At 40.8% G+C, this 121,896-nt stretch overlaps 6 protein-coding genes across 6 annotated transcripts; 3 read left to right on the top strand and 3 right to left on the bottom strand.

Moving 5' to 3' along the window:
* The first annotated feature begins 2,301 nt into the window (after nt 1–2,301).
* MELTF (melanotransferrin) lies at nt 2,302–22,207 on the top strand. The gene is made up of 15 exons (XM_009952028.2): nt 2,302–2,350; nt 4,849–5,003; nt 8,746–8,845; nt 9,908–10,090; nt 10,413–10,569; nt 11,466–11,533; nt 12,259–12,446; nt 12,625–12,805; nt 13,735–13,886; nt 14,296–14,392; nt 15,240–15,434; nt 17,689–17,845; nt 20,489–20,556; nt 20,660–20,847; nt 21,618–22,207. Exons 1-15 carry the CDS (start codon nt 2,305–2,307, stop codon nt 21,891–21,893), a joined length of 2,211 nt encoding a protein of 736 aa, XP_009950330.1. The 5' UTR covers nt 2,302–2,304; the 3' UTR covers nt 21,894–22,207.
* Nucleotides 22,208–23,446: 1,239 nt separating this feature from the next.
* Nucleotides 23,447–25,626, top strand: PIGZ (phosphatidylinositol glycan anchor biosynthesis class Z (Gwada blood group)). Its single transcript, XM_086467945.1, has 2 exons — nt 23,447–23,564; nt 24,068–25,626. The coding sequence occupies exons 1-2, from the start codon at nt 23,447–23,449 to the stop codon at nt 25,624–25,626; spliced, it is 1,677 nt and encodes a 558-aa protein (XP_086324071.1).
* Nucleotides 25,627–28,623: 2,997 nt separating this feature from the next.
* Nucleotides 28,624–28,905, bottom strand: NCBP2AS2 (NCBP2 antisense 2 (head to head)). The gene has a single exon (XM_086468498.1). It carries the CDS (start codon nt 28,903–28,905, stop codon nt 28,624–28,626), a length of 282 nt encoding a protein of 93 aa, XP_086324624.1.
* Nucleotides 28,906–29,045: 140 nt separating this feature from the next.
* NCBP2 (nuclear cap binding protein subunit 2) lies at nt 29,046–32,784 on the top strand. The gene is made up of 4 exons (XM_086467935.1): nt 29,046–29,126; nt 29,276–29,457; nt 30,254–30,392; nt 30,981–32,784. Exons 1-4 carry the CDS (start codon nt 29,046–29,048, stop codon nt 31,050–31,052), a joined length of 474 nt encoding a protein of 157 aa, XP_086324061.1. The 3' UTR covers nt 31,053–32,784.
* Nucleotides 32,785–46,314: 13,530 nt separating this feature from the next.
* Nucleotides 46,315–67,199, bottom strand: CPB1 (carboxypeptidase B1). Its single transcript, XM_009959092.2, has 11 exons — nt 67,129–67,199; nt 66,947–67,022; nt 65,164–65,288; nt 62,629–62,728; nt 61,060–61,161; nt 59,583–59,684; nt 57,022–57,132; nt 56,833–56,923; nt 55,905–56,107; nt 47,604–47,688; nt 46,315–46,502 (listed from the first exon to the last, which is right to left on the bottom strand). The coding sequence occupies exons 1-11, from the start codon at nt 67,197–67,199 to the stop codon at nt 46,315–46,317; spliced, it is 1,254 nt and encodes a 417-aa protein (XP_009957394.1).
* Nucleotides 67,200–94,759: 27,560 nt separating this feature from the next.
* On the bottom strand, nt 94,760–95,839 carry AGTR1 (angiotensin II receptor type 1). The gene has a single exon (XM_009959091.2). It carries the CDS (start codon nt 95,837–95,839, stop codon nt 94,760–94,762), a length of 1,080 nt encoding a protein of 359 aa, XP_009957393.1.
* Nucleotides 95,840–121,896: the final 26,057 nt, after the last annotated feature.

The following is a 121,896-nucleotide window of genomic DNA, read 5'->3' as shown; positions in this document are numbered from 1 at the left end:
ATAAATTTCATAGCCCTTTTCTACTAGGCGTTTGTCACGTACTAGCCAAGCATCACTGAATGCTACCCTCAGACTAAGTCCAAATATTTACCTTGCACAGTTGTTGTGCTAGAGTGAAAACAAGTCTTGGATCAAGAAAACTCAAAGGACTCGGGGGTATCTTTACTTTTTTGCCTTTGTTTCAGATGTTGCCCTTGAGCACTGGCAGAAAAGTTGATTCTGACAGCCCTGATGCTCCAAGTTGACTTGTTTTATCATGTAATTTTTAGGATTTTGCATTAATTGGAGTTTCTCTGGATCTCATTTTTCCAGTATCAGGTGCTGATACGTCTTTGAATCTTGGGTACACTTTACTTTCTCTATTTAAGATACGTTTTACAATACGTGCACTTGTAAGGCTTCCAGTTTAACAGCTAGGGTATTAGGAAATCCAAATGGTGTCATGCTGATATACTACCACTGTACATTTGCTGGCCCAGTGAAGGCACCATGGGTTTTCTTCGCTACCTGCTAACCCAACTTCTATACAGAAGCATGCTTGATGAAGTATTTGCTGCTCTCTATTATTATTTTAAGTTACATTATATTAATGATTTCATTTGCGAGCATTTTTGATAAATTGTGCTGAAAATCAGCTTAAGAAGTTTAATATCTCCTTAAAGCATAGATATTAATAGTGTTATGAATAAAACAGGAAAATGAACTAAATTATCATGAACGGTGCTTGTGTGATGGTTTAGAGGGGATTGCATTCAGAATAGGCCAGGCCTCCTGTACAAAAATGCTGCTCCTCTACCTTCTGAATGTAGAGGGTCAGAAGTACCACAGGAGAGCCCTGGCACCAAATTAATTTCCTATTAATCTTGTCCTTGCAGTCTTAAGCAACTGGTGTTAGGACTGCGTATCAGTCTTGTCATCTATATATGTGTGTAAGCTTCACCGCAAGCATTGGAGAGCTTGAGAGGTTAATCTGGCCGGTGGGAAGGGCATAGGGAGGATCTGAATAATGGATCCTTCCAGAAATCTGGAAGGGCTCTAGTGATAACAGTGTTCTTTAGCACTTTAGACAACGAAGGAATGACTAATTCCAGATGGTCTAGGCAGCCAAGAACCAGAGTTCAACCATAAGGTTTTGTTTAAGAAGGAGGTCTGGAGGGCTTGTTACCTTTTTTTTTTTTTTTTTTTTAAGGTCTAAACTTGAAATAACAATTAATTGAACTCTGCTGTTTTCTTACAGATACTAGTGGGTGTTAAAGCTATCAGCCTGGCCAAATTGCAGCAAGTAGCTAGGTAACTCCTGAAAGCATCCGTGCAACATTACTGGATGTATAGATGGTCCGAAGGATGTTGTGTTGTTCATGCATGCTCTCAGTAGAAGATGGTAGAGATGTCTGCATGGGGATTCATGGTGGTACACAGCTGTTCTTGTTCTGGTAGCTGGGTACTGGGCTGAGAAATGGCAGTCAGCAGAGTGAAGTGGCATTAAATGGCTTTTATCTAAACAATGTGTTACAGGCAGCTGCAGTTCATTGCCTAATGAGAAATGAACAAGAGGGCAGCACAAATGAGTGTTGCTCTAAGAAAGCTAATCTAAAAGTCACAGCAGCTTTTAACAGAGCTATTATCAGCAGAGTTTTTACTCCTTCTGCAAGAGAAGCCTTCCTGGGCCTTCTCTAAAACCTTAAAAAAAAAAATCAAACTACTTCAGGTGTTTCACAGCACTTGCTATTAAATTTCAGGAAATGTACACTTGGCATGCGCTGTGCCACCTGTAAAGTGTGCAGGCTACCCCGGTGTAAAAGCCTGGGTTTCTTGTTATGAAAATCATGACAACGCTGAGAATGTGGCAAAAAAAGTGACAGTCTGCTCTGTCAGAATCTACTTTTTTCTTCCTGAGCCCCGACAGAGGGAATACACAGAACTCATACTTAAAATGAGGATTGCTTTATACAGCCCTGCCTTGCCCCCCTGAGTCAGTGTGTAGCTGTTTATCTAAGTCTATAGGTGGTGCTAAAGCAGCAACAACCTGGTTGGTGCCCCAGATATTTTGCAATTTCCTAATCTGAACTTTTTTTTGCAAGTGTAGAGGCAGTGTGAAGAGAGGTAGGCTTTTTTTTTTTCCCTGTAGTCATTATGAGGTGACGTGTGCCAAGGTAAGCAAGATAAATTGTTGAGCAAAGTGCACCTGCAATTGAATGCTGCTGATTTTCACCGAACAGCAGGCTGGGGAGAGCACACTTGCAGAAGCATTGATCTCTGGGGGTTCTGAAAGCTGGAAAAAGCACAAATCCCAAAATTCATACCATGAAGAGCTCCAGACATCTCTTCTATCTTCTCTTCTTTCGTGCTGGTAAGTGTCCTCCAGAAACTTCTGCTGTGCATGGTGTCTTTGGGGTTGACTTCTACGGGATGTGAGAGAGCAGGGGGAAACTGGAACCATTTCAGAATGAATCTCATATGGCCAGGAGAAGAAATAAAAAGAAAGAATAGAAAAAATAGGAAAGGAGTAGAAAAAGCTGTATTGAGCACCATGTATGTGTCTTGAGTCATTAGTGTAAAATGTTGTATTTCCTCACCACTGAATCTACTTCTTTTGGTTCAATGGTGTCTATTTCTCATAAGTGTGAACAGTTCTATGTCACTGATTTTGTAAAAAGAGAAATAAATGCCTTATTCCTCTTACGTTCTATGTGACATGTTGGGTTTCTCCTGTCACTCCCAAGTTCTAATGGTGAGTGCTTTTAAGTTCACCGGAGGTGTGGATGCTGTTTCTGAAGCACTCCACAGTCCTTCAAAAAGAAATGATCCTATGTTTTTCATTTTTTACATTGTTTCTGTTGGAAGCCCTTGATAGTGTATTAGTAGCTCTACTGATGTTACACAATGTAGTACTATTACTTTAAGCAAAGGAGTTAATTGGATGTTTGATAGTTACATGTGTGTTTAGGATCTTGAGCATATTTCAAGTGGAAGTTACCAGCTCCTGCCATTTCATGCTTTATGTGTATCTACAGATAGACAGAAGGGACAAAATTGTGAATAAACCTGCTGTTTTAAGATGTTCTTGGCTGGCAAGGGGAAGAGAGGATAACTACAGGCCTTGTCTGCTCAAGCTCGCTTCAAATGGGTTAACTTGTAAGGAAGGAAATGGGAAGTTGCCCAGGATCTGGCTTCTGCATAACAACAAAGTTCAGCAGTTTGGAAAGAAACAAATTAATTACCTCTTTTAGATGAGTGGGGGGAAAAAGCAACAGATTCATGCTGTTTCCCAATCTTGGCTGAAATATAGAGCCAAATGAGCTTTGTTTCATGTTTCAGGTGCATATGGCTAATAGTGCATTGTCTCATGTGTGTTTATACCTAAAACCAGAATGCTGAGGCTGAAGAATGGCACTCAGCCATACATACTGAGATGCTGAGATGGCAATTTAATTTCCATTTGCTTGCGTTTAAGAGAAGAAAAACCCAAACCCCTTTATCAATGAAAACCTAGGTTCTTCCTCCTGCCCCAAGAAATTAACGGTGAAAATTTCAGCCAGGTAGATGTTGAGTTTCTGTGAGGTGCCTATTTACCATGACCCTGTTGTACCTTTCTTCTAACCATTTTGGTTCTCAGAATTCTTGCAACTCAGAGGTGGGCAGTTGTTTCTCCCTCTGCTAGCAAATGCTGCCATGAAAACTTCCTGTAAGCTTTCCAAGTCTGACTTAATGTTTGTTGACAGCAGTAGAGTTGGCTCTGAGTTGCAGTGGAACAGTAACTCAAACCTTCTGTTTCAGTATCGGATACAAAACAAGCTTTATGGCATCAACAATCTTGTTTAGTCTTCAGCCACTAAGTCAGAAAACGTGCATGGCTACTATTGAGCACTAGTGGAGTAATTTTAACTTGCAAAGTTAGGTGTGGTATCTGAACTGCATGGTGGGGAAGTAGAGGGCCAGTTATAGGTTTTAAAAAACACATGACAAATAACTTAAGAATCGAAATTGTAGAGAAGCAATGGAGTGTGGTGCCCCCTGCTTAAGAAAATGATCTGTGCCTGTTTATCAGCATAAACCGTATGTGCATATGCATTTTATGTATAGCTGCACCGTTTGTGCATGATGACACGTCCTTATAAAAGCAACAAAGTGCTTGTAGCTTTGGTGCTTAGAACGATAGCATTTGGGTCTGCTGAAAGACGCTTTTCTTCACTGATTAATGGAACTCCTAAATCCTAACTCTCCACTCCCAAACTTGAGTCTTTTCATTCATGGAGCTGCCCTCCCCTTTTCGTGACTGTGGAAATGGCCTCTTATGAAAGAGTGTTTTGAAGAGACAAGTTTACTTTTCTAGTTTTCATAACAAGCCTAGTGTCAGGGCTCTTGAGCACCCAAGATTGCTTGTTTTATTCAGACCAAAAGGGCTTGGGGCAGGACTCCAGGTACTAACTAGCAATGCTTGAGACAGAGTTGTCTTTGGACAGTCTCTTTGGTTTTGTAGCTTATCATTTTAAATAATAATTTTCAACACTTTTGACTCGAGAACAGATGATGTATTCTGCAAGGTTTTAAGAATAGTCTGGACGCTCTGACCTATTCCATGGTACCCATATTTCTTGTATCAGAAACAAACGCCATCGGGTTTCACTATCCAAGTCTAAGCCTATCCTGTTTCCAGTCCAAAAAACTTAAGTATTCATGTTAATCTGAATGAAAGTGGAAACCATCTGTAAAGACTCACTGTTGAGAGAGCCCTGATTTCTTCCTGTTTTGGGAGGAGGAACGGAATGAAAGGTTGGTTCTTTGGAACCTTTAAATGGTAAGCACTGATGTGTGTTATAATATTTTCTCTCGGTGTTGTGTTTGCAGCTCTCAGCCTGGAACGTATCCGGTGGTGCACGGTCTCAGAGCAGGAACTTTCCAAGTGTAATGACATGAGTAAGGCCTTTGGTGGGGCTGGCATCCTTCCCCCTCTGGAGTGTACAGAGGGGGGGTCAGCTGCTAACTGTACCCAGATGATCAAGGTGAGTTGTGAGTGACAGCAGTGTCATTGATTTAGTTTCCCTGTGTGCCTAATAATAATCCAGTGGTGATGCACACAGCTCTGCGGTGAGTATCTGACGATCCAGGCAGCTCACCATATGCTTCCTGGCATTCATGTCTCTGAGAAATCAAAGCATATATTTTTAAGAAAAAGGGCATAAAGGTATAGATATGAACTTGAATATCAGAATGGCCCGATGTCGTCTTTGGCTAGTCACATATGGCCCGTCATTAGAAACACAGCAAAGCTCTTAAATATTTCCTCCCAGATGCTAATCTTTGATTTAGGAATTGTGTCAGATTTATTTAGCAGATATTTAAGAAGGGATGGAGCTATAAGATGCAGACAGTAGTTAAAGCCGTGCTGCTGAGCCTGTAAGTAGATTGTATTTTGATAAACTCTGGATCAAACTCACATTTCAGAGTCCCATCATGGAAATTGCTGTATATACAGATGAGATGAGTGTAAAGCCAAATCAAATCTCCTAATACAAGAGAGGGACAAAGCAGCAGTAGGGTGAGCATAGGGCCAGCAAACCCAGCTGTAAGAATTCAGCTGCCCAGAGCATGCTCAGCTTCCAAAAGGAGCACAGCTCTGGAGAAGGTTTTAAAGGCTGTAAACATGAGGTTTTGCAAAATGATGTATAGAAAATAATTCCCTCCTTAGGAGGGGGTGGGAGGCAACACGTGGGTATTGGAGGAAATGTGGAGGCAGGTAATCATGGTCGTCTTCACTGGCAGAGTGTGGGGGAAGGGGAAGATGTGTGGCTGTGTTAATAAATAATATTCTTTGCGTATCCTGTGCAGACATGTCCCAAAGCCAGGGTTTTGTGGAGGAGATGCAGCCTTTCAAGGACAAGAGGTTCAGAGCCAGGAAATGAGGCCCAGCAGAGTAGTTTGAAGGCAGATGAGGCCTGTGGTTCTGTAGCCAGAAAAAGGGAATAGATTTCAGAAACTGGTATCTTGTAATTTTTTTGTCAACAGAAACAGAAGTGTTGTCAGACTACTAAAAGTACCACATTGCCTCTTGAGAAACAGTGTTCTTGAGCGATTCAAGACTGTATTGAAGGATATTAGCAGCTGATATCAGTACATACATGGATCTTACCTCGGGATTAGACAGGAAATACTTTCTAATGTCAGATCTTAAAACCATTTGGGTGATTGCTGCATTCCACAGAGGGACCGGTTAGACTCTCCAAAGCAGGTTATTAAAGGGGCTGATGAGTGTCTTGCTTCTGAAACACAGTGCACACAGAATTGCATTGGTAAGCCATTGCAAGCAGGAGGCATCTATCTAAAGACTTTGATTTCTGTAACACTTGATTAGCTGAACTCAGAACCCTGCAGGCATGGGTCAGTAGCTTTCTGATAAAATGAATCTCCACCGTAAGGCTTCAGATGAGGCTTTGTCCTTGAGTCCTCTTTTTTCTTGTGCTAATAATCTACTAAATGTTTAAGCTGGCCTACTCTGTGTGGGACTATGTGGAACTCCTGAGTCTGCATCTGCACTGAACTCTGCTCTTTGCGGCCAAAAAGGGAGTGGGATGCAATGGCTGAAGAGGCAGAGATATGCTGTTTTATAACACTACATAACTTGGACTTAGTCCTGTGAATGTGTTAGCACATGGATAAAGTAAAAAACCTTTTTATTTGAAGATGCTTAAAAATCGAGAAATGTCTAAATATTAAACTAGGGAACCTGACAATATTTAATGTGACCAGAACTATTCTTCAGGAGCTTTAAACACTTCTGCAGGTAATTCTCAAACCTCAAATTCTCAAATTGTGTATTTCAATGTTGTGGTACACAGAAATGAAGTCCCTCTGAAAATAATTAACAGGGTATTACCATTACACATACACTTATAAAAAAAACATATGTGGAATAATCCTGTGCTTTTGCTAAATGTAGGGCAAATGCTTGCTGCAAAAGAAAAAAAGTAATATCCACATTGTTGCTGATAGGCCACCTCAGCAGTGATTGTGTGCATTTAAAAGAGAGGTCTGTCTCCTGTAAACTGCTTCATGTTAAATACAACAATAACCACTTTTTCTGTCTTGTTCTGCTATTTATACAATTGTTTATACACAAGCTATTGATAGGAGGCTCTTCTGCTACACAGAGCTCAAAGGCTCAGCTTTCCAATCAGAAAAGTGCTGTCTTACATGGAAATATGTCCATGTAATATAGTCCTTGCCTTCTGTGGCCAGCCCTTCCCATTTTATTTGCTGATTCCTGGCCACCACCAATTCTAGAGGCACATTTTGTTCTTCCTGAGGGTAAGGTCCTTGTAATTTCCACGTCCTCTCCTTCCTCTCACTGTCAGGTGTCCCTTCTGAACAACAGGCGATATTTGGTTCCTAAACTGCTGTCCTGTGCTCTGACTCTCACCGGTAGAATATCAGATCTGGTTATGCCAGAGAGATTGTGTCTGTTCTTTAAGATACAAATATTTCCCAACCCCAGTTTCTCTCCAGATTCCCTTGGAGCTTTGTTCAGTTCTCATTCATGAGAAGCAACTCTCAGGATAGCTATTGTTTCAGCTAATTAATGAATATCATCTTTTTTTCTCCCTTGAGCCAAATAAGTAAAATATTTCAAATTGCGTGGCAACTTCAAACCTAATTTAGGTATCAACATCAATGTATTACCTATGCTCTCACATGATCCTTTAAAAATTTTCAGGCTTTTAGTGTGACAGCCTGTGGGAAATTGCTGTGGTATACTAGGCAGCAAAGTCCTAGCCCTACCCTAACCAATGCTCAGCAAACTGACAAGGGACAGGTGACCTAAATTGCCTCCTCCAGTGTGCACCAGAGGTTAAGCAAACTGATCAGAAACTTGGAATCAGCTTAGAAATGCAAGTGCTGATTATTTTCTCAGCAGTATCTTGTCTCTGTGCAAGATGCCCTCTCCTGGCTTCCACTAGGTTCAGTACACAGTGCGAGCCAGGTGCAGCTGATCGGAGGTGTGCGTAGCAGGTCTGTAGTCCTTGCTGCTGTGGGCAGTCCTGTCCTGTGCTACCCAGAGCAATCCTGCATCTGTGGCAGGATTCCAGCCAGCTTGGTGTTACAGTCAGCTGGAAAGAGAAGGTATTGTTGGACACCTTCCCAGCAGAGGATGCCCCAGACTTGTATTCTTCCCCCACTTTGGACAGTCTTTTTAGATGCTTTCCTCCTTCTCCGAAATGCACTGCCATCTGCTCACCCTCTCCCAAAATGTGTGGCTGTTTGTCTGCTGAGGTACAAGCCAGCATGCTTTAAGGTTGCTATTCAGTTCACTTTGGCATTCATATTTTGCAGCCCCAGAAGACAGTTCTCCAAACTATCGGTGCCTGACCGCAAAAATATATTTACTTTATTTAAATCTTCAAGCTTTGGGGCAGTACGTATAGAGATGAATGAAACTCCAAACTGATGGGCTTTAAGACTCATCACAGAGCTGCAGGATCCATTTCTAAGTTTCCTTTAGACTATAAAGACTAGTGAGGCCATCATGTTCCAGGGCTGGTTTTTACATTATTTCTGAAGGAAGGTGGTTTTGAGGTTCTAAAATCCCTCTTAGTTCTTCAGAAATTTGAGTGCTCTTAAAAGAACTTTTTGGAGAAAAGAAAACTCATAAATGCAGATTAAGGGGCCTCTCCTCTTGAATTCATGGGCACTCTGCCTCTGGCTGTTGAGAAACACTTCAACATGTATTCTGCCCTCATGTCTGCACAGGATGATTTGGCAGATGCAGTGACGCTGGATGGCCGTTTGATTTACCAGGCTGGAAAGGAGCATGGTCTGAAACCTGTGGTTGGGGAAGTATATGATCAAGGTATATTCTGACTAAACATTTAGATTACTTAATACAAGCTTTTTCTTACGCATTTTTATTGTTTCCATTTTACTTTGGGGTCTTGAAGGCTCTAAACAGTAGGTAATGGTCAGGTTTCCTCTTCGATGTTCCTGCCCATAACGGAATGTGTGTGGGGAACAGGAGAGACAGAGCTGTGGCAGAGTCTGTCCTGAAAGAGTTAGGTCAAAATAGCTCTTCCTGTAATAGGTTTGTGGGGTTGGAGTGTCCCACCACTCTGTTGAGATGAGCTGGACTTGGTTTGCAGCTGGGTCTTGATGTGATCTGGCCAAGGCATCCTCAGAAGCGTCCATTGGGCTCGGTCCGCAGGGACTTGGATCACCTGCAGCAGCCCCCCTCCCCGTTAACCACATCATGACCCTTGTGAGGGAACTGTACTTCAGTTTCTCGAAACCAAATGGGCCTCATGATCCAGAGGCTGGCTGTCTCCATTAGCCAGGTTATAAGCTCAAATCAGAGAAAAGTGAATAAGAATTAATTGTTTCTGATCTAAACACAGTCAGACTGAATGACTTTTTGGTCACTTCAGACCGTAAACTCTTGACTCTATGAGTTATATCAAACTGTAAACCAAAGAGAATGAAATCAGCTGTGGTACTCCAGTTGATGACATCAACTTGCTATGCTGTGTCAAAAGTAAGATCAAATTAGTAGACAATTGGGAAATAAGGGGTTGGGTTTTTTTTTACTATTAATTATATTGTTTTCAATTCAATCTAAATATATTTAGAATCATAGAAAATTTTTTATTGGAAGGAATCTCTGGATGTCTTTCATCCTACTTCCCTTTCAAAGCAGGGTGACTTTCAGAGTTAAAGCAGATTGCTTGTGGCCTTTAAGACATTTCATGCTGAAAAGATAATGGAGGACATTCACGCACCGTCAGCAGGTATCTCACCAAGGATGTGAACAATGTGACTTGCCTGTGGGTAGAGGAGCCACAAGAGGCCACAAATTGGTGTATCTCATTGTAGTGCTGCTGTGAGGCTACTTTGCTTGCTTCTCTTTCTTCCTACGCTGCAGAAATTGGAACTTCCTATTACGCGGTGGCTGTGGTAAGGAAGAGCTCCAGCATCACCATCAACAGCTTGAAGGGTGTCAGTTCATGTCACACAGGCATCAACAGAACTGCAGGCTGGGATGTGCCTGTGGGTTATCTCATTGACAGTGGGCGCCTGGCAGCAATGGGATGTGACTTTCCAAAAGGTAAGAGTTACAGGGCAAAGACCTGTCCTTCAGCAATGCCTTTCCTTATGGTTTTGGGACCCTGTGTGGGGACAGAAATGTATGGCTCTAGCTGCTGTTTTTTCCTTGGCTTTGATGCTCCTTCTAAGATAGAACTGACCTAACGTAGGTCTGATGAAGACTGCAGGGATTTTTTTTAAACTTGGAAACCATCTTTTAAGAACAAAGTGACTTATGCTTTCTAAATGTTTTTAGAGATGTACTGTGTAGATGTGTTTAAAATTAGGTTGTAGGACCTTGTTTATTCATTGCTAAAAATTTCTCATTCTCATTTCATGTTTAGCTGTAAGTGACTATTTCAGTGCAAGCTGCATTCCTGGAGCAAATGGCGTAAGCTACCCCAAATCCCTCTGTCAGCTCTGCAAAGGGGATTCAGCTGGACAGAACAAATGCGTACGAAATTCTCAAGAGCGATACTATGACTACAGTGGGGCTTTTAGGTAAAATTCATGGCACTGTCCATTTTTTTTATCACTATGCTCTAGCCATAGCCATCATGTCCAGGCCTCACTGACAGGAAACTGAAGCCAGAGAACTTCGAGTTGATCTTGTTAGAATATCTGCTATTGTGTTAGGAAAGCCATGCTTTAAACCTAAAGACTGAACAAAAGTAATTCCAAGCCCGCTATTTCAGGTATTAATACCTGAGTATTAAAACCAAATGGATATTTAGTACTTACACTGGGCAGGGAAATCCCACTGCTCTTTGCTTTGTCCAGCAGCTGTTGATGCAAGTCTGAGTGTTTGTCTCAGCAGGCTGTAACTTTCCCAATAAAACCAGATGACTCTTGGAGTCTGAGAGCTGAACTGCCGCCCTACTTAGCTCTTTCAGTCATCCCACCTCAGTTGCACTGAATTATCAAGTTGCTCTGCCCTCCACTTTTGCACACCTATCCTTCCCTTATCTGCCTTCTTCCTGTCTGTGTGCTGTGTTGCAGCTCCCAGTCCCTGCGTGATAGCATTGGCCAAGCAAGGGCAGAATTTGCTCGTGTGAAACACTTGCTCCTCTCTGCGTATTCCCCAAAGGATTGCGCAACTGCCTTAGAGAACTCTCCTGGATAGACAGAGAACTCTCCTGGACAAAGGAGGTCATGGTGTTTGTCCCAGGCAGCACTGAACATGCTGTCCATGTTCACCAAATGACAGTGATAGTTTACTTCATGCTCTAACAGACACTAGTCTCTGCCTTGAGCAAAACTCTCAGCACAAGGAAATAGGTCAGTGTCTGTGGCTGATGGAACGTAGCACACAGCCCTCTGGCTGTCAGCCGGCAGTGACCAGTGCATGGGAGCTGTGCTTTGTAATGCATCTTTGTGCTTGGGTTTATATTTATTAGGTGTTTGGCTGAAGGTGCCGGAGAAGTCGCTTTTGTGAAGCACAGCACAGTGCCTGAAAATACAGATGGTGAGTAGTGCAGGAGCTCGTTGAATAGTGCCTGCACTGTCTGAAGTACGGTGTCTATAATGACAGTGTAATGTCAAATGTTTGATTTATTTTGAATTGAGGAATCAGCAAAAAACGCTTTAATAGCAAAAACAGATGTATGCACCATCAGATAGACAAATCCATGTGATCCTATTTTTTTTTTTTAAAAAAAAAAAAGAGCTTGGTAGTTTCTGTAAAGGTTAAAGGTGGAATCTTAAGCTTCTTCTGGAAGGAAAGCTTAAACAGCACTAAACTGTTTCATACAGACCTGGGCTGTTTCATTGCTCCTGCCTACCCAGGGATTTCAGCAGAGACTACCAGAAAGTTAACAAGATGTGGCCTGCCCTATCTGGCAATCTGTGAAATCTATCTTGAGCATATGTTACTTTAATATCATGGGCCTGTCTGACTATCATTTACAGGGAAAATAAAAAAATGTTGCATGTGAACCTAGACTTAGGGATGCTCTTCATACTGCTGCCCACCCCAGTACAGTTCAATGCAGGCTTGCAAGTGTTAAGCTGTTTATTGTCGTATCAGAAACATGAGACAAAAGGACCACATCGATGCATGGGATATGTTGTGCTGTCAGGAATAGTTCAAAGATGGTCAGGAGATGTGTGTGATGCTTAGATCAGATGTGGAGCCAGAAGCATCAGCCTCACCTGATGTCTGTTCCATAAGCGTGTTCTGTCTGACTGCAGGAAGAAGTCTTTCTTCGTGGGCCCAGCAGCTTCGCTCCCGCGACTTCCAGCTTCTGTGCCGCGACGGCAACACAGCTGATGTGACAGAGTGGAGAACCTGCCACCTGGCCCGAATCCCAGCTCGTGCCGTGGTTGTGCGGCCTGACACAGACGGGACAGTTGTCTTCCAGCTCCTCAACCAGGGACAAGTAGGACACCATTTTTTCATCAGTGTGTTGCTCTTGAGAGGGCTTCTCTCACCTGGCTATTAGAATTGAAGACAGGATATCTGGGCACCTTCAGCTCCATGGGGTTTGAAGGGGTATGGGTTGTCACACGTCCCAGGTAGAGGGATGTGTGACAGGTGCATTTTTTTTTTCTTTACAGCAAAGATTTAATGGGGTAGACAGCAAGTTTCAGATGTTTGACTCCACAGCCTATGGTGCCCAGAATCTTCTGTTCAAAGACTCCACAACAGAGCTCGTTGCAATCACCACTCAGAATTACGAGGCGTGGCTGGGTGATGAGTATCTTCATGCCATGCAAGCCCTGAGCTGCGACCCCAACAGTAAGTCATCTTTAGATTCCTATTCATAACCATGAACAGAAATAGCCCATCGCAAAGACCATCTTTATTCTGCTTTATATTCTTCTGACTCTTGGAGCATTATGGCAAGATGCCAGTCTAATCTTTCAGCATGGAGAAAGGTCACTTTTTGACCTAGAAACAGTATCACATTGCAGAATACTTTCCTGTGCAACTTGGCCCCCTTTGTGTTACAAGATGCAGGCATTTTCTACCGTTTCTGCTGTATGTGAGACATTAGTCTGGTAAGCTGCTACTGCCACCTGGTACTCCATTTCTTACCTGCTAACAAGGGGAAATAGCAATGTGTTGCTGTGTAAATCCTCAGGTAGTCTGTAAAGAATGGATGAATGTGTTCGTAGCAGAGAATTTCTTCTAGAAGCTGAAGAAGCCCTCATCTGCTTGTTATTGAAGTGTTGACCATCTTTTATACTATCAGAAGAATGCAGAAATGACTTGATGTGCATTGTGGCAAAGTCAGAAACACAGGTTGTAAGAATCCCTGCCTTAAGAAGTTTAATAATCATAGCAACTGAGCCTCCCAGATGCGCTCTGTGCTGTGGCAAAGCCCCCCACGTCCTTGACTTGTCTCTTCTGGGGGTTGCTCAGTGACTGTCAGCTCTGAGGAAGCCTGGGTTCAGGGTGGTCTTTTGCTGTGCTTAATGGTCAGCAGTCGTAGGAGTTCCTGTTCCTTTGCTACGGATAGGTTTGCAGCATGGACGTACCACTAATCTGGAGAGGTCTGTGGTTGCTAACCAGGTGTAAGGCTGAGCCAGACAGATGGGGAGAAACACGGAAGTAAACATTTTTAATAACTCCTGTGGTATGTCTGTGGCAGTGGGCAGTGTGTGTCCTTCCTTGTCTATTACAAAGAAAGTGAACTGTAGTACTTGCTTTCCAATTTCGTGCAGTGTTGCCAGAAAGGCTGAACTGGTGTGTTGTATCCACTGAGGAGATCTGGAAATGTGGTGAAATGGGCATTGCCTTTAATAAAAAGAATCTGAAACCAGCAATTCAGTGTGTTTCAGCAAAGTCAAAGGAACAGTGCATGGAGCTGATCCAGGTAGGCTGCTACACTCCTTGTGCAATAAACCAAATTAACACAAGCTGCGCTCTGCTGGGTAGGTAGGATCAGAGATACACGCACTTAGGTGACCAGCAGGAATACTGGATTTCAAGATGGTGATCTGTAGCTCACGTGGTATGGATGGGCCTGAACTCTGATAATCTTCAGCTGTGATGAGGGCATTGTTGCCCATCTAGCTCAAGCCTGTACGTGTGAAATCTCCTGTCCCCATTTCACTGATGATGCTTTATGCAGGGTTTGGGGGTTTTCTTTAGCGGTGTATTGCTCTTTTGCTGTCAGACTTGCCCTTTGAGATACAACAGGTATGACACTAGAGGTGTCATCATTGTAGCAAGGATGGTATCTCCTGTTTTTTTTCACAGAAATCCTAAATTTTATTTTTCAGAAGAAGGAAAGTGATGTTGTAGTTCTGGGTGGAGCTGATATTTACACAGCTGGGAAGACATATGGCCTTGTACCAGCTGCTGGAGAAAGTTACTCTGGTAAGAAGGTCAGGAAACAAATATAGACCTGATTTTTCCAGGTGGTTTGAAAACAGCTCTAAAAGCACAGCCTCTGTTCCCTAGGCCTGCTGGGAAATCTGTTTGTAAAGGAAATGAGAATTATTATCCTTACTTCATGGATAGAGGAGGAAATAAGTATGGGATAGGGTCCTACACAGTCACTTTGTGGCAACTTTTAGCTGTCCTGCTGCAGGAGCAGGTTGAGTCTTTGGCAGTTTTGAGTCTTGTACCTCCTTATTTATCTTTTCAATTCCACAAAAAATATTTACAATGGAAAAAAATAGTATTTGCAAAATCAAAATATTTTGAACATAAGCAAAAGTACATAAATTACACAGTATATTCTAGTTTGAAACAAATTCTTCCTGTCAATGTGACTGCTTCAGTCACTGATGAGAAGAGGACTTGTGGACACTAAGGCAGAATTTCAATATGCTGCAAAACTCATGGAAATTTTAATACAGGTTTGAGTTTTCCCATAAAAATAACTTCTTAAAGTGGTTTTATGAAGTCACTAATGACCTAAATGTTGGTTTTCAGAGGGATGTATTTATAAGAGCTGATGTTAACACGAACAGTTTCATGTTCATCGCTAGATTATTCCGTTCAAGCGCATAGCAGTACCAGTATACAGGCTATAAGTGAATGCAACATTGTGAAGTAGTAGAAGTGAAGAATAAGTACATGTACATTCATAATTCCTGACTAGCTGAGTGTTGGTGCAATTGAAGCTGGCACCATGTAAGCGTAATGGATCTGTAGATGATCACTAAGCAGTGGGAATTTTTAAGGGAAGCTGTAATGCATCCTGTTCTTTTTCTGCAAGCTGATGACAACAGCAGTGCATACTATGCTGTGGCATTAGTGAAACGGAATCCGTCCAATGCATTCACCATCAGTGACCTGAAAGGGAAGAAGTCCTGCCACACAGGACTGGGGAGAACTGCTGGATGGAATATCCCCATTGGTATGCTAATTAAGAGAGGCGTTATTAAGAACAGAGACTGTAATATTCCTAAAGGTAAGACAGCAGTACTAAGTATCAAAAATTCAGTAACAGTCTAACTATAACTTTCATTAGGGAAGTAATTTTGCTATTTCCTAGCTCTATATTAAGCTTACCTGTTCATGAAGGGATGTTATGTTTTTAATGTAATGATTTGAAGTTTATTACCAGAGTAGACTAATGGAGGGGTCACATTGAGAATGTTACATCTAACATGAGAAGAGAAGGCTCTGGGGGAGACCTTATAGCTGCCTTCCAGTACCTAAAAGGGGCCTGCAGGAAAGGTGGGGAGGGACTGTTTATCAGGGAGGGTAGTGATAGGATGAGGGGTAATGGTTGCAAACTGAAAGAGGGGAGATTTAGATTACACATTAGGAAGAAATTCTTCACTACAAGGGTGGTGAGACACTGGAACAGGTTGCCCAGAGAAGCTGTGGCTGCCCCTTCCCTGGGTGTGTTCAAGGCCAGGTTGGATGGGGCTTGGAGCAACCTGGTCTAGTGGAAGGTGACCCTGCCCATGGTAGGGGAGCTGGAACTAGATGGTCTTTAAGGTCCCTTCCAACCCAAACCATTCTGTGATTCTATGATTCCTTTCTCTCTTTCCCATATCACAAAATCATTGGCTAATTTAGGTTGGAAGAGACCTTTGGAGGTCATCTAGTCCAACCAATTGCTCAAAGCAGGTCCAGTTAGATCAGTTTGCCCAGGGCCATGTTCAGGCAGGTTCTGAGTAACAACTAGGATGGAGATTACACACAAACTTACTGGACTCCTGTCCTACTGTTTGACCATCCTCGGGATAAAGAATTTTTTTTTCTTGTATCTAATCAGACTTTTCCTTCTTGTAACTTCTGTCTTTTGCCTCTCATCAACCCACTACGTAAATGAAGACAGCAATACACTGTTAGTTGTCTTATCTCCAGGCTGACCAAACCCAGCTCTCGGCCTGCTATGTCATGTGCTCCAGCCCTCTGAGCATCCTACTCTCCTTCTACCATATTTGCTCTAGAATGTCAATGTCTTTGTAACACTGAGTGCTCAAAACTTGGCACAGATGTCAGAGGAGAATAATCACTTCCCCTTCAACACTTATAAATATCTAAAGGGTGGGTGTCAAAAGGATGGGGCCAGGCTTTTTTCAGTGGTGCCCAGAGACGGGACAAGGGGCAACGAGCACAAACTGGAGCACAGGAAGTTCCACCTCCACATGAGGAAAAACTTCTTTACATTGACAGTGGCAGAGCACTGAAACAGGCTGCCCAGAGAGGTGGTGGAGTCTCCTCCTCTGGAGATATTCAAAACCTGCCTGGGTGTGATCCAGTGCAACCTGCTGTAGGTGAACCTGCTTTAGCAGGGGGTTGGACTAGATGATCTCCAGAGGTCCCTTCCAACCCCTGCCATCCTGCGATTCTGTGAGTGTTCCACTAACATAACCCAGTACGCCATTAGCTTTCATAGGCACAAAAGCATGCTGCTGACTCTTGGTCAACTTGTTGTCCACCAGGATCCCCAGGTCCCTTTTTTCAGAGCTGCTTTTCAGCCTGCCAGTCCCCAGCCTTTCATGGTCTTATTCCATCCTAAAAGCAGGATTCTGCATTCACCTTTGTTGAACTTTGAGGTTTCTGTCAGCCTGTTTTCTCCAGCATGTCCATGGCCTCCAGTGTATCTAACTGCAAAAGTTTATTCCAGTTTTCAGAAATGCATTTGAAGAGCCCATTGCTTTTTGTATTTAATCAACTTCAAGTTTTTCATAGGGTCTTGAAAATCCTGCTTTCACATCTCTCTGTCTCAGCTCTTGCTTGAGGATATTGCCCCACGTCAGAAATCAATGACAAGATAGTCACAGAAACTCACATCATCTATGCAGATGTATCCCTTCTAGGTGGTAGTTCCAGCTCTGGGGTGTCACTGCAGTAACTGTATCCCTGTCCTGAATTCTATTGCATTTATTTTCAAACTGGTTTTAGTAATGGACTGATGTAGCACAAAAAGCAAAGGATCTATGACCACAAGACTCCAGATTCAAATTTTGCTTGCCTGTTTCCTGTCTCTCAGGAGGCACTTTGGTTTTATTACTTTATCAGCTAAATGGTACTTTGAAAGTATTTTAAAAGTGTAGTTTGTGAATTCCAGTAAGGCAGCTGTAACTCATGTTTCTACTGTTCTACTGAAATCTGCATTGGTTATAACTGCATGACAGTATAACTACCTTTCTTGTAAAAAGCTCATGCTCTTCACTCATTATATTGGTTTGTCTGTCTTTCTCCAGCTGTGAGTGAGTTTTTCTCCGCCAGCTGCGTGCCTTCAGCTAAGCCAGAAAATTCCCCACCAAAACTCTGCCAACTGTGTATTGGAGATGATCATGGAAACAATAACTGCAGTGCAAGTAGCCAAGAACGTTATTACAGCTACAGTGGAGCCTTCAGGTAATTAATACATATGGTTGTTATTTAGTCTGTCAGCTTGTCAAAATGCGAGGAGGAACTATCTTCTGTCCCAGTCAGCAAAAACCGGTTATTGATGCTACAGTCAGATGGCACGTGCTGTAAATGAAGTGGGACATGCATCCCCAGATGTCTTCAGCATCACAGGTATGTCATAGGGCACGACATTAGATCATGTCAAAGCCTTTTGCCAGCTTCCTGGACCGCAGTCAGCCAGATGACAATCAGCCAAATCCATGTCTGTCTTTACACAGCAATAGGCACCTTCCTGGTGAGGACCAAGTGGATTGTCATCGGCCTCCAGTCTTGCTTTAACCTAGTGTGACAGAGTCTGCCACTGTCTGAATGGTCGGGCCATCCATAGAGAGCTTTAGCAAGGAAGCAGGCAAATAGTAGCCAGAACCTGGCTGCTGGAAGTCCACGCTGAGTGGCAGGCTAGTGAGGGGGAGCCAGGAGTGGGTCTTCACTGTCCTTACTCACTGGTGGCTGTATGTGAAGGCAAGTTTCTGAACAACACAAACAAAACAACTAAGGTCAATGTTCCAATACCAAATCCTCTTCAAGATTTGCTAAAGTTACAGGGAAGGAATAGCGTAATATGGAATAAATACTTTGTGTAGCAGCAGACATCTACATATGGGAGCCATACCCAAAGACTGTGAAACTCTTGGATATGGAAATGGCGCTTCCTTTTCCTGACCTTCACCTCTGAAGGTAATGGTGCATGTAACAGAGCTGGCAGTGAGCAGTCTTTTTCCTGCAGGGGAAGGGACTGTAACATAGCTGCCTGGTAAGTACTGAAGTGCCAGACTTAGGTCACTACTTTTTGCAAATCTGTTTAGTTGTGCCCAGCTGCTCTGCTGTGATGCATGCCCTGCAGGCAAACTCCAGATCCTCTGCTGTGCCTCATTGATGGACACAGCTAGCTACCGGTCACTGAAGGAATAAGCAGCAAACGCTGTTACCAGCTGTATGAGCCTTGTTGATATTCTAAGGTTGTGCATTTGATATTAGTGCCCATACAGCCCAAACTTCATACGGAGATCACCTGTTTTTTTTAAATAGAGAAGGTGTTCGGTTCATTGAATGATGTGGAAAGTTTTGGGTATTTTGAAAGGTTAGGATTTGGGTGAAAAATGGAGGTTTACAGTCTTCTGCAAGATAGGGATGTGTCCGGCTGTGATGCTTAGGTGATCCTCTTTGAAAGAATGAGTTATGGAAGGTGACTAACATGAGCTTAAAATGCAGCCTCAGATTTCCAGGTTCCTTCAACTCTGGATATCTTCAGACTAACCTGACTAGATACGAGAGGTCATCCAGTTTGTATATAATTCACTGCTTGGGGCAAATTACACTGTACAGAGTACTGAAAAATCTGTTGGGAACAGCCTGCTCTGCTGGGGACTGTACTGAACAGCACCTACCGAGTCCTCAGTTCTCTGTGTGACAGTGTCAGCCACATGGTGGCATGACCTTTGATTAGAACTGCTCGTGTTAAACCAGGTACATGTGAGATATATGCGTTTTTGGTAACTCAGCAATAATAACTTTCCTCACATTTTGTACTACATAAACTCAGTTACAGCTTTATGTCTTCTTATTTTAGGAAATGCTTCTTGAAAACACTTGTAGAACAATTTCAAGGTACCACCACTAAACTCTATTACCCACGCGTCCTCTGCGAGCACACAGTACCCAAAATACCTGGGAAGTTACATCTCTTTGCTAGCTCACCAGCTCGCTGAATTGAGGCTGATTTTATCTGTGTGTTATTTGCTGTCTGAAGCAAATGCCATGCATGTCTTCTGTCCACTGACTTCGCATTTCAGGCCTAGCAAAAAATCTTGTAACGGTCTGCGGTGCCTGTTGTGTCATGTGCTAGACAGCACCACGATACAACATGGGAAATAGCGAATGCTGGTGAAGGTGTGGTGGTCTATGCTTTTGCCCTGAAACCTTCTGGAATGGGATACCACAGGTGTAGAAAAGAAGGAGATTTTTAGGGTGCCCTTGGCATGTGGGGCCACTTCTGCTTCAGAAAATTAGGGGAAACGGAACTTCGTTCTGGATCAAGACCCTGCAGTCAGATTAACTAGATGTCTTCCGTGTGCAGGGCTGTAAAAGGAGTGTCACTGCAAGCACCAAGGTCACTCTAACTTGGAAAGGAAAAAAAAGTACACATGAGAGCATGCGCATGTGCACATGTGCAGAATTTGATAAACCCTTTGACTCTGCACTTGAAGGATTTTATTCAGAAAAGTCTTAATGACGCGTATACTTTGTACATGGTTTAAAAAAGGAGTGAAAGCTGCTGCTAGCAGATGGGGAATACTGAGTATCACATATTTTCTGTTTCTCTGCTTATCTAGTATTGGCATTTTTCTGTCTTTCTCGCAGTGTTTTTAATAAAAAAAATCCAGCTGTATTCAAAAATGTTGGTTTTCTCTTCTTTCAGGATGCTTCATTTCTCTGTTTTTGCTTATTGTCATAGGGTCCAGTGCATTTGTTTGCAGGAATGTATGTAATAAAAATTGAATTCTAAACCTATCAGTTATTAAAAAAAAAAAAAAAAAAAAATCACATAAAGGTGCTTTGAATTGAATTTTTATCTCTCATTTCCCAAAGGTGCCTGGCACAGGACTCTGGGGATGTGGCCTTTGTCAAGCACTCGACAGTGTTTGAGAACACAGATGGTATTTAGTTTTACCTATCTCTCTATTACAATTCAGTTATTTTTCTCAAACCTTTTTGCTCTAAAGCATTCAATGAATGACAATGACCAGTTTCTTTTTTCAGGTAAAAATACTGATAGTTGGGCCCAAAACCTGAAGTCCAGTGATTTCCAGTTGCTGTGTCCAAATGGTGCCCGTGCTGAAGTGACCCAGTTTGCTGAGTGTCACCTGGCTCAGGTGCCAGCTCAGGCCATTATGGTTCACCCAGATACCAGCGTTTTTGCTGTATACGGACTACTGGACAAAGCCCAGGTATTAATAATCCCTTTATTCTCTGGGGGAGTCACCTGTGGTCTGACACAGACCAGGGATAAAGACCACAGGACCATACTGCCACATTATGTTCCCTGCATCATGGGACTGGCAGCACGTGCACTGCGCAGAGCCCTGTTGTTGGAGCGGGAAGGAGAAGGTAAGATACAGGCAGTGTAATTCTCCTAGTAAAACCAGGCTCGTGCACAAGGGACTTCGACTTTTTGCCCAGCCACTGGTTGCAGTAGTAATTTTCCTGAAGCTTAAGATGTTTTCCCAAACTGTGTGACTTTGAAGTCTACAAGAAGTAGAGTACATGCTAACACTCTTCCATCCTGGAATTTTCCTAGGAATGCAACAGAACGTTGCTGGGTGTACTTATGCTGCAGTCATGTACGTGGTAAACCATCTAGGCAGACCATGCCTGGCTGCCACAGCTAGGTTCCTGTCCATACTGAGCATCTCCATGCTAAGCTTCAGTCATTTTTATAACTCCTGTGCAGCCAAACGCTGCGTTACACAACAGTATTTAGACAAAAGAATTTTTTTAAAATACAGCTCTTTCCAGATAGTCACAAAAAACCAAAATCACAAATGGTGTTCTTGTAATTGCCGGTGGCAGAATTCTGTATCTAATCTGCTGGAGCGTCTAAAAAGCAAACGTGCGCAAGAGATTCTGCAGTTGTCATTCTCATCCACAAAACAGTTCCTAACATCTGTCATGCGGCATTTAATGTTGCAAAGTACTGAAATTTTTGTATTGCTTTCAGGACTACTTTGGACATAACAATGGAAATGGATTCAAAATGTTTGATTCTTCAACTTTTCAAGGAAAAAACCTGATCTTTAAGGACTCTGCTGTTGAGATCGTGCCAGTAGGAGAGAGAAGGACATATGCAGAATGGCTGGGGAGTGAATATATTGAGTCCCTTGAAGGGATACAAACACCTCAGTGCTCTGGGGCAGGTAATAAGATAAGACAATACCTACTCATGACTACTGTCGTTCCCCTTCTTACTGTATGTCAGGTACAAGGCTTGGACTAGCGTGGTCCAAATGGCCACCACTTCCAGGCCACCGCTGCCCTGCCACCTTTCCTTCAGATAAGCTGCTGTTCGGGTAACGTGCTGTGCTAACACTTGAATGCCTCTTCCTGCCTCTTTGCAGGGCAAGTGCTAACAGCACCTGCTTGGCAGGGGAGTGGGGTGGGGCTGGAAGCTGCCCCTGTCCATGTGGATGGGGTGGAATTTGGGGCAGAAGCCAGCAATACAGTGTCAGCCTGGTTGACAACAGCACTCCAAAACTGAAGCATCTTTGCCCTTGTTGCTGAACGCCCCCTGGGCTGGAGGATTCCCAGGTGCTATCAGATGGATACTGGGTTTCTGACCTGTAGAATTTCTGCGTCTTGGAAGGCAGTATCAAGAACCCTGTCTAGTGAATCCTCTCTGGCCTCCTGGCTTGTTATGTCATGCCCCTCTATCCCTGCTTACCCCATCCTACCCTTGCTGGGGGCAACAGTTTCTCCTGAGCTCTGCTGCCAGAAGGGGTAGAGCTGCACAGAGGATGGACAGACTGTGGACACAGAGACAACCTGCAGTCCAGAATACAGCTTCTGCCAGGGGCAAGGTCCTTCACCTTCCAGTAGAAGAAAGTAGGGGGTGTCTCCAAAGTCACGGGCCAAAAAAGAAGGCCAGAGAAACCTGGAGGGGACTGCGTGTTGGCAGAGGAAAGAATGAAGCCAAATGTGTGTATCCACTGAGTTTGTTGACTTTCCACAACCAGTACTCTCTGCTTGAGAGAGATGTCATCTTTACTTTGATGCAGTCTCCACCAAGAAACTTGTGGCTCTTCTCCTTCCGCAGGGGGTTATCTGGAGTGCCTCTGCATGAAACTTGTATTTGCTGTTAGCGGAACAAAGTAGTTCACTTCTGATTAACTGTTTCTGTATCTGCTGGTTTGTGGCATTCGGTTTTTATTTTTATCCGTAGCTGCAATAACAACACAAGCTGTGCTGCTGGCAGGCGGCGTCCTCTTGACCATAGCTACTGCCATGTGATCCTGGGATGAAAAAACATTTGCCCTAATAAAAAAAAATCTGGTAAAACCACATGATAATAATGTAAATAAATGAAAATAACAAATAAATGTGAGAAGTAATTAAAAATTATCCAGACTACTCCTATGCTCATTTTTTGGGGGGAAATTAACGTTTGCCCCTCGCTCCCCTGCTCCCGGTCCCGGGGGCTCGGAGGGGCAGAGGCAGAACAGGGCCTCCCGTGCCTTCCCTTTAGCCTGGGGAGCTGTGGCCGCAGCAGTGACGCAGCGCCGCAGCCCTCACCCCCACCGTTGTTGCACATTGCCACCCAAACGCGGTTATTACTGCTCTCTCTTTGGTGGGTTATGAAGTAATTAAAATAGAAGGTGCATTTAACGTCGCTGTTGAACGCGGCGCGGAGCCGGCGGGGCCCGACGGGCCGCGCCGCCGTGTGGGCAGAGGGCGCTGCGCATGCGCGCCGGGCTCCCGCTGCGGCGCCTCGGCCGGCGGGCGCGCGCCCCCTGGCGGGACGGGGGCGGGTCCCGGTCCCGGCGGCGCGGCGGGATGTGGGCCGGGGGGCTGTGGGCGCTGCTGGCCGCGCTGCGGGCGGGCTGGTGCCTGCTGCCGCAGGCCGGCTACCTGCACCCCGACGAGTTCTTCCAGTCGCCCGAGGTGATGGCAGGTAAGGCGGCGGGCGCTGCCGGGAGGGGCGCTGGGCCGGGGCCGCGGCCCCTCAGCGGGCAGCGGCGGGCGAGAGGGCCGGTCCCGTCCGCTGCAGCCCCGCGGGCAGGCGGAGCCGCGCTGCGCCCCTGCGGGCGCGTATCCGCCGCGCAGGGTGGCTCCGGGACACGGCCGTGTTTCCGTAGGAGCCCGCACCGAGCAGCTGCTCCGTGCTCCCGTTCTGCTCGAAGCCGCCCATGCGGGCAGGGCGGGCGCGGCTCCGCCGGTCCGGGTGGCCGTTTCTGCCGTGTGCTGCCCGCTGCCAGCGGCGCCGGGGACCGCATCGCCGTGACAGACTTTGGTTTTTTGCCGTGAAGCTTTGTAAAAATGGATGGAAGACTCCCACAAAGTTTAGGGACTGCTCTGCATCCTGATGCCTCGTCCACTAAGTTGAATCCCTAATGCTGAATTCCTGAATAAAATAGGTAATGTATGTATGTACGTTTTTTTTTTCTTCCTTTATAGGAGATATTTTAAACCTACAGGTCTACTATCCTTGGGAGTTCCTTTCCAGCTCTCCTTGCAGAACAGTTGTTTTCCCGTTAATGACATCTGGAGTTACCTACTGGGTGATCAAGTCTTTGCAGCAGCTGGACGTATGTTCAAGTTGCATCAACAGCTACACCCTTCTTGTATCGCCTCGCCTTCTCGTTACGGTCTTTTCTTTCATCCTTGACTACAGCGTTTATCGATTAGCTCCTTTCTGGGAAGCTGATCCGTGGAAAGCGCTGGTGCTTCTTGCCGGATCATATGTCACTCTGGTATTTTACACGAGGACGTTTACCAACACGCTTGAAGGACTTCTCTTTGCTCTTCTCATGGTGTTGGTTTGCTCAAGAAAGCCTGATGGCAGCTCAGCAGGGCCTACACACAGCCCTCTCATAGGTATTGTAACCACTGCTGGGTTTTTCAACAGGCCAACCTTTTTGGCATTTGCTCTAATGCCCCTGCTCTACTGGGCAGGTTTAATTGTTGAGTCTCAAAAGAGCATTAAAACCATCATAAACCACTTTTTGAAGCTTTTCCTATGTGCGTGTTTTACTGCCATTGTTTTCATAACAGCTGACACCTTCTATTTTACCTCCATGGGCTTAGACAACCTCTACAGCATTAAAAAGAACAGCTTATTTGATGTAATAGGTCAACTAAATGAGAAAATGGTAATAACCCCTTTCAATTTTCTCAGCTATAATCTTAATTCTCATAACCTCGCACTGCATGGAAGTCATCCACGAGTTACGCATTTTACAGTCAATGGAATAATGCTCTTTGGGATCTTACATGTTCTGGCCATCGGTGCTGGTTTTAAAATGTTAAAGAAATACGTCCCTCAGCTAATACAGGTCAAGTCACGTTCCCATGGGTCACCTGGGCTGCTGGCAGGTTCTGAGGGCAATCCAACGTTACTGCTGTTTTATTTTGTCCCTTTGGCATTTCTCTCCCTATTCAGTCATCAAGAACCTCGGTTTCTCATTCCTCTCATCTTGCCATTAGTCCTTTTCAGCACGTCACAGAGCAGAGCTGTGAAGTGGAAACATGTCATTATTATTTTCAATGTTCTCGGGGCTTTGCTGTTTGGGTGCTTACACCAGGGGGGACTGATCCCATGCTTGTTTCACTTGGAGCAACTCGTGCATTCAGAGTCCTCAAACCACCCAAGGCACTATACTCTACTCTTTGCTCACACCTACATGCCTCCCAGGTCTCTGCTGAACATCAAGAAGAGGGACACACATATAGAAGTCATTGACATGGCTGGGTCTGAAGAAGAAACCCTCTGCCGAGCAGTAGAGCAGCGAGCAAACAACTTTACCTGCAATCACTGCCATGTGTTTGTTATAATCCCTGGTACAGTCAGAGCCACAATGACAAAATGTGGTGTCTTGTTCAGGAATGAGACTTTGATATTTCCCCACTTATCAATGGAGGACCCTCCCCAAATCCCTTTCCTGTTCAGTGGAAACTGGAGAAGTCAGTTAGGACTGTACATCCTTCAGCTGGACAGGGGTCAGCAGCACCTCTAAGAGAACAGTGTTTTAGTTTTTCACCTCACTTGCGCGCTGCCCAAAGCTGTGAGACCTCCCTCTCCACAGACCCACTTTCAGCACAAGTAGTGCTGCTGGGAGCTCCCCTGAGTCGCTTTATTCCCTTTCTCCATGCCCTTACACTCACCAGTATAGCCAGTTTTGGTAGAACCAGCTTAAAATTTGAGTTGCCCTGTCATGTTTCATAAGAAGTTACATAATTTTCCCGATGAGAGAGGATGAAATCAGAGCCCGCCAAAACCATGATTCAAGCTCAGCTCTTTCCATGTGAGATTTATTTTTGAAAGTCCTTATAATCCCTGACAGAGGTTTGCAGATTGTGTGGTTTTTACTGATAATAGGCATTAACTCAGCTGCTGGAGGGCGGTTACAGGACTAGACGAAAGCTGGTCTGACTCACATTTTATTTTTATGCTCTTAAAAATCCAGAGCCTCCTCTGTCATGCAACCAGATTGCAGACACAATATAGGCACCGGCACCGTAACGTTGTCTTGAGTGGCTCTGTCTTGAAAAATCCCCAGCGTTGATCTGCCAGAATCTGATTTAGAACACGGAAGACGCTTCAGTGTAAGTACTTGTGCTAAATCCCAAAATCCACGCTTTGCCTGTTTAGCGTTTCTTGCTGCAGTTGCGTTCCTGAGGACGCGCTCCCTATGTGTGACGTATCAGCAGCTCAGGAGTGCCGCGTTTTGATGGCATTAAGCCTGTCTGTTGTTCCAGTACAGCAAACTGGGCGGTCCTCCTCCCGCGGCACATCCTGCGGCACTCATTGCTCTGTCATGGCTCCAGCACTGGCAGCGGTGTGGTGCAGCACGAGCTCTGTGGCGAGCTGGTCCACAGAGCTGCGTGGACACCGAACGGGTAACTCAGCGGGATTTGGTCCTTCGTAGGCATTTGTCCAGGTGGATCTCCGACCTGGCTTACTGCGGGCTTAGAGACCCACCACTTCTGCTGCAGGGGAGCGTGTGAGGATCCGAAGGAGGAGCTGCATCCCCCTCCCCTTTCAGTAACCGCTCCCCATTAAATCAGCTTAGTGGGAATGACAGGTCACATTCTGGCGCTCTGTCGGAGAGCAGGCTCACTTTAAAGTGGGATACAAATAACCTCGAGCTTCAGCTGAGAGTGATGCTCTGTAATGGTGTAGCACAACCAACAATTTTTGGTTTTGCCTGCATGAACTTCTGTATCCAAAACATCCCAGCATGGAGGGAGACACTAATTGGACACATGCATCGTGGGTCAAGCTGCTCTCTATGAAATGGATCCGTTACTTGAATTCTTTCTGCTCACAAAGGCAGCAATGCTTTTTGCAGTTCTTCATCCACACCACTTTACAGAAGGTCTTATGAGCCAGTTAAAAGACAAGGATATACGTCGAAGCCAGGCTTTAAAGGGAAGCTAGGAAAAATTCCCTGTGTGTAGGATTTGCCTGTATCTTCCAAACTATACGTACAATCTAGGTTTCTAAGGAACACAGCTCTTGCTGTTGTGTAGAGCATTTTAAGCCTCCCCTACCTGTTCATGTCACATCCTTCATCCCTCATTATTGACAAGCCTGTAAATTAAAGGTGCATGGTTTTGGGGAGGCAGGGGGAGAGGGGGTGCACGTACGTACTGATGGCTCACAAAGTAGTGCAGGTGGTTATGACACCAAATGTATTTTCCCATTTCCTTTCTGCTCTCTTATGTTGGGATGACAGCAGTTGCCACATGTCCTGCTTACTGTTTTCAGCTTTCTAGAACGTCTTTTTTTAGATTTTGAAAATTATTTTCATAAAACTTAGGATCTCTGGCAATTTCAGTGTGGTAGATCTTGAAACTCTTCATGGATGCAATGGAGCACCATTCCCATGGCACGGTGACTTCTCTACTGCTCCACAGGTAACCTGTGATAGAGCCGGGACTACCAATACTAACTCGGACCGAAAACGCGCTGCTTTTGTCTCACCAGCTAGACCTTTAGCATTTACACTGTACGCGCAGTTTTTCCATCCATGCACACCGAAGTCTGTGTTGGTGGGAGGTTTAATTTTACCAGCAATGCTGGAACCTGTATCTCAGATAATCCACAAGGTTCTCGTCACCAGGAGTGATGCAGAGCATGGAAATCATCCTCTCCAGCTACCTAAGCTTCAGGTCAGCTGGACTAAACATTGAAACAGGCCCTGAAGGAAGGCTAACTGCTTTAGTCTCATATATGTTGTCAGATATAGCAACTATGTAAAACAGCCCAGTGTATCACACATGATGGGCACATCCTTTTCCATATTTATAGTTAGGATGGCTCCATTGGTAATTTTTTTTCTCCCTAAACCCTTCTTGCTACCATAGACTTGAGGTGTGCTTTTAGGATAGCTGCTGAACCTCTTTTACCTACCTGTAAAATGGGTGATTAGCCTATCCCTCACCATCAACATTTAGAACTCTTTGTATCAAAGCTGTATCAAGTGCAGAATATTACTGTTGTATAGTCAGAAATTGTTAAAGGAATTCCAGTGACACATTTGTTTTTATTTCAAGTTTCTTATCAAGCACTTAACAATCTTGACAGTATTCTGGATGATGCTTAATGTGAGTCTGCCTGTTACTGAGTGCTGGGCAAAGTGTAAACTGACTTTGAAATGAAAATCCATCGTACCAGGAACCCGCGTGCCTCACGTTCTCATGCTTGGATTGGGGAACCGCTCGTGGCTCGATGGGAAAGCAGCCTCAGTCCGCAGCTCGCGATCCGCCTTCCGCGGGCCGGGGTAACGCTGGCGTCCTCCGTGGCTGGCGCAGGCCGCCCGTGCCCGGTCCCGGAGCGGCGGATGGGCTCCAGCCGTCCCCAGGAGCCCGTCGCCGCGGCCCCGGGGCCCGCTCACCCGCCGGCTCTAACGCTACGCGTCCTCCGGGAAGCGGTCGCGGCCTCCTCCTCCTCCGTGGCGGGATCCCGCGCCGGCTGCGGCTCCGCAGCTGCCTCCCGCTCGGCGCGACCGTCAAGGCGCTGCTCCGGGGCGGCCGCCTCGGCCCGGCCCGCGCCCGGGGGGCCACGGCCAGCCCCGCGCCCGGGCGCCGTCCTTGAGCTCCCCGAGGAAGGTGTCGCGGAGGCGGAGCAGGCGGGGGCCCAGGTCCCGTCCCGCCTGGCGGGCGCCGAGTTGCCCGCGGGTGATGGCGGCGGCGGTGAGGCGGGCGGCGGCGCGGATGGGCCGGGACTCGGAGAGCTTCTCCACCAGGCGCGGGCTGCCCAGCAGCGCCAGCAGCACCCGCCGCAGCACCATCCTCCGCCGCGCTCGCGAGGGCCGGCCCCGCCCGCTCTCGCGAGAGCCGCGGGCCGCCTCGCCATTGGCCGTCCGCCCAGCGGCCGCAGCTCGCGTGCGCGGATGCGCGAGGGGAGGCGCCGCGGGGCGGACGCGCCGCCATGTGCTCTGGGGGGACGCTGAGCATCCTGCGCAGCGACTCCTACGCCGACCTCAGCCAGTACCGGGACCAGCACTTCCGGGTGAGCGGGGCGCCGCCGCCGCTGCCGCCGGGGGCGGGGACGGGGACGGGGACGGGGACGGTGCGGTCGGCCCGGGCCCAGGCGTGAGGTAACGTGCGGTCGGCCCGGTTGCGCGCCCGCCGGGAGGTAACGCTGTCGTTGCGGCTCAGGGGACGCGGTACGACCAGGAGCGGCTGCTGAGGAAGAGCTGCACGCTGTACGTGGGGAACCTCTCCTTCTACACCACGGAGGAGCAGATCCACGAGCTCTTCGGCAAGAGCGGCGACATCAAGAAGGTCATCATGGGGCTGGACAAAGTGAAGAAAACCGCCTGCGGCTTCTGCTTCGTGGAGTATCCTTCTGCGGGCCGGCCCTGCGGGAGCCGGGCGGGAGGAGCGGGCCCCGCGCCGCGGCGGCGGCGGCCGGTTGTGCCGGGCGCTGCAGCGGTGGGCGGGAGCGGTCTGGGCGTGGGGGAGCTGGCGTGTAGGCTCCGAGTCACGGGGGAGTTACCCGAGCGTGAAATTACCGGGTTGCTGAAGCGCCTGTGGGCGTCCTGGGCGGGAGAAGGCAGGCGTACGCCGCACGTCGGGTGCGGGTTCGTGGGTCGCTTTCAGGGTGGTACTTGAAGCCGGGCACTTTCTAGGCGGTTGGCCTCTGCTGTAGAAGCCTGTTCTCAGCGCCCGAGTAAAGAGGAGTTGCTTTTTGTACAAGTGTACGCGTAAAGTTGCTGGGGTGCCTTACATCCCTGGCGTGTGTTGACTTCATGACGTGACTTCGTCTCTTTGAAGATTGTTCTGTGCTGGTTCCAGCGAACTCCCTCAAAGAGCGAAAGTTTGCAGCATGGGCGGAGCATGCGTGGGGCTTCCCGTTCTTTCTTTAGTAACAGAGCTCTGTGCTTGTGAGGGTGAGCGTGGTTAAAGAGCTTGATGCAATATATGCGTTTTTAACAAACTTGATTCCCGCACGTTGCTGCATTTCACTCGCAGGTTTCTTAGCCCACGTAGCTTCATAAAAGCGACTGCTTTTGAAAGTAACCGAGCAGGGACCAAATTCAAGCAAATACTTGCTTTTGTAGCCCATTTGATGTTGTTCTTTCTTCCGTGTGTTGAAAATAGAAGCCCTTTTTTTTTCATTAACGTGTTCGTAAGGTATTACACAAGAGGAGATGCTGAAAATGCAATGCGGTACATCAACGGGACCAGGCTTGACGATAGGATCATAAGGACGGACTGGGATGCAGGATTTAAGGAGGGCAGACAGTACGGTCGTGGAAGGTCAGGGGGCCAGGTAGGTGGTTGTACAGCTTACTTTTTAAGGGACTGGCGACTTTGCCAGATTAATGCTTTTGAATGAGCACAGAACAACACCAGGAATAGCAACATACAAATTAGTGTTTAAGATAGCACTGTGCGTTAGTCTGTAAGACATCTTGTCCATGATGATGTTATCTGCTAAGAATAAGTAACTTTTTCATGTATTTCGCTGAAAGTACTTTCAGATCTTCTTGGCTGCTTGGGGAGGTAACGCCTATAAATAAGCCGAGAAGATGTAAGGCTGTCAGGAACGCAAAGGACAGCACGTAGCTTAGCTGAAGTTGAGCCGGTAGCGGATGCTTTTGCTGCTGAAGCATGAGGCTAGCGATCCTCGCCTTGGCTGGCTTGATTAAACAGCCCCCCCTGGATGTTATTAAAAAGGCAGTTAGTTTCTGCGGTGTTCTGGGCTTCTGCGTTACGCACTTTACCTTCTGTTTTGTCAGCTCCTTGTGGCCACTTACATGCTGTGTGCTCAGTCTGACTGTATGCTGGTGGTGTAATAGTTTTTGAGAAATTATTTTTGTTTGTCTTTACTGGACTTCCCTTTTTCCTCCTTTGTAAGGTCCGAGATGAGTATCGGCAAGACTACGATGCTGGAAGAGGTGGCTATGGCAAAACTGTTCAATGCCAGTGAATAGTGAATGACTCGTCAGCCTCACATGAGAGCTAAATCTGCGTTGTAATGTCACCAGGCACGAAATAGGTCTGTTGCACACAAATTTATGTAGCTAGAAATTCACAGAAATCACTGTCTGTTCCTGTGATCATGTAGTACGTTCAATGTCTCTTCCATTTTAATACCAGGATCCAAAGCATTGCAGAGTACGTGAATACAGAGGACCTGGGAGCAGGGTCTGTGGCGATAGGATGCCTGAGGCTTTGGTCTCGAAATGCTGCTGTAACTCTACTAAGAGGGACAAAGGTGCTTTTTTTCACTGGCAAAACTTGATTATTCTGTCACTGGGTTTTGTTTACATTGGTGTCACAGGGTGGAGAGCAGCAATAATGGAGGATTGGTCTGTATTTCAGAGATGAAATAAAAAGGCAAAGAGCCTGAAAAGGAAGTTTTCCAATTTCTAGGGAAGTTTTCTGATTTCTGGGGAAGACTTAAAGTTGCAGGTTTTCTGGGGTTACTGGATTAGCATCTTTTTTCACTGTTGCTGTTCCTCGCACACTACATGAATGGCCACCATAAAACAAGGCAGACTGATGAGCCCAGGAGTCATGAAGTGGGAAGCAAGCCTAGCAGAGAGCGGAGAGCAGACCCGTGCATTCATCTGCGAAGTGTATGTGTTTGCACGACATCGTGTGGTTCGGAAGGTTCAGATCTGTTTTGCGTTGTGGGACAGAGGGAGCAGCAAGTATAAGAATTGCAGTAGCCGTTATTTTCACAGCTGGGGTAGTGCAGCATCTCGCTCCTGTCTGGTAGCTCTCTGCAGCCTTCATAAGTGAAGAAGAGCGTCTTTCCTGTGCCTACAGGGCTGTCATAAAGCCAAGTTGTACAGTTATACCCAAAAATGGGACGTTCGAAAAACTCTGTCTATAATGATAACTTTTGTTCTTAAAATAGGTTTTCTATTTGAGAAACTTCATTTCAGACAAAGGTAAAAAAAAAAAAAAGATGTATTTTGGGAGGAGCCTTGCGGTCTACTGAGTGTGTGGCAAGAATGGTAAAAGATTTGCAGGACTGTACAGATTATTTTTTTTCCCCCTCTGGATCCTATTAATAGTGTTCGTTTATGTGATGGGATTTTGATGTGCTGTAGACATAGGAATAAAAATAATTAGTGATCCCAAGATCTGTGAAATTGACCTGCTAAAATAAAATAGTTTAAAGGGAACTGTTACAGGGCTTTGGAACTTTTTTTTGATGGGCTTCCGAGTTCTTTGGAACTGGAAATTTGTAAAGTTTTGCCCAACTATGTTGGTGTCTGTGACTCCTTAAAACACTTTAAAATATCGGGGATGTGAAGGTTGATCTTTACTCACTGAAGATCTTGTTGAAAATCTTGATGTGTTTCTTATGTACAGTTAGTCACAGCTGCTACTGTGAATTGGAAACAGAGCGAGGTAGAAGAACTGCACTGAGACTGGGCTTACTTGGGAAGCAAGGGTTTGGGTGGGCTTTGGCTTTCTGGCACATAAAGTAAAACTCGATTTTCAGGATGACTTGGTGTTTATCTGCAAACCAGACTTTGAACAAAGTTAACCTTTTCCTAGATAGTGCATTTGATTGAGTTTACAGCCTGTAATCTGCTCTAGGAAATCTCTGAAGGTTATTTTACATTGTATCAATTTTGTATTAAAAAAATTGTCTTGCCAAAACTCCAATTCACTTTGAAATAAAGCTGCAATATTACAGTGGATTGTTGTGGGTTTTTTTTTAACAGAACCAGTGAGTGACAGGAGCTATATTCAGACTCTTGTCCATATCCTTTATTCTAGTGTCTTTTAAGAGGGCGAGAGTGAATATTGCTCCCCTTTGACTGCATTTTCAGTGTTGTTCAGTTCATAACTGGATGCTGAAAGATGTTTGGTTAATGCTCTTCACTCTGGTGCTTTTTGGATTGCAGAACAGAAATTAAATGACTGATACTGAAGTGGATGTGAAAGCCCTTGGTGCGTAACAAGTAGTTTTCAAGGTGCACTTCCTTATAAAAATTAGGTTTGAAATTATTTTTTATTGTAATTGCTGCAAGACAGTCATTCTCAAATGAAATGGAGGTGTTAATAAGATTTCCTCTCAAAACCGTCAGTCATTTTGCTGCATACATGCAATGTGTATAGAAAGATTTTGTTTTAAAGTGAGATTTTTCTGTTTTGAGAAACGTTTCAATCAAAATGGGATTTAAAAGCACACGATACATCATTTCAAGTCCTGTCTCAAAAGCGCGTACAGAGGAAATAGATTGAACATGGTTTGATTTTTTGCCTTTCCTGATTGAGATTGGACATGGCTCTGCTGAAGCTAGTGCTTAACAGAAGTAACTGAATGGAGTCTGTAAAACTTCACTGAGGGCTTCCTTCGCTTTCTTACGCTTCGTTGTGTTTAGGTTCTCTTGGCAGTATAGGGTCTCCTGTGATTTTTTGACATGCCAGTTCGTTATTTACATTATAAACACTTTTCTTAGAAGTTTGAGCTCTATATTAGCTTTTCTAAATACTTGTTCACCGTCCTTCTATGGAATGGTACCCTCAAAGAAATACAGCAGCTAGGAATATGAGTGGAAGCTGAGATAGGAAGTGAGGCTGTTTGTTAGGAATCAAGGCAGCAAGAGCTGCCATGCTTCAGTAATGGTGTAATGGTTCTTTCTACACAGACAGTTCTGAAAGACAAAACGGTTAAAGTATTTAGGCTAATATCCAGCACCTCATCTTCCAGCTCTTGTCAGGTTAAGCTTCTTGTGAAGGTAAAACTTGAAGAACTCTACTAAAATCGACGCGGTTTGTACAAAGGCTTTTGTCTGCATAGTCAAAGACAATACTAGTCAAAGGAAAGCAGTCCACAGGGACTGAACATCTAACAAACTTGTCCCTTGGAGTTTCTAAAGCACAAATTGTACCTTACGCTGCAGCGTATAAACCAAGAAGAATTAGAGTGAGCATTTTTCTGTGCAGTCTCTGGCATTTCTGCTCCTACCTGAGTATGTTTGGTACTTTCAGCTAAGTGTAGGGCCTGACACGTCTACAGGTGAAGTACCAAAAAATTGGTGAAGACTGCAGAGAGAAGCGTCCAAAACGTCTATCATGTTTGGGAAGTAGTGGCCTAGTTTATTAATTGTTTGCTTTCGTATGCCTCTTGCCTGTTCCTATCTAAACGAGCTTTTGCACAAGGTTTGGATGCTCGGAGCTGCTCTGTAGTAACGCACGCAACTCCTCTGCTCTCCGTTTTGAGATAATGAAGTGGTGTGTTTCTCATGGCTTGCGGGAGGAGGCCTGCCCTTGTCTGGCTAAGACCGGTGTTGAGTCCCAGCTTGTGACTGGCAGCTGTTATCTCCATTACTGCTTCATCTCTTTTTTTTTTTTCTGTCCCATGTAGACAGAGGAAGTTGTTCAAGGTTGACTGTGTTTGTATCCCAAGGTTTCAGTAATGGTGCAAACTGAAAACAGGCTTTGCTCCTGTCTTGAAAATATATGCTCTAACCAGACTGGAGGAGAAGCCGTAGTAAGGAAAGGGACATTTTCTTTTTGGGGGTCATTTCCTCAATCTTTAAAAATTAGTTTATGATTTGTATGCCAAGTTAAAAGGCTTCTAGCATAAAGGTCCTTCGAGGCTCATTTTCAGACCTTAAACTGATTAAGATGTGGAAATTAGGAGAGCTTACTTCTTTCTTCCACCACCAGACACAGCCATCAGCGCTGCACAAGGACACACCATAGAAGTTTAAATTACACAAATTGGTCATGACCTGTTCTGTTTCAGAGCCTTGTACAGCCCATAAGGGGTATGTACATACACACAAAGTTAGGGCTGTGCAATTCAGGCATCTGAAGTTTGCAGTATAGTGTCCCATTACAGACATAACTAGTCATGATAAATTCTAGAAAACAGAATTTGAGAGAAAAATAGATCACAAAAGTCTTTCATTATCATCTACATATATAATTTACTCTAAGCTTGGCCCAGAGAGGTCTTGTCCAGATCCTACTTCCTTAATGCTTCACAGTTACATTTTATTTTCTTACAGCACGTTGTGGGTCACGATTGAGCAGAGTCTTCTGTGTTCCATTCTAATTTCTGGGGAAATAATCTAGGTCTGGAGAACCCATGAAAATTTGTATGCTGAGGCTCTGTAACTTCACCCAATGTCTACACCACAAAGTTGGAAAGGGTTTGTTACGTCCCTGTCAGTTGAAGACAGAGTTACATGAAGAAGAACATTTGCTGATCTTCAGAAACTGCTTTCTGAAAGCAGGAGAAATCCATTCTTGTGTCAGGGTTCCACAGCTTATGTGAAGATTACCTTCTTGCCACTCTGCTTCCCAACCTGCTTTCAAAGACAAGGATGCACTTCAGTGAGATAATATTCTCCAAGATCATTTTAGCTTCTACCTGAAGGTTGTTTGAGTGTCCATTAGGGTTCCTTACAGAAGAAAAAAAAAAAAAAAGATAAATAGGTAGCCAAACTCTTTGCAACACTTACTAGTCAGTATTTAGATCTGACACAAACAATCTTTCCCTTCAGCAGGGCCCTGAAATTTGAGTTGCAGACTCTTGAGGAGCAGCAGCAGTAAAATGCCGGATGCCTCCCTCTAGCGACTGCAAAATCGTTGTACTTTCATGTTCGACAGCGAAGGCAGCTGCTGAAAGCTGTTGTGTGCAGCAGGTTGCATGTTGTACTGTCTCAAGACTGCGTTGCGACTGTGTTGTAAAAATGGACAAAACCCTAATTTTCGTCTGTAGACCGTTTTTCAGAGTGGAGGCAACTAGAGATCAGGATTTGTGGATTGGTAGCCCACTGCTATTTCTCTGTTTAGCAACAGCTTTATTGTCTTTTATACTGGATATCGCGATATGCTGTGTCTGTGGTGACATCTTTCCCTGCCCCTAGCAGCCTCTTCAGATTTTGCCAGAAGCAACCTGTGGTATTGAAGGAGAGCTTGACTCTTGGATGCCCAATTCATGCTTCACAACCTCCCGTTACTTTCACAGTTTCCACAATTATATTTGTGTAACTGTGCCAGCAAACCCCTTGTGCCAAAAATCTGTTTCTCAATCTCTAGCAGGTTACAAAATGTAGTTCAGTATTGCACACGAAGTAGGTGTGTGCAGCTTGACAAGGCAGCAGGCAGGGGCTTAAATGTCTAATTTGTTTCTGTGGAGTTACGATAGTCCTGCAGACTTTGCAGACTTCAATGTCTATGGCTTCAGAGTATCTCTGTGGGAAAGTGCCCTTTTTGTATCTTACAAATCTTTGATCTGAGGTGTCAGGGGGCTTATGCTGTGTGTGACAAGCCTGTGGTGGATGAGTTGAGCTGCTGGGTCTCCTCAATCCTAGCTCTGACAAGACTGTCTTTCGGACCCGTGCTAATGTATTTCATGACACAGTAACGTCTGAGTGTAAGGGTGACACGCAAGAACACTTCTCACACGTGGTTTGGAAAGAGGAGTAGTACTTGCAGGATATAGATCAGATCTTTTAAACAATTTTTACAAAATAATCATAAGTATCTTAAGAACAAAGTAGGTATCTAGTGGGATGAATCCTCTCTGTGCAGGACTGATGTTATTTGCTTCATATTAATGCCCGCCGAAGCAGTTGCAGGCACCTTTGCTTGAGCCTTTCACTAGTCTGATGGTACTGCTGTACCACTTTACAGTGAGGGCACAGTTGAGTAAAGACTGTGTTTAAAACTTTCCTCTTTCATTGCCTTCCCAGGAGCACCTTCACCGGGATTTCCAGAGGGTGCTTCTTGAGGAGAACGGCACTGCATGGAATGGCTTTTCACGTGGATCCCGCTGCAGAATGGAGGGTCTTGGTTGTTCATTGCACCTGGGTGCTGTGGCTGAATTTGGCAGAGGCAGTAATCTAAGAATGTGGGACAGGAATGAGATGTAGACTTTTTTTCTTTTTCTCCACGTTTGAAGGCCAAATGTGAGTTATTCCTGGTGTAGAATTTTACTGCTCTGAAGGTGCTACTGCAGACGTTTGCTTTTGAAAACCCTTTCATGGCTGTTCAGTAAGAGCAGCGGTTCTGATTGAATGTTCCTCCCAGAAGCTTTTGCTTTGTTCTCCAGTGCTCATCTCTGACTATGTAAAACCTGCTTGTGTTTAGTTCTGTTATCCTGCATCAAAGTCTGGACAAAGCCAGTTCCTTCTGCCCTGACAGGAAAATCTACCTCTGCTCCAGAAGCTGTGTGAGGGGCTAAGTCAGGATTTCAGACACCAAGTTGCATAGAGAGAAACTCAAATACATTTAATCAAAAAACCAGTGTGAATTAAGCATTACTCAGTTAATGAGTGGGAAAACATCTTTCTTAAGTGCCTTCAGGATGAGTATGTTTTTGAAAATAAGACTGTATCTTAAGGAATTGTGTTTGGTTTAATTTTATTTAATTAGAGCTACTTCTCGCTTTCCTTTTCAAGGTGGACCATTTATTGATTCTGCTGGGACTGCTGTTTTTCAATTAGGACAGTACTGAACCACAATTGGTGTTTTTTCACGTATAATTAAAAGACATTTTTTCTCAGAACAGAATTTGAAAACAAATGGGAAGTAAAATTTGCTGGTTTGATATTTCTCCAGTTACATGCAGCATAAATATCAGCATAAATTAGTCTAATTGAATCAGTTTGTAATTAAGTTTCTGGACAATGAAGCTTCTCCCTTCTGTACCAATCTCTCCCTGCAAGCCAGAATTTGAAAAGGAGATTCTGATTTTCTAGTTAGAATAGGTAAGAGTACATTAAGTATACTTGTCTTTAGATCTGTAGCTCACATGCAGTTTGAATTGCTTCAAACTGAACTTGTTTCAGCTTTCTGACTATTTTATTACTTCAAAATAATGGTCTTATTCTATATTTTGTCTTTAAATATTTTTAAGGGGAATTTTTCTTTCTTATAAAAGTGTTGCTTGTCTGTTCAGCTTAATTTGATTATAAGTTGGGGATTTTTGTTGTGTATTTGGCTTTCTTTAATATCAGTGTTTCGCAACATCTTAAATTACTTTTGTGAAAACAAACCCCCTGTCAGCTTGTCACACTGCCACAAGATGTCATGAGAAGCCGTGTCTCGATTCAAGATGAGTGTGCTCTGCCATCAGCTCAGTCAGTGGTTGTTCTGGCACAATGTGCTCCAAAAGGTTCTCTTTTCGCCGTACAGCTAATGCAGCGTCTCAGTTTCTTGAAGAAACTCATTCCTATTAGGATTCTGCTTGAAACAAAAGTGACTAGTGACTGATTATCTTCTAACACACCCTGAAGCAGCAGAGGTAGAAGTGCCTCAAGGTGGCTAAGATGTAGCATGCCTCGTAACACAAAGCGCTGTGGAACTGAAAGGTTCTGTATGTGGTAGCCATGATTGTGCATGCTGGCAAAGGACATGCTGGGTTGTGGTTTGTTTTTTGTAGGGTTTTTTTTTTTCCCCCTCTGAATTTACTCCAGTAAAAGGAGACGTGTTTCCAGGAACTGGAAAGGACTTTTTCCTATTAAATCCAGGAATGTTCCAAAGTCTCTGCACTTTTGATTCTGCTTTTAAATTCCCAGCTGAATTTCCTCTTTCATTTCTACGTATCAGCTTGAAAGAGCCTTCAAGCAGCAACCTTGCAATGTTCCATCCTGCACAACTGTAAGGAGAAGATGCTTGGTGTTGTCTAAGCTTGCCAGAGGGAAACTTGGCAGAGAATTTGCACGTTACTCAGGTCTCACACACACACCTTGAGTCATGGTGGGCTTTTTGATGAATTGTTTTATAGAGTGTGGTCCTGTCAGGAACTTACTTTTGTCTCCCATTCAGTTCGGTGAGATCTGTGTGCATTGTGCTAAAGTACTGAATGTGTTACAATGAACTTTATGTAACTTATCTCTCCATAAACTGAACATGAAACATGCCAGGAGAATTCTCGAAAGGTCATGTGGGAGCAGTATTGATTCCCGAGTTGAATCTCAAAGTGAGTCAGGGAAGCTGAGCAAAACAGCATCACGAAAAGTAACCTCAGCTTTTTGGTAGGAGAGATTCCAAAACCCTCAGGGTAAGTGTCCAAAATCAGTTGCAGGACAGTATTTTTCTCAGAATCCAAGGCCACGAGGGCAAACAAATACTACTAGGTCTACAGAGTTATACAGAGAAAGACCTTGCTTCAGAAAGCTGCCAGGATGTGAAAAGTGAGAGAAGATTCCAGCTGATTCCAGCTAATCCAGTAATTCAGATTTTAGACACAAAATGGTCACCAAAGCAAAGTTAATAAAACATTAGAAGAGGCCCAGTAGCCTGAATAAGTATGTGGTGCCCATCAACAGTCCCTGGATACGGTGTTGATTCTGTGTTTCGTCATGTATTTTCCCCTCAAGAATTTAATTGAACTAAAACTGGTGCGAGACTGAGTTTGTTATGATTGTTTCATTCCCTGTCAGAAAACAAAATCACTTTGACGTACGTGAACGAGCGGTGCTGTTTCTCATCGTGCTCTGTGAATTGTCTTCCCGGTTGAGCCAAATACTCCACAGGCTGGAGTACTCTGTGAGCGGTGCACGCCTCAGCAGGCACAACACATGTGTTGTTGTCAATATGGAGATAAATAAAACTGAGAACTAAATAATTTTCATCTCTTTCTAGGAAAGAATGAGCCAGGGCTCCAACTTCAGACGAATCTGAAGGTAATTAACTATTCTCAGACCCAGAGCTGTCCTGAGAGGAGAGCCAACATATCAGAGAGCGCCCTATGCTTGAAGCACCCAAGCTTTAAGGTGCTCAGGATTGTGATGGACTCTCAGACTGTGGAGTTTGATGGGCGGCACTGGAGAGACCATGTTTTTGCTGGATGTTTGCAGAAGGATGAGTCTTTGCCGCCCGCTGAAGGACGGTCACTGTTATATCTGGTAAAGGCTTCAGAGCACACAGACAGCTGTCCTGTGACTGCCTTCTGTGCAGAGGGTCAGGGTGCTTTTCCCTGCACGCATGGCACTAGATTTTCATTTTTTAATGGTTACGGCAGGCACCTTCTCTGTTCAGGAAGAGAATTTCATTATGGCTGTTAAGTCTAGGAGAATTTAGTATGTTTTATGGATATACAGATATGACCGCCCAGAGTTTAGTCTGGGCTGAAGTTAATGTGAGGCTGATGGAATCTTTATTTCAGTTTTTGATACTTTAGGATTTAATAAATTTGAAGTGAATATTTTAATGCACGTAAAATGCAGAATTGCCTCTCAATAATTACTTTTTCATTGTTAGCTGGAAGTTTATACTGGTCTATGCAATTTAACAATTCAGTTCTCCTCTCTTAGCTGCGTATCGTTACAGTCCTAGGAAATCAGCTTCCTTGTGATTTCTGAAGCATACAGACTGACTTAAGTATAGCGTAAGAGGGCTTTTTTAAGAGCAAGTTTTAATTTCTTTTATTTTTTAAGTTCTGAGGGGTAATGGACTTTCTAATTTAGAAAGTGTATAATACAAATTTGTTTTGTGTTAAGAACCATTTAAAATAATACCTTATTTCTAAACATTTTTTGTTGCTGAATATGTTGTTTCCACAACTGGTGTCAATGACAGTGTAACTTACAGTAGAGATGTGAGAGACTGAAACTGCGAAGGAACAAGTGGTGACAAAAGCTAGAAATAAACCATCATTTTCTATTCACCTTCCTTGTAAATGGAGGAAAGGTATTCTACATTTGTGAGGATTATATTGTTGCTTTTCAGATGTGATTCAAAGGCACATATCGAAAGAGGGAATGTATAAAACATCATTGTGTCATTAGGAATTCCCATTCCATTTGAATAGGAAATGTTCTATTTATGATCCTTAGAGAAAGCCTTCAGGTCATGAACAGCATTTCCGTTTGTGGAGAAAAATGTAAGAATAGTTCTCTGAAAGTCTGTATAACATGAACATTCCCTTTTGGACACTTTATTCATTCAACTTCTGGGCACATTTAAAAAAGTCATTGAAGAACTAATACAAGCTATGTGAAAAATAACATAAAAAACCCTCAGGGACATTCCAATGTGTTTTCCAGTATTCACAGTTTAGTTTTTGAGTGAAATAACTGTTGATTTCAATAGACCTGAACTCATTAGCTGAATATACCACAAGGAGGGCCTGCTTTTCTGTTCATTTATCCCAGAGTGGATGAAGAGTGAATTCACAGACCGTGGTGGCATTACTGTGCATAGACCCTGGAAGAGAATGGGTGAACAGAGTATCTCCTGTCATATGCCAGGGATACTTTTTTAAGAGAAAAGGATCTCAGTTTCTGGATTTGAATACACTATAAACCTGAACATTAAAATATTTCTGCTAAGTGTGTTGAACACTTGAACTTCTAAAACTCTGCGTGTGTGAGGTTATTCTTTTTATGCCTGCACGTACTGTGAACAGGGACATGAAAACAGCAGTGAAAAGCAGGCTTTTCACGTCTGCTACTGTGTTTGCAGTTTCATAATCTGAGAATGTTGCACGTTTGCAATGGCAGAAAAGGGACCATGCTGGTGAGGGTTGATGATGCAACAAACATGTCAACAATGATGTCAGTGCTGCATATTTGTCTTTTGAGTTCTGTTTGTCATTTTTAAAATTTACTAATGCCACTTGGTTTTTGTAGCAGGTTGATTAGATTATGGACTAACTCTGGTAGGAACAGAGACATTGAGCTGTGTCACTTCTGGACATGAACTGGTTGATCATTGTGATGCTGAGCTGGACTCTGTGGCCTCACTCACTGTAACATCTGCGGGGATGACAGCTGTTACTTCTGAACTGTTTTCCTTTTTCTTCATTCCAGTCTTTATGCTGGTTCTTATGGCCTAATGTATCAATGTATTAAAGAGAGACATGAATATTAGATTTTTTTCCCCATGAAGCCAGGAAGTTGTCAGTTGATTTTATATTAAGGCAATGTGATTCATACTTTCCTTGAAGGACTCCAGAGTTAAGCATCTCAGGTCTTCTGTTAAATGCAGGAAGAAGATACTTCAGTGATGCCAATAAATGGGGGTGCTATGTTTAAAAAGATTTGAAGGAAAAGTTTTAGCTGTTTTGCAATATTTCTCTGTTTGTTGGCTAAGCTGTATATATATGTTTATTGATAGCAAATGCCCTGGTTTCTGTGTTGCACAGTTTACTGCAAGTAGCCAAGCATCCTTCCTGTAAAGGACAGGGATGCAATCCCCTTCTCGAAAGTAGCATTTAGCTGTTTTCTCTGCTCTTGTGGTAAAAGACTGTATGCAGCTGTAACGCAGCTGTTCTGAGTGCAGTGGGGAGCACAGAGGCAACCTGCTTCAGTGCACAGCCCACATGTGTCCTTGGAAAAATTCAAAGTGACAGGAAGCATGCTGAGGCCCTACGTCAGCAAAGCCGGGTTCAGAACAGGCTGTGTTGTAAGCATAGGTTTAATTTCTAGCACAGTTTTTGAGGCAGTTGAGTCTGTCTCATTAAGAGCAAAAGTTTCCTTCTCTGAATTACCACAACGTGTCAGCACCTGCTTGAGAATTTTGAGCAAACTTGGAAATACCTTCCCCAGAAGCACGTGTTTAACTCTCACACAACTGCCGGGACTTACTGTACATCGCTCGTTCCTGTGAGTTACCTGCTTTATACGTTAAAGAGTCAAGGATTTGCAAGTGCTGCCTTTGTCAGGCCTTTGCTGCTGTGATCTGCTCTGAAGGGGCGTTTTCTCTGCCAGTGGTCTGGCATCTCCAGTATCACTCCTGTGAGAGCTGGCATGCGGACAGCACATTGTCTTTAAAACACTTCATCAGTTCTTAATCCCTTTTGAGTTTTGGAGCACTGAAATGAATTGACTGTTTGAATGTATTTAGCTAAACAATAGCTTAATATGAGAAAGATGGCAGCTTTTTCATGTGATTCTTAACCAACAAAACATAATGCTCCTTTTCTATTTCTCTCATTAAAGGAGCAGTATAAATCAAATAGGAAAAGCTGAAATTGTTCCTCTCAGTCCTTGGTTGACCTGCATCGGGCAGAGATTTATTTCACAGAACATTGGGGTTGGATGGGACCACTCCAGACCATCCAGTTCAACCCCCTGCTCAAAGCAGGGTCACCTAACGCAGGTTGCCCAGGGCCGTGTCCAGTCAAGTTTTGAACATCTCCAAGGATGGAGACTCCACAGCATCCCTGGGCAACCTGTTTCAGGGTTTGGTCACCTGCACCTTCTTGTGTTCCCATGGAGTTTCATGTGTGTTTCATTTGTGGGTTTTTTTTTTGTTTAATTTGTGCTCATTACCTCTCATCCTGTCTCTGAGAAGTACTGAGAAGAGCCTAGCTCTGTCTTCTTTACACCCTCTCATCAGGTATTGGTACACATCAGTAAGATGTGAACAGTCCCAGCTCTCTCAGCCTCTCATGTATGAGAGGTGCTGCAGTCCCTCAGTCATCTTTATGGCCCTTCATTGAACTCACTCCAGTGTTTCCCTCTCTCTTGTACTGGGAAGCCCAGTACTGGACCCAGCACTCTGGATTTGGCCTCACCAGGGCTGAATGGAGAGGAAGGATCACCTCCCTTGACCCACTGGCACCACTCTGCCTGATGCGGCCCAGGACACCACTGGCCTTCCTTGCTGGGAGTGCACATTGCTGGTATTTCTTTGATAGAATCTTCCATTCTTGAGAAAATTCCTACCTATGTCAGGGCTGCAGAGTTACTCCATGGCTTTTTTTTTTTTTTTTCATAAACGTGATTATGGTTAAAAATATTGTTAAGTGCTACAAAACTGCAGTGCAGGCTTATCGTGTTCACTGTAAAGACTCAGCTTAAACTGTGCAATTAAAAATCAAAATGAGAGATTGTTTCTGAGGTGGATTCTACTTGCATTTTAACATTGGTAAAATATTTACTGTTCCTTTAAGGATTTATATGGTTTTAGAAAGCAAGGAAGAGATTCAGTTTGGAGAACACTGGAAATTTTTCTTTCTTGGAATTGTTGAAACTTTTACAAATGTCAAAGTGTTAACTCCATCATCCACATAATACATTTTATTTCTTTTCCTGTGTCTCTCCTGGTTTTCTGTAAGAACTATTTCATAACTGAGGAATTGGTTCCAAATAACTATGGTGGTGTCTTTGAAAATGTGTTATCAATCAGTTTTGCATGTGGATTTTCTGTTTTTGAAAGCAATGCTGAAATTTGAAGCATTGTGATGTTGCTGAACCTTTGCTTCCTCTCCATGTTTCCTTGCAGCGTCTCTGCCCTAACAGCTGACCTGCTAGCAGAATGTCCTTTCCTGCTTAAGTTTCTCCCATAGAGTCTTTGGTTTATGTTCCAAGCTGCATGGATGATATATCACGTTTAATTGCTCTTCTCTGCATCTCTGTAGTGTGGAGAAGGCGCAGAAAAGCTGCCTATCACTGCCTTGCTATGATTTGACTTTGTGAATGCCAGAGCTGCCAAAGGCAGAATGCCACATCCTGCCTCAGAGTTGCAGTTTTAACTGGGGTAATCCTAACACTGTTGGAGCTGCTGAGTGCCGTGGCCTACCCCTCAGCTGTATTTGTAACTCTGTTTGGTTGCCTGCAGCCCTACAAAGACCCTTCCTGGTAATGAATGGTGCTGAGCATCAGCAATTCACCTTGCAGTCGGCATAAGGTCTGTGATATCTTCCCAAGTAATACAGTTATAGTCAGGCTAGTCCCTGGGTGGTTGTTAATACTTACTTAAAATTAGCCAAAAATGTTTTATATTCTGAGTAATTTATTTTCCTGCGCTTTGTGACATGTTTGGCCCTGGCCGGTATGTTCTGTTTACATCCTGTGCTATTTTTAGTAAAGTTGATTATCCTTCCCCCCACTTCTGTTGCAAAACAGAATGACATGTCTTTTTACTGCTACATGCTACTTTCACACATAGGTTCAGTTTCACCAGTGATCAAAACCAGATGGTTCAGTCGTGTGTGAGGACTAGTTTACTCTGAGTGCTGCTGGGCTGATTGGAGTGGGCTAGTGGATATGTTCCTTTCTCTTTCTTATACATGTAAATGAAAGTGTCGTTTTAAGTTGGACCTTGTCTTTTAGTTTCCCTCCACAGAGAAGAGGCAAAAAAGGAGAACACATAGTTTTTGACAGGTCTGAAGTTGGTGATTTTCTAGGGAGAACCATTTTCTCTGTAAGATGCATTTCATGGGCTGTTTTGAGTGCATCAGCCAGGGACCTGCCAGAAATAGTGCTAATTCCAGGAGCATCAACAGCCAGCAGAAGTCTCAGCGCTTCCAGCAACGTCAGGGAGATCGGCCAGGTTCTGTGTTGACATAAGGTTTTTCCCTTCTTTCTGCAGAGTGTGTCCCATATTAGCCAAGCCCTGAACAGCATTCATAAATGCCAAACACATTTTCTGCAGCTGTATGAGAAAGCTGCCCAGAGTGGCTATTTATCACTCCCACTCACTCTGACCCACTCAGACCCACATTACCTGTACAGAAAATTGATCGGGAGGGGATAATTCTTTGCAGCTTCTCATGAAAGAAGCAGTGAATCATTTATCACCAGACTTAGTCTTTATGGCTGTTTACGATTCTTCCGCTGACAGTAGGAACATGTGGGGCCCCAAGAAGTATCAGGACTCTGAGAATATTTTGAGAGACGCTGCTGTAGTGAGTGTGAGAGCCTCAACTGCAGGGTAGTTTATAGCATGATTTGTATCAAGTCTTGGTCTTTAAAACTGACAGTAATTACAAGCGTTAGCACTGAGTTCAGACTGGACTAGCAGTGGCCTCAGATCCAAGCTAGTTTTCGGTGATGAGGCAGATCCAGGGTGGGTTTTGAGAAAATTCACAAGAGCACATCTCAGCTAACAGTTTTAAAAGTATGTGATGTGAATTTTTCCTTGCTGCTGTTGCCATTAAGGTAGTGAATGGTTGGATGAAAGGCATTTATATGAATCAGCTAGCTGTTTTCATGCTGTTTAGTATTCAGGCTGTATAAGTTCTAATGCTCTGCCCTTCTGCTGTGTGTAAAGATAATTTTAATCATTAAGTCAACTTTTACCTCAAGTTGATTAAGCTTCTTGTGCTCTTTGTTTTTAGACCTCCCTGACCATATCAGTTGCCTTAATAAAAGATATAATTTCTCTTGACAAACTTGTAGTTCTATTGACCTACGATAACTACAGATATGTCTAAGAACATTAAGTAAAGAGAAATGAAAACCTATTGTTAGGGAAGAGTAAAAAGGAAGGCATCTTTGAATAAAGGCTTCTTTAATAGTTTTTAGAACTCTATTCTAATACAAGTGCTCAAGGACATAATTGGCAATATATTTAACAGCAAGTAAAGTCTCTTCACAGGTTGGCTTTATCTGAGATTCAGGGAGAATAAAACCGTATCTACCAGTGTCTCGGAGCTCAAAAGTGAAAGAGTACTTGATGCCTTGATCGTAAGCCCAGTCATCAGAGCCCCCTGCAGCAGGATCTGTTGATAAAGAAATAAAATAAAGCTTAACTGGAAAATTGTGGCTACACATTGACATGTGATATACTTTGGAGTCAAGTCACATAGCCAGAAATGCAGAAAGAAGAGATAAAAAGGAATATTCCTTTGCTCCTGCTCGTGGAAGAGCTTCTATGATTTTAGGCCATTTGTTAGCTTCGTTCCAGCTGATACGTGCAAGACAATGTAAACAAGTTAAACTCCCTCCGTGTCAATGTTATGGGGAGACCATGGGAAGGATGTCTAAGGAATAGGAGAATGGCATGCTTGCATGGAGTTGTTTAGAAGGATTTGGTAGCAGAAGCAAACTCCTCTCACTAGGTAGCTTTTTGAGGTTCATACAGATCTGAAAGAACTGCAGATCTGAGATTTCAGCTCAATCTTTTTCTTCTGGACAAATGGTACCCTCCCTTTCCAGTGCATTGGTACAATGAAGGCAGTCTCTTTTGCTAAGGCAAGAGCTGCCAGAATTGCTAAGCATCACCAAAACATTTTTAAAGGAAAAATCTCCATAAATATTCTAAGAATTGGGAGAAACTCTTTAAAAAAAGTTCTAGATTTGGCAACCTCAGCTCGGCTTTTGACACTGCAAGGGCCATATCCTATCAGCTGAGTTCCCGAGAAGGGTAGAAGAATGGAATTGTAATTAGTACATTTCTCAGACTGTAATGCAAAGGAAAGGAAATAATTATATGTGTTGCTAGAGTGGTTGAAGCCATTCTTTAGGATTCATGCTATCTTTTCACTTCGACTTGGAGATACTGGAAATGCAGAAAATCTTAGGTCAAGATTTTTGTGTTTAAATTTAAGCTGTGTGTGATTTAGGAATTCATGCTATGCACATGAATTCCTGAGCACTTTACCACATCACTTAACCTTTCAGGGGGTCACACACTCCCTGGGATCCTTGAGGAATATCATCCCATATTTCAGAAATGACAGATTCCATACACCTCTGAGTATATGCATGAGAAGAAAGAAGGGGACTACTTAGGAAGAGGAACAAGAATCACTAGAAAACTGCATTTGACAGTCTCAGTAGCACTCACTATAGATGGCTAGTATATTTAGGCCAGTACTTACAGATTGCTGTAGCTCCTGGGCCATATGTGTATTTGGTATTATACAAACTGGCCAGCTGTTTGGATGCAGCATGAGCAATGGAATTCTGCAGGAAAAGAAGAATGATAAATGCATATTTTCTGAAGCTTTCTGAGTGAATCTAAGGAAAAGCATTGTTGAATAAGCTGAAATACCATGCTTGAGAAGTTCTTCTTATTTGAGAGCGTTGTTCATCTCTCAGAATGACTAGATGTCAGTAGCTGACAAAGCACAGCTTGTCCTGTTGTTACGAGAAAAGCTTACCGGTAAAGAACTCATTCTCCAGACTTTAATGGAGTATAGTCCAGTCTGTGTATTGCTCTATTGATGTACAGCCTGCTGTATAGTCCAGTCCAGTTTAGATAGGTAAGGGGACAATAGGTAACAGGATTTTCTGTACTCAGAAGAAACTTGTACAAGATTAAAACTAAATAAGGAATCTTATTTAGAGATGAGAGATTCTTAGAGAATAGTAATAATTTGGTACAGTAAATTGTGGACATAAAATGCTCTTGCTTTTCCTTCTATTCATGCAGCTATAAATTCAGAGCAGAGGCAGCGTAGTCAGTGGAGTTGAACACTGATACAAGTGGAAGCAGATTAAGGTCTTGTCTTATATTAACAGCTAGAAAAGGCATAAATTACCCTGGAACCATATGTAGTCTCATTAATTTAAATTCATTTCCTGTACACAGAGGGACTCATTCAACTCCCACTGCTTTCAGGGAGGGCTGGATCAGGACCATCGATAATACTCTGAAGCTTTGTATGTTTGCATTAAGGAAAATTACAGACTTGTCTTTGGAACGTGTGACTTTTCCAGTTCTTCATTATACAGTGCGTTGGTAATAAAACATGAAAACTATTACTAACAGATGATAAATATGAATGTTTTTTGAAAGCAGATGTTCAGTATAAGAATAAGCAATGGGTTGCCATATCTTTCTTTACAGCTTGCAGCTGAATGGCTTACTATTCCAGGAATTTCCTAAAGCCCCTACTTTCTCTGTAGGTTATACTCTGGCTTACTTCCCAGTGGAAGATATATTGTAAAATATTCTCTGTTCACCCTTATGCTTGAAGCGTTCCTGTGAATTGCTTGAAAAGGCATATTGGACAACATGTTTAGAAAATCTTCGGTGAGACAGCTCTCTTGGCTTCTACAAAACAGCATCAAATGTGTTTGCATTAGCACTGGCAGCACACGTTATTGCAGAATTGCAAGTGTTTCTCCATTCCCAAATGTGGGATTTTGAACCTTCTAGAATTATAGGAGTTTGCTGTAGGAATATGTAGTCGTTTAGCACGTTAAGCTATTTAAACAAGACAGACCAAAGAGTATTTGGAGCTTGTCCTTCCACCTATAACATTGGCTGTAACCGAATGTGAGGTTTGGTGTCTGGCCTCTCTATTGTCCAAACACAAGCAATTGTAAGAAGAAAGTTGTTGCTTTGCATTTCACAATCATGGATTCAGAGCAATTGGGGTAGCTGTGCTCTCTGCAGTGTTGTTTTTTTTTTGTTTGTTTGGCTGTTTTTTTTAATCCCTTAACAAGCTGATTTTTCTAAAATCCATAGTAATTTGTAACACATTTTGAGGGAATTGTAGAGGATGGAGACTACTATCTGCTAGTTTTCTTTGGTCATCTTTTGTTTATAATATGTCAGCAGCTGAGATTGAGTCAAATCTCTCATTAGTAAATGAATTTTTTCTTCCTTTTTTCAAATATATGCAAAGTGAAAATGAAATTTGGAAAGATAGTCTGATACTGCGTATGGACCCTTTGGTAACTAGTATTTGTTCTCTAGTAAACTGCATGGTACGGACAACGGAACAGCAGAGCTGCTCTTTGGGGAGAATAGGGCATTCCTTTCACTCTGCTCCCAGATGATGGCTTTAAATCATGCCAGAACAGATACCAGAAAAAGTATATCAGAAAGTCTTTTTACCTGAGGGGTTTTTTTATTATTGGCCAGGAAGTTGTAAAAAGAGAGATTTGTAGAAAGAGCAGTTAAGATTTCCAGCTGTTAAGAGCCTGGAATCCAAATAAACAACTTCCTCAAGCTCTCCAGGTTGGACATCAAGGTACTGTGTTAAATGACCCTTTCTAAGTGAAAAACATGACTGAGAATTTGTGACTTCATCATGAAACGAAACTTTTATCAGGAGTTTTGATATCTGATTTTTTTTCCATTAAGTGACTCTACCATTTGCTTTTCTAATAGATTTATAGTCCAAAACTAAAGGTAAAAAAGATATTTCAACTTTATAGGAAGTAAAGTCACCTCTTAATACTACTACTACTAGTAATATAGTAAAAATTAAGTAAATACTGGTGAGTATAAATACAAATTAGGAGGAAATTTTTTTGTTTTTTTAAAACCATTCATAAAAAGGAAATAACATGAAGATTTATGCAGAGGTATATAAACAATGCCCAACATTTTCCAAAAAGGAAAGTGATATTTAGCTCTTGAAAGGTGGTTTGGATTTTCAGGCCTGTATGTTTGGAATACAGCTGCAAGGAGAAACATTGGTATCTTTTTGACCTCTTTGCTGTTGAGTGATTTTCTAGATCTCTGCACAACTGGCTTAGCTGAATTGTCTGGAGTTTGTTTGGGTTTTTTGTTTGTTTGTTTGTTTTGTGGTGGTTTTTGTTTTGTTTTTTAATTTTACTGTTAAGAATCCTCTTCTTGCAAGGAAAATTTTGCTGAGAGTTACAGTGACAGAGAAACAACTGGTGCCCTGAAGTCCTAGAAATTACTCCAAATTAATACCTGGTATCTGGGAGCAGAAATGGCTTTTCAGTGTCTGACTTGCAGCTGAACTCGCAGAGCTGGTCATTTCAGCAGAAGGTAGTATTCCCTCCGCTGATCACCCATCTGTGTTTACATAGCAATTACGAATATTTCGCTTGATCTTGTGTACAGAGCGCACGGGCCAGTGATACAGCAGAGCTGTGTTCTCGGTTGCCATTATCTTACATAATTCACAACATTTAAACCTATTTTTTTCAGCTATTATGTTTTAATGAAAGATACGTTACCAGCCTCTCTTTCTCACCACATCTGGAGTTTTGAACTAACAAGATAAATAATCAGGCTAAGCACCTTCTGTGTGTTAATAGGCAATTTTTTTGAGAGCATTTCCCTCCTTTTACTCTTCTATCATCAGGCTAGATTTGCCAGTGGATTGTGGCTGTTTAGAAACACTTCAGGGACGTTGATTATACAGCTGCTGCATGTGGACAACTCCCTTTGCCCTCACCATCTGACAGTGATCTGGAGAAGCATTTTCACTGATTGACTGGACCTCTTGCTCTCTTCCCTCACTGGACTGCAAACCAATTTGCCCGAGGCCGAAAACTGTATTTTCACTTCACCTCGGTCTCATGTGCTGCTTAAGTGACCCTCAACTTCCTTTGTAACGAAGTCTGAAAATGTGGTATTTGCAAAGTTAGCTTTAGCCAAGTGAGGCTAAACTTCTGAGGCTTCTTGTTTTGCCAATAAAAACAGACTCCTCTCAAAAGAGTCCACGACTGATGTGTAATTTAGTTTACAATTCTGTTGTTGCTCACAGTTAAGCATGTGCCCCAAGAGTCCATGGAATCCAGCCAAGTGGAGGACTTTAGTATACTGCTGCTTTTTTTCTTTGCAAGCCTGTTTCTCTGTGGCAGTCTCACAGGGTGTTTAAGAAATCGATCCCTGGTGAGAGGGTTTCCAGTGTGACTGAGCTAAGGTCAATGTGCCCTACACCTGTTGGACACCTGTCTGTCAGCCAGATTCATACGTAAGCTTCAACAGGAAGATGCTGCTACTGAAAACATCCTTTTCACGATTGTAACACTGTCAGTACAGAGCAGTTCTGTTGTGGGACATCTGCTGTGACAAACTTGGAGGAGGGGCTGTGAAGCCAGTTCCAAATACTGCTTTTCTGCCCGCTTTCCTGTTGGTTGTGCTTCCCAGTTGAATTTAACAATATTTACTTGTAATAAGTAGTACAGTCACAGGAGTTTGCAACAGCACAGGTACAACAACAGCATAGGCTGCAACTCCTCATTGGTACATACGAGTCTCTTAGATGATAGGAATTTTGCTGTTAAAAAATTCTTTCCCACAGGTCTTCATATATCTTAAACACATTCAGGAATAAAGTCAGGAGTGAAAAGACTTTGCTCCCAAACATCAGATTAAATAATCAGACTGATATTCACAAAGTCACGCAATATATTTGAAATTCACTCTTCTTGCACAGACTCTGTGCGTATCTCCGCTTTCTACTACATCCTATTTTGAGCACTCCAGAGGAAATGAAATGCTAGACCAACCCTATATGGAAGGTGAATATGTTTCAGTGAGCTGAAACAATAACCAACGTGGCCAGTGTGCATACAGGTAACAGAAACTGAAATCAGTGTCTAGAAAATTATCTTGGGTTGTAAATTAATATAATATTCTGCAGCCTGCTAAACTGAAATAATACACGTACATCAATCTGACAAAGAGTATGAGCTGGCTGCAGACATGTATTTGGCACTGAATTTGTTGTTTAACTGAGACATGGAATTGAACCTGGAAGGGAAGAAAGGGCACAATGCACATTCCTCTGCTCTATAAAATCACAGTTCAGAGCCAATTCAAATACAAACAAGAATTGATAAAGCTACATAAAGCATGGGGTGACATAATAGGAGGCTAAGGCCAAAATATGAACTGATTAAAAAATATGGTCTGAACTGTTTATGAAAAGTGTGATTAAATACAGAGTTCTTTATTGCAAGAGGACAAAAATGTGAATAGTAAAACAAGGATGAAAAGAATCTTTTTGGGGTGTGGAGAGATACTGGTGTTGCCAAGCACGTTTTTTGATTGTGAAAAGCTAATGCTTCTGTTGTCTGTAGGAGAGGGATTCAAGTGTGCATTCTGTGTGCAGGGTAACACTCAAGGGTATAGTAAATAATGAGTCAAGAGGATTATGAAGCAGGCAAAATGTGATTCACCAAAAGGAGTACATATTTCTTTCAGGGTGTCATTAAAAGAATATTGTGTAACTTCTGAGAAATTCCTGACCTAGATTTTCCTGTCTTGGGTGTTTTTATTTTTGTTTTTCAAGTATTGTTTGGGTAACAGTGAGTTTTGAGCAACACGCCCAGGAGGGGCAGGGGGCAAAACAAAACAACAACCCTGATTAATGGGAGAAAAGTTTTGGGAAAACCCTTGTGAGCTGTGGGGTTGAGATCCTCAGAGATCCTCTTGCATCTAAAGAGAAGAGTGGGAAGATGTGGGAAGGAGGGGACATGTGTGGCTTTCATCGTGTTTTACAGCCATGGGCTGGGGGTTGTTGAGGGGTGGTTCTAATCCCTGACTTAAAGTAAGTTACAATAATTTGAAGTTGTTCTGGTTTGTGATAGCAATGCAGTGGAGCATAAAGGATGCCCGGAATTCTTAGAGTGCCCTGTTCTACCCGAGAAGCCAAAACCAGAACAGTTTTATGCCTTCTGGTGATTTCTTGAGGCTGAACAGAAAAAATCTTTTGAGCCCCAAGGAAGCGCTGTTCAGTATGCTTGCAGGAAAGGAAGGTACAAGCATTCTCCAGATCTCTCTCTTCTGCAGACTTAGTGTCTTCAATCTCAGATTACTCAATTTTTTTTGCCCTTGTATATCTCAAGACACTGGAACGCAGCATAAACCCCGTGGTATTATGCTACCTTTAACTAAATACAGTGGAACAAATTGTTGTTAATGATAAACAGACATGTGAGGTTTTGTTTAAGCACATGTCCAGTTGCTCACTGAAAGAGATAAAAAATTGCAACTATATTTCCTTTAATTTATTAGATCTGTCAGAGTAAAAAATAGTATCGAAGATAATGGCACTATAAATTTTGCTTCTTCATTTGCAAAATGATTTATGATACTTTTATTTGCCCAAACAATCTCTGTTAAAAGTTGAGATTCTCATTCTTCAGCATTTCTCTGAGTTCTAAATCTAGACAGAACTTTTAGACATGAAACACAATTGGCATACCAAAAAATACCTCTTTTTGTAGCTGTCTCATTTCAAGGAAGTACAATTGTTGATCAAAAATCTTAAATTTTCTTTAGTCACAGCTTAAACGAATGTGTTTTAATTATTTGAAGTAACCTGAAAAGTTGCACTTTTGAACCTGACCGAGAGCCTGTTGAAGTCAATCTTTTTATGTAATTCACTGACATTGGAGTGAATTAGGCCCTTTCCATTTAATTATCCCAGCTACAGGCAATGTTGATTGGGTGATACACTGAACTCATTTTCCAAAAGAAGGGTTTTTGGCAAGAAGTCTTCCCTTGTTAAAATCAGATACTGCACAAGTTGAACACCTCTAGGATCCTGCTGTCTTTTTGTTGGGATCACCAGTAGAGGAAATATTTTCCCTTAATTAAGACGTGAAAAACACTCATAAGGTCACCTTGTCATGGTGGTGTGATTTGTGATTGCTTCATAGTGGAAAACAATGGAACTCCTTCTGGGATCAGTGTGCCAAATTTAAAATATAGGATAAAGTGAGATCAGAAAGACTGACTTACAAAGTGAAATCAAATGGTTGAAGAGAAATAGATAGCCTGCATTCCTAAGCTCTTTGTTTGTTATGCTGAATGCTAATAGCAGAACTGTCCTCTATGTTATGAAAGTAGAGGTTTTATTGATAAAAATTGTAGAACCTTAGTATGGATGATTCATTAAATTTTACTATGCATTAATATAGAACACTGATAACATAAAATTTTAATTTAGTAAAATAATTTGAAAACCTAGAAAAGCACATAGGTTTTTTCTTATTGTTAAGGATTGTTTTAATAATAAGCTGTTAATGTAAACTTTTTCCATTTAAAACTGAGAAACATGCTGTACTTTTAGTTATGTTTCATCACATTTGCTCTTGATTCAAAAAATTGGGCAGAATGTCATGCAAATTTTTAACATGGGGGAACTCTGTGATCTTAACAATAAAGTAGCTTCAAGGGTTTTGTGTTATTTTATTACTTTATACTGAACTGCAATGTGTGAAATGTGAATCTTTTCTAAAAACTGAAGACAACAAGTTACTACACTTCCCTGGAATAATTACAACTCAAAATTTCTGGAATATAAATTAAGAAAACAAAATCATCATCTTAATTTCATCTTCTCTTTTAAGCTTTAAAAAATGTAACAAGAAATTTCACTGTTGGCCCCAGGTTGTATTTGTGTTTCAGAATCATGACATCTATTTGGGAGCACTCATAAATCTGTCAAACCTGTACAGCAGAGCAACACAGTGTTGTTGCCTTGGGCTTTTGGCAGCATCCAGGAAAGAGGGGGAATCAAGATTTGTTTGTTTTGTTTTGCTATGTTGTTTTCCCTGCCAACAGCTTCTAATTGCTAATATGCCAGAGAACTGAAGTAATTTTATTATTCATGATTGTTGATTTTTTGCCTTATGCTTACAACTTTTATGCGCACTTAATAATTTTAACCCCTCTCTCTGTTTTTGAGGATAAAAAAATATATATTCCAGGTTGTCGTTGTCTTACTTAAATGTCATTAGGGTGTTGCCTTTCTCTAGGATGAATAAAAGAGACATTGTCCTTTAAAACACCACATTCATCCTCTCCTCTTCCAAATAAAAGGTATGGTTGAATCCAGGCCAGTTTAGAAAGGCCTCAGAACCAAAACTTTTTACCTGTTTTGTATCTAACTGTTTTTAATTATACTTTTGACAAAAACTGCCTTGTTGTCTTGAACCTGTGATGATAAGAGTTTCACCATTTTACTTCAGTGAGAACTAAGGTTTGGTAGGAAGTGGTAGACAGAGATCCTTGTCTGCTGTTAATGATACCAGTTCAGTCGTTTCATAGCTATTACGATCTGTCAAGCAGTTAGAAACATTATGCCCTGTAAGTCAAGCTATGTAATGTATTAAAGCTACACATATAGCAACCTCTTGAGTCAGGAAGAAGCAGTGCTGCACAGCAGAGTGGATTTCTGTACAGCATGACTGGAAGACAAACCTGACCTTGTGGTAAATTCATTGTGTACGTGGAAATGAAATAAGGCGCTTAAGTTTATCCAGTGCTTGAACTATCTTGAAGCTATCATAGTTTACCGTGTTCTTGCTACAAAAGACTGAAGTTTTTTTCAAAAACTGGCAGTAAAGATTCTTTCCAGATGTTAAAGAAAGTGCTTGAAGTTCAATGGACCTAAATAGCAAGTGATTATTTTTACTTATTCTTTTCATTATGTCAAAATGTGAAAGAGACTTACCAGTTCCTCGTAATTCGATGGTAATTTGTAAGTATATGAATAAGGAAACAGTAGCAGCTGGGAATAGGAGTGAATTGTCAAGTACGCCCTGATTGTAGAAAGATGTTCACGAATAAAATCAGCCAAAGCCTTGGTCTCCTTTTCAGACTCAGGTGCGGAGCCACAGTAAGTGGGATCACAGGGTTTGTTTGATGCCCCAAGAGCTGGGAAGAAAGGTGAATTTAATGAGTATTTAATGAAAAAACTTTGTTGTTAGGAGAGTCATGTTATACCACTTTTGTAGATAAGCCTTGGAAATCCTACTGACACACATGCCCTATCAGAGGAGAGAATATTATATTGCATAGTTATGACACTAGACAACATGACATAGCATTAAATAAACATGCCCTGTCCAGTGTGCATAGTTGGAAGAACATGAATATTGATGTAAAGCCCTATAATATGTAAGTGATTCAGGATATTGACTTGCTTCAGTACTTAACAGTCCTCTCCTTGAACATCTCCCCCATTTCTAGCATGCTTCCAGGAAACAGCCAAGTGGCAACCACTCAAAAGAGAACCCTCTCCATCGAGTGAAACCAACCAAAAGAAAACTCTTTTGGTTTCTGTTCTGAACTCACAGAAGTGTGTGTGTGTATATATGTATATGTGTTTGTAAGTATATATAGGCATGTATGTGTGTGTGTGTATATATATATATATACGCTCATAGAAGTAGCCACACTGATGTCACTAGTAACCAAAGTCTGGGTTTTGCCCAAAACTGCTCCAAAAATTGAACACGAGCTACTCCTTGATGCTATACTGGTGGTCTTCACTCAAGCTTGAGCTGGACCAACCATCAGGTAGGGAAAATCCACAATTAAGTATCTTGGCTATTGCACCTCTGTATGATTTCTTGCAGCTATTGTTAGGAGACACTTACTGCACCAGCCAGCGTTAAAATTCCTGTTGGGATCTGTGCCAATGCAATGGCTACCAGCATTTTTAGAGCGTGTCTTTCTCCACATGCGGTTCTGAAATAGAATGGTGAAGCATAGATCAAAACTAGGAGAAAGTTCTAACAGTTGGCTTTTCCAGCAATACTACTCTTAAGAAAGAAGAATGTACTTACATCTGTCCAAGTGTAAACGTAACCGTCAATATTAACGACAGGCAGAACATAGAAGTCCAAGCTGTTGAGAAGTGTGGTCATGGCAGTATCTTTTCCATAGGTCTCAACGGCCTAGTTGGAGAAAAGCAGAAAAAGCTGATGATGCCTTCGTACATCTCTATCTCCTGAGTGTATTTAAAGGCCTGGGTCTGAATCAGGAACGAATGAATGTGGTGGGCAAAGTCATCCAAGTCATTCCACCACATGAGATGGCAGCTCTGTGATGTTACAGGTACTTAGAGGGTTTACACTGGCTGTCCTGGTTAGCTAGGCAATGTGGCCCTTGCCATAGCTGGGCTGGATGTTCAAAGGGAGGGTGCACTCTACACATCATGCAACTGATGCTAGGTGGAGTAACTGGGTTGCACTGGTCACACAAGTGACTCGTATAGGAAACGCCAGTCACCCCACTCAAACCACACTGCTGTTAGAAAGCCATCTCATTCTCATAAATAAATTATATGGTAAAGCAATGTTAATTTTGAACTTGATAGTAAATCACCAGAAAGAGTTTCCATGTACTAGCTTCTTGTTTACAGACAGAGCAAAGTTCCTGTCCATATATTCTTCCTACATCCTGTCACCTTAAACATTTGGGTTTAATTTATGTGAGAAGGAAGAATCATTATTCCAACTTTTTATATTTGTTGTACAGAGAAATTTCATCAATAACCAAAATTATAGAGAATATTTTCAAAGTACATCCTTACACATTTCCAGTCATAATACTGTAGATGCACATACTCATAGGGAGGCAGATTTTTCCCTGCACTTTTCCAGACGTATACACTGAATAACAAATATAAGAACTCCTGCCATAAACCTGTATATCCTGATAGTTCATGGCTTGGCACTTTGTATGCCTGTTGACAAATTTATATCAGTGTCGAGGGAGCATGCAATGATTATGGAAATTTGCTCTAGGAAGTGTTTTCCACCCATGTCTCTGCACAGATATAAAGGACAAAACACAGGGAGCAATGCTATGGAGAAAGGCATCTTTTGTCCTGTAACTAGCAAGTGGGAAGGTTGGATATAGAATCTAGAAAAGCATTGTCAGATCACTAGAACTGACTTTTTCCTGGTTTATTTGTTTGGGGTTTTTGTTTGGTTTTTTGTTTGTTTTCCTGGAGATAAATGTAACAATCCACCTTGCCCATGTTTTTCTGTATTTTTTTCTTTTTTGTCTAGAAGCAATCCCAAGTGAACCACTGATGATGCCGAGAGCTGTACTTATAAGACACCTCTGCCTATCCACACTTGGATCCACTGACCAGAGCCACCACAGGTGTCAGGTGTATCCATGAATTAAGTGACCAGACAGTGAAAATGACAGCTGCAGTGACGTGAATTGCTAAGAGAAAAATGGTAGCACATACTGTCTGCAGCCTTATTAGGAGATAATGAAATCACATTCCCCTTGACTCCACTGAGATGTCACTTTCAATTTCCACTGCTCCCTACACAAAACCGCATGGCTGTCTGCTAAGACTGGAGATTATACTTGCCACCAGTGCCTCTGCCAGAGCAGCTCACTCATGTACTTTGGCTTTCCTTTACTTGGATTGTAAATCCCAGCTGCTGCTTCTGGGTTCAGCTTGCTTTTTTAGTCTTCAAGCAGGAATTACAAAGTTTGAGATTCAACCAGTGAGTTGTTCTGCTAAGTTGGCTGATCTCCCCTCACTGAGGGGGAATACACCTCTTCTCTGTAAAGAAGACTGTGCAGCATTTGGTAACTCCCACCTGCTTTATATTGGTGATGAGGAGAAGGAAAAGGCAAAGGACGTAGAATGGTTTAATTCAAGACCTAAAGTATCCCAGCCTGAAGTGAAGATAATTTCACCTGTGCAGCTCTTTCCTGAATACGGTTTCATGTTTTAGAAACCATTCTGTACAACTTGAAGTGGTAGCTCAAAGGGATATGTATGCATTTCCCTTTTCCTGAGTGGAGTTTAGGGAGCTTCATGTATAGTCTTCCTCCTTTCTTGGTACATTTCCTCAGTGCATTCTGTGCTTAGCTGAGGGTAGGTATCCACCTTACTGAGTAAAGTCGGTTGCAGGGAATGCAGCACTTGACACTGTAGGAGGACAGTTTTTCCGATGTGCATTCAGGTTCCTTCTGATGTGCCCTTGAATTTCCTTGTTCCTTACTCCTTCTGACTACGTTAAGAACATGACTGTGTTTATAGTATTACTAGACCTGTTTGCTTGTCTCTCACCTTTCTCTGACTACAGGTCCAAAAAGGAATTTATAGACTGTAAGTAATCTTGTAGTTGTCAATATCTTTTACACATGCTTTCAGGTAGTCTTAAGCTGCTGAAAGATTACAGGTCCAGCCATTAAGATCTGGTTTAAGTAGTTATGCCCTAACCATCAGGTGAGAGAAGGGATGTGCAGACAGGTATTTAGAGGTAAAATGGCAACCTGCAGTGGCCTCCCTCAGCTCTTGCTGCTCATTTAAGATTTTCTTAAACAGAGTTGCATTTAGAAAATATTTTTTTTCGTCATTAAGCTTACTGACTTCTTTCACAAACCACTGGCAGAAAGCAGGGGAGATCCACTCTCTTGCATGGAAACCACAATCCATAAAGATGGCCTTCTTATTTGGACCACTTTTTCCCATCTAGGAAAAAAAAAAAAAAACAAAACCAGGAAAACACAGATGTTGAACAAAATAATTTGTACACAGAAGAGCTTGCTGACCTAAAAAGTCAAACTTTCTACAAAAATAACATTCCTTGATTAAATGGAAATCTATGGAGTGTTCTCAGCTGTAGCTGGCCATGATAGTCAAGCTAAAATAATAGACTCTTCATAATTTCATTTTTATTAATGTAATCTTCCCACCCTGCCCACCCCCATTATTTGATTATTCTGCACTGTTGATTTATTTCCTGTAGTGTCTCTAAGAGTTGATCTTGTTTGTTTGAATGATGTATTATTGCAACTGTTCATGCAATTTTGGGCAAGTAATCTTTATCCTTTCACCTTTATTTAACTCATTATATCTTATTTATTCATAAGAGTTACGTCAAAAAAATTGTCATGGTTTAACCCCAGCCAGCAACTAAGCACCACATAGATGCTCACTCACTGCCCCCACTCACTGCCCCTACCAGCAGGATGGGGGGAAGAGAATTGGAATGGTAAAAGTGAGAAAACTCATGGGTCGAGATAAGAACTGTTTAATAATTGAAATGAAATACAATAATAATAATAGTAGTAGTAGTAGTGAAACGGAAAATAACAAAGAGAGAGAAATAAAACCTAAGAAAGACAAGTGATGCAAATGAAAACAATTGCCCAGCCAGTCCCTGAGCAGCAGCACCCCGGCCCACCTTCCCCCAGCTTCATATGCTGACCGTGACACCATATGGTGTGGGATGTCGCTTTGGTCAGTTGGGGTCAGCTGTCCTGGCTGTGTCCCCTCCCAACTTCTTGGGCACCCCTAGCCTCCTCACTGGTGGGGTGGTGTGAGGAGCAGAAAAAGCCTTGACTCTGTGCAAGCGCTGCTCAGCAGTAACTGAAACATCCCTGTGTTATCAATGCTGTTTTCAGCACAAAGCCAAAACATAGCCCATACTAGCTACTGTGAAGAAAATTTATTCTACCCCAGACAAAACCAGTACAAAATCATATACAATGAAGATACAAATACATTTGTTGCCTATTGCTAGAGGGACTGACATTTATAGATCCTTTTAGAGTAAACAAGTTTACAAACAACAGATGGAGACAACATAAAAGTAGATGATCATTCAAATAGCTCTCAGGAGTGTGGTTGAATTTATGTGTCTGAACTTCCAATAATTTGTTATGCCCCTTTTTAAAAGAAAATCTTGAAAGTGGAAAAAATCATAGCAGTAGAGAACAAAATGTATTAGATTTTCTGCAAAATGTATATTACTATTTTAGCATCATTGGTGTTTTAAGAGACATCATAAGCTTGTGGAGGTTACTAGAGTAAAAGTCTGGCACAAAGAAATCAAAGCACTTACTTTGAGAAGGTACATTGGCCGTCCTTCGTATGTTTCCCCAATTACACTGCGAGAGACAAGGTCTGGGTTCTGAGCAGCAACATCAGCAGTCCAAGCAGCTATCTGTTTAATAAGGAGGTTAAATTTACTATGTCTTTGTTCCTCAGGTCCAGACTAATTAATTCACAGACTTCAAGCCACAACAGTCCTTCTAAGCATCTAACTTGACCTAATTAATACAGTTGGTAGATTTTGAAGAATTAATTCCTACTTGTACTAGAGCTATATATCTAAATTAAGATTTTTCTAGTATGAATTTATCTAAACTCATCATTGGAGTATGGCTGGTGCATTACAAAAGCCTATGTAGTTAGAACCTTGTCACCCCTTAAACTCTCTTAACAAAAGAAAACTGTTTTTCTTGTTAGCTAGATTGAATGCCTTAAATCTTCTAGTAATGTTTTTCAGTTTCATGGCTCTTTTATTCATCATCATTCTTGAATTCCTGACAGAAGTGCTGGGCAGGGATTTGTAGGAACAGTCCACGAATGCCAGATACAAAAGAAAGAATATCTCCTTCATTCTATTTATTATTTAAAGGATGTAATAACAACCTTGATTTTCTTAATATTGGAGCAGATTCCCTTGTTACAGGTGCCTTCAGAAGCTCACAAAAAAGTTGTCACATCCACACAAAAAAGCGTTTCATGCCCAAAGATCTATCTATGAGCTGAGAAAAAGACAGGAAACAACAGACAGGTCTAGACAAACTGTCAAGGTAATACTAGAAATAATGGTTGACATTATGGATGTTGGTGGTTTTTTGCATGCCAGTAACCTTTGCAGAGTCAGAGGAGCTTTTGTTCTTATTTTTAAATAGCCTTGTAAAAGGAGAATTTATTATTTTTTTTAAGGAGAGTTCTCGTGTAAGAAAATTGATTTGTTCTGTATACGTTCTATAGATACCAGCTGGAGAGGAAATACAGATTTTCTTCTTTGAAAATGTAACAGGTGCTTAGTGGGCAATGATCAGCTCAAAAATGAAAGATTTTTGCAAGGAAAGACATGAAAGGGAGTCAATTTTTTAAAGTATGAGAACTGTGATGCAATGTATGATAAGGAGCCGCTGCAAAGATGTGGAGTGACATGGTCAAGATTACATGTCAGGAAAAACGAGCATGGCTGTGAAAAAAGGAGGGAGGAGAGGAGAGCTTACGGTGGAAGATGGAGAGCTAAAATTGGGGCAGGGAATAGAATCGAGTTTTTTAGCAGAGGAGACGAGAGAAGGAGTAAAAAGGAAGGAGCAAATTAGTAGTGAAGCACGTCAGCCTGGTCATTGGATTTCTACGAGTTTCTTTGCAGCACTGGAAGCAGAAGTAGAGGAAATAGTTGTAGGGAGATGGGTTATACAGATTAACTCGGTAATGAGCAATAAAGTAGAAAATGAAGGAGAGTTTGGAGAAGGAGCTACCATGTTAATGGATGGAACAGAAGGGGAAAAGGGAAGAAGGCTGGAAGCATAGAAGAAGCTATTTTGACTACCAAGGCTAAAGTACTGAGCTGATAAAGTGGTAAAATTCTAGACTTTACCGTTTCCCAGTTGTTGTACTTTTCATAGCTGTGCGTAGTGGTACGAGCTTTGCTGTCGAACTGGGCATCCAGTGCAGCCTGCAGGTTGTCAATCAGAACTCTGCAATGAGGCACCATGAAAAGCGTAAAGAGAAACGTGCAATTTGCTAGCAGGAAAGCAGGCGCCAGGTAGACATTTCAGGGTCTTCCTGGAATTAAGACTACATGGGTTGTGATGTGAAACGTAGGGAATGGATTTATGCAGTTGAAAATATGATATATTAGGTTCAAGTTTCAACCTACTTTCTGCCTCAACCTTGCCACCAGAACAATCAGGGAGCAATAGGTTCCTCCCAATTAGCATCTGCCTACTTACTCTCATACTAACAAACCTCCAGGGTGGCAACAGTTTGTTTTAAGAAGAGTGCTAATGCTGAGACAGAGTGTGTGCAGAAAATGAGCTCTGGGCTGACCTTATGTTGCCAGATTGCCTCTGCCTCAATAGGAAAGGGCCCTCTCTTGAGCTTATGGCACGGCAGGAGTTAGACTGCAGCAATGTAATACTCCCACGCAGCAACCCAGAGATGTTTGCCTGATGAAATTCTCTGTCAGACCAAGCTTCCAAAATTTAAGTGTGGTTTGACAAGCTCTATTGCAGGTGGCATTATCCATCCTCCAAACTACTTTACTGCACGTGAGGTGGGCTATTGAAGTAGAACACACAACGGCAAGAAAACCCCAGCATCCTGTCTGGGTTGTTTGAATTTCTCCTGTTCATTTTTCCCTGGGGCTGACACAAAGGCACAGCTCATCGTCAAGCATACTCTTGAGGACATTTTGCTTATATTTCAACCTTGGTTATCAAAAAATGAAGTCTTTTTGTTTTTCCAGTGTTTGTCTTAACATTCTTACAAATCTTTCTCACCCAGGGTATGTCCTTGATCATTTGTGATTTGGATAGAAGAGCAGGAGGCCAGTTTGTGAGGCACCAGCCTTCAGAACAAACACTGCAAATGACTACATTGACATGATGTCATGACACTGCAGCTGCACTTCAAAAGGCTTGTAATGGCTTGGGTTGTCACAAGGACACTCCACTCAAGTTTGTCAGGGACGCCTTCCAGACATTATGGCCTTTGTTGCAAGCAAAAGATTAGTGCATGGACCTGAGGGAGTTCATGAATATTATAGGAAAAACTAACACATGTAGAGTAACTCCTCCTTTGCCAAAAAGGAAATTCCACTGAAATTGGATTCCTGTGCTGTATGTGGACTGTGGCATTATTGAAAACAATTTCTTCTAGAATGTTTTCAGATTCTGTTTCCCCAGCAGCATCCAAATCAGCCATGGTTAACGTAAGGCCAGTAAGTTTAGGGATGGATTATCCTCAGATTTAGCAGACCAATAAAGTTATGTTTCATGAGAACTGTGTGGTGTCCAATGAAGGAGTTTGGTCTGGTGGCAACAACAATGTAGCTGAGAGACAAAAACTCTTCACTCGGTCAAATGAAGTCATAAGAATTTGATCAAGTAATACTGACTTTCAGTGTCTGAGTACATGATATTGACAGACTATCTATTACACATCAAAGAGGCCTGATAATCAAGCTGGGCTGAGCCAATTTGCAATGCTTAAATTTAGGTGGACCTAAAGGAGAAATGAAGAGAGACAACCACACTCCAGTCCAGCCCAAAGTCAACTTCTCATCCTCGGTTAATGCTTGCCTCGTGACTGGAAGATATGAAGTATAAGCAGTTACCTGGTCCTGCTCTTTAGTCCTTACTCTCCCATTAGTGCTACTCGCTACAATGCTTCTGTCTCAGGGATGTGTAATGTGGCTGTGTGGTCTATTCCCTCTGCTTATGCTGCAGTTGCATTTGGTCATGGAAACTCAGGATTTTTTTGCTTCTGGGTAATATATTTACAAAATATTTAAGCCAATTAAGAGTTCTCTTTTTGGAGAAATCCTTGCCAGGGATCTGCTGTGTGACTTGAGAAAGTCCAAGGCTGTCTTGGGATTCCCTTGGCCCTTCATCTGGCAACTATCTTCTCTTTGTCACCAGTTATGTTTTTTTTGCCCCTCTAGCTGTCGTTCTGCAGCTTAGAGAACTTAGTGGGGAGGCCCTCATGGTGGCCCTTGGGACTCACCATTTTCTGGCTTCAGTTCCCTGATACTATCATGCACACCCATCTGGTATACCTTCTGGCTCTTTCCAGAACTTTGCTGCATCTTGTCTTTAGTGGGAAACCTTTCTTGTTCCCTTTGTACTCCAGCCTTGAGTACTGCAGTGAGCTTTCACCTCAGGGAGATTCCTGGTAGTAAGTGTTTACTTCCTGTCTCTTACCTCTATCAACATTTCACCGCACCCCTTTAACGCAGAGCAGCTACAGACCATTTGAACTGCCATAGGGAAGCTGAACCCAGTAGAGCCATCCACAGGAGGGATGAAGTTTGTGGCAGGTAGATTAGTTGACCAATATGAAAAGATCAAACACATTTTCCCCAGTGTTTAATCTCCTTCCATTCAAAATATGGTAGTGACAACAGACTTACCTATACTCCACTCCACTTTCTTTCAAAAGATCTTCAACCTCAGAAGACTTGTCAGCTTCAACTCGGAAATCAGCTTGCATTTTTGGCCTTACCAGTGTGACAGAGTCTGGCTGCCAAAAGTCAACCTGAAAGAAGGCCGAATAAATACATAAACAAATAAATACATACATTGGGCTGTGATTTTTAGGTGGGTGTATGTGTGATGGTGATATTGATTATAATTAATATAACAAATTTAATTCCCATCCTATTACACTGACCCAACCTTGCTTACCAGAATTATCAACCTAAATTTTAACTGGAAATTGATTAAAAAGATTTTATTAGGCCCTGCAATTTATATGGCAGAATTCTGGAGATGACAGTGACATTTTCACAAATCCCAAGTATTCTGCAGCATCTGAGTGCTTACAGACTGTGAATATTATAACTATCTTCACAACTTCTTTCATTCTTTGTACAGGTTTCATTGGAGGTTTCGCCGATAAGCATTAGACAGAAATGGGCTTCTGACTTAGTAGCAGAGAGACAATACGTGAATACTTTACACAAATCAGCTGGGAAAGACTGTTGTCTGTGTGAGTGCTCTTAAGACTCAGTTCACTAAAGTTGGTAGGAGGAACCTGTGCCTTTGGAAGTTGTTTATTTCAGGGTGGACAAATGACAGCACTACTACCGTGTCCCATATTTTTGCTGAAGTCAGCTTCCAGAACTCTGGATTTCGCACCTTATTAAAGGTGAATGAAAGCAAAGCTGGTTTGCCAGCCTAATGCCTTTTCAGACTTTCATCTCGTGAATGTAAAGGAAATTGGGGCTGGTGGGGATATTCATGAACTATGTGTCTTCAAGTGAGATAACTAATCCAGAATATACTACTACATCAGTCCAGACTGATTGCTTTGTATAACAATGGTAGTTCAGGGATCTTTGTTTAAAAGAAAAAGAAAACAAACAATCCGTTTATACTGCACACTTAAAAGAAAGCATGGTATATTCATTTTCTTAATATTGGCAGCACCATTCCAATAGTATCTTCTACAGAATACTGTTCCAGCATGCTATACTATCCTGTTGATGATAGTTCTCCACATCTGTACTTCATTAAAAATACCATCCTTGTATCCTACAGATAATGGCGTCTTTTTCACTAACAGCTATTTTACAACATCAAAGCTGAAGAGAAATATTGAAAACACATTTGCTGTCTTTATTGTTTTTCCTCATGTCATTGTGTCATCATATATCTACATCAAGGTCAGTAAGAAACATGCAGCTTGGTTGGAGAGAAAGGAAGCTTTAAAGAAAAGTCAGAGAAGAAAAGATGACATATGAGACTAGGGCCAAATAAAGTTCAATTTGTTGGGAGTATGGATTTTTAGATTATTTACATGAGCAAAATGTTTTGCCTATAATGGTGAAATTTCTGGTAGTTGGTAGTTGGAATTTCCATGTTTTATCTAATACATTCTTGAAAGCACCCCATACTGAATACAGCATTTCAGATTAACTTATTCTATTAATAAATTCTGGTGAGCACTTTGATATTTAGACTGGGTTAACCAGACTTTCTAGGAAGGTATTGGAATGGATTTGTATAGCTCTGTCTTATTACCTTGTCCTGTTCCTTATGAAGAAACACTCCAGTTGACTTGAATGGAATCAAGATTAGGTCTTTAATTCAGTAGCGTGATTTTTTTTTTTTTTTTTTAAGATATATGTTAGTTGAACAAAAGGAGAAATGTTCCTTTCAAATTAAATATAGCCACCTCCCCATGTTTTTTACCTGCATGTTGCTAGCAAGGGAATTGATGATTTCCACCTGCTTATCATTCTGTGGAATCACACGAAACACCTTCTGCCTGAAAGGGGAGAAAAAGATTGGATTTGAAATAGGTAAGTCAATTAAAAGACTTTTGCTCACACAGAAGAAATTGTGCAAATATAAAAACTGATGTCTGTTCTTACCTATCAAAGGCAAGATCCTGCAGGTGAGCAGAAACAGCTGCAGCACCTGCGAGAACCAAGAGCGCCCACATCTTTTTTAAAGAAAAACACCCCAGGTTTTCTATTCTTCTATGCTGCTTTTATAACCTGTTTTGTCCTCTTTTTATCAATTATACACCAGAACAACCCACTGATCAACTCGTAGATTATTCCATTGGCCTTGTTTTATTTGCATACTATTTATAATGTCTGTTTTACTCCACACCTGTGAAAACAGCTGAAAGTCTCAAGGGGGGCTGGCTAAAGAATCTTGCTACTTGAGCTGGATAAACTCTTTATATGAAAAAAAGAATTTAATTTACTTTGTTCTTTTCTGTTGTGTGTGAATTTTGATTAAAATTGTTTTTGCAATCATTTGGTTGCTGGATTACAAACTTTATAATACTTTATTGTTACCTCATGCAATAGAAGATGTCTCTCGGGTGTTGCAGTGTGACTGGTCTTAATTGCACAGTGTTGTTCCTCTTCCTGAATAATATGTGGCTAACTCTGACAAAGGAAGAGGGAACATAGTTGGGATGTACCAATTATCTTTTTTTTTTTTCCCAATAGAGAAGTACTGAACTTGTTCTTTTCTCAGTCACTTCACTGAAACTTATGAGTGTTAGGCGTTTGCAGAACTAAGAGTGTAGAAGTTTCTAGTCACAGTAGAGTTGTACATATACTCCACATAATACATTCATTGATTCTTGCATATTCTCTGATTCAATCATGTAAGGATCAGAGGTAAATATCTTTTAAGTTAAGCACTGCTGCGGACATTACATGTAGGCCAAGAAGATCAAATGAAATGTAGCCACACAAAAGCATTTTTAGCTTTACCTTTCATGTTGTGCCTAAACTATTTGAGAAACAATAGTGTGTTTGCATCACTGCACTTGCATCTGTTTAGTTTTCATTAATGAGTACTTGGCATTAAATGTAATGTTAATTGTCTGTTGATGCTGTGTCCTGAGGTGACTGATGTTTTCGACAGGAAGCCTCTAAAAGAATCAGTGTATAAATGTATAAAGGATGGAATTTATGAGCTCAGTTCTGTCTTCTGTTATGCCTAAGTGACCAGAAAAATTAAAGGGGTTCAGACACAGATAATCTTGAAGATGTTATTTCATTCCATGTCTGCTATTTTGCAGAAATCTACTATATGCATATCACATAATACGTGAAAAATTATTAGAAAGTTAATATATATTAGTCTTAGATTAAAAGACATGGTCACAGTTTGAAAGTGCAGAAATTTGAATTGTCAATGACAGTTTAATAGCTAAAGTTGCATCAGACTCTGCATTTATTTTTTTATGAGGTTCTCTGGAGTCAACTCAGCAAAGCTGCAGCAGCCTTATATATAGCATACCTAGAAATATATTTTTTAAATTGATATACCAAAAATGCAGCGGTTAATGCTTAACAATATGACCCACAAAGAACATGTTCCTAAAAGGAGACTCCGAAACTGCACTGAGCCTATTTATCCAAAACTGTCTTTGCCAAATCATAGGGTTTGAACTTACTCTACAATTAATGGCCTAATTTGTAGCACTGCAGGCTCTTGCCTAGCAATAATCTTACTTAAGTCAAGTCTCCTAAGAAGGATGACAGCAGGAGTTACTCTGACAGAGTGCCAAAACCATACTGCAAAGTCTTCAGAAGTTTTAATTTTATGATGATGGTATCTATGGTATCAGATAAAATGGTCTGATCCCATGGACACTGCTAAGACAATAATGTGGAGATGATCAAGCCCAGATCTTGCAAGGAATAAATGATCACAAGACGTTATCAAACAATTGTAGATGTCACCATTCTATGTTGAACACTGAGAAGCATCTTGGAAATAGAAGACTGCCAGATTTCAATGCTTAGGTTTACTTTTAAGAAATTCTTTGCTTTTTCATACAGTTGGAGATGAATGTTTTGGTTGTTTTTTTTTTTTTTCTCCAAACACTCAGTGATGCAGCATTACTGCCATCAGCCACTGAGCCAGCAAGCATTACTGGATACTATAATTTCTAATGGCAGTCTTTGCTATTTCCATCCCAGACTAGGTCAGGACAAAACAATGACCTGGAAGCCTAATTAAGTGATTTTGTTTTGCATCTCAGGATTGATGGTTATTTGTCAGATTAGCTCATAAAATAGCTCTAAACATTGTCCTGTTTTTCTAACTGTATAATAGAAATGTTTAATATTTGAATGATAAAGGGGCAGCATAAGGATAAATAAAATAGCAAATTAAATTTGATTAAGCCATCTGTTCTTTTTAGTGTCTGATTACAAGCCAACAGCACATCCATGACTGAGCAAACCTTGGCCTTTACTACTTAAGTCTGAGTGCAGAGGCTAGTATTACCTATATCTTTGAAAAGATTTAGAAAGAAGATTTAATTTTGGGACATATATTTTGTCTTAGGTGAGCACAGCTGAAAAGAATTCAGCTGTTGCAATTTTGTTGAGGTTGCTTGCTTTTTTGATGACTAAAATTAAAGCCTTCTGTGATGTTGTCACTTACAAAGAGTATTCCTTGTGTTTAGTGACATGAGCTGTAAAAAGTTTTGATGCTAATTATTGGCTATATGCCAGCTGAAATTCATTTTTGTAATCACTTCTTATTTCAGTTTTAGGAATAGAAATACTCTGGTACTCCTCTTTGAAAAGCTTATGAAGGCTAACTGCAGACTGATAAAAGGAAAAAATACACGTCAATGTTAGCATTTCAGAAGCATCCTTTATCCTATGAAGCCTTTCATCCCATTTGTTATCAAACCGAGTCCAGAAGTCTGAGGATAAATAATGTGTTTTTCTAGGAGTTTCAGTAGATACAGATTTCTTGAATCAGATAGTTTGTTGAGCTATATTTTAAAACGTCTGCTACCTTTTAGTCATAAAATATTGTCAGTTCTCATAATGTTTGATTGACAAATTTATCTTCTTAATATTGTTTGATATTTATTATGTTCCAAAGATCAGTGAGAAACTCCTCAATGCCCAAATCCTAACATTGCTTATGTATGTAATGTAGCAAAATTCTAACATGTGCCCCAGACTGGCCACACGTGTTTGAATTTTGGGGACCCTCTTATCATCATTTGTTTGTTAAGGTAACCTTAGTTTTGAAGAGTAATACTGTTGAATATATTCTGAAGACATTTGAAGGTACTTTGAAGAGGCCAGGATCAGCAGAATCTGCTATCCAGCATGTGCTCCAAGCTTTCTTGGTACTTTCTCTGCATTTATACAGTATTAACACTATCTTTTAGTTCATCAAAGGCTTTTTCAACTTTAGTGCCCTAGGACATGCTCATATCCAGCCATTTTGGTATGTGTAGGTATCTTTTTTTTTTTTTTTTTGCAAATTCTGCTTAACATGTGAACAGGAACTGGATAAGGACAGGAAAGAATGGGAGTGATGAGATCTAGGCTATGGAGAAAAAAAAAGGTAGCTGTAATGACTTTGTTATGTGTTTCTTCTGCTATTGACTCATCAGGTAAGAAATGGCAAAACCTGAAAATGTTCTTTTGTAGGATTGATGGATTCTTGCCAAGGTATCTGCTGTGAAATACATATCAGGTTTTTACTATTGAATTCTAGTAGTTGGGATTAAGACTGAATGTATTGCAGCTTCATTATATGATCAATGCATGAATAGTGTTTAGAAAGTATTTTATATCCCTAGCTAGAAGTTGTTGTATATACCATATACATTCAGATTCTTACTTGCTTGAAAAAAGTGTGTCAAATATACTGAAATAGAAGCAGTGAATAAAGGTATTGGCAGTGCCAGAATTCCCAGAAACCAAGCACTGAGAATATCTTTAGTGCCAAACAAAAAAAAAGATATTTAATGAAGCAATGAGAAGGACTGACCTCACACCCTTTGGTTACGGTCATCTGCTTATCTAGCTTGTCCTTGGGATGGGCTTTCTGTCATGTATAAGAGTGTGGTGAGTTCTCACACTCAAGCCTATTCCATGACATCTGTAAGGCTGGCAGGGTCATGGCAGCACTTGGCAATAGCTCAAACATACGAAAAAGCATCAGGTCCTTCCACTTACAATTTTTAAGGCACTGAGATCAGCATGTGGTATGTACTGAGAGATCATGCCTACAGCAAAAATTTCATAAGCTAAAAAAGAGAGTGCTGAGTAACTAGACACTCAGTACTCTTACTAATAGAAGCCAGTTGAAACTTTTATCTTCTTACAGTATCTGGTGGGTGTAGGAGTTTCTCTTCTGGTGTAGATCAGCGCAACATTTACACCTATATAATGTCTTCAGCAATGCCAGAACCAGATGCTGCTGAGGCAGTGCTAAAATTACTCTGTAACGAGATACAGGAGTATCTACCCACTGTTGAGGCCTCTCCGGGATATCTAATACAGGTTGTTAGCATATTGTCTTTCTCAGTATTCCCCTAGTTACCATTCTGGGCTCTGCAGGGGCTGAAGGTAAAGCAGGCTGTCAGTGTGCAATCATCCACCTCCAGTTTTAACAGAAGGATTTAGACAGACAGATGAATCTCCATTTCATCCAGCTAAATATGATCCAGATAGTGATGCTGTATTGGAGTTAACATAGGACAGCAGGATCACCGTGAGTGGGAGTAAAGACAGATGATAGATAATGGGAGAGTCCAGCATGCATAAACAAGTATCAGCAAGGAAGGTTCAAGGAAGAGAGTGGACTGAGCAGCTTGATTCCATGCTTAGGCCTAACTGAAATTTTGTTTTACAGATTGCTCTTTGTAATTTATTGTTTTGTTTTGCTCTTTGTATGTGTTGGCCTTCATGGATGGTGTAAATCATGAACATTCTTCTCCTGCATAGCTTGTTTTTCATCTGTAGACTTGATAAAGTTTGAAGCTTAGTGGTTGGATAGTTACCTTCAACTCTGAATTATTTTGAAATCTGGTGCCCTTTGCTGAGAGGCAGGTTGTATCGACTGCTGTTATACCTGGGCAAAGGTCAGGGAATTCTACTGTTTCAGAAAAACAAGACCATTTAGAAATGAATAAACTTTCTCAGTTTGCATTTATTGAAGTAACCCAAATTCACAAGCTGCAGAAGAAAATAGAACTCCGCTATGATCAAGTAGAACTGCAACTGATTCTCTGGCTTCTTCCCCAACAAAACATATACATTAAAACATCATTAAAATTAGTTCCCTTCTTACTCTCTACCAGATCTTGGAGTTAGATTTCATATGTCATATTGTAAAAAGGAAAAAAAAAGCACCCAAAAAATAACGTAAAGAACACCAAACTGAAAAGTCCAAACAGATTAATTGGGTATTCTGCACGTCAATTTGTTCATGTAACAATATGTTCCTTTTCAAAAGACTCGGTTCTTAGTGGATCAGAAGTATTCATAAAACTCTTCCCAAAGCAACTAATTGGACTAATAATCTATACTTGGACAGCATTATTAAAACACACTAATTGCAAAAACCATAGTGAGAGCTCACTCATTATGGGAGTATGGGGTAGCAAATTAAGATGAATGAAATAATCTCGGCACTCTTTGTTCCTCTGTGAACATGTAAGTAAACAAGGTTCAAACTGAGCAGAGAACCTGTCTGATTTAAGCAAGTGTATTAGGTATTTGTGAGACATCACAGGAAAAAAATAACAAGAAATCAAATTCATGCTACTGAAGTGTGTGGAACCAAATCTGACTGAGGTATGGATTTTTGTCTAGGTGAAAAGTTCCTTTTATTCATAGAAGGAAGTCAATGACTAAAGATAAAACTGGACTTCTCAAGAAATGAATAATTTGCTGTTTTTCAGTAAACAGTAGCCTTCACGGAACAAAGAAAAACATACGGAGCGCAAACAATTTCGTCATGTTGCCATAGTCTAATCTCAATTTCATAAATTTATTTGGAAATTAATTCAGTTGGCCAGATATCTGTTAAACTTGTACGAAAAGGACCTTGACAAAGCAAAAAAGAAGCAAGCTGCAGAACATAAAACAACACCATTCTTGGGAAATACTTTTGTCTGTACACATGGGAATGTTTAGGCATCAGAGATAAGATAGCTGCTTTAAATTTAGTGTCCAGATTCTGCTGTATTACATCAAATCAAGTCTGGTAGTTTAAAATCAATCATTTTGCTTTTTTTGCTTGGTACAGCATGATTGAAACAACATTATTTTTAACAACTTGATTGGAAATAGTTCATAAAACTAATTTGTAATATAGGTTTTTCAAACACTAGGGTCATACAGGTGCAGTTTTAGACAGAGGCTTTTTGCTACTAATTTATCTCTGCTTCTTACTTACATTTCTCTGCATTTCTCAGCTCCCAACCCTGAAATCAGATCTGCCGGGAAGGGGTGAAGGAGGAGTAGAGAGAGAGACCATGCTTTGATCCACTGCCTCCTGAAACATCACAGCTACCTGAAATCCTTACGTTTTCTGTGAATTATTTAAAACAGTTTCTCAAAAAAGATATATTTTGATGTGGAAATGCTGCTGTAGTGCTTCATGGAAATGGTAGAAAAGATATCCCAAGGCCCTGTGCTGTATTCTGCAGCCAGTATGTCACTCGTGTGATGTTCTGTGACTAAGGACTCCAGCCATGCAGTGCAGCAGTTCAGCTGCCGGTTTGGTACAAATGTCACCAGAAGATCCGGTCCAAGAGCCTGGCCAGACAGGAAAAAAGAGAAAAAAAAAGGAATATAAAATCTGTTTTATGTATATAAACACTATACTTTTTTTTTCTATAAAAGCCTGTAATCCTCCTACCTTGAGATGTTTCATAGAGAAAGGTGAAATTCCTTCCCTGCTGTGCTTAGCAGTTTTTACTATTATGCAGCAGGCTGCTTGTAGAAGGGCTAGGGAATTTTTGCTCTTCTTTTACTGTTAGAGATTTTCCTACTTAAGCAAAGCTGCCTCTTAGTTTGTTCATGATACTGCTCACATTTGACTTTGCTTTCTCACCGGATGGCTTACAATAGAACATGGGAAGTTTAGAATTTTGCTTGTTTCTGGTTCATACATAGTTTTTAATTAAATATTTTGCTTTCTTTATGCTGCCTTTGTCCCACCCGATTTTCTGAATTAGGTAAATTTCTGGAACTTCTCACATGTTTGAAGAAACTAGTAATGGTTATTCACTCCAGGAAAATAAGAACAGGTCATAATGTTCAATACCTCCCCCTCACTGAATAACAAGCTTCTGGAGCTTGAACTGAGAGGTTTTGTCAGGGCTGAATAACAGAAATGAAATCCAGTGAGGCTGTCAGTCATATCCTGGTACCCTTGAGATGCAGAAACTTTCCCCTTTCCTTATGGCCATTTTAAAGTCTTTAGATTGATGCTGCAGCATGTGCTAATGGAAAGCAGTGTTCTTCATGAGTGATCCATGTGGGGCAAGCCTGTGGGGTGTACATTATATGAGAGAGATAGACCATTCTTATGTTCAGCAGGCGTGAAAAGTATCCTTAAGAGGTTTATGCAATCCCAGAATAAGCCTTCCAAATCATGGTAAATGCAGAGGTATTTAAGATTAAAGGAGAGTTTATTTTTTGAATTTTATACTTGTTTTACTGAGACTTAAGATGTGATTTAAACTTGGAAGTGCAGAGTTGAATTAATTAGAGATTCACCATACTTCTAGTAAATAAACATATGAAAATAATTTATTAATAGAACCACAATATTTGGATTTTAATTTTTAAAATTATTTTATTTATTTATGTTTAAGATTTACAGTTCTTGTGATAAATAGGCAAAGGCTGTTACATACTCGGTGGTAGTGTAATTTGTAGGTGAGGCATTTGACTAACAGCACCGCTGAAAGAAAACCTAGGCCCAAGGGAAAACAATCTGCTTGTCCTTTTCCTGCTGTTGTTCTCTGGTTTCCATGCTGAATGAAAAATCTGATACGGATTCATTGGTCCTGCAGTGCAGAATTCCGTATTTGATAGAGGAGTGGATTTACAGACTTTGTAAGACTTTTTACGGAGATGGAAAGTCCTCAGATGTCTTCAAGGTGAGCTGCTGTTCGTACTTTTATCCTGGTAGTGTTCATAGGGGTTTGTTGGGGTGGTGACATTTCCAAACCCATATGAACCCTCTGCACTAATAAATGGAGCATGGAACGGTGTTGCCTAATAATTTCAGGCTCGAGCTCATGAGGCCATGTGGCACAGGGCAAAGCAATGCAGATTTGTTAGCTTAAGTCCTGACGCAAGCTTGCTGCAGGTTTTTCTGCAGATTCAGGGCAACATGCCTGTGGAAACTGATATATTAAATGTTGCTGTAATATGCTCTGCATTTCCATTTTATGGTCTGGGGGAAGCTAGACAGTTACTCTGTCTTAGAGCTTTCCTATCAGTAAAATGAGGATATCTGAACTGCAAAAAATTCTGTTTGTGAAACCCAACATTTTATGTAAAATTTGGCATCAGCAGGTTCATGGAAAAGCAATGGTTCAAATTCGGTGGCAAAGCAATTCAGCCAACATGCTGAACAGAAAATTTAGAAAGTCTTTAAAAAATGAAGCTGATGAGTTCCAGCTGAACTTTCTTTATCCCCTGGCTGATCAAATGTAAAACAGAGATAAGAAATTTTGAAGGCATGATAAGAAGCAGGAAGCCAGGTTGAGAATAAGTGGTGATAGGGTGAGCAGGACTAGAAGAGTTTTATTCTGTCTCTACTGCACTATCAGCAGACTTTCAATTCATTAGTGGATGCAGTTCTGTCTGAAAAAAGTGTGGCTGTCGTTAGTAAAGGTTTTATATTTGCATGTTCAGATACCCTGCAAAGTGTGTGTGCTCACATTTACTTACTGTATGTCTAAGTATTATTTAAATAAATACTCCCTTAAGTTGCCAAAACAGAGTAAAAGAAGGGAAAAAAAAAAAAACCAGACCTGTTCAAAGTACACAAAAATTTGGTCTTCTGTCTGTTTCCCTTGATATTCCAGATTAATGAATGCATCAAAATCAGGAGCTGTGTAATGCAGTTTGCCAGGGCAACAAGATCTTTGTGCTTCCAAACCAGGTGCTTCAAAACCTGCTTTCTCAGTCATCACACCATGTTATACATTATACAAATGTATCAAGTAACACCTCAGGTCTGTTTAGCCTAGTGCTTCTACTGCTCCTGTTGGAAAACTGTTTCTGATCATCACTCTTCTGATGCTTGGAAACTGCCTTTTATTTTATAACCTTAATTTGTTCATGATAAGCTGATACTCAATTATTCGTGTACCAGCACTATCCCCTAGCTTTAGAAGAGCTTTATTTTCCTCTCTGTGGTGTATGTATGAGGATTAATCCTATCTCATGCTAGATTTTATTTTGCTAGACTAAACAAGCTAAAGCATTTGCTGGATTAAACAAACTTTTTTTTTTTTTTTTTTTTTTTTTTTTTGGGTAAGGTAGGCATACACTCCATTCCTCACTGTCTTGCTCTGTGCTGTTTCAATCTCAACTTTTGCTAACCAAACTAGCATTTCAGAAGACAAACCACTAGAAATTGTACTTAATTGTATCAGTGCTTTCCTAACTCCTGACAGCACTTCGTGTCACACATTGTAGCATTGTAATAGCTTTCCTGTGATGGCATTGCATCAGAAGCTTATGATCAGCTTGGTTTTGACTGTAACTCAAACAAGTATGTTTCTGCAGAGCAACAGCATCTTGATTATCTGATAGAGAACATGCAGGGCTGAGTGGTTTAGTCAACTTTTAACTTTTTCTCTAGTTAACTGACACTTTGCATAGCTCATTACTCCATAATGCCACTGGTCACTTTATAACTTCCATTTGAAAATCATATGGACACGCAAAGGAAATTTCCTGTAAATGTTTGGTTTAGGCTTGAGAATTTAAATGTGAAAACACCAAAACATTCAAAATTATCAGTACCAAGTGAGAGCAATGGGCCTGCAGTACTTCCTTTATCAAATATTTATTTAAAGGCACGTATATATTTCTTTATGAAATGTGAAAAAATACAGTACTTGTAGGGAAAATATTTGTTTGTGGGTCTGGTTATTCTTATTTCATATTTACATTCTCAGCTTCAAAGCTAATGAAACAAAAGTGGCTAGTTTGGCTTACTGGAAATAGTTCTGGATCAAGTTAAGAATTCTACGCAGAATGAAAGATGAGAGAATGATCTTTTTATCAACTTTCTCCTTCATTACATTCTAAGATATGACCCTAACATCCAAAATAGTTAAAACTGTGATCTTTCTAACTGTCGTATTTCGCTAAATCCGTTGGCATGAGTGCTGGGTGGGTGGGAAGTGGATCAATTTGTTACAAGGAAGATGCGTCACTTTTTACAGGAAAGTTGATTGGAATACAAACCATTTCTTTTGAAACATTTTGTAGCACTTATTTGTCGGAGTTTATTCTTGTCTCTTCATAGCCACAAAAGAAAGGAAATACCTGCTTGCTCATTCTTCTCACATACCTACTAAGTAGGGAAATCCTGGTTTAGTCATTGCACTCTGCTGCAGATGGACAGGAATGTGTGGTGGAGCCATTCACTGAAATGTCTGTTTTACTGCTGCTTCTTCTCTGGGACCAAAGTACCACAGAAAACATTGAGAAGACAGATTGTAAGTCAGAGGCATCCCAGACCTACTAATAGCACAATGAAAATTGGAGACCTTGAATGATAATAAAACAACTGAGTTGGTAAAAACTCAACTGATGGAGCTCTCATGTGGAACATATTGTGTCTACAACGTTACAGGTCATTTCCTTTGCCTTTCTCTATAAACATGTTTTTCAAATTGGTTTCAAGTTGGTCCAGCTGCTTCAAGCACAGTATATTGAAAGCATATTAATATGACAGATAACTAGCAGCTGTTGTTGGAAAATTGACAAAGCAAAGGGTAGACATTGCTTCGGAGGATGAACTTGTACTTTCAGGCAAAACATCTTCCTTGATATTTAGCTTCTCTGTGAGTTTTTCGTTGCAAAGTCTGGGCCAGTGACGCTAAGAGGTCACATTCTTTCCAGATACAGCTCTAGCAAATGTAGCCATGCCTTATAAGAAACAGATATGCTGATGGACTCATTGTTCAAGGCACTAAATGGCAGCATAAAGATGTTCTTAATATCCCTGCAATTGCACTCTCTGTTAAAAAAGGTATTTTCATCTGCTAACCCTGCTTCTGATTTATTCCTATCCATAGAAGTATTTCTGTACTGAAGATTTGGCAATAGCATATGTGGCAATACACATGCTCCTGATGAAAGCCTGTGTTCCAGAGGTGATCTAATCCAGTTAACCATGTCCTACCTCTTACCTGTTCAATTCAGACTTTGTTTTAAAAATACTTTTTTCCCCCCCTAAATACAGTTTGGTTAAAACACAGGAAAGCTACACTTTTCATGTCATGTTTGTTTGTTTGTTTGTTTCTCGTCTAAAACACTGCATGCTTGGCCTGAGAAGGAGAGAAAAACACCACAATCCATTTAACTGGCAACATTACATTCTTATTTTGTATTTAAATCTACCAAGACACGTACTGCTTTGAGTTTATTGCTGTTATGATCCTACAAGTTTCACACAATTCACATTGCCTGTGAACTGTCAAATACTGTACAGCTTCCTTAATAAGAGAGAAAAAACATACATGTACTTTAATCTGCTTCACTGCTTCAAAGTTTAAAATGCATTCTGAGAACTTTCCATGGGATTTCAAAAAACAGTTATTGAGAGGAGTAATTATGAAAGTGGTAATTTTCTCACTGTTGTTATTTTTCTATAATTGAGAGTTATGCAGTAAGAGCATTATATTTCTTTATATTTTTTTCCCCACAGTGTAATCTACAAGGAGTTTTGATTTATACCATTTTTCTTTTAGAATTCACTCTGCCCTGAGGAACTGCAGTCAGGCAGAAGGCTAGGAGACTGGAAGAGTGCAGACAAACTATGGAAGCATATATAAGCAACCTGGCAAGAACAAAGCATTAAAAAAATAAATAAAAATCTGCATCTCAAATAGACTTACATCAGGACAGCTTAAGCTTGTTTCTGGGGTAGGCCACAGGGGTAGAGAAAGACTGCCTTGTGTAGTCTGTTTCCACCCATTCAGAAATTGTGCTGACCTTCATTCCTTTCATAATTTTCTAGCATTACAGCAGCAATTTCTTACATGGGAAAAGGGTTTAATGTATGCTTTACTTCTTTTAATGCAGTGTAACATCTGGAAACTTGGAGGAAAGAGTCTGCTTTCTAGGGAGCACATTTTGGGAAGTGCTGACTTAGGCCACAATCTCATGCAATCACAAGGACGCAACTGTACGGAGCTCTTTGCAGATCATTACAGGGGGCTGTATAATATTACGAGTTGATTTTTTTTTAAGTTGCATTAATACTGTTTCAGTTACTTATTTGCTCTTTTTTCCATTTGTCCCAAATTGCACATTAATAAAATAGCTCTATGAGGCTTATGCCCTTTTAGGAAAAATATAATCATGTTGTTACGAAGTAGCCCAGTGTTAAGAAAACAGAAATATTTGTTTGTTTAAAAAGAAAAATTGAAGTTCTCTAAATAAGAGAAGTAAAACCTTTCTTTTACCTGTTTTGTCTTGTCTCCTCTGAAGTCTTGTTTCAATATCATTCAGAACTAAATACTTTCAGATTGTTGATTTTAACTTTTTTATGTACCCTGAAAGGAGTAATTTCTGATTTGTTTGCCAGCTAGCCCAAGTTTTTAAGGCAAGAGGAGAAAACAGATTTATATTTTACATGCAGGCTCAAGGTTTTATATTTTTATTTTTATATTTTCCATGCAGATTCATAGGTTTTGTAATCTAAGAACACTCTTCATTGCAAATCCACAAGGTTTGAAGAATTTTATACTTTTTGCAGGTCTCTAGCATCAATGTTTCCAAGGTTTTACAAGCTCTGCAGGGAAAATGATGGACCTTGTAAAGCACATGTGTTCACAATACAAATGGTTCGTCATAATACAAGTCACCATGACCTATGCCTTTTTCAGAATGTACGAACAACAGCATAAAGCAGTCTCTCCTGCCATCTTTGAGCTGTATATCCTCCTATCAGAGTTTATAAGCTGTTTGTAAAGGTGGGAGACACTGCAGGTTCTGAAAGAGTCAAAGGTACTTCAAGAGTATTGATCTTAATGATTTCCTGTGAAACACCACCTATTAGAGGTCCCCATCCCAAGGGGCAAGAAGCTGAAAAACATCTCAGATTGTGCTGAAGTTCTGCCAAGGCCTTTTCTAATTGTTCCACGCTTATCACAGCCTGTATTTGTGTGCTATAAATCGATGTTGTCAGTATCATGAGCTGCAACCTTAGCACAAGGCCAATGCTATTTCTAATGAATGGCAGTGCGTTTGCTCACTGTTATGGACTGCAGCAAGATTTGAGAAGTCTGAAGCTGACATCTAATAAGTGAATTATTCCATCAGTTTGCCCACTGCCTCAGAAGTAGCCTCTAAAGTGACAGACAGTTTCTCACAAGTTAGTTAGTCCATTGCTTTGACCCAAAGCTGGATAACCTGTGTCACTCCTGAGAGTTGTCGAGACTACCTGTTCTTAAAATTTTCCACTGCTAGAGATGCCAAAATTTCACCTCATAGGTGTTGCAAAAAGAAATAGTAACATTTTGAAAAAAAACTGTTTAGGGATGGATAAAATTGGTTGAACTTTGAAACATGAAAACCAAGTCTGGTTAACAGTCTAATGAGCCAAGAAGAAAATGGTAAAGTGTAGCTACAAGTTCAGGGCTGTAAACACCCTGTTTGACCTGCTGCTAAGGAGTTTTATCACTAGGCCAAACCAGACTGTGCTGCGGATTTCTTCCCTGGCTGTTTTTTTAAGTCCTTGTCAGGTGGACAATGTAGGTTTGGGAGAAACCTTTGGTTTATTTTAAATCATGTTAAATCTCCGATTAAACTCAGACTTGCTCCCAGGTGATACTGTGTCTGAAAAAGTACTCCCTTGTTATGAACTCTGAAGTGTGATTTTTGTAGGATGCAATGGTAGCATTAGGTAAGCTTGTGTGGAAAACTTTTATATCCCGGTTTCTGCTACAGCCACCTCTCAGCCCCAGAGACCACTATGAGACTGATTTCAAACCTCCCAGCTTTCTTCTTTTGGGGTTGGGCCTGGTGAGAGGCACCAGGGTCAGACACAGCCTAGGATGGCCAGGCAGGGCCATGGAGATGGGGACAGGCTGGGCTGGGGCAGGACTGGAGACAAATGTCCTTCAGTGTCACTGGGGCTGTGAGACACCCCCAGCTTGGGCTGAAATGGGGTCCTGGGCCAAGGATAGGGTGGAGAGGTCCCAGGTGGTGCTTGTCAGGATGGTTAAGGCCCAGGGCCCTGAGGCTGCTCTCCCAGGAGCCAGGCTGCAGCCTGGTGCATGCTCCAGGGCAGAGCTGTGTGGGAAAGCGCAGCACCCAGGGCTCCTTTCCTCTGTGGTGGGGCACCCCTGTTTGGGCTGGGGTCTCTGTGAGCCCTGCGCTGGATGGAAAACAAGCTCCTTGTGCTGGGAGGAGCAAAAGACTGGTGCGAGTGCCTTCCTCTTCAGCTGGGGTGTTGCAGCAGGCCACAGGACTCATGCCACAGCCTTGCCAGCCACCGGCTGCCCAGCAGTGAAAGGACAGTGCTGCTTCCTGGGTAAGCTGGTGGTTTGGTGGGCTTTGACATGACAGAATTACAAAGAGCTCCTTGCCCTTCGTGCTAGATGATAAACGAAGTGAATAGGCAGCCTCGTTTCATGTTTTGTTGGTCAGTGTCCTGAAGAAAGCGCGAACGTGAGCTGTGTCCGATGCAGGGAACGTGAGCTCTGCCAGCAGTGAAGTTACACCATGGCCAGGTTTATCCGTGCATCTGTAAGAATTTATATCGTGAGGATTATGCTTGCTGGGCTGGGAAAGAAAGTATGCGGCCAAATCCTGATCTCAATTGCACGTGTGCAGCTCCCAAAGCAGCAGGGCTGCATCCTGGCTCAGCACATGGCCTAATGAGGTCTTGCATGATTGCAAATAATGTGGATGGCACACTGGAGAGCGAGTGAACAACTGTTCCTTGTTTTGCTGTGCTCTCTGCACTGCAGCATCTGTTTTGCTTCATCATTTTTTAAAAGAAAACCACAAATATTTTTCACTAGGGAGCTGATAAATAACAGTGCTTACATTTTAAAAAAAGTTTTAGGGGGGATAAAAGTGATTCTTCTGGTGTATAAAGTCCTTATGTTTGGATTTGAGCATTAATTCACAGATTGTCTGTTATTATTTTGTTCCCAGCTCGGGAAATCCTATGGGGTATTCTCCCTCAGGAAATCACATGGGGCAATGTCTTAGCTTGATTTATTTTTATTTGTGTATCTAACTTTGCACAGAACTGTCTTTCACAGCAGCATTTTTTTAATGGAGATTTGTATTCCTTGGAAAATTTGACAAACTGGAGTGTATTTAGCAATTTGTCAATGAAACCTTAAATGAAATTGCGACTTTGTTGATGCACTTGATACTGGGTTGATGGGTGTGATTTAGTGAACTAAGTAGCTATTTTAAAGGGCTGTGGTCAAAAGATTATATTAAGTTTTTTCAGACTTAAAACAGCTGCCTGAGAGGAAAAGTATCCTAGCAAATGGCAGACTATGTGTATAAGCAGAAGCAGGGTTAGCCTGAGTCTAGTGTTAGTACTTCTCTAATACTTTGTATTTCTGTAGTACTTCCTGTGTGGTATTTTTGTGGTAAATGGCAATTCTTGTAGAGAAGTAGTTTCAGCCCTTCTGTCTTTCCTGTCCTTGAGATGACAGAAAATGTTTTAAAATTATTATTCATCAAAAGGGTATTTAAACTGTGGTGGGATCTATGTAAAGAGAAATCTTCAAAGGTTCATGTTATAACTTCCAAGGTATGACTGGGTAGGTCCTGAGGTAAGCCTCAGACACTTTTATAATAAAAAATTATCTTTTTTTATACATATAGTTTTCTAATGACTCAAATGCATACTGTCTTGTTCCTAAGTTTCTTAAGTAAATGCCAGCTTACTGGATTGTTGTTTATCCAGCATCATAAATATACAAATGAATTTACAGAGTAAATGCATGGACTTTCCCTTGTCTGCACGACATTCCATTTTAAGATTAGACATAACAAGGAAGTCAACAACAGAGCAGGGGAAATAGGGTAGACACCTGAGTTAGAAGAGGACAGAGAAATTGCAGAGCTCTCTGCTCTGGTGGGGCTCTTTCCCTATCAACTCCATACAACTCTATGCTCCCACCTGGAAGAGCAGAACAGGAAAACTCTGCTGCTTCTAGAAACTAGTGGCATAAGCACAGGAAGAAGGTGGTCACCTTTTCTGCACAGAGAAAGTGGTCTGCAGCACTCAGCTGATTGACAGATATATCTGCTTAGTTGGTTGGGATGAGGACTCTGCATTTTCACCTTGCTTTCTGGTTACATGCTGATGATGGGCTCTGAAGTTGTGTTTGGGGTAAGCTGTCGTCTGTCTAAAGCTTTAAGCAATTTTTTGAAATGATAGGGTTAGGATTGGATCTTTCAAAGTTTACTGAAACAATGTGATTAAATCAAAGCCAAGATTCTAATAGCATTAGAGAATACCAAGACAGAGGGCCTTGTTTGAGTCCCTGGTGAAAGTTATCTGTTCTATGCAAAACTTGTTGTATGACCTTTAAAATGAAAAGCCTTTTACATTCCGTGAGTGAGTAGAAGCAATTTTTAACTACTATGAGAAAGGTTTATCTTTGTTTACATCATGGTACAAATGTTGCTGAAGTGCTTGAAACTTTGTGTAGACTTGACTTTATTACAATACTGATTTTTCTTTTTATAATATTTATCTTTCTGTCAATATTTCTGACTGAATTTATTAAAGTTATCTCACAACTCTTTCTCCAATAATTCCTTCACTATAATTGCATTGTATATTTTCCCCTGCTGTGCAGCATAATGTAAGTACTAGGTACTGAAGTGCATATTATTACTTTAAAAATTCTGATTGGGTGACAAGAATTAATTACAATTATAAATTATTACATAAGTCTCCGATTCTACAGTGGGAGATTCAGTGAAGTGCTGGCACTGGATAATTCGCTGGTGCTAATCTGTGTCTTCAGTTTTGGATAGTCCAAAGATTTGATGTTTCCTTTCCTGCAATAAACAAAACCAGCTTTTGAGCTGTCAGAAAATAACAGTAGTTCTTAAAGGCTAATCATTCCCAGCCTTTGTCCTGGGGTTGTAATTGTTTCATGAATTCTGCTTCAATCAGGAAAAAAATATGCTTGAGTGCCAATAAAAGTTTTTATGCTGCTATGATTTCCTTCTGCCTCATCTTCCTCCTCCCAATTTATGGCTTTATTCCACTCTGTCTGTTACTAAGCAACACTATACATGGTTTTAATGCAAATGACTTCAAACTCTTTGATAGTGAGGCAGAATAACATCAGGTTAATTTCCTGATTAATATATGCTACAAAGAAGTGCTGTTCACAAAAAAAAACAACCCAAAGATGATGGCTAGGAAGCTGCTTCATAGCATAAGAAAATAACGTATTTAATTTTTTGGTATTTTCTAGAATGTCTTGTCTGTATTTAAAACAACCTTTCCAAGCAGATGGATCAAATGCTTGGTTCCATCATTTTGACTTGATGTCTTCTGTGTTGCACTGCCCAGCCGGTTGCACAGTGTATACACCATGATGATGCAAGTAGTTTTCTTGTGGTTGCATGCTGTATTTTCATCTCTATACAAAAGGAGATAAAATGATTGTTCAGATGTTATTTTTGCTCCATTTCTAAAATTAATGATAGCATAGGACACTTCTTAGAACGAAGCGTTGTCTTTTCATTCAAGCCAATAGTAAAATTCCAGCTGATGTCAGTGTGAACAGGATTCGTGTTCATCATGCTTGTTTGATACATTTCTTCTGCATGTCATAGTGCCACTCCCCATATTCTTAAAGCTCTTCAATATTGTGCGTTCCAGGTGTTTGCATATTTTTCCCTGTTTTCCATAATCTTACAAATACAAAGTCTCATTTAAGAGACCAGCAATTATAATCCTGTCCATAGAGCAATACCATTTTAGACTGAAATAAAACAGATTTCAGTGCTGCACTTCAGAAATCTTGGGAGCAGTGTTTAGACTGCAGTGTTTGCTCACAGGAACGGCCGGGATGGGTTTGTGGCCAATGTTTGCAGAACCGCTTTGACTTTACTTCTCTAAATCAATGGCAATGCTTGCTACTACAAGGTGGAATTCGAGTCTAAATGTAGAATATTAAAGGGTTTAAAGTATACTTAAATGCATGTTTGCAACTTTGATTCCTGTAATGCCTGAAGATTTATACCTTTCAAACAGCCTGAGGTAATATTGAGCCTTCAGGCAACTTCTGCCTTTTAGATAGGCTCTTAGTTTGAAATCTGCCCATTTTCAATGTAATGAAAGTAATAGTGTGTAAGGTAGCTGTAGGAACCACATCTGCATTGACTTGTCTTCAAGTGTTTCTTGTTCTGTCTATTTTTTTTTCCCTCTGTTTAAAAAAAAATAAATTTTATCTCCTGTTACTTAAAGAGGCCCTCTGAAGGAGAAAGAAATACTGAAATGACTGCCAGCAAAATCCTGTCAAATGCACAGTCAGCAGAATGAATAGTAGAGCAGAAATCTAGTTTAAATTTAAAAGTAATCTTTCAGTCGTGATTCAAAACTTGTACATAAGAATGTGTGTTTGTTTTCAAATTTGGTGGAGACCTCCTGGGAGAATTGCACTGTGCTTTGGGAAATCAGACATTTCCCAAATTTAAAGCATGTAGAGAAAGTCTTAGACTCCTTTGTTTTCTGTGAAAACACACATTTAAAAACAATGTGGGATCAACACAGTTATGGAGCATGTCCTTAGTACGGCCTGTGTGTTTATCTACACTGTTACAGTGTACTTAACAGCTATGCAAGAAATACTCTGAAATGGGTTAGGAGAAGAACATATAGCAGAAAAAAAAAAAGTTAAAGGTAGTCATGGTTAATTAAATACAAAGCTTTGCCAAATAAAAACAAGCCACGATGTATTTTAGTGCATATTTGCAGCACACTGGTGTGCAGAAGTGGCATGTATATGATACGTGCTGGATGGCACGTCAGTATTATATATTATCGGTAAACACAATACTGCAGGCATTGCAGGTATTTCAATGTAGGTGAAAGTTGGGGATGTCCCTATCTACAGTATGTTTTTTCAGGATGTCATTGCCTCCATGGCTGTATTGGGCCAGAGGAGTAAACTTTATTTGTGGTAAGTGAAACTGGATTCCATCAATATGTGCTGAGCACACTAATAGTCTGTGCAAGTTTGAATGCTAGGGTTGATGATCTGCTTGTAGCTGGAAATTATGGAGCTTTGTAGTGTCAATCAGCTTCTCCTGTGATGAGGCAGACCATCAATCAAATGATATCGCAGGAGAGATAAAGGCATGCTCCGTCTCAGAGTAACCTTGTCAAAATATTTGAATTAACTTGGCAGAAAATTTAGCTTTTAAACAGCTCCAAGATAAGCAGTGAAGAGTAAGGAAGATTTTGTCTTGAATGTAAAGTTTGCAGTTGTCTTTTGGGCTGGATGTAAGAGGCCAAAATGGGACTGTGCCTTTAGATGTTTGTTTGTTTGTTGGTTTTTTTTTTTTTTTAAAATGGACTGTATAGACTTCCAGTGTCTTGACAGTATTGTGATTCAGTTCCACATTTAAATCCAATGCACACTTGTGGGTCACAGTAATGAGTGCTGATGCTTTGGCACTGATCTGTCAAGCTCTTGAAACATATTTGATACGCACATTAATTGCGAGTCCCACAAGAAAACTGAAGTTAGATGCTTAAAGAGACCATAGGCAAAAGAACTGTAGGAGCGTACACTTTGGTAGAATGTTACCTAGACTTGACAGTAAGTATAATGTATTTTTTCAATAAACATTTAAATTTTTCTTTAATTAACAGGATATTGAGTCACAAACCTTGTTGATCAAAGCAAAATTACGTGCAACTTCAGAATGTTTGGTGTATGAGCTGTACAGATAATGTATGTTTTCATCTGGAATCCGGTGTTTTCATCAGACTCTCTTCTGCTACCTATGTTGGGAGTTAAAGCTAAAACCACAGTTACCTGTAGGTTTGATGAGAAACAATACTCGGAAGAAACAATCTAACCATATGGTGTGAAGATTAAGTTAAACCAACACTTATTTAAAGTTATTTTGGATTGTTTAATATTTTCAGTATTTCAAAATACAATCAGTCTGATGTAGATGTTTCTGTGAAAAATGCTTACTTTTTTTTTTTTTTCACAGTTATTTTGGACAGAAACCTGTCTAAAATGCAATAAATTTTTTGGAAACAGAGCGGTGCATGTCTACTGTCTAATCTCATGTAAAAACTACAGATGACAGTATAAAGAGCTATCATAGATAAGCAGAGAAACTCTAGAATACCAGAAATAAAATGTTGCTGGATTTAACATGTACACACTGCACTGTGTAGTACAGTGTAGTACAGGATGTAAAGTATGCCTTTCTGCTTCTTTACGTTTCTGTCTAGAGTAATTATATCACAAACCCAGGTTCAACATTAACAGTTCTCTAGTAGGCAAAATTACATCTCGTGTACTTTTTTTTTCATGACCTTTCTTTGAAAGGTATCCTGTGAATCATACATGTTCTTTCTCACTTTATAGGTGCTCTTCTACAGAAAGAGGTCTTTCGGTCTGCAAATTTTTATCATGCTTGGGGATTTTTTACAGTTCATAACTGAATCCTTATAAAAGCTTAAAAAAGTTACTTAATTGAATAAAAACTTATGAAAACAAACTTATTTTAGCTCCTTTAGTATTTCATAGCTGTTTAGCAAAATTAAATATACTTAGCACTGCTATAATATATACTATAATTCTATGAAATTGCTTTATTTTTCTTTTCTTCTTTTTTTTTGGTGTCTGTATATCGTGTGATAAATTAAGCTTGAGGAGCAGTTCACGCTACGTAGGCAAAGTTCATGTAAGTCTATGTGCAGGACATTGTCTTCCTTTCTGATGGGTTTCTAATGCATAATTTAACTTTTTTTTTTTCTGAAAAAAGTCAATAGTGCCAAATCAGCTGCTAATATACACACCCATTGACTAAAAGATTTCTGGTTATTCACTTAATTTCAAAAAAATTGCTGAGTTTACATTTGTCTGGGAATAGCAGTTGGAGATGCTCAAAAGTCTACGCATGTGTGTATGAGCAGGGCTGCTCCTCACTCAGAAAACCTTTCAGTATTTTCTTTTCTGCTCTTTTTGCTTTCTTATTTTCAATGACAGAAGATTTTTGGCTCACTCTGGTTTAAAAATTTTATTTAACAACAGGGTGAAATATCTTCACAGTTTTGTGTTCAGCAGCAGTCTGCTTTTCACCCAATTCTAACAATTTTTCACCCTTTGATTAGGCTGTAAAGCTCCAAGAGATCGTATGTCTCTCTGTGTATGTATACCTCCTCCTGCACCAGCGCCTGTGCTTGACTGTAGCTTCAAAGCACTGCCAATATGTAAAGCTGACGAATAATTAAAATACATAGAAAATAAGTTATTTGGTAGATAAGCTGTAAGAATTTCATAGGCCCAGCCTTTTACTGTTTTTCACTTTTTTCCCCAGGGTGTGATGCTATAAAACAGACTATGAAGTGGGGTTTACTATATGCAAGATTAAATTCAATTTTATTTTCTGAAATTCAAAATGGAAATATCTGATCCATTCTACCAATCTTTTGGCAAAAAAATACCCCAAAAACACCAGTGCCCTCTTATTATGCTGGAACTGGATCCTGTTTCTGCTGAAGCCACTGTACAATGTGTCACTGCTTGGAAACACCCCAGCTTACTCTAAATAAGTGGATATATTCACATTTAATACTCAGCTATAGGAGGCCTGAGTCTTGCTTTCCAGGGCCATTATTCATAACATAATGTGACCCTGTATTTGACACCACATTCCGGGTTAATCTGTCACTAAAATTAAATTTAACTTCTAAAAAGTTAAGCCTTAATTCTGCTTTAAACATTAACCCATATATGGGAAAATTAGCAATTTGTTAAGTATCCACTCCAAGGAAACTTTATTAGCTTAGCCAGTTCTAGGAAACATAAGTGAATTACCGAACTGCTGTTCTACATGTGATTTTGGAGCTAGCCTGGTATCCTTTCCACTGTGAATTGCAGACGCAGCCTGTTCATCTCGAGTTTAGGGGGAGCTGGGTTAGATGTTGGATTAAAAGGAAAGAGGAATGTTGGCATAAAATACACAGCATTAAATAGAAATGCTTTGGGAAGGATGATATTGCTGAAGATATATAGCTATAGACTGATAATAGTATAGTACTTACAATAATACAGAAACATATCTCTTTGCTTTGGGTAGAATAATACAGCAGTGGAGATAGCTTTCACAAAGACATCTACTGATGACGTGTATGTTTTTTAGCAATACTTCACACAACAAAAGTTCTTATATAATAGCAGTAAACTTCTACAATGTAAAACTATCTCTGTTGAAATAGACAACATTAACATCCACCACTTCACAAATTACAACTGCACAAAAATATTTAAAAGAAAACAATATCTAGTTCTTGCCACTTAATTTACCAAGTACTTTTAAAGCTGCAGGCCATGGCACTGGTCTACTAAAAAGATCGCACCATGCTGTTCTCAAACGTGATCTGTACCTATTTATTGTCTACCCACATCTGCAAAACTCGCCAGTGACAATGAACTTGACAGCTCTGCCGTTAACATTGAGAATTTGTTAGTTCAGCCTTGGTAGTGAGGTCGCTGTTGAAATGGACTCGATGACTGATAGACCAGCCTAATCTCTTTACAAATGCTGGTAGGATGGCAGGCTGGCCAAGCCTGTAATGTGATGTAGAAGAGCAGAGCTAGAGACCCTGACCTTGTGAGCAGGGTAAGAATGGTTTGGTATGTTCCAAACTGAGCAGGAAGTTAGAAGAAGCTTAAAAGAGCCTCTCAAAACTTTCTGGAAGATTTTACCACTTAGCTGAAAGATTTATTCTTTTTTTTTTTTGGTTTGTTTGTTTTTTGTTTTTTTTTTTTTTTTTTTGATCTGTTGCAAAAATAAAATTAAGTATTTACATTTAACACAAAATATTTCCAAAATCAGCAAGTTCCTGCTTTAGGCCTTCTTCTGCTCCCCCTCAAGTATTTGTTTCTCATTTCCATGGCAAACTTCTCCCTGGGAATACTTGCACTTCAATATACTTCAAAAGGAGGCCAGCAAGATAAATCACTGCTGAAGCTATGCAAGCAAAACTAAACCCAACCTAGGAATCCTACTATATTTTCTGCTGCTGTCACAGTTTCAAGTAGATGATGAAAACCATCACCTAAATAGTAATTTTGGTAGAGGTCTTTTGGCCTCATACTTACTCTGCAGTCTCTTGATTAACAATGTAAACATGAGGATTGCTAAGCTTAGAAACCAAATTAACTACATGTAGCTCTAACAGTTTTGTTGGAATTTGGGCTAACCAGTGCAGATTATACAGTATGATTTAGGATAGGCATATAATGGGCAAGCAAATAGAGAATAGAGCATGAAACATGAGTCATATAAAGTACTATCGCACAATAAATAGAAATAAATATTATGCATGCATATGCCAAATGTAATGTGATTTAGTAATTATTCTGCCAGCAGAAAGAAAGTGTTCACTCGAACAAGTCAACAATGTAATTGTGACAGGAGTTGTGATGCCTGTATTTAGGGCTATAGGCTGTCCCCATTAATACTGGCTTGAGTTTCTCACACCAGGAGAGCACAGGGACAGACTAAGAGCTTGTCAAGTATTTCACTTTGGTCATCCTGAGAATGAAAAGCACTTTGGATACTCCTTTTAAAAATAACAGCATGCTATTGCATCTTAATTACCTTTGTGTCCTTTAAGATAGTGGGACTTTGTTCATAAACATATATAGCTAATTCTTATTTTGATATTAAATTAAGAGTGCTCAACCCAAAGTTCCCCAAAGATGGCAAAGTCATACAGAGCCAAATCTTACTCCCTCCTCCTCTGTGGCGAGGAGTACGTTCTTGCACTAAAGCACACTCTGGCTGACTCCTGTCTGACCCTCTGTAGGGACCATGCAGCCAAGGGTCCACAACAAAGCCAGGTCCTGCACTCTGTCACACTGCTGCTCTGCGTGCCCCACGCACGAGTCTCCAGCACAGTATTTTCAGCGAGTAGGTGGGCAGGGGAGCGTGCTGCTCAGCAATGATGTGTTTCTCAGCATCTGCAGTGGTCGCAGCTAGACACACAATGGAAGTGGTGTGGTTGTGCTGAGGGAAACGGGGACTCTTCAGTCAGCTGTCGGATTGGGGCTTTGTGGGGATGCCTGAAACTGCAGGATATGGCTGTACATAGTAACTCTGTGCTTCAAAGGAGTTTGCTCTCTGCTGCTGCCCAGTTAGAGCTGCTGGAGAGTGTTATTTCTGGATATTTTTCAGATCTATTGATTTGCCCCTTTTATTATTTTTAAGGGAACATTAAACTAGGATCCACTATATTTGGCAGCTGATGACTGTTTGCCTATGCCTTAGGAGATCAAAAATTTCCCAGCATTATTTAACAGCAGCTTTGCCCTCCACTTTCTTTGCCTATCAATTCAAGGTCAGTCTTGCCCTCGAAGCACACCAGCTGCAATCCCTTCCCACCTTTCCTGCTGCAACCCAGCCGAATGTGCATGCTGCATGCACAGGTGGCACCAGCAGGTTAGGATACACACTCTCTTAAAAATGCAGGATGTGGCATGAAATGATCAAAATCACTAACGAATGGCGTCTCCTATGTTTTCTGCTGTAATATAGTAATTTTTATCATTTATAGTCACTACTGATTCTGCTTCTTTTTCTTCTTGGTGATGAGTCCTTTCAGCTAAATAGTTATCTCTTGCACAAATGTACGTTGATTTTTATTTTTATACACACATATATCTCTTCTCTTTGGGATAGGATGGCTGTTGTAGTAATGCAATCAACATTTTGTAAATGAGCTACCTATTGTGTCAGGGTCGCTGGATTTCAGTGACCAAAGGGATCAGCAGGTGACGAGGAAATGCTTGCTTAGCCCCTGTCAAGGAAGCTAACTGCCTCCCAGATGGACAAGTTTGTATTTCATTTCTATGGAAGTTTCGCCACAGGTAAGGATCTCCAGATCCATTGGGGGGCAGGGAAAGATCGCTCTCTCTTCCTCTAACTTTTGAGATGAAAAACGAATTTGTGGCTGCATCCAGCAGGTGGCAAGCACAGCACATGGAATCATGTCCGACACAGCGCTGCTTCTGCCAGGGGAAGCTCTCCACACTGCTCAGCATGTGCACATGAACAAAATAGCATCCAGACAAATGGCAAGTTCCGTCCGTCCTTTGTCAGCTTACTGAGTGCTGAGGCAGTGGTACTGTCCTGGATGCTATTTATAATGCATAGGATTATTGCCATATTATTTTTAATGTACGGCTGTCTCATGTAAGGACGGATATAAGCTAAATATAAAGCATTCTATATAATAAAGTAACTGTGTCTGTAAATGAAACATTCAGGTTTCAAATTTTGAGATAGTAGCTTGCAATTATATTAACTTAAATCTTTAATAAAAGAGCATTTTTTTCTTTAACATACAGCTTTAGAAGTTTTAGCAAATCCTTACAGTGCCTTGTGACATATACAAGTAGTGATTCTTCCCATCATGCAGCTGGCAGAACAAAGGCAAAACTGAAGAAACTTGCCTTAAAATATGTGAATGAAGGAGCGGGAAGAGACAGAAGATTCCCAGACCTGGTTGCAGTCCCATTTTTTTTCGTTAAAAGTATTAAACTACAGAAATAACTTTTCTGTTGTGTATTGATTTAAAATAATTTCCTAAAGTAAAAAATAATTTAAACTATTTCTGCATGTGCAAGAGACTGATGATCACAAAATATGGATAATCCAACCACTTGCTACCTGAGACAAAGCCACATTAGATGTGTAATTTTGAAGATTATAAATATTGCAAATTCTCAAGGGTCATATAATTGTCTGTGTGAAATATGTAAAGTTTTGGAATTTTTCTTAAGTTTTGTTATGTCGAAAAGTATTTATGAACTCATCTATCTTTGAAGACAATAAACGAGAGTGCATCAAGAATAAATATTTTCTGGAGTTCATTCTTTGAGGTAAAACGGACATATGAGGATATCATTAGTTGAAACTCGCTACAGTGCTTACTGCCTTCCCCCCTCATTTGTATGGAGAGCTTGAGCCAGACTTTTGTTCTGATTTATGCTAATATAAATTTGAATTCTTTCCAAATACATAAAAAAGTCTCTACAGAGAGCAAATACTCTAGGGTTAGTTTTGTATAAATGGAGAGAAATTCCACAAAAGCCAAGAGTAAAGTTTGGTCTCTGATGTTTTGTAATGTGAGTAAACTGTAGTTAGTCTGTAATATAAGCATTGCCACATTTTTTGCTTATCAGAATCTGAGTTTATTAAAAGTCCAGGAATTTGAAAAATGGAGCAGATTTGATTAGCTGGTCAGTTCTCTCATTGAGTGCGCTGGTTATTATACAAAAATTGTTTGAAGTTTTCTGATCACCTCTGTCCCAGAACTCAGGTTTTCAAATACAGAATTTTACTTTTAGTCACACAGAGTATGGACTCAACCCCCTCCATAAGTAATGTTCTTCAAAATCACTGTGGCGTATCATGAGGAAAGGTTGAGTGAATCACATTTGTGTGTCTGTGTGTGTGCGTATGTGTATATATATATATATACACACTTAATTTTTTTAAACTACTATAAAAATACCCACTGGGATATAAATGTATGTTTATGAAGCAATGTTTGAAATCTATGAGTAGGAATATAAATCTAAAAATATATTTCTTCTACATTTAATAAATAAATCTGCATTTTATTGCATATATTATTATGAAAAAATTGCCATTTAAAAAATGAAAAATAGTAGCATAAATCAGAATGAGACCAATTTCAAGGACCTTAGATTTCCATTCGAGTTTAAAATTGGGCCTTTATATATAGCATATATTTGAAAATAGATTATAAATATGATACGACACTTATGTCATTTAAAAAAAAAAACCCACAACACAACAGAACAAGCAGCGTGGCTCCACCAACTCCTTGAACAAAATTTGGGATAGCTCATGTATGTGCAAAACAGGTCCTTCACAATTAATGTAATTTATACAAGCTTTTCCTTTAAAAAGTCCTCTAAACTTAAGCTAGGAGTTTTCTCTACCCTTCTTCTGTAGCTCTGAGTAAATGGCAGGATGCTGACAAACTCTGACGTGCCTGTCCACCACTTATGTTGCTTTCAGTAATGAAATCAAAATGAAAACCAAGCAGTCCTCTTCACAATGGAAAATAAAAGGCCACTGCTAAATCTTAACAGTATGATTTCTCTGATGTAATGTTTCTGTAATGAGCAGTAAGCTGTCATGTTCAGGACTGCAGATGAATTTTGTCATTCTTGCCGTTTCGTTCACAAGGTTGTTCAAAAAAAGTATATTGCAAAATGCATCACTGTGTGTCGAAAGACCCGGCAGTCTTTTTAGTGTGCAAGCGTATATTTTCTGGTGGCCGATATGAGAGGGAGCTCATTTTTGTTGTTAGGCTTGGATGTGTGCTGACATTTGGTGGAATGTATTTTATTAGCTGAAGGAAGTATTTTTTAAAGTTTTTTCCAAAAAAAACATAAAAAAAAGGATTCAAACAGTTGTTAAAGTAAGCGATGCAAATGGTGAAGGGCATAGCCGTATCTACAATATCAGTGATTTTGCAGTCTGTTATTACATGTAATTGAATTAACACATCCAGAAAAGTGAATACTTGATGAGGAATCCAGGAAAAGAAGAAGAAAAATACTATTGCCACAATCATCTTAAAAATATCATCGTTTCTAGTCTTATTTTTTTGAATTTGATATGCCTTCTTCAGCGTCTTCCAAATTAAGGTGTAGCTTGTTAATATGATCAGAAAAGGAATTAAAAAGCCAAGCAAATTTTTGGATAAACCTAACCCGACCCGGAGCGTTGTGTTATTGTTGTCATACCGAAAGCCACAGACTGTCATGTTCAAGTTCTCAGCAAAGAATATATTACGGTGAATGATGACGGGCAAACTGGCCACACCGGCGAGAAGCCAGATGACGATGCAAGTTATTCTGGCAACAAACATGGTACGCCGAATTCGGGACTTCACCGGATGTACTATGGCCAGGTACCGGTCAATACTAAGGCATGTGAGGAGGAACACACTGGCGTACAGGTTGAAACTTATCCCCGCTGATGCTAACTTACATAAACAGTTGCCGAAAGGCCACTGGTACTCCATGGCTGTGTAGGCTGCCCAGAGTGGCAGAGTTATTAAAAAACACAAGTCAGCCAGTGCCAGGTTTAGAAGAAAGATGCTGGCTACCGTTTTTAATTTCATGTAGCAGTAAATGACAATAACAACCAGGCTGTTCCCAAATATGCCTACAATAAAGATGATGCTGTAAACAGTTGGAACCATAATGTAGATGTAACTGTGCCTTCCTGAAACGGGACAGTCGACATGGATTCTTTTAACTGTTTCTTCAGTAGAGTAATTTGGAATCATCTTGATCTCTTCAGTAGTAACCAAGTTTCAGGGAGAAAACACGAAGTTCACACCTAGGAGGGAAAAAAAAGGAAGAAAATATTATTCATGACAGGGATTTCATTTTTAAAAAGTTTCAATTAAATGCCAAGTTTTTGTCTAATACAACGTGTCAACGTCTTTGAATGTAAAAATCAGCCATCTTCAAGTGTTTTCTCAACTAATTTCTACTTTAATATAGACTGTTTGCAGAATAAACCAGAGGTAAGAATGTCCGCATTTGGCCAAACATTGTTAGATTATTTTTAATATAAATGAAATATATTTTTATAAATATAAATTAAATATAAATCTAACAAACTTCTTTCAATTACCAAGGTTCGAATTTAAAATAAGACTGGTTAGTGAACATATATCATAAAAATAATAATAGAGACTCAAAATAGCAGATCACTATAAATTCAGTTTAGGTAATTTTCTTTCCATAACTAGTGATAAATCTAATGAGCAAAGTTATTCAGATATCTCAAAATGTACACTTAAGCACTCTGAATACTAGTTCATTCTGTAAATACAAAGTATAACACATTAAGAAAATTAGTGAATTCAGATAAGGTACTAATTTTGATCTCTGATGTGAATCACTAGAATTTTTTTTCTACAAATTAAGCTTAATTTTTTGAGACAATTTTTACATCATAGAGAAAGATGAAGACACTCACACAATCTAGTGTTCTGTTGTATTTTAATTCCTTAAATATTCAGTAGTTACCGAGCTCCCCATCTGGCTTGGAACTACGGTATTTAGATACTAATGAGGGAAAAAAAAAAAGTCTGTGAAAAGCCAGACATGTGCTGATTTGTTGCACATTAATAACTGTAGGGAGAGTTTAAGAAGGGTGCAAGGGGGAACGACAAGTCATATTACCTTTTCAGTTACTGACAAAATTTATGTATCCAAGAGTTGAAGTTGTAGTCTCAGTGTATGAAAAGTATTTCTGGACCATATTAAGCGTATGGCGATGCTATGAAATTGCTTTTACAGGGCGCCTGTTTGGTTTGTTGGGGCTTGTGTGGGCTGCAAGAACTACTTCCTTATTAATGACTTGTGACTTTAGGAAGCAGGTAATATCCTGTAAGTGACTGATACTAAATCTTTTCCAGAGTCTACAAATAGACTGTCTTCCCTCAAAAATAGTGGATAAAAATATATAAAAAAATATTAAAAAATCGATAGTTATTATTGCAGAGTAGTGTTTATTGCTGGCTGCAGGATCCTGACAGCTGTCAGCCAAACTCAACTTGTGCTACCGTAAACACAGATTAAGTGAAACACATTGGCTTTAAAAAACCAAACAAATAAAACCCTTACAAATGTAAGCCACTTTTGTATAGATAAATATACAGACCCTAAGATCCTGCGTGGTACAGGTGCATTCAGAAAGAAAAGATGCCTGTCATTATAGAAATATGGGCTACATTATGGAGGCGGTTGCTCATTATTTGCACTGTTCAGCACTGATGTTCCCGTTAAATGCAGAATGCTACTCCGTTAAGTGTTTGACATGCTCTTGTTGGGAGACAAACCTTATTCCAAGTGGATTGTCTTTTTAATGGCAAAAAGAAGCATGGATATGTCTCAGCAAAGCCCACACAGGAAGCCTGAAGTGGAGCCAGGAACCGAACCCAGAACGTAAGTTGCAGGCAACATCTTCCAAGCAAGGTCACCCTTTGGCTCTCAATTTATCAGCTTTTAAAAGACTCCATATTTCTCTTTCTTAGCCCATGTCCTATTATACGTTTGCATTAATAAGCTCATTTATTTCCATAAAGATAGCAGGGTAATTTCAAGATTAGGGTTCTTGATAATTCTATCAGGTTTTGAATACCTAGTTAAATGCAAGTAATAAAACCTCTGTCAAGATATGCAATGCGACACCTTCCAGTCTCTCCAATTCATTCTGTGAATTAGTCTGGCTGTCTCAGTTGGTACAGATGCCTCAAAGTGAGATCAGCTATTTTTGCCATTTTTAAGAAGTTAAAAAGTCAAGCAAGTACAGCTGACACAAAGAAATGTATGCCATTTTGATCACATGTGGCACTGTAACACACCCTGAGGCAAAACTTCCTGGCTTTCAAACTGTGCCAAGTCTAGAATACATGGTGTTTGGCTCTGTGGAAGGTCATGCTATCCATACGACAGGCAGAACCACAATAAAAATATTTCAAGATAAATCCTCTTACCTCATTCCTTGGTTGTGAAAGTGCCAAAGGAGATTTGACAATAAACTAACAGGTTCTGCAACATCAAAGTCTGGCAATATTTGCCCTGTCCCAGCTACATGCTGGTGCTGCGTGGTCTATTCAGTATCCTAGGCTTTGCTCGCTTACATATCCACTGAGATTACAGCCCAGAACTCAGCAGTAAGAAACTGTAGTGAAGTCTCTACTAAGAAAATAATCAATACAAGTTAGACTTGCTGTAAAGCAGATCAGGGCCCAGTTAAGGCTGAGCAAGACCCTTCTCTGTGACTAGATTAACCAAGTGGTACTATTTGGCAAGTGCATTCTGCTCTGTGTGTACTAACTGGCAGATTCAGTGGCTAAGACAAATGTAGCTGATGGTTGGTATTTTCCCCTTCCATGAGATTGTTTCCGTGCAGCAGCAGATGCCAAGGCATTTTTCTCACGGTCAGTTCATCCACCCCGTCAGTGTAGTGTGTTTTGTTGTTTAACTTCCAATTTCCCTTTTCTACCCACATGGTGGCCTGTACCTTTTCATGCCAGTAGTAGCTTTATTTGATGTAATTATTAGCATATGTACTTTCAAGAAAGTGTAATAATGATTATATTACATTTTCAGAAATGTGTTAAGATAAACAAAAAATAATTGAATTGGGAAACTTTTGTCTGGCGCTTTAACGTATTGAATTCCCTGAGTTTATTTTGGAGTGCTTGGGAAGTAAAAAAAGGCAGAACTATTCCCACAAAGAATCAGGAATTTGGTCAAGAAATAGTATGATACTTCAATTTATCTGTGTAAGACTGTAACCCTTCTGGGCCTAAAGGTTTTGATGTAACACTTAAGTCAGTAGAATTGTGCAAAGAATGTGTTTGGTATGTTATCAGTTTTAAATTATACTAAGGAATTACAATCAATAAATAAAGAAATCCCTCACTATTTGCAGTAAATTAAAAGGAAGCAGAAATACATAGTGTGGTTGCTTTCGACAAATTGATATGGATTGCCATACGTATATTTGAAAACAGTCTGAATGTTGCTGTGACACTGAACCTTGTAAAAGCCTTATGTTTGAAGCACAGTGAGGAAGGCGTTGCTAATCCCAAGATGAATTTTTAAATTTCCTGGAAATATTAAAGTTTCAGAGCTAGCCTCAGGTAGATCTGCTGCCCTGAGGACATCTGTAACTTTAGAGCACTAGGAAAAGCTCCCACACAGGAGAAGAAAATCATTTGTTTTGGAAGACATGGGCACATAGCAGCGCTGAGTGGTGAGACAGGGCAGCCATGGTGGTGTGAACTCCTTATAGGCAATGATTTCTTCTCTGTACTACTGTCGTTTTTTTCTCACTTGCTACAGTTCACCTGCTTGTCCCAGGATTATGGTTATATACACTTTCTGCAAAGCAGATACTTCTACATGGGAAGTACTGCAGATTGTTTAAAAACATTACAGAAACAGATGGCTGGTACAGCTTTATGCTGCCAGAATTCACCAGAGCAGGCTAAACCACCGGCCAGCTAAATGCAAGTATTGAAACTGTGCACATTGATAATTGCATTTAAAGCATCTCAAATGACCTGAGTTAACATAATGATAATTGGATCATTTTAAGGCTGATACACAAGGAGCTTTTTCTAAGAGGATTGAATTGATGTGACCATGAATGGTGTGGTGACATCAATCTCAAAGCAAATTATCTGGTGAGCAGAAAACCCCTGTTGTATGTTACTGTCCTGTTTGACCTTTTATCTTTTTTTTAATTACAATGATTATAATAAGTCACTGATAATTAAATGCTTCAGACTATAGTTGCTCTACCAACTATTATTTACCACTCCATTCATTGTTTTTGTTGGGTGAGCATGCATCCTAATTAAACTGCCTGTGGAGACAACAGGGAATGATGCGCCCATGCAAGGTAAACAGCACTTTGTCCACTGAAAGATAAGATAGCACTGACTGTAGCTTTCTGTGGGAACTTCATCAGCTATAAATAGGCAAGCAGGTGTCATAAGTCAGATTTTAAACAAAAATGTGGTTTTGATATTTGCTTTGACAAAGACTAAATAAACTCAGGCTGACCAACCCTGCCACAGTTTAGACACCTCACCATTAGGTAATGTGAGGTGTCTTTTTCTTCTGATGGTAGGTGGTTTATTTGCTTTTCTTACAAATGAGAAGATATTTTCATGTTTAAGAGGTTGATGCATTCTATTTTTATAAAAATTATTGCACAGGGAGAAGACAGGCTGAAGAATGTTTGGAACAATATGTTCAATATTAGCTATGTTTCTTTCTTTCTTTCTGGTGGCATAAACTTTTTTTCCTTTATCTTGAGAGTTTATTCGTCCCCTTTCTGAATTTGTTCTATCTTCTTTTTCCAATTGCTGAGAAACTAATGACACTTTCCACATGCTTTATTTCACAGCCTATTTTTTTTTCCTATTTTCCTTGTTTGGCTAGCATAGAATCAGAGCCCAGCCATGCCAGGCAGGCTGTTAGCAGGTTCAAGTCAGCCAGGGCAGCTGACCCGAGTTAGCTACAGGTGTAGCCCATCCCATAGTGTCATGGTCATTATAAAAGGGGACGGTTTGCTAAGGAAGGAGAGTGCCTGGGGGGGGGGGGGGGGGGGTGTTTTCTTGCTGCTCCTCCTCTGGCTGCTCCTGAGGACTGTTCTGTTAACTGCTCTCCTGTTGATTGTGATTGCTGCACATTTCATTTGGCTGAGTACAACTTTGTATACCTCTGTTAGTGGTGTTTCATTAAATCTGTTTTCACTTCAGCCATGGGTCTGATTTCCTTTTCCCCATTCCTCAGGCAGCTGGTAAGGGGTCTTTAGGTGCAAGAGCAACGGTTACAGTTTAGCCCTGGGCACAGGCTAAACATAGACATCTATCCAGCGGAACAACCTCCTTTATCCTCATTGTCTTAATGAATATATTTTCCTCTACTTCATATGCCTATTTCAGTGTCTTTGCTTTCCTGGAGTTCCTGAGCAGTAATGGATTTTTTGTGCCTTCCCTTGCAAGACTTGAAGCTGGTCTGCTTCATTCGTGCTAGTTCTATATAGCTGGAAAACAAACTGCCTGTGATCTTTCTAGGATTTGGTTCTTCCATAACATCAAAACTGCGCGCTGCTTGTTACTTAATTTGTGCTAGCAGAGGGTCCATTATTGCTACGTTGTAAATTTGACCTGTTTATGTACTCTGACCTTCTCTGTAAGAACTTATCTGTATTTATTTCCTCCAGCATACTTCAAAAGAGCCTGTCCTTCTGTATGATGGCTACGTAGCTTATTCTGAAAAGAATGAACATCTCTTTTGCTTTCTTGGACTACTCTCATTAATTTTCTCTTCACAAGTATCTTTCAACTGTATCCAGTTTCAGATATAAAATTTATGTGAGAAAAGGACAGATGAAAGGACTTTTTCCTCTGGGAAAAATCAATGCGTGTGGAATGACTGAACAGTGGAACCGGGTATGTGTGTGATTTTTGAATGACTGGGGGGGGGAGGAAAATGTAAACGAACAGGAAAGTAACATAGTTAAGTACAGTAACACTTAAATTGCTTTGAAGTTTAACTCCTATAATACATATTTCGACCACTAGAGGTCTGTATTTCCTATTTTAAAATAAGAGAATTGCTTTATTTTATATTCAAGTGCCATCACTTTTCAAAATAACCCCTTCCTTCAAGATTTTTTTAAGATGCAAACACAAGGCAAAATACCTATCACTGAACTTCTGCATTTACATATAGTGTACCAGAGTGAACTACTGGAAGCCTATTTTAGTATCTATTGGCTTAGATCAATTTCCTTTATTCTAGTGCATTCCTGATTTTGCTAACCTTTAGTCCAATTCTTGCACTGGAACAAAATCCTGATTTTTTTTTTTCAGACATATGCAGCTTAAACTTTCTAAAGTTTTTCAGATAAATTAAGAAGAGTATTTTTAAAGCAAGACTAAAAGGATAGTTTACTTCAAAAATGCAGATGGAAAAATAGTGACACCTACTGATTAGGCTAAAAGATTATTGTAAAACTAACTAGGCATGCTGTTAATCATACAATTATCTTTTCCAAATATCAGCCATGGAGTATTCTTGAAAGTCATTCTGGGTGAACTTGATTCAAACATGTATTTTTCCTTTTTTTGAGAAAGATATTTTTATTGTTAAAAATGCCACTTCAAAACCATTTTTATTTATTTTTTTTAAAGTGTCCTAAGCGATTTTTGGAAATTGAAAGGCAATGTGTGTCTGTACATTTTTCGTTATCAAAATGGTGATTTTTAGACCTCAAGTGCTGTACATATTTCATGAATTGTAAACAATTCCGTAATTTGAAAACGTAAGCATCTTTAACGCTTTTTAGCCTCCCCTGTCGGGTTTGTCATGATCCCTTTGGACAGTGTCAGTGCATGATTATGATGATACTCTGTTTCAAATTATTTGTTTACCTAAATAATTCTCTAATGCTAGTAAAGGAAAACAGCTTTCAATCCAGATAGAGAAGAAAGGTTGTTAGTGTTATGGTGACGCCTATTTTATTGAAACTAGATGAGCAAAGAAGAACCAAAAAAATGGTATTAACAATATTATCTTCTGCCTGATAAGTAGAAATAATCAGTGTCTTGTCCTATATTTACATCAAACAGGTTGTACAGTGTCAGTGTATCTCTATGCACTTAAGGGATGTTTGGGTACAAACACATGACACTTGTATCTTGAAGTTGCTAAATATAGGAGCATTTAGAGAGAATAGAAGTGGCATCTAGAGACAGAAAACTGCAAGCAGTTGGCTAGATTTAAAACGCAGAATAAAGAAAACTAATCTCATTTGCCCACTCAAGAACTTTGTGTCAGAAATGGATGTGGCAAAAATTGGCACAAGTGAAAGGCCACCTCTAAACCATCAATTTATGGGGCTGTGGAGTGATGAATAAAATCTTCCAAGTACTACTTGGGACACAAAATGCTTACTGCAGTGTAACATCTGACAAATTTTCTGCATGCTCTTTTTGACAGCCTACAGTGTAACATTGTCACAGTTAGAATTTGAGCAGTTGCAGCAGCAGTGGAAGTTTGGACTATTTCTTGCGTGTACTCTCGTAGTACTTGGAGTCCAGAAACATTGGAAGTATTTCTTCATGCCGCTTAGCTCTTTGGCCAAAGTTAACTCTACCAATTCCCTCCTCGCGTACTCTTTTTTTTTTTTTTTTGTGCAGAAGTTGGGAAATCCTAATGTATGTATTTCTATAAAACTTTACTTGCAGATGTTAGTGCCAAGGAAGGATTGCTCAACTTCACTAGAAGCTAGTGGTTTAGTGAATGCTAGCATAGCAGTGATCAAGGGCTTTTTTTTTGTACAAAAGTTTGTTGAGTGATTCATCTACAGAGCACTCATTATATTTAGCTGAAAGTCTTTCTGTTGAGAGTAAGTTCAGCATTTTAGTTTATAGGTTTCATTTTTTTGGATCCTCCACATTTAGGTTTAAAAGTAAACGTTGTTTTCTGGGAGCTTTTCCTCTATACACACGTAATCTTGTTTTCTCTGTTGAGGGGAGGAAAAACATTTTTGGGTTCAGTAAATGTAGAACTGGACTCCGAAACACTGAAGGATTAACCATTCTCAACATGCAGTGTGTTCATCTAATCTCTTGGGGAAGATTAGTGAGGTGGTCGGTTTTAGAGATCACTACTTCTGGCTTGAAAATGTACCCAATACTCCAAATATCTTGGATTTTTACACATAATCTGCTGGTCTCTTCCACGTTTATCCATTAGAGCAATCTGTGTTTTCCTTCAACTGAGGCTGCATGAATGTGTTGCAAACTCTCTGATGATTAATATGTCTTAGGTATCATATATCCTTAAGAGATGTGCATATAAAATTATCTGCACGGCAGTAAGTTAAAACTGAAAAGATAATTAAATAAAAAAGTAAAATATATTTCCAGCTTAATACCTCTAGTTCAGTACTTCTGAAAATAAACATCAAAATGCTAAGCTCCAGAAAAGATGATGTTTGAAAGGTGACTCTCCACGCGATAGCCCCTTGTCCCAGTCACCTCAGTTGCTCTGTTTCAACAGGAATGAGGATCACCTTTTCCTTATCCAAGTTTAATAACCTACAGAGCTGAATTAGTTTTAAAATATGGAAAAATCATTGTTATAGCAGGAGGCAGTCACTCTTCTTGTTTACACCACAGAGTAAAGAATCGCCTCTCTTTTTAAAAGAGGTTGAACACACTTGGACATATTAAAACTTTGAAATGAGGGCATTTACTACCACCATCAATCCAGCATGGATTTTTGGCACCTCTGTTCTAGCTGCTAGCTATACCAGAAAGAAAGACTGGCACTCTCCTAGGAGATGAAAATGATCAATAATCAGCAAGCTAACATAAAGCCTGCTTATCAGGGACGTGTCATCTCCTCATATTGCTAAGAATGCCATTTATTGCACATCAGAAGCCAGGAAACAAAAAATTAATGTATTTCAGATCAAGGTAGGACTAGAATTTCTAGGGTTTTCAGCACTGAAATGAAAAGATTTTTGAAGGACAACACAATGTAAGGTACTATTTTATTACAAATATACAGTGTACTGCATGTTCATAACTTCAGATTTGATGCCTGGTTATGTAGCATCTTTAGGGTATTTGGAAGTACCCAGAAGAGTCAATAGTTAACAAGAATTAAGCCATCAAGTCCCATAACGAATAAAAGTGAGATTAGTTTGAGCTGTGAAAGGTTACATGCTGCATGTTACTTTCTCTGAGTGATAGTAAATGAATGGATTAACACATTTCCTTTATTGCAGCTGGAATTGCCTATATAAAATATAGTGTGCCCCGTGTGATCGTCTTTAATAAAAGACAGAAATCAAATTCAGGTTTGTTAAGTGCAAGTGAAATAATTTGACGAATTTTAAGTTTCTATTCTGATAGCTTAGCTCCAAGGAATAAGAAGTTTTAAAGTATTCTTTTTTCAATTACACAGCAGCACACATCCTACACAAATGTAGTTTCTGGGTATCTAACCACACACCTAAAATTTCTGTTGGCACCATGATTTCCACATACAATGAACCATAAGCTTCTTCTGTGAACTCCTCCAACCTGAGGAGTAAGGGAATTTACATTAATTCTTGGTTTGATCCAGATCCATATTTCAGCCTTATGTTAAAAACATGTGGAGACATAAGAGAGAAAAAAAACTTGTTGAAACAAAAAGCACTGCCCAAAGCCCCTACCATATCCTCTTCTAACAGAATAGAGATCATATGCCATGTGTGAGGTATCTTACCTCCTTCCAGATCATATATAAAATTACAATTTGACTTACTGGATATTTCATGTACCTGTTAATCTGTCTTTAAGGTTATGTAGTCATCTTCACTGAAGCTTGTGGGTGTCTCCGTAAGTATGAAAACAGCAATAGCAAAAACTATTCTTCCTAGCTTGTAGGAGAAATACTGTATAACATCACTGTGATTTCAAGCATGCGGAACTTACTAAGGGGTAACAAGACATTTTCTGTGCTGTTTTGAGTATCATTGGTTTCTGGTCATCCTTATTTCTTGCTAGAGTGAATATCTTTGTGCATCCAACACTGAAAGTATTCTTAGTTTCACTGTCCAGAACTTCTTAGTTAATGGTTTCACTGGTCCAGTAGAAGGTAGCTATCACCTGGAGAGTGGCCTTTTTGTGGGAATAAAGGCTGCTTCCACAAACTGCTATGAATGCAAGACAGAGCCCTTCTCTTCTGCTGCTCAAGGAAGAAGAGATATTCTGAGCAGCAGAGAGATATCTAGGCAATCGTTTTGTTGCTTTGCTGGTTTTAAACAATATCTGAATTTATAAAGACAATAGTTTCAGCTCTAGATGCAATTTCGAGGTCCCAACTGTGCCAAAAATTGTTGAGGACAGAACTGGCTCTGACAGGAAGAAACAGTATTTTCATGTAAAGATCCTTTACAGGACTGAGGATCTTTAGTTTTTTATGACCATTTTGAAATTCAAAACTATTGAAAAGGTGTCAATATGATTATCAAATTGAGATAATCTCCAGTGCTCCAGGAAAGGCAAGTTTTTGGAATTTCTCTTATTGGCATGATCTCATTCTGTGACTAAACCAGCTGACTTGGCTGTACTTCAGCTGCTTGCTCTTTCTCTGGTTTCACTGGGGCATCAAGAAACTTGCCTTGTAGCAATGTTTGGATTAGTATTTTGTTCCCACTGCAAGCTTTTTATCTTTACAACTTCTTGAAAACCAAAAAGTGTGGAGACTACAAATATCAAATATCCTGTAGCAGAAATGATGCATTTCCTTTAGATGAAATACCTGAAATGATGATGCTTTAGAGTGTAGTGCTGCTGCAAAAGGCACAGCCTGTTGTAAGAAGTAAGTTGCTTTTGCTAACTTAAAAAAGCACGTACGGGCATGGGCAATGCTGAAGGTGGAGACAGAAATATTTTGCATGAGTAAAGGAAAGAAGACTGGGCTTTGCCAAGGAGTCCAGACACAAAGGTTTTAATCAGATGCACCAGTGTTGGCAGGAAAGGAAGAGTTAGCCCCGCTTTTGTTAAAACACAAAATGAAAACTCATACCATACAGAGATTATTTTTATACAGCAGAAAGGAGTGAGAGGTTAGTAACCCCAGGAGTGCTACATAAATCTTTGTTTTGGGAGCTGAATGAAATCTTTGCCTCTTTAGAGGTTATTATTTGCATTCTACAATTTATCATTTGATGATCACAATTATGGTGTAAGTAATGTTTTGGGTACCTTGAGAGTAACAGCCACTCACGTAGACTATGGCTTGTAGAACTAAGCCCGGAAATATTAATGTCTCATGGGGATTCCTTGCTCACAAACTGACACCAGGACATGAGGACACATGTATGTATTGGTTCTTCCTCACAGTTTTTGCAGCATATAAAACTCTTAATATGTTGCGCTATTTTACTTTGAGGTCTTAAATATTAGAAATGTGCATTACTTAACATGGCCATTGGCCAGAGCAATTTCCACAACAGATTTTTCTTCTACAGGGATGAATGCTACTCCCACAGGCAGCTGTGAGAAGCAACAGGTACACAGTTCACATTTCCTCTAGACTCCCTTGCCTCCCATGATGAAGAGTCTCCACACTCCCAGCTTTTATTAATTGAGATGATCCATTGACAAAGGTAAATGGTTATATCTTTTAGTTTGTTACTGATAGCTGTACTGCAACATAATGAGTGTGAAATGGAATGTATTATGTCGTGAAACCTGGGCCTCTTCTGCTTTCTGGTTCTGGGAGAAAAAAAAATGTGGTAAAGGACAAAGCATCTCTCAAATTCTGTTAAAGAATGTTAAAATAACAAAATGACATGTGGCATTAAAGGACAGAAAATAAGTATAATAATAGGGAGGTGGACAAAAAAAAACAAACATCAGTATAGCTGGATAAGGACTGGCTATAAGAAGGGTATTACAATCTTCTCTGTGAAAGTCCAGATACTGAGTCAAGTCAGTAAGCAGAAGCTTACCAGCCTCTAGGTAAAAACAGGTAAAATTTACAGAAGTTTAAACTCTTGGTTATATTAGTGGTTGTTGGTAACTTAGCAGAAAATGGGATCTCATACATCTAAATTAGAAATTTTAATGTTCTAAAATGGTTAATGCATGAGTGACATGCCTACAGCAATATGCAATCACTGTCAGAATCTTCTCTGTCACTGGCAGAAATCACAATAGAAAATGGAATGGAAAGGCCAAAGCTGCAATTGTTTCCTCATGAACTAAATTACCTACTTCTGGAAGAATCCTAGTTCATCCTCTTTTCTGAATCTAGGTGCAAGTTCTTTGGCTATTTTCTGTTTTGCAGCTTTACTGTGAAAGATGCAACTCAATCAGTGGTGTTCCTACCTATCAAACTACAGAAAGTGATGTTTTAATTAGGTTTCTGTTGCTTCGTGTAGGCAAAGATGTTTGTAGGAAGAAGGGTAGGGGACACAGCTAATAACTTTGTAGACAAAGATGGGAGGTGATAGGACTTTTTAGTGTAATTTTGTTAGTACAAATAGAGGCTTCCTTGCTTCATTCTGGTAATTTAGTTTATTTGGAGACCATGGTGTCACTTGCCTACTCTCCAACAGTCTCTTCTTCTGATAAACCAGAAGATGCAGAGGCAAAAAATAACAATGAGTAATGAACTCTGAGAAATAACATTACTTCTATTTTTTCTGGCACAAGGAACTGCCTTTCTGCACTTTCTTGTAAAACAGTAAGAAAGGTGCTACAAGAGAGTTTACATACATAGATTTACTTGAAGTCATGCAGCAAATCATTAACATTTTGACATGTGCAGAAACATTCTGATGTGTCTGAGGCCTTGCCTCTACATTAACCCTCAAAAGGACATTTTCCTGACATCAAGCTAAATCACCAGGGTGGAGCCATGATGCACCTAAGACCTCGTCAGGCTTAATATGCCATTGCTTCTGCAGGATGTGCTTTTTATTTTTACACGCACACACATCCCCCCACCTCATGTCAATTAGTGAATAACAAACTTTAGAAATGCATTGTACAGAGCAATGCAGTTACCTTCATCTGCAATCTGTCAGAAAGTGGGAGAGAAAAGAAATGCTTAAAATTATTTGCTTCTACTCCAGAAATGCAGAGACCTCTGTCAAACAGAGGTGTTCCACTTCCTAACATAATGGAAACCAGACAAGTTTGCTGAGAGTAGTTCATGTTGCACATTGTTATCTAAACAGACTTTCTCTCTCTAAAATAACAAATTGCATCCCTGTTTCTTATCTGTCACCAACACGGTTAAAGTGACCACAGAAGCTTTTGCTTTGAGTAATGAAAACAGTAACTGAAAAACAAAAACACATGCGGATGCAGCATGTCTATGTGGACACAGACACACCAGTATCGCTAAAGTATCTGTTGTGTTAACTAAACCAACTAATGTGGAAATTTTATCACTATCTTTCCAATACCATGGCTAGTGATTTCCACATAACTTCTCGCTAGTCAAAGTGTTATAGCTCTGGGGAAAACAAACGTCACGTTGAACAGGTTGGTTGGTTTGTTTGTTTTGACTTCATGCTGAAAAACAGCGTTTGTCTTACTGGTGAAGCAAAAGTAAATGTATTGTGGATTTCTGTGCAAGGAAATGGGTGTTAGATTTCAACACCTTTGTTCAGATCAATCTCTGTCTTCCATGTGTCATAATTCAGCAATACATAATAGGATTTGGTTCACTGTATCTGATTGAGACATTTGATTACTTTGCTTTTGTATAATTAATTTGGATATCCTTACGGTGGGAAAATACCACACAATGGCAATACGCCTCAGAAAAGATTCTTCTTCCTTAAATGAGAATGTTAGGAACAGCCTAGAGGGAAAAGTTAAAAGATTAAAAGCAAAGGATCAGCATGGAGGCTTCCTAATGAATACCTCTTTAGGGTCAGAAAAAGGGAACCAAAGGCAGAAAGGAAAGAAAACAGTATGACTAACTGGTAAAGTACAAGAGTTTATTCAGACGAAAAAAAAAAAAAAAATCTTTTAAAATGGTAATGCAGCCAAGCCCAAGAGAAATAAGTATCATTATAACTGTTAGTAAGTATAACATGGAAAACAGAGAGGCGCAATTGTGCTTTCATTTGCACAAAACTCTTGTTAAGGGCAGATCATTATGAGGACTAGAAGAAAATCTGAGTAGCCGAATACAAAGACAAGCAATGTATCTGATTTTTGTATAAGTCAATTGCACTAGTGAGGTGCTAAGGGGTTAATCAAAGAAAATGAAGGGTCATATACAGACACCCCAATCCATGTCAGTGTGAAAGGTATTATCACCCATGCAAAAAAAAAAGACACTGTGATCCTTAGTGTTTTGTCTGGAAGGCAGCACACTTAATAGAACGATACCAAAATAGATGTTCTGCCAAATTTGTGCAGCTTGTTTCCTGTTTTTTTTTTTTTTTCAAAGCAAAAATTATTGCTCTATTTTGAAAATAAAATTCATTAGTGAACTCTCTTTACTGTTCTCTGAGATGCTCCTTGTGGGTACTGAGGACCAGTAACAGAGGTAGCAAAACAAAGACTGTTACAGCCAGAGTGCGAGCTAAGCCACGATGCTGTGAATCAGTGCATCCTCAACAAAGTGCAGTCTTGGTTCTCAAGCAGATATAACCGCACAGGTGCCCAGAAAGGGTAGTGCTGTGCCTTCCAAAAGGCGCTGCATGAGCTTTACCTTAGTGCTAGGAAAACTACCAGTTAAGCTGAGCAAATGCTTGGATGTGCGGCTGTCCTGTACTGACATGACTCTGATGGTATGTTTAAGAACATGGAAGAGCATCATAAAATGTATTTGAAGGCAAAATATTTTTGAATCCTTTTCTTTTCAAGTGCTTTTTAGGAAGCCTATTGGTAAAGAAATATCTTTTTACCTGAAATAAAGCCTGATTTGGAAAAAATAAAAAAAAATTTAAAAATTGTCTTATCATGGTAAGCCACTAATAACAAAGCCAAGAGGAAAACAATGGAGACAAATCTAAGAGCAGAGCTAGAGTTCCACTTTGAAAAGAGATGTTGATTCCTGCTCCGTGCTTTCCATTTCTGATTGTTGTACATTAAGTAAAGAACCTGAGGAGGGAGGAAATCCTGAGCAAGTTGAGTAGCAGCAGACTAACTCTTGGGCTCAATGTACCTTGTAGGGGGGGGAAAAGGAAACTTGTATAAACTTTTAGGCTTGGGTAACGAGAATGAGGGGAGAAAGGAGAAAAGATAAAAACCAACAGGAGCTTATAAAGAAAAAGATGAAAAGGTGACATACATCTATAAACTTGGATTAGGAGGGGCATGCATGGTTCCTCAATGAACAAATTCAGGCTGCATCTTTGTATGCTATGTACTGCCTGCTTCAAGCAAAGGGTCTGGCCAGGCTATGCTGATGCTAAAGCAGTGTTAAATGGAGTGTAACTGCCAACAGAACTTTTTTTAGGGAAGTCAACTAGTGCATTTTTCTCCCTTGCGTAAGCTCTCCAACATAAATGTACAGCTGTTCAGTGGTTTTCTGGAATGTTTTACTATTTGCATGGGTCCCTCTGACCTAGAAATGCTGAGGCACAGTACTCTCATTCAGTGTATCCCTCTCAATTTTGAAAAAACTGAGGTGACTCAGGAATACTGTTTTATTTTCTTTTTTCTTTTCCTATACTTCATGTACTGATTATTAGCTTGCACTAGCCAACGATCTATCAGTAACTGACAAACTTCTGTGACCTAGAAGTAAAGAAAGGAATAGGTGAATTAACTGAAATTAGGCGTTTTGCTAAATTGTCCTTTGTTCTGGCCATAACTCTAATTATAGCTTTCACCTCAAACTGTGAAATACCATCTAAATATTGACCTTGCCTAAATTCAGTACCAGTTTCTTTAGATATTGCCAGTTACCTTTTGCTGTAGCTTGCTTTTTGTCTTGGCTTCAATCATACCGCTCACTGATGCATTGCCAATCTGATCTCACTTTCCTGCTGTGAGGTCATCTTCAGTTATTACCCATTTTCTGTGCCTATAAGAGAAATGCTACTCAACTACAATAAAAGGAGATAAACACCACAAATAGTAACCAAGCAGTCTAGCTAGTGTTGTTATATAGCAGATAGCTGGACAGTTTTGCTATCAAACAAAAAACAAATGGAATGAAAATTGTGAAAGACACCTGACAGCCCAAAATCTGTAGTTCTTTCAGATGATGGTACAACAGAGAACACTAACAGCATGCAATTTGGAGCATGATATTTTCCTACCCTTAGTTGCAATTCACTTGAAAGCTCAAAGTAATTTTAGTATAATCCATCATTTATCTGAAGATAAGGCCATAAATGATTAGACCAGCCAGTATGTGCTTTGTCTCAAACAATCCCAGCTGTTAGGAATTACAGTCAAGATAACCTATCTTCACTTCTTTGTTACAGCTGAGGTAAAAAAAAAATCAAGTACAAGTATCATAACTCCCCTTGTTTGTCAGATTTGTCAAATTCCATAAGTGTTCAAAAATGATGTATTCTTCTAGTGTACCTCTGTCAAATTATTTTTTTTGGCAAAGGATAAGTTTTAGAAGATGGTGCAGAACATGTTATGAGTGCTCAGAGTACAATGACCGTCTATTGGTGAGAGTGATCTTAAGAGACAAATTTTTTGATGGAAAGGTAACTAAAAGAAATATTGTGGTTAGCAAAGGCTTACTGGTCTGCTTTTCACTGCAGGGTTTTTAGGAGCAGAAGGAGGAGATAGAAAATGATACTGTGATTAGTAACTTCCTGTGCAATACAAGTCTTCCTGTGTATACAAGAAAACAGCTCTGCTGGAGCCTTTCTGATCTTCAGACTAGGCCTCATGCACGAGCCTTTAAGCTCTAAGAGTAAATTATGTTGCCATCCACTCACACTCTCCAATGTATTTGAACTCTCCTTGTGTATACATGCCAAAATTGTAACTTTGCATGAAGTTTTAATTCCAGAGAAGTAGCTGAGGTTCAATTATCAGCAATAGCAACCTGTATGTTACTGTTAGCATGGTGGAACCTAATCCTGTAATAGTGAAAAGAACAAAATAACTCTTCCCTCTGCTTTGCCCTCTCTTCATTAAGTGATGCATGTTTTCGATTTTGGTTTTGGAAGTCCATGGGATTTCTAAAAATTTCTTTGTGATGCTCTGCAACTTTATCTTACCTAGGTTCTCAAATCCGTTCCTAACAATGCAGAGGCTGACTTCTTAAAAATACCATAGTGCCCCTTAGGATGAATCGTCCAAAAATCAGAATTGCTATTCAAGAATACTGCAAAATTGTTAATTAATATTTGAGAGAAACCTATAATAGAACACATCTATGTCACTGCACTTCTGATGGGATTGTCGCACAACTGACAGCATGAGACACAAACATCAGCAGTACACTAGATAAAGCTTGAAAACTGAAACAAGATAACCCAGAAGGCTAGAGATTTAGCTAAACATCCAATAGAGCCTACAAGTAGACCACTGTGGGCCTGTAGGGGCCAAGCTATACACTGACCCAGTCCTCCCAGCTGGAAGCTGTAAATCTTCCCATGCTTGCAACTCTGAAAGGATTCTGGGATTATACTTCTTTCTGGAGAGATGATGGTTGCTGGTATGCCAGTATTACTGTCAGAAATAGGTGAGGAGTTTATTTTACTTTGCTGTCCACCTCCCTTCTCCTGACTTAGCCATTTGGCCACTTTCTTTGGCACATGCTGCCCAAGCAGATCTATTCATATGCTGATGAATCTCGATAACGCAACTCAGCTTTAGGTATAACCTATCCAAATGAAATTTTAGTCTATCTCATCTTATTGAGGGGTCTCCTGAAAGAGAAGCCTTAAATTCAGCCAAAAAAAGCACAAGTTTAATCATGTAACATAAGCCGGACATAGTATTTGATAAAAACCATGCACAAATGTCCATGTTCTCTATGCAAGTCAAGACAGAACATGATCTTTTACGAACAGGCAGAAAAGTAGACTTGAAGTGTGGGAAACAGATACATGCCAACCACTCAGAAATATTTGGATGCTTCCCACAGTGTGATTAGATGCCCTAAAATTTGGGCACTAACAGATGCAGGACAGATTATGAATACCTCTGGTGACACTAGTAAATTCTGGCCCTCAAGAAGGTCCAGAGAAAAAGGAGAGGTAGTGAGCAAATGAGAGTAATCCGTGACTGCTTAAAACATTTTCAGCTAATATCGTACTTTTGCATAAACAAGAGTTTAACTAGGACAGCATAATGAGAGTTTGTAGTTTATCTAACTTTAAGTTACTGCATCAATTACTGGAGTTGTTGTAAGGAACCATAGGCAGTGCCAGAGAAAAGGACTACCTAAATGTATTCCTTTAACAAACAGAGGATAAAATTACCGCAGCGCAGAAAACTCAAGAGTGCAGGAAATTGCAGTGACTACCCATTTTCTGAAATGAAATTTTTAACGGGAATTAACTCTGATACATATCTCCATGTCAGCAAACAGTCCATACGTATCAACAGAATTATTCTAGAAAGTGTAAATATATCACCATGTTTACATTCTGCATCTGCCTCTGTTTTTATAGTACTACAAATATCAAAAAGAAATGAGATACATTTTTCAGATACTTAATGCAATTAAAGATAATACTACTCATTCACCAAGTAACATACCAATCATACATCTTCTTGTTCTAAGTGGACTGTAAAAAGCAGGCTGTGGAGTTGTGACATTTTAAACTGAAAGGCAGTACTCTCCTTGCTTCTTCAGTGCTACGGATACTGGCATTTCAGGCCAGCATTTACTTCCTCTCAAAAAAACCTGAGTTAACTCCTAGTTGCAGTTTGCACATGCTGTCCAATGCAAGCACGGTACCGTTTCCATAGCAGGAAGGTAGGACACTTCACACCACTAGATACGGGCACACTTCTTCAGTGTGAGAATTAACTCTGTTTTCATCTACTACCTTGACAAAAGTAAGGGGAGAATGAACCCAACTATATTAAAATTTAATGATAAATATTATTTCTCTTAATTGTATGGGACTGCTTCACTTAGCATCAGGGAAGCCACTAGGAAGCACTCTATAGTTGTAACTGATTTTTCTCTGCTGTGTAGTTCAAGTTCTAGAGGGGAAAAGTGTACAGAAATACCATGTTCCTGCTGGAAAGGCATATTGTTAAAATTCAGAAACATGAGCAAAAGCTTAATTTGAAAGATGCTGTAATTTAAAAGATTATGGTGGCAATAAGCAAAATGGACTGCCATAGTCAACGGCGTGAAACATTTGTCTGACACTAAAACAGCTAAAAGCCTTTCTATATCACCATGGTAATTACCTGCTTCAGGCCATACTCAATCCTCCTATTCAGGTGAAAATCTAATCATGTTAGCAGTGTGGGTTCACGCAAATGAGAAGACCTCCTCCCCCCCCCCCGCCCCAAACAAAAATCCCTCTTTACCTTTATCCCTTTTTGGAGTTTGTGATTTTACTGAGCTCATTTACTAGCCTTTCCCATGCTATGCAACACAACACAACCAACCAAAGTACTGCTACTTATGGAAAAGATGGAAATTTACAGTGAACTGTAGCACGATAAGGACAGAATCCTGCTGTTGCTTATTGCCGTACATCCCATTAATTCTAGTTGGTTTGCAGAAATATAGAAATGGACACGACAGAATCCTGCAAATCTACTGCTTGTACATACTGTGATCTGACTGACTTATTCAGTCATCATTATGCCAGTTGACCTGCTCAGAAGAATACAGGGCTTGTAAAGAACTGATAGCATTTGAAGTGTTCTAAGGTATGGAGAGTGGGAGGACAGCAAATACATTACAGGATTTCACCTGAACATGTTGAAGAACTCTAGTCTAGTTTAATTTTTAAAAGTCCAAGCTAAGTTTCAAAGCTGGCTGATGCTGGTGTTAAAAAAAAAAAAAGGGGGAGGGGGGCATTTTAACTTTTACTAGCTAAAATCTAATATCTAGTTGCAGATCACTCAATTTTAATTTTTTTTTTTTAGAAAAGGTGTAACTCTGGTTATGGAGAGTGTATGCTACACAACTTTGATGAAACCAGTACTAGTTGCTAACTGGTGGAAGTTGTATTGCCTGTTTAGACTGAAAAACAGAAGCGTTTGCACAAGTCTCAAAAATCATTAGCATTGCCTTTAGTGATTTTTTGTTTGGATTAATTTATATTAGCTTAGCATCGTAATAAAAATTTCAAGCGCTCATCTGATCTTGACCAGAGGTAAGAGAGCTGCCTCTCGTGGACTATGGGAAGAGCTTCGATGGTGAGAGGTGTTACTGCTCTGAGAGCTGTGCCTTCCGCCAAAGGGTGCCTGGGCTTCATCTTCGCGCTGCTGACAAGGCACGAGAGCTCACGGACACGGCACGGCTGCGAGTCCGTGGGACGCTCAGAGGCCTCCAAACTAACTCCGTGCTGGGGACTGGGCGAGCGGCCTCGAAGGGCGAGCCGGGGCTCCGGGCTTACGCGCCTGCGTTTTGTCCGCAGTCCAGACCTCCTCTGCCAACCCCATCTAAACGCAGCGCAGACTCAGCAGGCGGCCGAGTATCGCAAACCCCAAACACTTTCCGTCCCCTGGGGCCCGGCAGCGGGGTCCCGGCGAGGTGCCGGCGAGAGGCGGTGCGACCGCAGTCTGCCGGCCGGCTGCGGCGGCAGCGCCCGCGGCGGGCGCGCAGGGGCCGCCCCGCGCCCGCGGGAGCCGGGGCCGCCGGCGGGACGCGCCTTACCTGGCTCCGCGGAGGGCCGGCCTCGGGGCGAGCGGCGGCCGCGGCCCAGCCGGGGCGGGCGGCTCAGCCCCGACGGCGCTCGCACCGCGCCATGCTCGGCTCGGCTCGGCTCGGCTCGGCTCGGCTGGGCTAAGTTCTGCGCGCTGCCCAGCCCGACGCACCGCTCCTCCCGCTCCGCTGGCGCGGCCCGTCGATTTATAGCGAGGGGCGTTGCAGCACAGCCCAGCTCGCCCGCTGTCTCTCCCCACCCATCTCCCGGGACAGACCGCTCTGACCCGTCTCCCTCCCACTTGCCTACGCGGCCCCCCCGTCCGTCCGCCGGCGCGCCCGCAGCCGGAGCACCCCCGCCTGCTGCGAAGGGGGCCGGTCTGCGCCGCTCTGCCGGCAGCGAGGGGTAGCCAAGGCCGGGGGACGGGCAGGACGGGTGCCCCCGGCGCTGGGCACCGCGGCGCAGAGCCAGCGCCCAGGGACTTGCGGCTACTTCGGAGGAAGGCGGCTGCCGGCGCAGCGCAGCCAGCGTGGGTAGTGCGAGCGACGGGCGTGGGACGCCACTCCCTCCCCTCGCCTTCAACTTTCCGAAGCAGACGTCGCAAGTGGCGTACAAACATTTCCAGGTTTTCTAGGAATCTACTGGGCCGCCTGTCAGCTGAAATGTTTGGATCATCACTGGTGAAGTTGCGATATATGTAAAATTGCCGTAATAAATCTGTCAAACTTTATTCTCTGGGAGTAGAGGGGAGAAGGAAACAGGTATGTTACACCCCCTTGGTTTAACACGTCCCAGGAGGTATGCTCTTCCTGTCGCTGGCGGCTGACAGGACTTTGTGTATGAGGGACTTTGTTTGTTCGTTTATTTGTTTGTTTCTCTCTTGATGTGGTAGACAGGAGAGGGAGCAACTTTTCTGATAGGATTTCTGAGATTGTCATGCTCATCAAGAACAGGATTTCAGAAGTTCTGTTTTATTTTAGGGTCATCTGACCATACTTATGGACAGTGCTAATGATTCCAATGGGAACTACACAATTGCAGATTGCTTTCTAATCTTTTTATACATCCACTGTGTTTCTGAAGGCCCTCTTAAGGAAGACATCATGACCTAGGATAGTAATCTCTTTCAAGGGTTGGCAGTGTAACTTTATCATGGCTAAGACTGATTAGGATCTATTTAGTGATAGTGATAGGAGAAGCTAAATCAGGAGGCAACATTTGGATTCTGCAGTAATAATGACTTTAGCTGGAATAATAATTGCCTTTCAGCATCTGCACATGTATAATCAGTAAGGTCTTGTCTGGCTATAATTCGTTTTTGAAAGTCTATTAGCTAAATCAGAGATTCAGATAGAAATGCAGAACTGAGGCACATCACATGAAGTTAATTGTTCCAGGCTGTGTCTGATGGGCCATGAGTGTGTTACATGGAGGCACTAATTCACCTGTGACATAAACTTTTGCGCTGATCTTATTTATGTCATGTCAAGAAAAATCATCTGCATTTTCATCAGAACAGCGGTCAGGATTGAAGCAGTCTATACTGGCAGCATGCTACCCTCCTGCCGCTTGGGGAGTTAATGATTGGCTTCCTCTCTGAAGAAATCATACTGAGATATCTTCTAATGATGAACTATGTGCATGTTCACAGATTTATCACGACAGAGACTGGAAGCCACTTGCCAGGAAGTACTATTCAGGCTTCTACTGTCCCTGAAGCCAGCTACAGCAGTGTGCTCTTTTATTCCCATATATGTTTTTGGTTGTATTACATGGGGCTCTTGACATATGGCACACATTTATTCTTTCCAAACAGTTCTTTGTACATGTGTGGCTGATTACAGAACTCTACTGAGTATCAATGTATTTGGCAGTTATTGCACAATTCTGCCTCAGTCTGTTCTATGGTAAAACTTGATGGATGGAGCTGATGGGGAGGAGACTTCCATGAGGTGATGCTTGCAGTGATTTGTCCTCTAGTGGTCTTTCAGACCTCCTAGAGCTGAGCTGAAGGAACTGAAGCCAAACTCCAACACTGGCACCAAATACTGCCTACTTAGAGTCATAAAATACCTCTGGATGTGTGAATCACTGCCTGGGATCAGTTGTTCCCTTTATTACCTTCCGTCATCCCTTCTCTTCAGGAAAGGGATGGGAAAAGTAGATCATAACTGTTTGGGTTTTTTTAATCAGAATAAAATGAAAAAAAAAAAGAACCCCAACTTTTAAAATTGGATTCTTTTTTTTGAAGATACATGTAAAATTGAACTTGTGTCTGCATCTTTCTGTTGAGTTCAGTCCATCTCTGGTGGATATACACGAGAGAGAAGACGTAATTTCATGTAATTTTGGGAAAATCTCCTCATTACTAGCAGTTTTGTGTCTGGAATCCCAGTAACAAAATTGTAACATGGTGAGCACTGAAACATGCCCTTGCTATAGAATTGTGATTTACAGGAAGATCCAGTGAATAATAGACTTGATGACTAGAATTCTGTTTTCATTGAACTGCTGTAAATAAAGAGGCTTCTTCTCACCAGAATTGATTGAGGTGTCTGTAATGCAGAAAGGGCTTCAGGGAGCAGGTTTCATTCTACTGCTTGTGTTAGAGCAAACAGCTGTCATTAAGAAGGTGACTGGACTTGGCATTTTGTTTGCTATCAAATCAAATAGATAGCTCTTCTAATAGCAATATTTATTAAAATTACTGCTGCTATATTGAGAATAAATAGTTTAAAACAAATTTCATCAGGACCTCAAAATCATATTGCCTTTAAAACCTTCTGATTTTTAATAAATAGTATGTTTGGAATGACTCACATCTGAACCTTTTAGCTGTTTTTTTTTTTCACATTTTCAAGATTTTTTGATTTGCAAGAGTGAGAAGTAGAAAATTCTTTTCTTTGTTGAAAGATGATGTTCTTTCGTAGATCCCCATGCATCTGGGCATCAAGAGCCAGGCTTGAGGAAAGCACTGCAGGCTGTGAGATTTGTAGCATGCTGCTTCTATTCATAGATCATAGAACAAATCATAGAAAGGTTTGGGTTGAAAGGGACCTTAAAGATTATATAGTCCAACCCCGCTGCCATGGCAGGGACACCTTCTTCTAGACCAGGTTGCTCAAAGCCCCATCCAGCCTGGCCTTGAACACTGCCAGGGAGGGGCATACACAACTTCTCTGGGCAACCTGTTCCAGTGTCTCACCACCCTCACAGGAAAGAATTTCTTCCTCATATCTAGTCTAAATCTCTGCTCTTTCAGTTTGAAACTGTTACCCCCCATCCTATCCCAGCCCTCCCTGATAAAGTATCCCTCCCCACCTTTCCTGTAGGCCCCCTTTAGGTACTGGAAGGCCACTAGAAGGTCTCCCTGGAGCCTTCTCTTCTCCAGGCTGAACAACCCCAACTCTCTCAGCCTGTCCTCACAGGGGAGGTGCTCCAGCCCTCGATCATCTTTGTGACCCTCCTCTGAACCCACTCGAGCAGGTCCATGTCTGTCTTATGCTGGGGGCTCTAGAGCTGGACATAGCACTGCAGATGGGGTCTCACCAGAGCAGAGTAGAGGGGCAGAATCCCCTCCCTCGACCTGCTGGCCACCCTGCTCTTGATGCAGCCCAGGATGCGATTGGCTTTCTGGGCTGCGAGCACACATTGCTGGGTCATGTTCAGTTTTTCATCCACCAGCACCACCAAGTCCTTCTCTGCAGGGCTGCTCTCAATTCACTCATCACCCAGCCTGTATCTGTGCTTGGGGTTGTCTCAACCCAGGTGCAGGACCTTGCACTTGGACTTGTTGAACTCCATGAGGTTCACATGGGCCCACCTCTCCAGCCTGTCAAGGTCCCTCTGGATGGCATCCTTTCCCTCCAGCATGTCGGCCACACCACACAGCTTGGTGTCGTCGGCAAACTTGCTGAGGGTGCACTCGATGCCACTGTCCATGTCACCAACAAAGATGTTAAATGGCACCGGTCCCAATACCAACCCTTGAGGAACACCGCTTGTCATTGGTCTCCACTCGGATATTGAGCCCTTGACCACAACTCTTTGAGTGTGACCATCCAGCAAATTCCTGATCCATCCATCAAATCCATGTCTCTCCAGTTTAGAGGCAAGGATGTTGTGTGGGACAGTGTTGAACACTTTGCACAAGTCCAGGTAGATGATGTCAGTTGCTCTTCCCTTATCCACCAGTGCTGTAACCCCATTGTAGAAACCCACCAAATTTGTCTGGCATGATTTGCCCTTGATGAAGCCATGTTGGCTGTCATCAATCACCTCCTTGTTTTTCACATGCCCTAGCACAGTTTCGAGGAGGCTCCACTCCATGATCTTGCTGGGGACAGAGATGAAACTGACTGGCCTGTAGTTCTCTGGGTGTTATGTTTCCCCTTTTCACAGAATCACAGAATGCTAGGGGTTAGAAGGGACCACGAGAGATCACGGAGTCCAACCCCCCTGCCAGAGCAGGACCACCTAGAGTAGATCACACAGGAGCATGCCCAGGCGGGTTTTGAATGTCTCCAGAGAAGGAGACTCCACAACCTCTCTGGGCAGCCTGTTCCAGTGCTCTGTCACCCTTACAGTGAAAAATTTTTTCCTTATGTTAACGTGGAACCTCCTGTGCTCCAGCTTTTCCTTTTCATTGTATTCTTTTGTATGCATTTCTGATACATTTTCACACTGTTGCTTCTTTCAGGAAATAGATTTGACTTTTACACATAGAATATAGTTGTGCATTTGCTTAGAAGAAAATGAGTAATTCAGAGGTAGGTCTTTGCCTATACTGGAAACCTGTACATGTCCTGGTGGCAAACTGATTTGAGTATGCTGATGATTTGCCTGAAGATAAGAAAAATTACAAATGCTTTTTTTAGGAACACTTCTTGTCAAAAGACTCTCTTTCTGCTCTAATGAGTATTTCAGTCATATCCTGTTTACATATCTAAATCTCTTCTGAGAAAAGGGACCAAGAATCAATCCCAAGTCAATGCATTTATTATTTAGAATTTTTTATCCTCTTTTGTCAATGTACTGTGTTTTCAGAGTGTGTTCCCTTTGCTCATATCTACTACAACTGAAAGTTACTGGAAAATGTTAAGGAAAGAAAATTTTGAAAAGATGGTACACATTGCAATTCTCACTGTCCTCCTCTTGATCACAAACTTACTCAGCTGTAGGAATAATGTTAGTAGCTTGTCCTGTAGGAATAGGAATGTATATTACTGTTGTCATCTGTGCTATATGTGAGACCATTGGAGACCATAAAGTTTTGCTAAGGCTAGCAGACTCTAATAAGAGTAATATGCATTTGTGTATGTGGGAGGAGAGAATTGGAGAGGGAGAAATGTCTTTTGCGACAAGTGAGGGAGGCCATTTGCAGACTCTTGAGCAGCAGTGGTGTGATATCCACAAGGCCTGACTCTCCAGAGCTATGGAAATTTACATTATTATTTTTTTTCTGATGAGGTCCTTGAATAATTAAGACAGTTAATCTCTTTCCAGGAAGCT

Source organism: Leptosomus discolor, chromosome 7 (genome assembly GCF_034619465.1).
Source record: "Leptosomus discolor isolate bLepDis1 chromosome 7, bLepDis1.hap2, whole genome shotgun sequence".
Classification (NCBI taxonomy): Eukaryota; Metazoa; Chordata; class Aves; order Leptosomiformes; family Leptosomidae; genus Leptosomus; species Leptosomus discolor.
The sequence above is the reverse complement of the archived record's forward strand: the minus strand, read 5'-3'. Positions and strand labels throughout refer to the sequence as shown.

What these genes read in the sequence shown, in the direction of transcription:
- MELTF (XM_009952028.2), top strand. Translation starts at nt 2,305, where the DNA reads ATGAAGAGCTCCAGACATCTCTTCTATCTTCTCTTCTTTCGTGCTG. An exon ending in GGGATGTGACTTTCCAAAAG is followed by an intron (nt 10,091 to 10,412) that starts GTAAGAGTTACA and finishes TTTCATGTTTAG; the next exon opens with CTGTAAGTGACTATTTCAGT. An exon ending in AGTGTTTGAGAACACAGATG is followed by an intron (nt 20,557 to 20,659) that starts GTATTTAGTTTT and finishes TTCTTTTTTCAG; the next exon opens with GTAAAAATACTGATAGTTGG.
- PIGZ (XM_086467945.1), top strand. Translation starts at nt 23,447, where the DNA reads ATGTGGGCCGGGGGGCTGTGGGCGCTGCTGGCCGCGCTGCGGGCGGGC. An exon ending in GTCGCCCGAGGTGATGGCAG is followed by an intron (nt 23,565 to 24,067) that starts GTAAGGCGGCGG and finishes CTTCCTTTATAG; the next exon opens with GAGATATTTTAAACCTACAG.
- NCBP2AS2 (XM_086468498.1), bottom strand. Translation starts at nt 28,905, where the DNA reads ATGGTGCTGCGGCGGGTGCTGCTGGCGCTGCTGGGCAGCCCGCGCCTG.
- NCBP2 (XM_086467935.1), top strand. Translation starts at nt 29,046, where the DNA reads ATGTGCTCTGGGGGGACGCTGAGCATCCTGCGCAGCGACTCCTACGCC. An exon ending in TGCGGCTTCTGCTTCGTGGA is followed by an intron (nt 29,458 to 30,253) that starts GTATCCTTCTGC and finishes CGTGTTCGTAAG; the next exon opens with GTATTACACAAGAGGAGATG. An exon ending in GTGGAAGGTCAGGGGGCCAG is followed by an intron (nt 30,393 to 30,980) that starts GTAGGTGGTTGT and finishes CTCCTTTGTAAG; the next exon opens with GTCCGAGATGAGTATCGGCA.
- CPB1 (XM_009959092.2), bottom strand. Translation starts at nt 67,199, where the DNA reads ATGTGGGCGCTCTTGGTTCTCGCAGGTGCTGCAGCTGTTTCTGCTCAC. An exon ending in AGTACAACAACTGGGAAACG is followed by an intron (nt 61,162 to 62,628) that starts GTAAAGTCTAGA and finishes CTTATTAAACAG; the next exon opens with ATAGCTGCTTGGACTGCTGA. An exon ending in TTTTAACGCTGGCTGGTGCA is followed by an intron (nt 56,108 to 56,832) that starts GTAAGTGTCTCC and finishes CTTTCTTCCCAG; the next exon opens with CTCTTGGGGCATCAAACAAA.
- AGTR1 (XM_009959091.2), bottom strand. Translation starts at nt 95,839, where the DNA reads ATGATTCCAAATTACTCTACTGAAGAAACAGTTAAAAGAATCCATGTC.